This window comes from Saimiri boliviensis, chromosome 1, assembly GCF_048565385.1.
Source record: "Saimiri boliviensis isolate mSaiBol1 chromosome 1, mSaiBol1.pri, whole genome shotgun sequence".
In the NCBI taxonomy this organism is placed as follows: Eukaryota; Metazoa; Chordata; class Mammalia; order Primates; family Cebidae; genus Saimiri; species Saimiri boliviensis.
The window spans coordinates 70,426,495-70,570,673 of record NC_133449.1 but is presented as its reverse complement, the minus strand read 5'-3'; the positions used below and the strand labels follow the sequence as shown (position 1 = coordinate 70,570,673).

Genomic DNA, 144,179 nt, shown 5'->3' with positions numbered 1-144,179 from the left:
TTACAATTAAAAATGGCCAGGAATTTGAAATTTCAATTTCTTAAGGGGTTGCCCATGGTTCATCGTACCTTTGAGCTTGAATCACTATTTGGAAACCCCTCTAAATGGTGAGTGGGAAAGCTGCTGATATCTGCTGTGCACCGTATCCCACCTCTCTTTCATGCGAGGCTGCTGCTTGGTGAGGGATACCTTCTCAGGACATAAGAATTGGTCCTTGTAGGAGAATAAATGCTGGAGTACAAGGCAAATACCTTCCACATTAAAAAAAAAAAATCTGAGTCATAAATCTAAATTTAAAAGCGAGCCAGAAGCAAGGAATTAGGAAGACTACAGTATATATAATATATACACTACAAGACATAGATTAATCCAAGCCCCACCTCCTTCAAAATAAATAGCCTCTCCCACAAAGCCTTCCTAATTAACTATGCTTGTCTCTTTTATACGTCTCAAATACTTATGTGTAAAATCTATATTGCACTGATATGGTCTTATAGTTATGTAGCTTTTTAATTGTTCATAAATCATTTGAGAGGTATAGTGGAATCAGAAGACCTAGGTTCACAGTTATTATATGTGGTTGATTATTTGTACAGGCTTAGGTACATTGTTTGATTTGTCTGCGATTCCGTTTCTTTTATGTCAAAGAGGAATAAGAAGCCCTATGTGCTTCCTGCAGTTGGCAATGTATCACCTAATAACTGCACACTTCTCTGGCTTTATAAAATTCTTGCGTATCTATCTCATTTAATCCCTCAAACAACAGTAGGTAAGATGAGCACTTTACCCATCCATAGTTATGAACATAGATATTAGATGAATTATGTGAAATGTTATTTTTAATATTATAAGTTATTGTTATTTTTTGGCTGCAGATTTTATATCATCAATTTAACAGTAACAACCCTGAAGCTACAGGCCATATCTCTCTTCATTTTTTTTTATATCATTCTCTCCTTATGCTCTTTTCCTTTAGGTAGCTTGATTAATAGATTTAGAAGACAGATTTTTTTCTGGGACAGATAACAAAGTGCTTTGCAAAATAAATGCTCAGTAAGGCTGCATCTATACATTGCCATAGTTACTAATTTTATTTGAGGTCAGGAAGAAAATAAGAATCTATCATTTCATCAAAATTTTTACTTTTAACCAGTTGTACTGGTCTTATGCACATGGTAAAAATGTCCTTGAATAGCACAGCAAGCCTCAAGGCATGGAAATAAAACGTATATGTATTCTATCATGCTGTTACTAAGAAAAAAGCAATGGTACATGATTCTGAAAAGCATGAGTAAAGGCTTCAGGTACAGAGACTGTGAGATGTTCCCTGTTTACCCTACCAGAAGGAAAGATCCATCAGAAAAGGGTCCTTCTCTCTCTCATTCACACTCAATATTTTCAAAACCTGGCACACAGTTGGTGCTCCATAAATACTAGCTAAGTATTAAAGTATCTCATTATATTCACATCACTGAGATCCTCAGTGATATTCACATCACTGAGATCCTCAGTGATATTCACATCACTGAGATCCTCAGTGATATTCACATCACTGAGATCCTCAGTGATATTCATATCACTGAGACTATGAAACTTCGTAGTTAAAAAAGAACTTGCAGTTTTGAAGTGGATTGAGAAGAAAGAAACAGTGTCTGAGATAGGATCCATGAGTAAAAGTTAAGGAAATGAAGTTATTACTCAAAAGGCATAAATTAAAGGGAGACTGCAAACATCAGATAGCATCCTATGTGATGTGTATAATGAAGCAGGTGTTGGCAGGCGACTGAGTCCTCAACTCTGCTGCAGATACATGCAAGGGAAATGTGTTCACCTTGCCATACAAAAGACATATATTAAGTAAAAGTAAATAAATGAACATGTAAACATATACCTACATAAAATAAATCCCCATTGAGAAGTGGTAGAAAGTGAACAGGAAAATTACAGAATTAGCTTACAATGATTGATTTTTTGCCCAATATTGTGTCAGGCACAGACACTCTAAGTACTTGGTTTAGATGGTCACACTATACAAATGTTCTGTAGTAGATTTATCATGATGAAGAAACTGAGGCTCTGAGCAACTAATTTGCCCAAAGTCATATGCCAGTGGTCAGTAGAGTCTGGAGTGACTGTCCATCGCCAGCTTCTGGCTTAAAGTCATTTAAGATGCCTGCCACCTGCAACTTCAACATCAACCAGCTCTGAAGCTTTTCTTCCGTGGACGCTGGAGGATCCTACAACTATTTTGCTTAACAGACTTCATGAAAGCACAAACTGATGGCTGTGATGATGCAAAATGTTTACTAATGCAGCCTACAGAATTATTTATTTGTTTAAATATATACATATATACTATAGCTATAAAATTATTTTACTCCTGATAAGTCTTTTTACCCAGATTTCACAGTAAAATTAGGGCTCCATAAGATAGTCACCGAATCAGCAAGTAGAGATATTTCATTTTCAATACAGTATACTTGGCCCTAAATATTTTAATGTTCCTGTCTTCGTACTGCATATCAATAAAGGGATCTTTCAATTGAAGTATTCTGCATAGCTGTGTAAACTTAATCAATTAGCCACATAGTGGTCATATGTCCACTTCGTTTTGAATTGTAGAATCCACTGTCTAAGGTGAGATTTTGATGTGAGGACACACTGGACCCTGGTGTGAGCTGCACTGTCAGAAACGTCACTGTAAGATCCCAAAGTATTATTATAAATCATCAATATGGCACAATTAAAGGCAGGCCCCACTAAAAATACCACTGCATCATTGACCCCCACCTTCCCATTCTACCTTACATGACCAGAGAACATCTTTCCAAATCCAGTATCTTTTACCAGAGACAGTCTGATTCCTATAGATCGGGATATTTCTATTTTAAGTCTCCTTGACAAAGACCTCTAAGTCCAGAATCTTCTGCAAAGACCTGTGAAGTGCTATTCTGATCATCCCTTCATGTTCCTGAGTTGCTCTGGGATAATGTTGTCAGGGGAAGACCCCCAGGGGAACAGCTGATTGGATTCTGGCAAGATGGACCAAACATCTGCTTCAAACAAAAGACATCTGCATATTTCACATTTATTTTTCATAATTTACAGAAGCAACCTGCCAAAATTCAACAAGGGAGAATACACTAGCACATAATTAGCTTAAAGTTTGCTTGCTTTAGAAGTATGAGTGTGAAGCCCAGGAGCTCAACTGGGAGGACACAAGGAATGGCGGAACTGTGGTTTGATTTCTGTGAATCGCTTTAGACCTCATATGCCAGGGCAGAAGACCTAGCCCTGTTAGGCTTGGAAGAGAGAAGCAAACAGGCCAGAGATGACACTAGGAGGTTCTTTTACCCTCATGTCAAATAAAAAGCCTCTACACCAAAAGAGTGGTCAAAGGTAATAGCATTTATTAAATAAGATTTGATTAATCAGAAAGATTTTGCTTCAACCACTTAGCACTACAGTCCACAGGTTATGAAACAATGCAATGCTACATGGCTTTTAATTAAAAATGTATATATTGAGACTACAAATGGTAAGAAAATTACATGGGAAGAAACTACATGTGAGGTGTTGCATTATTGTTCAAATCATCAGAAAGTCGTTATTGACCAAAAAAAAAAAAAAAGCTAGGAAATACATTGGTTGCCTAGATGCTAGTATGTTTTGAGTATGTGATGAAAACATAAAGAGAACAAGGTAATGGACTATATTATCAGTTTTAATATATCCTGCTAGCATGAATACAACTATTTATTTTCCCCCTATCAACTATATCATCCCAGTTGGACCTCAAACTTTGCAAGGTCGTAATTACATGAAATAACTAAAGCTTGCTTAGTTAGAGAATAAAAAGATGGGGAGAGGGGCAGTTCTTTTTGTTTCTAGCAAAATAATTTCAATTATATGCCCAGTATTTCTTATTAAAAAGTAGCTACGAGATCCTGTGGGATTGTCCCTGATCTTAACTCAAGAGAGCAAGCATATTTATAGTTAAAGCAAAGATTTGCAAAATATTAGGCACTGTTTTGAAATGTTTGAAACATCAGGCCTCTGGTGGGAGGAGTGCTATTTTGATTTTGCTGATTGTCTATGATATTCCAGTCTTAGTCATTGCTTTACAAAAGCAACTGTGTTCCTGATTTACTTGCAGACAGAATGCTGACCCTATAAAAATCTCTGCAATACTACCATGGCAGTTCCAAAGGATTTGAAGTCTTAAATTATGCGTACATTGTAGAAAGAACGTATGCAATCCAGGCACTACGATCCAAACATGCAGTACAGTCAGATCATTTATCTTCTTGATAATTTCCCCTGCAAATTATTTTCTGAAGCACCCCCTAGAAGGAATCTCCAGTGAGGAGTAGCCTGGAACCCAAACGTCCTTTGTGGTTACTGCTCTTGTGGGGAAGTAGCGGGCTCTGGGTAGCTCTGACTCTGGCCATCATGGACGTATTTTTCCATGGGCTCTTGATTTTTAAGAAAAACTCGTCTTTAGTTACATAGAAGTCATGACACTAAATAGAAAAATAGTGAATTGCTGGATCATAACTAGGTATTTTATAAACAATTTCCCAAAATAAGCCTTTGGTCTTGGCGGGTGATGAGCAACACAAAAATACATTGGTATTATTCCAGGAAGGGGTATCACTGAAAAAAAAGAAGAATCAGAAAGAGATACATTCTGTGTATGCCTGATCCATCCTTACACTGGATACATTATTATATCCCCATGAGTGAGAGTGATCTATATTTGTGTTGCAGACCCATCTCAGCTTGTAGAAGGGATCTAAATTTCTACCTAGGGAAAGTATTTTGAATAGCCAGGATCTACTTGTCTTATTTCCAAAAAATTATCAAGATCATGTATGCCTATCCTTCTCCCCTAGGGTGCCATGGCCAACATATTTTTGAATGTGCCTACACGTTTAGCATTTGAGTTTAACAACCCATTCATAGTTCTTTGCATAGGACTTTTTAGCTTCTCCACACAAAGAATAAAATCTCCAGTCGGAGCAGATGTGAGATCCAACCTGGTTGAAGCATTATCTCTAAAGAGTTTCTAGAACACTCTTTTTTTTTTAATTGTAAAAACCATATGAATCATAGATATGTTTCTCAATTTATTTTTCTAATATGTCTGTGATCAAATTTTGTTCTATACCCAATATCAAACAACATATGCACATCTTAGATAAGCCTGTTGGGGTCTGTGAGGGGAAGTCCCTGCCAGAGCCCCTCATTCTGATATTTTTATTTCATTCCTAAGATAACAAGCAAAAGAGACTCCACCACTTCCTAGCCTCTAAATTTTCCTGAATAATTTTACATCTTTGTTAGAAATATAAAATGCAGCCGTAGGAGTCTTTACAAGTCTAAATAAAAGAGCTAATAATAGTATCATTTTATGGCCCACAATTTATCCTACTGAAAAAGGCAGTTACATTCTTAGAGTTGATTATTGCTTCATCTTAAATTTTCTAATTGTTTTAGATTTTTCACTTATTTTAGACATTTTCACTTTGCCCTCTAGAGTAAATTAAGATGAAAGGTAAATTAAGAGAGGAATTCAACATAAAGAGAATAAATAAACAAAACACAGATTGCAAAGCAGAAATGAAAACAAGGTCTCTGAGACCAATCTGTTAAAGGAATGCTACAAATGTGAAGTGTTTACTATTTTAAAACATTAATCATGTACTCACCCTGTTTATTTAGCTATCAATATTTTTCCTGTAACTCTGACTTGAAAATGTGTAAGCTGTTTAGAATTAGGACTCAGACTGAAGGCAAATTATATTTTGATTATTTATATTGCCTAGCTTGTCTTGAAACTTCAGAGTTGCAGTCTTTTCATTTCAATTTACACCTTTTTTAAAAGTCATTATTATTTTGCATAATGTGACATCTCAAGTAACTTTCATTACCACCCACTACCATATGCCCAAGCCACAGCCATTAAAGATAGGGAGCCCAAGGCCTCCATCAATAGGCCTATTCAGAAGATGGCTGCCATCTTGCTTTTACCTAGAATGCATGCCTCAATCCCAAAACATGGCATTGTAGGACTGCCCTGGTTATCAGAATTAGCAGTCCCAAAGGGCTGATAAGTTTCCAAAGTTCCTGGCAGTATTTTCTAGGCAGAGATGAATTATTTTTAATAAAAACTCACAATTTGGATCTGATAATGAAATAACCACCACGTACTATATGCTCATCATGAACAGGAGACCCTCATCTGATCTCACAAAACTAAATGTCCTGTGAAGGAGAGAAACAGTTCACATAAGGCTGATTTACCATTTCTACTTTCTACTTGAGAAAGATGGGAAAGGATTAGAATTTTCTCCTGAAACAGGGATAGGGAAAAATTCCCCCTCATTAAAGCATCTAAACAATGGCATAGATAAGATCCCCCCAAATTATATATTTCTCTTGAAAATTATTATTGCTGCTATAAATTTACTCATAACAATACTCAAATGTTCTAGAAAATGGTAATATCTTTATTTTTTATGGCTGACTTAAAATTCCTCAAGTACTTCCATCCCATTTCTTCTCATTTTAACAGTTTAGCCTCCAGTGAAAGCTGTTTTTTCCGCCTTCCATCATTTTCCCTAATTGATGTGGGGGTATAAGGCCTCATGGCAGGTATCACTTTAGGTTTTGGAGTGCTGTCTGCTGCAGGGTCTCACATGGTGCTTGGGTACTGGCTGAATCTATAGGTTTCACATTCAATGTCCTGGGAACACCCAGCCTCTTGTGTTGGCAAGCTAGGCCATCCTTTGCCTGGCACTCTGCTTTAGCATGTTTTAGGAAGCTCAGAAGATCATTTCCTACCTCTGACCTTTCTCTCCACAGTCCCTGAGAACCAGTGGAGATGTCTTTTATTTCCCCTCTCGGTCAGGCCATGGGGACTTCCTCCTGCTCTATGTCATCATCCTCCCAAGAGTAATATTTGCCTTCTGCCTTTATCTTTGCCTAGCAACTCTAGGGTAGAGTTGCTGTTGGGAGGCGAGAACAAACGAAAGCTTCATGAGTTTCACAGTTTCCAATTTATGTCTCCTTAGAGTTATATGGAAGGCCACTGTGGACACAGTAGTTCCTAGGTGCTCCCAGTTTCATCTGTCTGTGTCCTTTACCACCTTCCATCTTTCCATAGTAACTCCAATCTTGCCCTCTGGGTGTCCAATGTCCTCCCAAGATGCTCACCTCATTTAAATTAAACATTTCTGGAAAACTGGCTCATATACGTCATATTCACCTCTCTTGGGGGAGGTACAAAGGAATAACACTTGAGCCAAAGCAATGAATCACCAAGGGTGTCATTTTGAGCATTACCGGTTGAAGAAGAGTATAGGGGCAGAAAAGGAGTTTTCTGGATTCCACTAGAATAATATCTTGTGGATGAGATGGCCTCCTGGGCTTTCCCTATTTATATGTTCAACCAGATATATATTCATATGCACATGGGTTGCATCCACATGGACACACACAGACACTTTAAACTGAAATATCAAGACATGTCAGTATAAGATTAATAACCATAAGAGGACTTTGAAAACTAATAAATATTCTGTAAATATTTAGTGCTGATATATGTCCACTTAGTTCACACAGACCTCCTTAAATAAAGTAATAATAAAGAATTACAGAAAAAAACAGATAATTACAGAAATAACATAAACTAGCCCAAGTTATCTCAAATAACTCTGTTGCTTCCAGACTCACTAAAGAGCCAGGCTTTAGCAAAGTGTTTTTATCCGGTGAGAGAAATGGCCACAAGCATCTTGCTATGACCAGTCATTAAAAGCAATGTCAATTGTCCTTTTCATAAAATATTTAATTTCATGCAAACCTAAGTATGTTAACAAAAGCTGAGTCTTCTATGTTTTTTTTTTGTTTTACATTCATAGGCTAATGAAGTTACTAAAACAAAAATAATTTTTAGCATTTCTAATACTCAACAATTCTTAAAGAATATGTGGTGTTTACTTTTATTTCACAACTTCCCTGGAATTTCTGACAAGAGACAACTTTCTACAGGATTTGGTGGATGTTTCTCTCCTTGGCTTGGCAGCTCTGTTGATAGCTCGCATGATAACATTTTGAAGTTTTGAGGAAGGAATCTAGATTTGTCTGGGTGTATCTTGATGAGCTTTGCATCTGGATGTGTTCAGACAAACTTCAATGACATTTCATTCAATTTCTTACTTCCTGGAAGGATCAACGATCTTTCACAATTCAATTTGAAACTTCAGGCAAATTTCTGGCCTTCATTGCCAAAATTGTCACGAACACCCATGAGAGACTGCTGACAACCACATTATTCTAAAGTGAAAAAGTCTCCAGCCTCGAGTTTTGGTTGGCCTTACTAATAGATTTTTCTCCTTTAGGAAGGATCATTGTCACATCACTAATCTTGTTTCCCTCCTTTACAGCCCAAAGCATGCCTTTGTGTTATGTCTCCAGCATTCCACAGGGTGACTTGCGCACCTTGACGCATAGGTATGCCACCATGTTTATGGTACATCTGTGCCCATGCTTTCAAGGTCCTCCTCAGGCAGGAGGGGACCTCAGCCTCACATAACTCACATAAAGAAAAATGCAAATGTGAGAACCCACCTCTCACAGTAAAGAGCAGCATCTTCTTCCAAGGAAAGCTGCTTGCCTACCGCTAAAGAAATACTTCATATTTTCTTGAGTTTAACTCAGTTTGTCATTCAACGATCTTTTCCAATTAAAATCTCACATGATAATAATAGCTACTCCAACTGAGAAACCTATGAGTGTTTGATTCCACTGTTTTGTATCTTAAATGATCTCCAAATTTCAATAATTCTCTGATGTTATATTTTATTATTTTAGCAATTTTTGTTTTAAAATAAATTAATCCTAAAATAAATTTGCTTAAATTTTTTAAATTGTATTATTTATTTATTTATTATTTGAGGGCATTCTCCATATTTGAATAAATGTAACCTCAGAGAAGTAAAGGAATTGGTCCAAGGTCATGCAACTAGCAATGGTGCAGAGTAGGATTGCAAACCCAGAATTTCTGAGTCCCTGTCTGGTATGCGGTTTTTTTGTTTAACAACTTGGAGTACCACCTTCTAATTTCACAGCCCACCTTGTAACCCAGCCACAGCAGTGGCAGCCAGTCTTGCACAGACAGAGTCTGCAGTGCCTTCTGCACCCACATGAGACAGCGAGGTCCTCTGACACAGTGACAGGGTCCCGGCATTCACACATGGGAAGCCGCAAGTGTTGGGAGTCCATTCTCTCACCATGAGAAACTGATAAATAAAGTCTTTTTCCTCCTATTCTCTGGGACAATTCTAGAATCTGTCTGACGACTCCTTAGAAAGTGCCAGTGGGACCAAGCTCATTACTCACATCAACAGCCTGCTCAAAAATGTACCCTTGAGTTGTTTCTGTGTTGCAGTCTCATCACTTATTCCCTAGAACAACTTCTAAAAAAGAAAAAAGTCTTTGTCTCAGTTTCTGCTCTCCAAAGGTAACCCAAAAGTAAAGTAAGTATACCATGTCACACTCTAAAAGTAACACCAGAATCTATCAAATGGGGAATGCTTTGCTTTTATTTGAGAAAATTCTTTAATGGGGCTCTTTGGGTTTTCAAAGGCAAGACTTAGACTCTAATCTAGGAGAAAAACCATAAGCTATGGGAAGTATACAGCAATGTAAAATATAACTGTTTTGTACAGGCAGAGATGCTATTCTGATATTAACTAAGTAAAATAATCTCCAGACTTCAACAATCCTCTGATATTACTTATTTTATGGCCATTCTAAGGCCAGGCCCTGGGTAGGAGCTAAGATAGAAAAGAAAGAAGTAAGGAAAGGAGCCCCTGGCATAGGTTGAAGGGATGGGCCCCAGAAAATCGCAGGAAACCTAGGTCTAAGGGGGAAATGGCCATAGGCCTCCTCTGTGAGAGAGCAGGACCAATAGACTTTATGACCAGCGCCTGCTCTGGAGCTCTGTGTGTTGCACAGCTCTTGTGACCTCTGCAAACCTTCAGTAAAGCTGCCTAACCATGGAAACCTAATGTGACTCCTGTGACAACCTAGGGAATAGAAGAAGAGTTTGTATCTGTACTTGGGGAAGAAGGAGGAGCCATAGCCTATGGAAGTGCTACCTGGAAGACCAGTAGCAACAATAGAGACGTTTGGGGATAGTGCAGCCCAGGAGGAGACCTGACTGACAATGAATGGAACATCTAAGCACTTACCAGGAATCCACAAAGCAATCTAGTGGCAGGGTTTCCTATAGTTACATAGGAAATAGATTTGAGCAATTTTTACATACTCAAGCTAAAAACAGGAGAATTTGAGAACATTTTGTCAACACATACAAACATAGAGTTAAAGAAATGGACAGGTAGTCTGTTTTTTGTACATTTCATATACGCCCCTGAATATTCCTAAAATATTTGCTAGGTATCCATTATGTGTCAAATACTATTCTAGGCACTGGGGGAAAAGCAGCTAATGAAACAGAAAAAGTAAAAAAATAAAATCTATGGAGGGGAGACCGAAAAAAAATACTAAAAATATAGAGCCCATTGGACATAAAACAGGAGAGGGCGATAGGAGGGCTGAAGAAGCAGAACAATAGGAAATGTTGACACTTTCTATCTTTCTTGAGAAAGAGCAAGTTTTGTAGACTCAATCTCTGTTTTATACATCTAGAGTGTTACTAGTTATTGAAATAAATTTGGGATAATTACTCAAATCATTTTCTGTTTTCTACGACAGAGATGAGGAATCCAGCAAGAAAGGCAGAGAGAAGTATGGACAAAAAACAGATCCTAAACCTGTTTTGTTTTGTTTTATTTTTGGTAGTAGTTGTTTATTTTTGAAAACATTCAAACCACCCATATTGGTGGTTTGAGATAGACTTATGAGATAGACTGAGAAACAAGAAAATTTGGCCTCTACAATTTGTTTAGTTTTGACTAAATATTTGCCTTGGAAGAAGTATGTGTACAAAATTCATTTTAAAAAATACAACAGTCACCTCATTACTTGGAGTTTTACTTGAGGCTTGAATGAGACTGAAACCACCTGGACTCCACTAGAAGATCAAGGAACAGAAAGGTAGATCCATTCTGTCCTTGACACTTCATTTTAATTTAGTCATTTTGTGTCAAGGCTTTGCCACCTCCCCAAGAGGCTGTAGGTTTTCTATCACCGAACACTGGAAAATATGTTTGTGAGATATACTAGGAAATATTGACAATGTCTCACAAGCTTGCGCGTTTGAGTCACTTTGCTCGTTTGCTCTGTTCTGTTGTGCCATCCCTGTTCAGTGCCCTTGGTTTTTTCTCAGGAGTTGCGTTCCATCTCATCTTCTACCTTTAGCTAGTGTAGAGTTCATTCACTGAAAAAAGATGTTAGTACCCGCTAATGCAGTAATAGATTAAGGTAGCCTTCATGCCTTGCTGCCAAACATTTGGTGAAAGGTTAATGGGGGAGTTTATGATGGGTGGTGATATGGTTTCACTGCATCCCTGCCCAAATCTCATCTTGAATTGTAGTTCCCATAATCCTTGTGTATCATGGGAGGGACTAGGTGGAGATAATTGAATAATGGGGGTAGTTTCCCCCATCCTGCTCCCATAATAGAGAGTTAGTTCTCATAAAATCTGATGGTTTTATAAGGGGTTTCCCCCTTCACTGAGCACTCATTCTCCTGCTGCCCTATGAAGAAGTGCCTTCTGCCATGATTATTAGTTTTCTGAGGCCTCCCCAGCAATGTGGAACGGTGAGTCAATTAAACCTCTTTTCTTTATAAATTACCCAGTCTTGGGAATTCTAGTGTGAGAACCAACTAATACAGGTGACTAATACATCACCTGAGAAGCTACCACTGATTAACCCAATATCATATGCTTCAGATATGATGCAATAGGAAGGGCACAGCATCATTGATAGAGTCTCACTGACTATAAATTTGAATCATAATTTAATCAAGTCTCTAGATCTAACTAGTGGGCAAGAAATACAGGAAATAAAGAAATAAACCATGCTATAAGGTAGCGATTAACTAAATCCATTCCTCAGAACAAAGTAACAGAGTACTCAAAAGTAGAGAAAGGAGGCACTTACAGAATAAAAGAAAATTAAGAGAAATAATAATCAAATGCAATCGTGTCCAAACTGGACATTTTAGTCATTGAAGTGGCCATAAATCTGTATGTCCAAGCAAAACTTCTTATCACAGTTTCTCTCCAGAAGACATGTCATATCTAGTTCTATTTAGAATTCTGCTTCCTCTCCTTCTATGATCGCTTAACTAAAATCCTGACTGTCATTGGGTGATAACTTAATCTTTGTTGTTAAAATATCTCCTGTGACTAATAAATAAGCATGGGTGATAGCTACTTCAATGCTTCGGTCTTGGAGAAAATGCTATAGAACTGGCTTGGTAACACAGTTTCCAAGGAAATTCAGAAATATCTCATAGTATTTTCAAAACGTGGCAACCAAACAAGGGCTTTGAGGATTTTAACACATCATGTCCACACCCATACCGTAACTCATTTCAGCCCCCACGTCCAGAAACCTAGCTTTTGGCTGGCATCCAAAACTTGACTTATCACCAAGCCTCATGCCCAAGAGTGTACATGTTAGAGATTAGTATTAAATAATTAGCCATTGGACCTTAAGTAGTGCCATTTTGTCTTTCTGCATATGGATTTGATCACTCCCTATCCAAACCCAAGAAAATTGAAATAGTAGTGATAACTCATAAAAAATTATACTCTGAGAGTGACTGCATTCAGCCCACAATTTCTGCTAAGTTGCCTGAGACAGATCAGCAAAGAGTCTGATGCATAGCTTAAAATGATTGATTCAAGACTGAATCAGCAACGCTAATTTCTTGCAATGCTAGTTACATATGGTTGCATTAATATTCTCTTCTCAGAAATCCAGCTGAGAATCATTATTTAATGAAAGGCTTACAAATTGCATCCTATTTAACAGCTTTCATTGCAGACTCTTTTGTAGAAATGCAGAAAACATGTAAGTGACCATGTAAATTCCATGTTGCATTTTCAATGTGGTGGAGAATTTTTTTTTGATATGTACATGAAATATATATGTATATATCTGTATAACACATTTATATGTATATGTTTTATATATATATACCTATATACAAAATGATACCTATATATTATATATTAAATAATTACATATAATATGTTATATGATACATAATATTTATATAGAGTGTATCTTATATATACATACATATCAAGAGATTATTCTGACTGGTGATTTTTAAGTTCACAAATTCAAAAGATAGATTAAGAGAGAGAGATTAGAATTTGAGTTTTAATTATCTAACTACCCTAGGTTTGAACATTAGCTATGACATTCATTAAATATATCTCCTTAACCAATTTTAATTTCTAACCTTTAGTTTCCTCATCTTTAAAATAGCTATAACAATATCTACTTCCCAAAGTGTTGCTATAAAGATGACATGAAAACAAATAAAGCAAAGTATCTCACACAGAACAAGAGCTCAATAAACATTAATTCTGTTTCTAACGTAAAAACAACAAAAAGAAGAACTATAGCTTGTTACTGAATAAATTACAGTGTTTATGAATCTGTAGTTATTGAAGAATTCAACCTTAGTAGGGAGATAAACCAAAGACCTGTGTATAGTCTGGAGACAGATTGTAAAGGGAAAAACGTTGATAAAGGCATTCATATTTAAGCAATAAATATGTTAGAGTTTTTCTTTAAGGCCAAGATAAACTGCCTGATTTCAATTTTATATGTAGAGAGAGTCATATAAGATATGGTTTTCATATAAAGCAATATATATTATTTTTGCTATTTTGAAAACTAAATAATGCTAGTTAACGAAATAGCAAGTTTTCAGGTAGAACATTACAATTTAATAACTCAGTGTTTCTTGTGCTTGAAAAATTAACAGGACACATGGGAAGGAACAATATGCACTGGGGCCTGTCAGAAGGTGGAGGGTGGGAGGAGAGAGAGCATGAGGAAGAATAGCTACTGGATGCTGGGCTCAAACCTAAGTTATGGGTTGATCTGTGCAGCAAACCACAACAGCACACGTTTACCTATGCAACAAACCTGCACATCCTGCACATACACCCCTGAACTTAAAAGCTGGAAATTAAATATACATATTTGATTTCATTATTTCAGGAAAGTGTGTGTGTGTGTGTGGTGTGTGTGTGTACGTGTATACATAGAAATATATACATACATATGTATACATATATACATACATACATATATACATATGTATATATATACGTATATATACACGTACACACACATATATATGCACAATATATACATACACACACAGATATATATACACACACACATGAGTGTGCACACTGCACACACACACACACACACACACACACACACACACACATATATATATATAACTTGGCTTTTCCCTCACCAAAAAAAAGAAACAAAAAAATTTGCACAGCAGAATCATGAACTTAAGTATTTGGGGGTAAACATTTTTCAAAATAGCCACTAAAATGGATAGCGGAAGACCAATAAACCCTCTGGAAAGAATATGAGGAGACAAAGGCTCCACATACTACATCAACAAAGCAATCACCAATTTCTCTGTAAGGTTTCTAAAGGGAATCACTGGCAGAGAAATTTCAAATAGTAGAATCCTCATTAGTCCAAAAATTGTGGCTACCTTGACACTTGGCCACTTCATTAATTATTGTGATTCAATTAAAGCAGTTTCTTAAAGGTAAGAGGAGAGTTGACTGATTTTTCAATAAATTAATTAATTTTTGTTTGGCTAAAATATTCTTATTATATTAATTTTTTAAGTCATTTAACAATATTGATAACAGTCACAGTTTTATTTGTTTTATAGAATGCTTCCCCATAGATTATATTCTTTACCACATTGGCCTTTGAGCTACATATTGTAGCCCTAATTTTTTAAAAAATGAGGCTGGGAGACCACACGACTCTTCCAGATTTTCACAGTTCATAAATAGCAACTCCAGAGATGTCCCCACATGAGCATCCCCTCTCTGCAGAATTTTCTGGGTGTTTTGGGCATGCATCCTTCATATGTTAGGTCTTTTAAAATCAGAAGTGAGTCTTAAAAAAAGGAAAAAAATAGTGGTTTACAATATTCTTAATTAGGAGTAACTAAAATATTCCACAGAAAGGCCTGTGCTTATTCTAACTTCCACTCAGTGAAATTGAAATAAGCTAACTCCAGAGGAAGCTTCAAGCAATTGAACAAAGTCATGAGCCTTCCATTTAAATCAAAAGTTCAGTGTCCATCTCCGCTGTTATAAATATGAAGAACATTCACATTTTCCATCTGCTTTATCAATAGCTACCTCAATGTTTCTAAACTATCCATCACAATAGTGCCTAGGTAATTAGACAGACGTGCTCTGGCACTGTACTATTTCAACATCATTTCCACGCAGCACAGTCAGCTCTACCATGAGTCATTATTTCAGTGGGCTTCTCACCACTTAAATGATGAAAGAAAAAAAAATACAATTTCCTCTAAAGTTATTTGTAGATACTTGCACAAATAATTTTTGGCCATGATCATCATAGTGAACACTGGCTGTATGTCAACTAAATCCTTGGAGATAATTTCATCTCAATTGATGGTCCTAGTTAATTTCCCATAGGCAGTTGTGAGAACACTCTTCTTCCAAGTATTTTTTTTTTCTAGTGTTGGAAACGCCTTGCAAGTTCACTTATTCTAATGGTTCTTTTTTTTTTTTTTTTTTTTTTTTTTTGCATTATCTATGGTCTACGTTAGATTAAAAAAAAAATCTTAGGTGGTCTTAAACCATTGTAATCAGGTTTGGAGACTGGCTGTTTGTATAGTCACCAGATAAGGAAAAATGTGTGAAATTCGGGGTTGTTTAATCTAAGGCAGGGGTTGGAAAATTACAAATCTGTACCACCAAATAGCTTTATAAATAACATTATAGTGGGTCATAGCCCTGTTCATTCATTTACATAACACCTACGGTCACTTTCACCCTTTGATGACAGCATCAAGTAGTTGTGACAGAGGCTACATAGCACAAAAAAACTTGAAAAACTTAAAAGATTTTCTAATTGGCCCTTTAAGAAAAGGTTTACAGACCCTTGAGCCAGAGGGAACTTCGGCTGCTGGCAGTAGTTAAATAAATTTTTTTAACGAGTTTGTTCTAGCTGGTTTTCTTTTAGCCAGGAATCCAACATTTCCTCTCATCCCAAGGCTCGTAATTGATGATGACAGTGATGTCCATGAGGCACTGAAAAGCCTTGAAACACCTTCTGAATCAGCAAAGATTAAATCTCATTCACTATGGGTCTCTGTTGTCCAGATTCACAGCCTTAAAATTGAAAGGGGCCTTCAATATCATCTTTCACAAAAAAAAAAAAAAGTGGAAATCCTTTCCACTAAATGCCTTACATGTGGGCTTTGAGTCTCTAATTGCAGACCCAGTGGAAGCAGGTGAACAACTTCTCATAATATCCATACTAGTTTGTGGCAGTTCTGGCTCTTTTACTATTGCTTGGATTGTTTTTCCCCCACACTGAGTTAATATCTCTTTCCTTGCCACTCACTTGCCCTATTATAATATTTTGACTGTTAATAAATTATATACATCAGAATATCTGTACTCTTCTTTCTTTTCTTTTCTTTTTTTTTTTTTTTCTTTTGGAATCAGAATCTCATTCTGTCACCCAGGCTAGAGTGCAGTGGTATGATTTTGGCTCACTACAACCTCCACCTCCCAGGTTCAAGTGACTCTTCTGCCTCAACCTCCCGAGTACCTGGGATTACCGGCACATGCCGCCCGCCTTGCCTAATTTTTGTATTTTTAGTAGAGACCAGATTTCACCATGTTGGTCTCAAACTCCTGGACTCAAGTGATTTACCCTCCTCGGCCTCAAAAAGTGCTGGGAGGAGAGAGCCACTGTGCCCGGCCTCTACTTTTTATTAAACAGAATATTAATTAAACTGAGGATTCTATCCTTCCACTCTGCTTTATCATAGTAGATAATGTTGATCTTAAGTAATAGATGTAAGTTTTGGAATCAGATAGACTTGTGTTCAACTTCCAGTTTCCCCACTAAAAAATGGTGGGGAAAAATTGCTTTAACTTCTCTGAACATTGATTTCTCCATTTCCTGAATAGAGAAAAAAAGCATGAGAATCAGAAAGAAGGTACATAGGATCCTGACATTAAGAAACTATTAGTACTAGTAGAAAGTAGCAGGCGTTTTAAATGTGCCATGTGCAAACATGCAACTGCCAGAGCATCCCAAGCCCCAAACATAAGGCAGAGGCAGCACTTCAAGCATTTTAGGAATTAAAGATTATCCTAAATTTAAGATTTTCTTGAAAAAGACTAACATGACTTTATATGTGTTATAAGCATTCCAGGGCAAGAATTAATCTGTCTTGTTCTCTGTATGCCAAGGCGCAGAACTAGGAGTTTGGTGCTTACTTTTAGCTCACGAAGATTCCCAAAGAGTAAGTGGTGTAAACATTAGACAATCTAAATGTACACAAAAAGGATATTTCAGGAAGCACACTCACCTTTTCAATTCAGATAAAAATAAATTATGCAAATAATGAAAATGGTTAACCCATCAAGGACCAGATTATGAGAGTATCTGTTTCTCTTATCTGGAATTACTGTGTTTTATGAAATCCAGTCGTGTCCGTAGTGTCTGATTTTAATATGGCAATTCTCTCCTATTATTGGTTCTTCTGTTTTAGGCAACATATTGAATCTCTTGGGAGAAACTCATTCTGTATCTGCTCAACTGAAAACATGAGGGTGCACATTCCGAGCTACATATGCTCAGGTCCGAATTTCCAAGGAAACAAGGGACTGCTCATCTATCTGCAAAACTGAACTGACGAATCACTTTCAGCTTGTTACAAACCTTGATTCTGAATCAAATTCCAGTGTGCAGTCTAAAAATTGTCATTGTCTTGTCATTTCTGCGGAGCAAACCCCTGATGCTATGAGGCTGGCAGTTGGACAGGCATTCCCTGAGTTGTGCACTGTGATTTTTTCCTCCGCAGTGTTAGTGAAATGCTGTGATTGAGAGCCAGCTCCACACTGCACCTATGTGAGAAAGGCCTTGGTTTCTATCTGTAAAGTCAAAAGGACTATGTGCATTTGGAATGCCCTGGTCAACCATATGGAAGGAAGCATGATGATCCTCCCAGGTCTCACAGTGGCCACCAGCTCTCAGGCTCACAAACTAAGCAAAGCGAAGAGCAACAGGACAACTTACTTTCCAACTTTCAAAGGCACTCAAATCCTGGCAGGCAATGGTATTTCTGAAGGTCTTGAATATAGGACTTCCTGACCAGTCTTTAGCATTTATTGATCAAAGTATTTCAGATGTGTTATGTTGTTTGGTAATCACAAGTGTTGAGCTAGATACCATAATTATCTTCATTCTCTAGAAACTGAGGCGCAGAGAGGTTAAGTAATTTCCCAAAGGTCACACAGTTTGTAAGTGACAAAACTGTGATTTGAACCCCAAACTCATACTTTTAACACTTTAGTCCATCTTCTAAAAGGCTGGCTATTCTGTTTTTCTCTACGTTTCAAATTAGCCTGCCCATTTACTTGTTTATTCATTCATTCATCCAGCAAACATGTTCCAGGCATCTATGCCACGCTCTGTGAATATAGTATAATAGCAAACAAGAAAGATAAGATTTCTCAGGGAGCTTACATTTTGTAGATAGAGGAGACTAAATAAATAAACAAGCATAAACAATGTAAAGATTGTAATATAATCCATCCCAACAAAGGAAATCAACACTAGTGTAAGAAGATTAAATTATAAAAGACAGTATCATTTTCAAGATACAGAAGGAGATGAGATGAAGCAGAGACAGAGAGGGGCTGTGTATTTGGAATGCACAGGATTGTACTGGACCACAGAGAACATATTGGATTCTATTTTAAATTAGGTGATAAATTCTTAAGGGTTTTAGTCATATTTGAGATAGAACTGTCTTTTGTTCCTATTGTAAAGAAACTACATAGGTAGGCATAAAATACACCTGTATGCCAGAGATAGAAAAATTCATATAATTCCCAGCCCCAATTCCATTTCTCAGGATGATTTTAATTGTACATATAAAACACATCTCAATGTTCTTGAAAGACTGAAATCCTCTTTATTATTTATTGACTTGTGGTTAAGAAAGAAGTAGACTGAAGTAAAAAAAAAAAAAAATCCTAGAGTGTAGGAGTATAATTGCACAAAACGTGGGAGGAAGATTTGTTGAACAGGTAAGCAGCTCAGTGGGCTCAGTATGAGCCTCCAGCTCTCCCATCACACTTGCATCCACCCCAAGGAATCCAATTCCACCTCTATGGAAAATCCCTGGACTCCAAGGGAGAGTCTTATTTTGTTTCACATCTTTGTGTCCACGCCTAGCACGGTATCTTGTTTAGTGCAGGCTTTCCACAATATTTGTGGAGAGAAGGAAGAATGAAAGGAAGAAGAGAGGGAGGAGAAAAAGAAAAAGGGAGGAAAGAAAAAAGGTTAAAAGGAAGGAGCACTTTTGGCTTTGCATCTCCTTGGCTGTTTCGTTATTCTCAGTACTCCCTAACCATCCTCCTGGGATAAGAAAAAAGAAAAACATCTAAAATGACACTTCTGAAAGATTAATATTTTCATTTCAACATTTCTGAAAGTATTTCAATGAAATTGCTTTCAAATGGTTTATTTTATATTAGATCATTGAGAGATAGATTAATGTCATAAACGTAGGTACTAGCAAGCAATATTTTTGTCTCCTATGTGCACATATTGTATATTTCATATCCTCTGATAACTTGAAGTCACTAATTCAAGTCAAATTAGGGAAAGGGCAGTATAATAATTGCCATATTTTCGGCTCCTTCTTGATAACAAATGTGGCTTTTTCTTTTCCCCTCCACCCATATATAAGAGTGTTCTTTTTCTTTGACTAAGATATAATAGCACTGCTCTACATGAACAAAAATATTTTTACTGGCTATGTTATTACTGAGAAACGCATTGGGAAAATGTAAAAATATTTCACCTTTATGTTGAAAAAAATAAACACAGTGGATTAGATAAAATTTGCACAGCTCTTGACATGTGCCACATGTAACATTTGGGAAACGTCAAAGAAGAGGCTTTGACTTTTTCCAAGAATCATAGACTCTGGAACTGGAGGGGGACTGATCCACCACCCCACCTTACTCCAGCAAATTGGGCAAATGAGACCTAAAGAAATCAAAGGACAATCTAAAGTTTACGTAATTAACGAAAGAAGCAAGACCAGAACCCTTGTTATTTCAGACCCAGCCCATTACAAAACACTGCCTCCTTACTGCTTCACTGCAGACTGTGTGAGTCAGCACTGGCAGGAAGGTGTCAGGGCTCTGGATGGAGGACTACTAGACTTCAAGTCCTGACCTAGACACTGACTGCCTCTATGAGCCTGGGCAATATTCTTTAACCTATGTAAGCTTAAGGGTTTTTTTTTTTTTTTTTTTTTTTTTTTTCATAAAAGGAGATTTAATAATACCAACCTTGACTGGGTGTGGTGGCTCATGTCTGTAATGCCAGCACTATGGGAGGCCAAGGTGGGGGTGGATCCCCTGAGTCCAAGAGTTTGAGGACAGCCTGGGCAACATGGTGAAACCCCATTTCTACAAAAATACAAAAATCAACCAGGCATGGTGGCACACACCTGTAGTCCCAGCTACTTGGGAGGCTGAGGTGCGAGGATTGCTTGAGCTCTTATCTATCTATCTATCTATCTATCTATCTATCTATCTATCTGTATGATGGTACCAACCTCAAACATTTGTTCAAATAGCAAATAAGGTACTTAATTTAAAATACTGACACAAAGTAATTGCTAAGTAAATGTCATCCATTACTAATATTATTAGATCATTATTAATTATTATTATTATACAAACAAAGACAATGAAAGTCTTAGTTTTGCTAGGTTATTTTATTTTATTTTTGAGACATGGTCTTGTTCTGTTAACCTGGCTGGAGTGCAGTGGTGAGATTGTGACTCACTGCAGCCTTGACTGCTCAGGTTTAAGCAATCCTCCCACCTCAGTTTTGCAAGCAGTGAGGACTACAGGCATGCACCACCACGCCCACCTAATTTTTAAAAAATTTTTATAGAGATGGGGTCTCTGTTGCCCAGGCTGGTCTCGAACTCCTAAGCTTAAGCAATCCTCCCACCACAGACTTCCAAAATGCTGGGACTACAGATGTGACCCATCAAGCCTAGCCACTAGTAACTTTCAAATACACTTTTTGGTAAAATGGAAATTATAAGTTCTAATATATGGGCATAAATCTCTGTTCAGCAATCTTCTAATTGTCTGATTTTAATAATCTAAATATTAAGTATGCTTTTTGACAATTTTTCAAATTCCAATAGATTAAAAAATATATTACTAAGGTAATAACTGTAGAAAATAAACAGGAAGTGGCCCATGGCCAGGCACGGTGGCTCATGCCTGTAATCTCAACACTTTGGAAGGTCGAGGTGGGCAGATTGCTTGAGCCCAGGAGTTTGACACCAGCCTCAGCAATATAGTAAGACCCCCATCTCTACAAAAAATACAAAAATTAGCCAGGTGTTCTGGTGAGCACCTGTATTTCCAGCCATTCAGGAGGCTGAGATGGGAGGATAACTTGAGCCTAGATGGTGGAGGCTGCAGTGAGCCGTGATAGCCTGGGCATCAGAGTAAGACTCTGACTCAAAAAAAAAAAAAAAAAAATGAAAGAAAGAGAAAAGTGACCCTTGCAATCAGGGACCTTGGAGTCTAGTGGGGAGAAAGACATGAGTATTAATGAGGCTTGTAAAAGACAGAGTGTGGTATAGATGCTAGAGGAGACGTGACAAAGTGGGACTGTGGAAACAGCAGGAGAAAGAATGCAGGCTGAGGAAAGCAGAAAAGTCTTCATGGAAAAGACAGCATTTGCTCTGAACCCTGAAAGGATGTGGAAATTGGAGGAAATGATGTGGGCAGGCCCCAAGCAGCAGGTCCCCTGGGATCCAGGCAGCTCCAAGCTGTGTGTTCCAGGGCTGTGTAAAAGCCCCTGCCCATGCCCCTCAAAAATAGGGCAGATTGGCAAGTGCTGAAGAGCACTGTGAGGCCAAGCCACAGCGTGTGGGAAGTGGGAAGACTGCAGTTAGTGAAAGAGGAGGCTGGAAAGATGGGTTTGAGCTAGAAGAGCGACCGTGTGAGATGTGCAGACTCTGGAGCCAGACGTCAGATATTCCCCCTCCGCATCTTTGGTGTCATGCAGTGTTGGCAAATTATTTAACCTCTCCGTACTTCAACGTCGTCATTTATAATACAGGGATGATAGTAATGCCTCCCTCACAGGATGGCTGTGAGAATCAAATGAGTTACTACCTATAAAGCACTTAGACCGGTACCTGGGATATGGTTGGAGTTCAGTAATCACTGGGTATCACCATCACTTTTCATCATCATCGTCATTAACGTTAGGGATATCCAGATGCCATGCTGGAGATTGAAGCTCTAGAGAAGAAACAGTGATCCAAAGATACATCACAGTCAAATCACTACTTCATGAAGATGACTTTAGTGAACTAATGTCAAAAAGGTACATGGCTTTTAACTACCACCAGAAATAGGGAAAATTTAGGTTACAGAAAAGGAAGATCAATATGCCTGGTAATTAAAGATCTGTGTTACGGGCCAGTAAAAATTGTGTTGGCATTTTTTATTTTCCAATTATATAAGGACTAGATAAATTTATTCTAGTCATAAAAATATCTGCTGAGGAAAACAGAATTTAAAAAATGAAAGTTCACTGCCTCCCAGCTCCCAGGTTTACTCTTGTCTAATTCACAGTTTAGGATTTAGACAAGTGTTTCCAAGCTTGTTTCTATACATTTATAATTTTAAGTACATAAAACTTTTAAGCTGCTCATCTTTAAATTTTTCTTTCATTTAACAAATCATTTAAAGATCTTTACATGTAGTATAATAGATCTATTTCATCCCTTTTAACTGCTGCATAATGTTCCAGATACGGCTATTCCTCACCTCACTTCATTAATCATTTTATTCATGAACATTTAGGTTATTTCCCATTCTTCTTTTTTATAAATCAGAATACAATTCCCATTCTTCTTTTTTATAAATCAGTTCTACATATGTTTTTGCACACATACGTGGTTAGATATCTATCTCTATAGGTCAGAGACTCAGTAACAGAATTCCTGCTTAAAATAATATAACCTTGATTTTTGATAGACTCTGCAAAGTTGGTCTCTGAAAGTTGGTACCAAATTACATAATCATCAAAAATAAGTGAGTGTTCTTTAATAACTCACAAAGAATGAGGTTCAAATTTCAGACTATTTATGGAATTGCTCTACCATCCTAGACTGATAATTTTTAAGCTCTTTGGGGTCATATATCATTTTAAGAGTCTGATAAAAATTATGGATTCTGTCTGAAAACAAAACACACAGGCACAAGTATACTGAACTTTTGCATTTCAGTGGATTTCGTGTCTCTACTAAAAATACAAGAAAAAAAAATTAGCCAGGTATAGTGGCAGGTGCCTGTAATCCCCAGATACTCAGGAGGCTTAGGCAGGAGAATTGCTTGAACTCAGGAGGCAGAGGTTGCAGTGAGCCAAGACTGAGCCATTGCACTCCAGCCTGGGCTACAGAGCAAGACTATGTCTCAAAAAAAAAGAAAGAAAGAAAGAAAAGAAATAAACAAATTATACGAAATATACATACACATATATGGTACTTAGGACAGTGCCTGGTATCTAGCAAGTGCTACGTAAGTATTCATATAATTACTATTATCAAACACTAGTGATAGAGTATCACTAGTTTACTGCTACCACTAGTATGGTAAGGTCATAGAGAAAGAAACAGACATGATATATGGCTCCCATCTTCAAGGAACTTAAAATCTCATTGAGGAGACAATATATTCATATATGTGTGTGTAAGTCATATTTATATGTGTACACACTCAGTAGCACCAATGTTAAGTTATATTTTAAGTAAAAATCGGATCACGTGTGTCAAAATAGTACCAAAGAAAGAGATAATAAACTGAACTCCTCTATAGAAGCATTCTGAATTGAACTACCAAATTGAGCCTTAAAGGATATATAGGAATTATTTAATCAAAAAGGGAGAAAAAATGATTCAAAAAATAAAGCTGGAAGTATAATGGAAATGATAAAGGTTCATTGGAGGACACAAAGTAGGCCTCTGTGGCAGGAAGGTTAATGGACGTTTCTAATAAACATTAAAATGTTAGGTTCGAACAATTGGAGTCAGCTGACCAGAGGTCTTCAATTTGGGATAAAGAGACAAATTCATTCATCACACAAAGGAAATACATTTGAAGATTTTGACGGTAGGCATAGTAGAAGCTCCTAGATCAACAGGAGAAAGCAGGAGAAAAGAGAGGCAGATTGCAGACATTTAAAAAATATGTCAGAAAAGTGGGGTTGGGGCAAGGAGGGCCAGGGACTGGCAACTAGTGTTTGCTTCTTGGGAAGGAATATCCTTTCCAAATTTCTCCTAATACAGTCATTCCTTTCCTCATTCCCTCTGTTGGAGACTATAAAACTCCTTCCTACAATCTGCCCTTCTGTCTATAGGGATCCTTGGAGCTCCTCACTGAACTTGTTCTATTTATTTCTTTATCTCTTCTCTCAAGGACAGATTGTTTAAATGTTTGTTTGTTTTTGCTGTTGTTCTGTTGTTTTGATTATAGAAATAATAAGTACTCAGAGAAAACTTTTTAAGTACTGGAAATGTTAAACGTACAGAATAAAATACCAACTCCTACCACCAAGATCGATTGCATCTTTAGTCTGAAATGTGCACTATGTACAGAATTTCATTTTTTATTATTTAATACATTTCTTCCTGAAATACTAGGATCAGGACTAAGCTTTTTACAACATGCCCAAAGAGCCTAATACAGTACTTTATATCTGACAGAAGTTGAATAGGTGTTCTTCAAATGAATGAAGAACGGGTGGAAAGTTACTCAGAATTTCATATGCCACAACTTACTTCAAAAGTATTGCAATTCCACGCCAAATACCTTATTATGAATCACTCTGGGAAATCTATACCTATTATAAGCATTTTATCACTTCTTCCTTAACATATAAATAAAACCAAAACCCATTTCTATGGATGCATAGAAATACATAAAAGTAGGTGAATGAGGGTGCCCACATTCTTTTATTCATATTTTACTCACACCAACGAATCAAGCCAGTGTCTAAGTGACTTATAGGATACCTGACTATTGACAAACACACCCTCTCTCTGAAGAGTTCTGGATGCTCTGTTGCATTTCACTGTTGATAGCTACTAAAAGTCACTCGTCCAGAGAAGTCTGCCCAAATGAAGAAGCTCATTTATAGCTGTTAGACCCACAGCACTAAACTCAAACCCCAAATCTTGCCTGATTCATTTGAGTCAAAAATGCTGGAGGATTAGGTGTGGAGCTTGCATTCTTGGTCACAAAATCAAGGTTACAAGTTTGGTTCTGTTCATGGGTTTTAGTCACCTCATAAAATTGAGATGGATTTGGAAGCATTTTGCTCTATCAGAGCTTTCCATCAGCAGACCTATCAAACATCAAATAAATTTGTGATGACTCTCAAGAGGGCAGCTAATAAACAAGATAAAATCTTCCTTTTGTGAGCTTCAATGGGTAATACAGTTAAAACATGGAGTAACTTATTAATAAAAGAGAATCATTTCGTTTATTACAAAGGTACACCAGATAGTCACAGCAAACACTAAATATGGCAAAATCAATAAACTGAAGAATGTTATTTAATCACTTTTATTTGCAATGAGCTTCAACACCAGTCATTAAAAAAAAAAAAACCTTCTAAAATAGAATTTAGGGCTAATTATCAACATGTGCTTACATTTAGTGTAATACATTATTATTACATGAAGTCACATATATCACAAGTTACATTATATATATATATATATATATATATATATATATATATATATATATAGTTGTAGAACATACTTGACTTTCTAAATTGGCTTTGTCCCAATGTCTTAATTCAGGCTGCTATAACAGAATACCATGGACTGGGTGACTTAAACAACAAACATTTATTTCTCACAATTCTGGAGGCTGGGAAGTACAAGATCAAGGGGCTAGAATATTTGATGTCTGGCTGCTTCCTGGTTCACAAATACCCAGTTTCTTGCTTTATCCTCATGTGGTAAAAAGAGGGTAAGAGAGCTCTCTGAGATCCCTTTGATAAGAGCCTTAGTCTCATTCATGAGAGCTCCACCCTTTTGACCTAATCATCTCCCAAAGGCCCCATCTCCTAATATCATCACATTGGAGATTAGGATTTCAACATGAATTTTGGGGGAATCCAAACATTCAGTCCACTGCAACCAGTTAAAGGGGTTTTGCTGCTTTTGTATTTTAATTCTACTCTTTTCATCTCTAACTTTACTTATGGCTTTTCTTTATTATTCTACTTTCAACATCTTGAATTTGCAGTGATTGATTCCTTATTCCTCCATGTATAATCCTTTATAACATTGTTCCAGTTGATCGTTAAAGTTCTTTAGTAACCTGACCACAGCTTTATTTCCAAATAGATTTCCATTTTTTTCCCAATCTGCTGCAGTCAATTCTATCATACTCACCTTTCTCACCTCTCTAGACCATTTAGGACATAAGAAGCTTACTCTTAACTAAACTTCCATTTCCCATAAACTCACCATAAGCAGTTAGCTAATTGCTTAACAACTGCTTTCATTTCCTTGTTCTGTTTTTTTTTTTTTTTTTTTTTTTTTTTTTTTTTTTTTTTTTTTTTGCTTTTTAGAGATATAATTTACATACTACACAATTCATACTTTTAAAATGTGCAATGTAACGGTTTTTACAATATTCCCAAATTTGTGCACTCATCATCACTATCTACTTCCAGAACATTTTCATCATTCCAAAAATAAATTTATACCTATTAGCAGTCACTCTCCATTTTTCCTTCCTCATAGCTCCTTAAAACCACTAATTTACTTTATCCTCCAACTTTTTTCTTTTTTCAACATTGCTTTGGCTGTTGTGGGTCTTTTACATTTCCATGTGAACTTCAGGATCTATTTCTTTTAAAAAGCCAACTGGGATTTTGACAAAGATTGAATCAATTTGGTGAGTACTACTATTTTAGTAATATTGTCTTACAATCCATAAACATGGATGTCTTCCTGTTTATTTAGGTCTTCATTAGTTTCTTTTAATAATGTCTTAAAGTTTTAAGTATACAAGTCAAGCACTTCTTTTTCTGAAAAATTTATCATGGGCTTTAGTTTTGAATCTCTATCTCAAGTATGTTTCTATGTATCAAGTATGATGGCTTCTTTCCCTTTTAAATTCATTGTGTAACTGTTAGTTCTTGCATTGGTTTTTAAACTAAAGAATAAATACATTCCATCAAAATTAAAAGCTCTGGCCAAACACGATGGCTCACACCTATAATCCCAGCACCTTGGGAAGCCAAGGAAGGCAGATTATTTGAGGTTAGGAGTTAGACACCAGCCTGGTCAACCTGGGGAAACCCTGTCACTACCAAAAATACAAAAATTAGCCAGGCGTGGTGGCAGGCACCTATAATCCCAGCTACTCAGGAGGCTGAACCCAGGAGGTAGAGGTTGCAGTGAGCCAAAATGGTACCACTGCACTCCAGCCTGACATCACTGCACTCCAGAAAAAAATGTAAAGATTCTTTCTAAAATATAGCTTTCATACCCACAGCACTATATGCTTCCCTACTACATGTCTTTGCTCTGCCTTCTTCCCACTTAGAATGGCTTGTCTCCTCAACTCTTCTGGCAGAGTCTTTAGGATTTTTAAGATCTTGGTTAACTGTTAACCTTGCTCATGAAACATTCTCACCATTTCCTCTTCCTCTCAATATTTTATTTGTTCCTCAGATACAGCTAATTGCAATAGATCTTTAATATAATATTATAGTTGCATATGATAGCTACTTGGTATGTATGTCATCACTACTCCCAGAATATAAGCATATTTCAGATTTCTTTTTAGTCATCCTTCTATTCCCATACATCTTAGCCTATTACTTCCAAATTAGAATTGTTCAACTCACTTCTATTGCATAAATCTGCATAATGCAAAAGAGAAAGTGACTATTAGGATACTCTATCATCATTTAATAAGCAACTTAAGCATTTTAATTTGTTGTTGTGTTCTATAAAGTCCCTGTCCTGTTTCTAATTACTTCCTTTCCTATACCCTGGCAGGAAAACCTCAGAAAGTTTTTCCAACAGATTCAACTAGATCTGTGTAAGAGACCATGTTTTGTGGTACTATATATGGGCCACATAGTTTCTGAAATAACTCACTAGGAAATGATTATTTCTTCCCCCTTTCTTTAAGCTTGATTAATCCAGATTGGAAAAAAGGTTCATGTTGACACTCTTCTGCCTAATTAACTTGATTTAACTGTTTTCAACTCTATAGTGTCGATCTATGATTTATCAGAAAGCGTCTAAGCTAAGTTATAAATGTAATGGTTTCAAATCTGCCTTAAGTACAATCACTGTAATGGCAAACACCAAATTAGGTTCCATTTGGAATACAAACCAAGAACATAAGAAGTAAGAATAAGAATTCTTAGCTGTGTTTTCCACTTAGCAAAACAATACAAATGACCCAGCTAGTACATCCACAGAATTGTAGCTAGGGTCTTTCCCCTTTCTCTGGAAAGAAACATTAATACTCAGAATGCATTTTTACATCAATTTTCATGTTTATATCAAAAATTATTGTGAGATGTGATGTTTTACTGCTTTTTTTTTGTATTTTTTAGGAGACTGTTTCTGTTTAATATTTTTAATGGCATTTACCAGGTTTCTAAATGAAATGTGACAGATGTTTTCACCAATTCACAGCATTTAACGGCCGAGGGTGAGCCACACAAACTGTGATTCTAACAAGAATATGGCACTGGAGAGGATATGTGTGAGAGGACTGGCAGAGCCGACACCAGTGATCCTGGTAGGTCAGTGTTTTATTCGGAGACTAAGCCCATCAGGGAAAAGGCTCACATCTAAGTCATTGTGTGTCTCTGTGCCTAGCACAGCTCTTATTCCTCAGTAAGCACCTCATGCATGTTGAGTAAACAGTACCAAATTCCAGTTTTTATATTTACTGTGCCAACACATATTGAAGGTCTCTTGAGTGAAAAGCTCTATTTGAGTCATGGTGAGTAAATAAAAAAGGAAATGTCCTTGGTCACAAGCAAATTACAATCTCATGGCACAGAAAAGAACAACACAGGAGAATATTTTACAGTACTAGAGAAATACATTGGCTTTCTTAATAACAATTTAAAACTTAATTTTTGAATGATTCATTTGTAGATTTTAAGGCACTGATGTATACAATTCTTTTTCATGTTCCCAAGAAACTATAAAGAAAGTCTAATATTATCGAATCCATGGAACATACTGATTCCAGAGCAGGAATAAGAATTTGCATGCTTTTTTTCTTTCAATGCTTCTACTTCTATTTTTGGATAATGCTTGGGTGATTGCTGCAAGCTCTGCTGGTTTAAAACAGTCAAGACTTACATTTTATTCACATGATCACAAATATTAAGATTTCATTGTTCTCTCATTTTATATGTGTTCAAGTTTAAATAATTATTCTCTTTGATGTAATGTTTAATTAGAGATTTGGGGATGGGGGTCATTATGAGAGGGACTGCAGGAATGCTTTCAGACTACCTTCCAAACAACTGTTTAAAAGCTCTTCATTACCCACCAAACGAAGTCACTTAGCATCTACCTATTATCAAACATTTATTTTAGACCAAGGGATGGATCTGGATTCTTAGTAGAATATATTTGAACATATTTGAACCCTGGATTTCAATCAATAAATCATCAAAACCATTTTGTTTCTCAACTTCTCCTCACTTTCAAATTGCTATTTTGATAATAATGACCTTGGATAATTTTTGGTGTGATCATTCATGTTTCCTCACATTGACTCCAAAGAATAGTATATTGCAGTGGTTATAATCATGAATTCAGGAGCCAGATCAGCTAAGTCTGAATCCTGTGCCAGCACTTATAAACTATGTAACTGGGCAAGTTTCTTAACCTCTGTGGGCCTTCTTTTCTTCATCTGTAAAATAAAGATAACAATAATACCAACTTCACAGAAGTATGGTGAGGATTAAACAAATTACTTTGTCTAAAGTATTTAAAATAACACTTGGCATAGAATAAATCCTTTTAATGTTTTTGTTGTCATTTATAGTAATTATATATTTCTAAAGTACTTGGCAGTCATGTTGTATAAAGACCTCACAAAATTTTGAGATCAATCAGTAACAAGTTCAGCCTCATTACCTGCACCAAGAACCACAGATAGGTTTAAGTTCTCACCAAAAAAAAAGCAGGATCTTTAAGATTCACATAAGGATTGAAACTCTAATGCAAAACTTTTGCTCTTAAACATAACCATGCACAGCATCTTTAATTTGCTACTTCCCCTTCAAATCTGAATATATGTCACATATATATTAAGATTTAATTCTAACTCCCTTAAAATATAATCTTCAAGAAATACAACTGGAGAAGTATGCCAATCACACTTCTACAATTGTCCTTCAAAATTTTTATTACATTAACCTTCTTTTTTTTTTTTTTTTTTGTTCCTGTGAAGACTTCACATGAATATAGATTTGGGAAAATTAATACAGTTCATCTCTATTGGTAGTTCTTATTAATTTCTGTTAGCTAAATTTATGCAGCAATTTTTATTGGAAACTGTCTTTTCCTTAATTTTTCCACTTATGCTAACCGTGTACTGGGAGCAGTAGCAACATTTCTTTATGGAATCCTTTTCTTTTTTCAGGTTTGGGTTGAATCAAACAATGAGAGGAATTAAATAATACCACAGATGATACAGATGGCTTGCAACAGTGTGGCAATCATTTAATTAGTAACTCTACAATTGCAGGAAATCTTTAATTTTTTTTGTGATGACATTATTATTTTAAAGAAAAGTCAAAGAAATGCTTTTTTTAATTAAAATTTTCATGGCAGCACTTTATGCCCTATAAATTTTTATGTGATTTATAATAAAACATGTGGCATACTTTCTTTTCTAGACATGTTACTCAATCTGATGTCAGAACGCTTCAGCATGACTTAATTTTTGAAGTCAAAGCTTATGGGAAATAGCAGCAATTTCCAGTGACCTGATAATACAAAAGAAAACAGCATAAATGTGTGTCTTGGAGGTAAGTGGGTGCTAGTATAGGCCTTGTAAGTTAAAAGCAACATTTTATAATCTCGGCAAGATGTAATGGGTAGTCAAAGTAATGAAGCTAACCCAGGCATAATGATTAATCTCTGTGTGAGTCACGACCCTGGCAGCTGCATTCTAAATGAACTGCAATCTATATAATGCATTCTCGGGAAGACCAGACAACAAGAGGCTGCATTAGTCCACAGTGCAGATGGTAAGACTGCATGTAGAAGCATACTCAGCTCTGGCCTAAAAGAGCAGAGGTCTGGGTTCAGCAATATTCATAAAAGGATAGTGAAGTATCATGGATATTTACTGGCTCCAGTTTATCAAAACAAAGTGTGGCATTAACCCTTACCTGATTCAACTAAGAGCTGGAATATTTAACAAAGTCTCCATGGGAAAGGTAACACAGAGTGGGATCTTATAAGATTGTGGTAGGAGCATGAAGGCCATTCTGGGTAAAAGATACAGCATAAACAACAGTATCACAGTGAGAATTCTAACGTGTATTTGAGGCAAATTGACCACTTCTGCTAGGTGAAAGAATAGAATTGATGTTGAGAGTAGCAAAAGATAAAAATGTCAAGTTTATCCCATAAGTAAAACATTTTAGCAATCCTCTTTCAGAAAGGCTGGCAAGGCCTGCTGTAAATAACCAATGATGGGATGATTGGCATTATCATTTGGAGGAGGCTGGATATTGGTGATGAACCTTATTCTTCTGACAGACAGTTTTCAGAGTACACAAATAGATAATCTGGAGAACGGATCAGGAAACTTACAAGAGGGAATCTTTTTTAGGTAGAAAAATGGTTAAAAAAAAAAGGGCTTCTTAATAATGATTAGAACAATTGGTTTTGCAACAGAGACTCAAAGTTAGTACAGTGCCATGGAATGGGTTCTGCACTGGATGACAGGGGACACGGAAATTAATCCCAGCACTGCCAACACCTGGTTCAGGACCAATTTCCATGGACTGCAGTTATCTATAAAAGGAAGATATTGGGCCAGATGATTCCTGAGGACCCATCTTTGTACAACACTTACACATGACACTTTAAAACATGCCTGTGCTGATGATCAGAACCTCACTGCCGTCAGGAGTCATCATCCTGACAAATGCACTTAAAAAATGCTCTCATTGCCTATCTATGTTTATACACTTTTATTTTCTAAGCACATATATGACTGCAAAATTAATACCCAGTCTGAGTGTTCAAGTCTCATTCAGCAAGGGAAGATGCCTATGATGATGGTAACTAACGACTTAATATGTATTAACCCAATCCTTCCCGTTGTACAGATAAAGAAACTGCAGCCCAGAGAGGTTATATAATTTGCCTGAAGTTGCACAGCTAATATAAGTGACCGAGCTGGGATCAGAAGATAAGCTGTGGGGCCTAGGGCATGCAGTCTTACCCTCTCTACAAGTTCTGCCTCTCTAAACACGGTGGAGCTGTGCCAGGGCTGCTGTGAGAACTCAAGATAATGTCTTGGATAAAACATCCTTTTCAAGGGAACTGATGGTAAGAGGCCTCATTTCCAATGAGTGCTTCTGGCCACTGTGTTACGAGATTCCCTCAAAAAGTTGTTCAAGGCCATATCCTTGATAGAAATTTGCTTGCATATGTGAGGTCTGACTTCCATTTAGAACCATATTGTCTCCAGGCCCACTAGCCTATAGAGAGTTTCCCTTTTGACCTCTCCAGATATTAATGGCCCATGTCAGCAGACACATGTTAGCCTTTTATTTCCAACTCTTTGTCCCCTTCCTCAATATATGCCCCAGTCAAATCTAGCTTGGGGTAGGAGAGAGTGAAAAAGTGTATGCTGCTAGTCTGCCTTCTGAAACCAAACCTGACACATCTGCTTTTTGCACACATTGAAAAGCCAATAACCCTTTGGTTTCCTGAACATTTCACCTTGAAGATCTGGAAAAGAAGAATCAAGAGTGACTCTTCAGGGATCATAATCCTGATCAAAGGCCCCTCCCAAAAATATTAATTCATTCTCTCTAATGCTTGCATGACAGTCTAAGGTCACTCCTAAAACATGTCAGCTGCTCTTCAAGTTGATGGAGGTATGTGTCATTAGAGACTCCTGTTAAAAGCCCCAAGTACTTCTCACTCTGACCAGGGTGTCAGAGGTAAAAAGTCCATGAGGATTTTATCTGCGGATCCAGCCACGCCTTCCACAACTACATAACCTCCAGATGGCAAGTTGTGTACCTTTAAGTCACTCCTAGAAGATCTTCAAATGCTTATTGCAAAGATGACATCGTTTCCTTGAAGCTCATTTTACTAAATTAAAAACATAAAACGTACGTGTCTCTTGAGGTACTTTTTCTCCCTTCAAAAATTATTTCTCTGAATTAAAATGTGTTTATATGATTTCAGACAAGAATTAAGCAATCCCTTCTTTTTCACCTGCCAGTGGATGTCTGAGTGCACAGTCTTTCTGAGAGCAGGAGGTCCCCAGGGTTACTAGTGTAATTCTTTTTACTCTGGGGTGCTCAAGCACAGAATTGCCTACAATCAATTTGCTTTCACATCCTGGCATTAAACTCACTGTATATAAAAGTATCACAAGTATTTTCAATATAATTCTAAGTAGCAGTGATTTAAAAGGCTTTTTATTGTAATGAAAAAAATTACAAGGCATAGTAAAAGCTGTACAGCCTATTTGACTGAACCCAATCAAACACGTGTAAGATTCTCCATAACCTCAAAATGGGTAAAAATGACTTAAAATTAAGAAGGGCAATTGATAGGATTCTTTTTGATATATGACAGATGAAGCAATATACCTAAACAATATTTTGACCTTCTGGTTTCTAAAAATGTAGAATGAATCATAATTTAACTTAGTGCTACAGGAAAGCAGGGACCTTTCAAAGATATGGCTATATCTATAAAACTATAGGTATTGACAACATCGTCACCTAAGCATACAGCTATTTTTCAAGGCAAAACAAAAGACTTCTAATAAAATATGTTATTAGTTGTCAGCAGTACAAATGATGCCTACCATTGCTGTTTGATTAGAGGGCAGGAAGCATGACTGGCATCTACAACCATTGCTATTCAAAACAAGCACCCTTAATATCCAGGTACACACAATACCCTTGAACCTGGATGCATGTATAACAGAAATATAAAAATATTATTACAACTGCCATGCAGTACCTGACACATAGTAGGCCTTCAAAAATATTTTAAATGAATGAAAGAATAAATAATGAATAAAACATATTCATCTGCTCTTCTACACTATTTTAAAAGGGTCATTCTCACTTTTGTTTTAAGAGAAATGAGTAAAGCAAATTAGAAAATTCAATTACAATCCATAACTTGATAGCTATTTGACATTATCAGCCCCCTCCAGACTACAAACCATCTTTTCTGACTTGGTTCTCAACCTTTGGTTCCAAGTCTTCCAAGTGTTTATGCAAAGGCAGGGTTCTCCTCCCACCACCATCAAATGGCATGGTACTGAATTCCACAAGAGTCAAAAGAAGTAACACTGAGTCTGTTATTTTATTAACTTGAGAGGTAGAAGAAATAGAGTTGCCAGATAAAATGCAGGAAGCCCAATTAGACTGAATGACAGATAAACCATAAATAATATTTTAGGATAAGTCTGTCCTAAATATTGCATGAGACATATTTATACTAAAAATTACTTATGGTTTATCTGAAAGACTAAGTTAATTGGATACTAAGTATTTTTGTTTGCTAACTCTGGGAAACTCCAGAAGGAAAGCAAATGTCCTGACTAAATACCAGTTGTTTCCATACATCTGGACTCTGGTAGAATGGGTGAACCTTTGAGTAAGAAGCAATGACACAATTATCCCGATCTATTATTCAGTGATGACCAACTTTTCATACTTCACTAAAGTGATATTTTTAAAGACCCTTTATCTTGTAGCCATGCTATAAGTTGAATAATGCTTCTAAAGGCAATGACGGTATTACAAGTGAATGGTGAAAGATTAGGAAAAGTGAAGAAAGCAAATATAGAAAATGTGTCAGAAGGCAGAATAAACATTTTTGACATTAACAGTCTCCTTTAAAAGGATATTGGTAGCTTACATGTTTCTGCAAACTTGTATTCAGATAGATCAACAATAAAAATAACCACTCAAAAAGTCTTGAATTTTGATAAAATGTCAACTGTGTTACTATGCTGTGAAAGATATTTAGTGTTTATGAGAGATGGCACATTGATTGATTGAATGATTATTAATATGTATTATGTACCAGTAAGAAGCTAAAGGCTATTCAAACATGCAAGCCAGGTCTCCATAGCCTGAGAAGGAAGTGGCCTATCTTAGAGTGGTGGGTTACCCAGGGTGACACATGTTGTTATCCAGCAGTGGGTTGAGATATTGGATATTCGTTCAAATGAGATCTGACAATCCACAGAAGATAGCTAGACAGAAAATTCTTAAAATTCACTAAGTTTATGATCTCAAAACTAAAACTGGACCTTTTCCTTCTATCTCAACAGTCAAAGAGAGGTGTTTTATATAAAGGGAGGTGTTTTATATCTATCGTTACATATAACATATATATTAATATAAAAATATAAGAATAAATATAAAATGTTATTATTACTGTCATGCAGTACCCTCCTATATATATATATTTATATACATAAAAAATATGTATTTATTTATATATATTAAAAATACCTTCCTTTATATATATTATATATAAAGCGATATATATATATACACACACACATACATGTATAGCTCACAAATAGTCTATAAATATAAAAATATTACAACTGTCATGCAGTAACTGCATATAATATATATATATTACATATATTTTATTATATATACTATATATAATATATAACTACATATATAAAGGGAGGTGTTTTATAGGTATTATAACACCTATAAATAGGTATTATATAGGTATATAATATAATATAGGTATATAATATAATAAATATACAATATATATAATATATAACTACATATATAAAGGGAGGTGTTTTATAGGTATTATAATACCTGTATACAATATATATAATATATAGCTACATATATAAAAGGAGGTGTTTTATAGGTATTATAATACCTATAAATTAAGTTTTTATAGGTATTATAATACCTATAAAACACCTCCCTTTACATATGTAGTTATATATTATATATATCGTATGTATAATAAAATATATGTAATATATAGTTATATATTATATGCAGTTACTGCATGACAGTTGTAACAATATTTTTATATTTATAGAATATTTGTGAGAATATTTATATATAATATAAAATATATAGTTATATATTATATAATATACCTATAAAACACCTACCTTTATATATATTATATATGTCATATATACATATACATACACGTACAGCTCACAAATATTCTACATATGTGTATATGTACACACACATATATTTACATACATATATATGTATATGTATTCTTCTTCTCTCCCTTTGACTGTGTTTATAATATATATGTTTAAAAAGATTCTCCCTTTTCCCTTTGAAAAGCTGTGGAAATACCGTCTTCACAGTTTGGAACTCTATTGAAAAAAAAAGGGCCTTATTCTGAGGCTGGGATAGAGCTTTAGTGTTTATATTGTCGGGAAGCACTTTAACCATGTCTACTAAGGCCTGAAGCTTTGAACACAGAGAAACTCACTCTTCTTGCTGGGGCTTTGCTTGATAGCTGGACATCAAGGGGGCCCTTAAAATAGAACTATTATGCTCAGAAGACAGACACATAAATCTATTTGACATATATATTTTTTTCATAAAGTTTTCATAATAACACTGTATGGTTGGTATTATTTTTTTCATTTGACCAATGATAATCTCATAGGATTAAGAGAATTTAAATAGTTACCTAAGATCACAAAAGCAAAACTTGGTGAATCCAAGATTCTAATTCAGTTCTATCTGACTCATGCTGCACTATAATTTTTCTAAATCTGGAACATCTCTTCCACTATTAGATAAAATATCAGAATCTTGAGCAAGTCAAAGAAAAAGCTTTATTCAAAGAGAAGGGAAATAAGATAATTGAATTCTTCTATTTTCAATAATGACATTTTCTTAATTATAAAATGGTGGTTCCAAAGAAAATTTTAAAAATTGCTATCATGAAACTCTTTCCGGTAACTCTTGGGGTTTGACATTTTCCAAAATAAATTATTAGAAACACAAAACCTGAAGTTACATTACCCATTTAACACTAAAATTAAAAGCAGAAAGTTAATCAGGAAAAAATAGACTCTGTTAACTTTACCTTCAAGGATTAGAATTCTCTTAAAAGTTACAGCTAAATAAAAAGAAACCATAAAATAGAAACTAGATCACAGCACAAAATAAACTTCCAATCAGATAGTAACAGGCTGTAAAAGCTGGCTTCTGGAGTCATGTAACTCAGATTAAAATCACAACCCCATCTCTTATTAGTTATGTGATCTTTGACCCTCTGAGCCACAGTCTCCTCGTCTATAAAATAAATACAGTAATAGAACCTACCTAATAGGGTTGTCATGAAGATTAAATGTAATACTCCATGTAACATGATGGGCATACATCCTGGCACATAACAAGAGGTCAATAAATATCAGCTCCTATTTTTATCATCATTACAATCTTTTATTTAAAATGGATATGCTGACATAAAATGAGGAGTTTGCATTTATCTCTGCATTTTTCAAAGCTAAATACTCTTGGACACCCAAAACCTCAAATAGTTTTCTCTAAATAGATATGAAAATGTTCCTGGCAATAGCTGCTTTTAAATAACTCATTTTCTAAGGCTAAAGCACAGAATTCAAAATCCCAGGCTGAGCCTATTTATATTGCTCTGTTGTAAGATGCTGCACACAATAGTAATTTTTTGGCTTAAAGACCCTTTGTCACCCAAGAGCTCCCATAGCCACACAATTAAGTTTAGGCCACTCAGGGTTTAGCATTGTTTTTCTGAAGTGCAGTCTACATGCATTACTCTGTGTGTGTGTGTGTGTGTGTGTGTGTGTGTGTGTGTGTGTGTGTGTTTCTGGAAGAATGATACAATCTACAGACGTAGAGGAAGCATTACAACCCCTAAGACTGTGTACTTCAACATCCACAGAGTTGGGGGAGTTGTACAGCAGCCCCAAAGGCCAAATTCAAAAGTCACCTGGTGCTGCCCAGCACAGGCCATCACCTATCCCCTATCCCTCCCGCATAGAAAGCAAAGCCTCTAGGGATATCACTGAACCACAAAGCTGAAGACCCTGAAAAAAAAAGGCATGCTGCATTTTTTAACCCCTAAAGAAATTTACATGCTATTTTCCCACCCTTTCCCTAAGCTAGGATATTGAGGTTAAAATCTACCTACTGAGTAGGTAATGCATTTGATATTAAGGATCCATCATATACGTAAGTCTTCTGAACATAATGGTTCCTTGGGAGCTATTATAGGTATGCCGTGAATAGATATTAGGAATAATACACAAAGAGTGGCTGAAGGAGATTCCATATTAACTACTGTCAGACTTTTAACATTATTCTAAACTAAGATTTTTTTTTAATTCCTAGGGTTTAATACCTCTATACTTTGTAAACTGAGCGCTTTTCAAAGACAGCTCCAAATTCCTACAGAGCTGTCTTTAGGTGAGCTTTGATCTTTGCAGAGCACCTATCCTGTGTTTCTGTAATTGCTCTGGTTTAACAAGGCTCCCTAGCACGCGAAGCGGGGCAAATCCTTTTATTAAGGCTATAAACCTAACTGACCATAGTGACGGAATGTGCAGCTTGGTGGTAGCCCTTAGCTCCCCAGGAAAGAAAAAAAAAATCGGAAACCAGGGAAAGTCTTCATGTTAAAACAAAATGAAATATTTATTAAACATGTTTCTGGTGTCCCAGGTGGTAAGAGGCTGCCCTGTGGTCCGCTGAAAGGTTTGATCTTTGTTAAGTATTGTGAATGCTGATTTCAATAATGGGGTGAAAGCTGAGGAAGTTATGGCTGAAATTTTGGCTAAAGATGACAGCTCCAGGTTTCAAGTTGCACAAAGCAGTCTGAGGGATTAAACCAACAAAGGCTGCTCAAAAGTATTGAGTTTCCAAAAGTGTAATCTCCCTATCAGTGATTCACACTCCTAGGATGGGGAGGATTCCTCATTTACTTTGACTTTACCGTATTAATCTTACTTTACAAATACATATGGTGATTTATATCATGTTTAATTAACTGATTGAGGGCTCCAGTGGTAAAAATGGCATCGCATTAAGCTCCGTCCGTATGGCAAATTCGAATCACATCCTTAGCCTTGCAAGAACAAAATATCCCGAGAGTCACTGATGACAGGATGTAGGAATTGAAATCAGGTCCCTCCTGTTGTTTGAGAATCTAGGGAGGGTGCCTGCCATATGCCCGTCACTTCCAGGGGGGTGAAATGACAGGATAAAAGAAAGGAAGGCTCTAGTTCTTCCAATATGTTCAAATCTCAGATGAAAATGATTGTGCAGCAGTGCTGTACAGAGGCCAAGATTCACATAAAAGTACATCTCAAACTTTGCAGAGAGCTTAATGAGAGGGTTTTGTGGTGTTTTGATACACAGGGTTTTCTTTTGTTTTGTTTTCTGAAATGGCTGCTCAGGGTTTTTGAGAACTAAGAGGCAAAAAAAAAAAAAATGCTGTCATTTAGAATAAAATATAATAAGCAGGTTTTTTTAAAAATAAAAGAGGGAATTATTATTTAATAAAATATATGTGCACTATGATTCCATAGACATCAAGTTGGGTTTGACTACTGAAAACCACACATTGGAATACTGGTTTTAAAAATTAACATCTTTGGAAATGGAGTTGCCTAATTTTTCCCCTCAAAAATCTGTGGTAATTATTTATGACCTCTAAAGAAATAATATAAATTGATTACTAATAATAATTTTGAAATTTTAAAATGTATTTTAAATTGCATAAGACAATATAATAAAAGTATGAAAAGAGGGTAAAAAATCCACTTCAATATGATGATTAACATTTTTGTGCATCCTCTTATAGTGTGTTATTGTTTGCATGTGTTAAAATTATTATAATCATGCTACACCTTCATCTTGTATCCTTTTTTTATTTAGTATTTTATCCCATATCCTCATAGTGCTGCATACCAATTTTATTGACTGCATAATATTTCATCAAATGAATGTTGTCAGTTTTTCCTAACCAAGCTTCCATTGCTAGATATTAAAATGCCTTCCAATGTATGCTACTATGAATAAAGTAATAAAGAAAATTTATATATATATGGCTTTTTCCACATTTTGATTTCCTTGGAAAGATTTCCTATACCTATTTAGGTTGCCATACTATTTAAGTTTCTTAAAAGACTGTATAGAAGTAAAGAAATTTTTCTTACAAGGAAAAGCAGAAATTAAAACATTCTATAAAGGTGTCATTAAGTAGAAAAAAAAGTCTTACTTGAAATTAACATGCAATCTGAGTAATGACTCAACTCCTATGGTAAGTTTTGGTAACATGAGAAAAATATTTAATTTTTACTGTTTTGTTCTCTAAATGTTGTGTTCTTCTTTAAAATAAGCATATGGTGACAATGAAATAAATTAAGAATTTTCTATTTTGTTTTACTCGTCACTCATTGTTTTGATTTAGAGAAAGTCCTTTCAAGTATAATTAAAGTTTTGAAATTTTTTACAGTTTTCTAGTGGATATTACAAATCAACTTTTAAGCCAGCAAACGGGTCACTTTTAAAAACGATCGTTATTTTGGTTAAATCTGAAGTATGGTCCTCATAATTAATAATCTTAGATGTTTTCATGGCTTCAATTCAGAATATGATGAATTGGCTAAGTTAGGCAATACATTTTAACTAAAACCACTTTGGATTTTGACAAGGAATTCAAACTTTTCAACTGTGCTGTGTTGCTGCATACGCAGCCTGTAAAAAGAATAATCACCTCAATTTTTTCAACTTCCTGGAAACATTCAAAATAGAGTAGTTCAGTATTGCTTCATTTGGAAGTAATAAGTTCCAAAACAGTCTGTTGTAGTATAGTTTAATTACTGGTCTCAATTCTCAACTTCCTAGATTTTCTTCATCACCCTTTGTTTTAAAAAAAATTACAAACTTAAAATTCTTATTGGCAGCCTAGTTTATCAAAAAAAGTTAGCTGCTTTATTTAACTTAGTCTATGATTTTATAAAATGCCATCAAAATCAAGTCAACGGTATATTAGGGCTCAAAGAATTTTGGAAGCCAGAAGTGCATTTCCCTAGATGGTTTCTTCCAGTCGACGTTATCATTAGTCTGAGATCATGTAACAGCTTTTGTTTTCCAAATCTATACCTATCAGAGAAGTGTATTTCTTTGCATGGTTTAAAAACAAAAGATAAACATTCCTTATGGGGCATTGGAAGGATCGGCAATTCATGTGCATTTGATAAAACATAATGTACTGGACTGACAGTAAAAAGGCTCTGCTTGTTTGATTGTTGACTCGTTTTGTCTTTAAATAATGGTCTTCTTTTGGCATTTAATGTATATTTGGTCACAATAAACATAATTTATGAATATTTTAACACATGTGCACTCAGTGGGGTGGATTATCATACTGATATAAATAGAATTAATGAGCAGTCAACCCACCACATGCCATGACATATGACAGGGCAGCCAGTGCACAGAAATAATCCTCATAGTTTCATAATAAAGCTTTTCTCTTAGTTCAACTTTTTCAAACTACTCACAGTCATATTTCCCCTTTCTATTGGAGTATGGCTCAGCAACCTGTGAAAGAAGATTCAGATTTTACTACAAGAATCTGCTTTTTTGACATTCTAAAAAAAACAATTTTATTGCCTTCTCTAAAACAAAATAAATATATTTGAACAAATAACTCTACTTGGCCAAATTTCAAGGAATAGGTTATAGATAGACAAGACATGTGTCTACTAGAAAAAAAAAATTGTTATATTCTTTTCTTTTTTATGACAATAGCATGATTATGCTCAATTGCTGCTACCAGATCTTTACAAGAACAAAAACTTTCTAAACAGGTCTACATTCTAAAACAGATCTGATGGGCATATCACCTGGATAAAATTATTCTGGAAAAAAAATCTTCTTAGCTAGTTATCTGCTCTCCTTGAACACAAAGCAACAATCTGTTAAGCGTGCCTAATAAGATTTTTTTAAAGGAAAGAACTCAGTAGTATAAAGCCATCTCTTCAAACGATAGGTATTGGGGAGAGACACGGGCATGCAAAATCTTCAATTTAGCCATACTTTATTTGACAAAGAATTATTTTTGTGAAAAAAACAAATTGAAATTTAAGATTAACCTTCCTTTTCTTTTATTATTTTCACAGTTTGACTACAGGCAAAGGTGGAAAAAAATAAAATTAGCATGTGCACTGCATTGTCCAGATGATCTGGCAGGAGGAAAGCCTTGGCAGAGATGTTAGACTACGACTTTTCACAAATGCAGATGGCAAGGTTGCAGCCTTTATTCCTCTTATCTTTCATTTTCAAAGGGAATACTCGAAGCTTTTTGCCACCACCCCCACTCCACTCCTACCCTCACATGTAAAAACACTGTCTTCCCGAATCAAAGCTCTGTCCTAAAACAGGCAAGCCCCAGGATGCCTCAGGGAAGGGACTGACTGTGACACCACCACGCTCCTCATCATCTGTGAGAGGAGAGAAGTGCACTGTGCTGTGTGGGCCGGGCTTGATGAACTTCCCCAGAGTGACTCCCTTGGGGAATCCAGCCCTTTCACCGGCAAAGAAAATGGGCACCACCTAGTGCTTTTTCAATGCAAAGGCTGTTTGTGCTGGTGTGGACAAGAGTGGGCATGCTTTTGCTAACCTTTAGAAAGGAAAAAAGAAAGGACTCGGGTGGCTTTAACCCCTATGCCAACGAAAAGAAGAAGCAAGTGACAATCTTAAAACAAAGGAATCCAGTGCTTCCAAATTAAGGATCTACTTGGTTTTTGTTTGTTTGTTTAAATAATTATTGGTCTGTTCATGAGAAATAACTTACCAAGACGCTAATTTCCTCTGTATCACCCTTTGCCTCCTCATTTCCTCTGAGGTTAAATTGTAAGAATTTCTAAGAATTATCACTTGGTCCAATGCAACAAAACAGCAAGTTCTGGCCCACCCTCACCCCCAAAATCTATTCTAACAAGCAGTCTCTCTGGAGTTCTCCTAACACAACAAATAGCTTTTATGAAAAATGATGTGTAGCATAAAATCTTTTGCAGTGCAATAAGATCAAGTTAACCACTCATGCCTCTAGGAAAAAGCCTAGGAAGTTTTATCTGATTGGCAAAATGGACCCAGATATGAGTTCAAGGATTGAGTACACTTTGATGAAATTTCACAGCAATGAAGTCTGATTATCTGAATGATTGCTTAAGCCTTTTAAAACATAACTCGAGGAAGCACTAGATTTTTCATTGGGAAAACAGATGGTCTTGTAGGGAATCGTAGAACTGCCATCTCATGCTGTTTACTTTTTCTGTAACACTTTGCCTAAAATTACTCTCACTGCTATTGCTTTTTAAAAATAATAACAATGATTTCTTCATTGCTAAAAGGTAGATCTTTCTGCAATAAAATTAGAAATCTTAGTGGATGGCAAGGTAAAGGGCAGAAATGAGAAGAATGAGTAACCTGCTATGCCTAACTGGATTAACAAGGACCTGCTACGTATCCAGGAACTAACTGGCCAGCTCTGAACTCATCTGGGACCCGCTTCTTTGTTATGCTGTACGACAGCATCCAGACAAAAAGCAGACTGTGAAGAAACAGATTTAAAATGATGGTAATAACTCCTCTCAGTTAAGAGTTCAGTATCTGTGCCAAGCAACCTCTGCATAAGAGACGGAAGAAAACAAAGCCCAAGATTCTGAACTTTGATCCACTGCCTGTCCCCAAGTTCCACCATTATAAAATGACAATAATGCTGCTTAGATACAGAACTTTGCAACTGTATTGTGAACTAGCCTAAAAAGTTAAGTGCACTCTCATCTCTTGGTCATTTTATTCATGTAATTTAGGATAATAAATAAGTGATTTGTTTAAAGTAATTTTTTAAATTCATACCAAAAAAGAAAAATAATCCTAAAATGGGTTTGTTCTATGAGCATCAAGAAGAAAAAAAGTGTGCAGTGAACTAATCTCTTTTGAGATTTCACTGGAACAAAATATATCCCGTTAGGCTTAAGACTAAATAGGTGTTCTTGTCTTGTCAGATTTGAGACGCACATGAATTGATTAGCTGAAGCCATCAGGTGTGGCTGAGCTTGTCTTTTTCCAAATATGTATCTACAGGATAATGGAAGAAGGTAGCTATTGTAATCACCTTTTAATTAAGTTTTGTATTCAAGTTTTATATTTGTATGTTTAATTATGTAATCACTTTTTATTATGTTTTGTATTCAAGTTGAATTCCACAACTCTTAATATCACCACCATTCTGGTCAGCCTGTTAAGAAAAACAACAACACTTTCTTTTTCTCTCCCCTGCCCACCCAGCCCCCCTTTTCCACTGCCTGCCTTGCCCTGAATGCTATAGTTCACAGTGCAACCCTCTGGTAATGACAGCCCTGAAGTGATAATGTACTTTCCTGCCTTCCTGTTAACGGTAGTATCATCCCACCATGTGTGCCAGCCCCGTGGCAGAAGGATGCGTTCATATTTTCTGAAGGTAAAAGGGACCAGTTCAATTTACAGCCTTGACTACCTCAGCAGTTTCACTAAGTTCTGGTACATAAATGGATGTTTTATTAAAGAAGAAAAGGAAGATGGAAGGGGAGGAGGAAGCAGAGGAAGAAGAAGAAGAGAAGGAAAGGAGGTTGGAGGAGAATTCATCTTTTTCTGCTCAATATTATGTCAGTGAAACAAAATAACGTATTTTGGTTCTTCCCCCTGAGCATTCTACCCAGGTAAATATAGAGCTAAGGTGAGTAATATCAAATAAATGCCCTGGACTTGTAGATGTGGGCTCCCTTTGTAATAAGCAATGGGCAGCATGCGATAACACATTTATCGTCTCCCTCCTCTTAGCTCACCTCTGCTAGAAAATGCTGTGCATGGCGAGTGGCCCCCAGACACCTGGCTGGATGGCATCTGATGGTTTGGAGGGCCCTGCTACTCAGTGTGCCAGGATGGCCCCACCATCCTCACACCTCACATTTTTTTTTTTTTTTGAGACAGAGTTTCGCTCTTGTTACCCAGGCTGGAGTGTGATGGCGCGATCTCAGCTCACTGCAACCTCTGCCTCCTGGGTTCAGGCAATTCTCCTGCCTCAGCCTCCTGAGTAGCTGGGATTACAGGCACGCGCCACCATGCCCAGCTAATTGTTTGTATTTTTAGTAGAGACGGGGTTTCACCATGTTGACCAGGATGGTCTCGATCTCTTGACCTCGTGATCCACCCGCCTCGGCCTCCCAACGTGCTGGGATTACAGGCTTGAGCCACCGCGCCCGGCCTCACACTCACATTTTTGATGGATGATGTGTCACTCTGCTAAGGTAACAAAAGGGAAAACAATCAATATTTCTACCCAAATACCTGTTATTTTAAGAATGGGGCCAGAGTGATTTCTTGGCTTTGAGCAGCTCAGGAGACACTATTTGTCGTTATTTAAATACAATTGATTTTCCTTGCTTCAGAACCCAGATCAACTGAGCTCCTGGTGTGTCAAGCTTGGATGAATTTATAATATATGAAACAGTGCTACCTGTTTGTTTAAGGAAACCTTGTTTGCTAATGTCAGTGTTGCATTACTCTGTGGTTCCAAAATTTCAAGTCACTGGGGAAGGTGGGGGCAGCCTGTGGACAGAGGCAGGAAAGAAGGGACATTGCTTTGAGTGCCTGTTAGGTTGTAGGCACAGTTCCACGCCTTTTCTGTAAAACAGGTCAACGATACTGAAAGCCAAGTCTGTCTGGCTATGGAGCCCCTGTTTCTCCACTATACCAATAATCGAAACTCACAGTGAGAAGTAACTTTTTAATGCAACCCAATACAAGCACACATTGCCAAAACAAGGTTTCACAAAACAATATTTACCTTTATACAGGCAATTTACTCTTATTTTACCAATTCTACTCTATAATAATTCAATTTCTTTAAAATTACGGCTGCAATCCCACTAAATTGGCCTTATAATCTGCCACTGTAACATGGTCCACTGTTTGATACATACTGGACTATGCCATGATATCCTTCACATTTTTAAATGACACTATGTTGAACTTGGTATCCATGTGATGATCAAGAGTGTATTTGAAGGTGTTGCATAGAAAGTCCCATTCATACGATTTAGTTTTTTCATCTAAGAACTAGAAATTATAATATTTATCCCCCAGAATTCTCCAGTTGAATTCACTGGAGGCATTCATTGCTTCTCAAAGAGTCTGTTACTTAAAAACAATTCAAAATAAGATAGTGAGTATTTTAGTAACAAAAGCCACAGAAAAGAATAATAATTATCATTGCTATTGTTAGCAATCGTTGTTGAACTCACAACCTGCTGGCCACTGCTCTGTGAGCTTTCAATATAACTCATTTAATTTTCATTATCACTTCATGAAGTAGGTAAATATTACTTTCACTTTACAGCCGTAATTCCCTTATCTTCTTTTTCACAAATTTCTTATTCTAAAATGCTAATACACATCTCCAACGATGAATGAGATTGTGACTATGACTCAAGAAATATGCATTTTTCTGGTTGGTTTAAATAAAATACAAAAGCCTGTGTTTTCTAATTGCCTTGATAAATCTCACTAGCTTTTTAACAATAACTATGAAATTTAAAAATTTTTGTAGAAAACTTTCAGAATATTTAAAGAAAAGTTAGTATGTATTTGCCTTCAAAAACAACAAAGTTCTAGTCACAATAGTCCATAATATCTGCAAATCTAAATGTAATAACGGAGTTAGAGCTGGTTGATTCAGCAGCTTATCACTGAGTCACTAGGGACTCAGATTCTCTCCATCTTTCCACTCTCTCGTCCCTCAGCAGCTTTGCTCTATGAAGGCTGCACAGTTCCAGGTGTTATATCCAGCATCACAGTGACAAGAACAAAGGTCTCTTTCTCAGGACTAAGCAACTAAGTGCCCCATAAATCCTAATTAGCAAATTTCCTTTGCTAAAAATGAGTTATATGCCAATTCCTAAACTAGTCACTGTTAGGGTGTAGGATCACTATGATTGGATTAGAAAAGCTCTGCCTCCTGGAACTAGGAATGAGGCTGTTTGCCCTGAAGCACATGGGTCTATGGACAGGAAGAGGGGTCTTGCGGGAAATATGTATACTGAGTAAGCAGTGTCTGATAAAAAGAGAAAAAATATTTCTTTTGAAGGAAAGATTTGGTAAAATATAATATAAAGTAGAATTATTTTCCATTATTTGATCAGTTAAATGTTTCATAAAAATTAGCAAACTTAACAAGGAAATATGTCTATAAGCATCCACTGTGCATTTGCTGTTTGCTCTGAAGTTAACAGGAGCCAGTGCTTTCATTACTAGAAAGAAGAAAATTAGGTAGGTTAATAAAAAAAAAATCTGGAAAGTATCAATACTTATAAAAATAAACAAATATCCTGTGTATACACTAAAAGCAGGTTGGCATTTGTCAACAACTACAGAGAAAACATTACGGAATTTACTACTTCCAACTTCCTGGGTGGGTTTGTGATCATTCAACATATTTTCCTAAGTGAAAATGTTGTTATGGTTTTGAAACACAACCATATAAGAATATGTAGACTAACAGTGTTTACTAATTTTTAATAATGCCTATAGTTTCTCATATTTGGTTGCATTTTTCCTGCTAAACTATTTCTAGCCACCTGTTCCCTTCTCAAAAATGTATAAGCTGGGATTTTTCTCTTTTCTTTTAACTAATAATCTTGCCAAAATTTCAGACTCATCATAAAAAGTTTTTATTTCTCACCAACCGAATGATTAAAAAAGGGAGCTTTTAGAATAGCTCTAAGAATTTTCATATAGCCTTCATCCACATTCCCCAAATGTTAACATTTTACTACATGTTGTATCTATCTCTTCGTGTGTACATGCACACACACACAGAATGTCTATGCCTTACATACACATATATATCTCTGTGTATATATGTATGTATATATGCACACATTTTAATAAAGACTGAGTTTTTTAATCATTTGAGAATAAATTACAGTCATGAAACCCCTTTATTTTTAAATACTTGTGTATATCTAAAAAGAAGAAATTCTCCAATGAAACAACATAAGATTATCAACATCAAAAAACTAACATTGATAAAATACTCTTATCTAATTTATAGACTTTTTTCAAGTTTCAATACTTTTTTTTATGATTAAAAAAAAAAAAAAAAAACAAATGTCATGGGTCATGCCCTGAATTCACTTCTCTTTAGTCTTCTTTATTCTGACACAGTCCTTTAGTGTTTTCCTGGCAGAATGCTGTTAATATGTCTTCAGCAAAACATAATTAAGAGAGCAAACATCATGCCAAAGCCAGTGGATGTGTATGGACAGTGGCTTGAATGGAATTTGTCCTGCCTTTGCAGCCCTCCGCTTACAGGGATAATAAGTGTGACCGTTTTCACTATTCTCTTAGAAATCCTGACCTGTACCACCGAATGTGAAGAACCACCTGGAGAACTAGGGGGATTCATCAGTTTGTGATTAATCAACTCATCTCTTGCCAATAAATAGCAACAAGAAAATCCCCAAACACCTGAAATATGTCTAAATATTCTAAACATTTTTTTTTAAATGGAAGACATTATAGAAAAAAAAAACCTTACAGAAACATTTATTTCAATCACTGCATGCTTAGATGCAATCTTTAAAAGAAAGAACTTCAATGTAAATAATTAGAATAGAGATTTTATAATTGGTTAAAGGTTCATTATTTCTGAACCAATGTGCAGAATTTGGCTTATGAGTATAAGAATAAAGACATTTGGATCAATTCTCTTATCTTTTTATTAACATTTAAATTAGCCTACAAAAATCCACATATCTAAAAGTCCAGTAAAGCAAATGTAAAGCATTTACTTTTACATAGGACACATTGATGGTTTTAATTTTTTTCATCTCTCAGATTGCATCTGTATAACAACAAGCAGATACTTTAGCAAGGAATAAATGGCTCCAAAAAGGCATGGGCAAGTGTGTCTTATAACTTTTTTTTTTCTGAAAGGTTCCAGTAAAATATTTTCTAATGTATTTTCAAACCAATGTATCCTATCATATGAAAGAGAAGTTACCTGACAACATGGTTATTTGCAGTTGTGTTATAGCCAAATTTGTAACAAACTCTCCTTTCTCCAGTCTTATGAAAGAGAAGGAAGAGGCCGGGCATGGTGGCTCACGTCTGTAATCTAGCACTTTGGGAGGCCTAGGGAGGCAGATCGCCTGAGCTCAGAAGTTCGCAACCAGCCTGGGCAATACAGTAAAACCCCGTCTCTACTAAACTACAAAAAATTAGCCAGACATACACGGCAAAACCCCGTCTCTAATAAAATATAAAAAATTAGCCAGGCATGGTGGCATGCACCTGTATTCCCAGCTACCTGGGAGGCTGAGGCAGGAGAATTGCTTGAACCCAGGAGGCAGAGGTTGCAGTGAGCCGAGATCGCACCACTGCACTCCGGCCTGGGCGACAGAATTATAACAAGGAAGAGAGTAAGAAATTATAGCCTGGAAGAGAATGTTCCCAAATGCGGTGAGCTAGGGCATCTCAATCTACACTGGGGCTGCAAAATATTTTGCTTCATTCAAGAAACATTTTCTTGAGTTGATTTTTTTATGCACCTATCTTAAAAATAAGGCAGTGTCCCTGGAGTAAGATTAGTAGCAGCAAACCCTTACTTACTCTGTTTTTAGTAGTGAAAATGGATTATAAATCCCTTTTTTCCACTACAGAGTTGTAAATACAACAGCAGTGCAGAAATCATTTGTTCTTTGAGTTCAACTCAAGATTATACTCGAGTCTGATTGCAAAAGCCCATTCTTATGGAAGATGAGAGAAAAGGCTAACAAATCTCTGGGAAGAGTGTCAAAGGCTCAATGTTTACAAGAAGAAATTGAGAGGAAGATTAGAGAATAATTTTCTCCTGGGGAAGGATAATGACTTAGGGTCCTTTTGTGGAGAAAGTTCTTTTATAGGATTAAAGGCAGGATAATTGAAAAAATGAAATGGAGAAACTCTTAAAATGGCAATTTATTCTAAATATCCAGGGAGTTCTTGAAATGTGAATTCTAAGGAAATGGGTAGTACTTAAGAAGAAAAGATAAACTCAAACTCACTATTTCAAGTGATAAAACTGTAAGTGAATCACAAAGGGATGGAGTTGCCAGTGCTTTCAAAGGAACAACAGGAGACCAATAACAAAGTGACTTGGGTCAGCTTTTAAGTATTGGTACCACCAATTCAAGAAAATCCTAATGAGGAGGAAATCAATCTGCTCTGTTATGGCTAAGGAACAATAGTAACTAGAACCTGAATTAATGTTATATTGCTTATTTTATCTAATTTCAAAAAGTTATTATCTTAAATCATACATTTATCAGACTGTTTCATATCAAAGTAATGTTTGAGTTTGGCTCCTCATAGTAAAATTAAGAACTTCTAAATTTAAAATATAGGACACAAGATATGCTATGGACTGAATGTTTGGTTCTCTCTAAAATTCATATGTTAAAATTCTAACCTCTAAATCAATGCTAGGAGGCAGGGCCTTAGGAAGGTAATTAAGTCACAAGGTGCAGCCCTAATGAATGGAATTAGTACTTTTATAAGAAGAGAAAGAAGAGAGATTTTTTTTTCTTTCTCTGCCATGTGAGGATAAAATGAGAAGTCAGCCATCTGTAAACAAGAAGAGGACTCTCACCATGAACTTGACCATGCTGGCACCCTGACCTCAAATTTCCAGCTTCCAGAATTGTGAGAAATAAACATAACAAATGTTTGTTGTTTAATATACTCCATCTATAGTAGTCTGTTATGGCAGCCAAAATTGACTAAGACAAAAAGTATCATTTGAAAGCAATCACTAATGTATAATTCTGAACTTGACATTCACTATTCCTAGGGTTACAGTGGTTTCCAAGTTGCCAAAAAATAAAAATAAAAATCAGATAGCTCATTTGAGAAGACACACAGATAGAAATCATGCACATGAAAAATATACTTAGCATCATTGGTCATTAGAAAAATGTAAATTAAAACCACGTTGAGATACAACTACACAAGTATCAGAATAAAATAAAAACACTTTTAAAAATTAAATGACAATATTAAGTGTTGGAAAGGATGTAGAGCAACTGCAACTCTCAGATATTGCTGATATGAATGGAAAATGGTACAGCCACTTTGGAAATCAGTTTGGCAGATTCTTACAAAGTTAAATATATACTGGGCATGGTGGAGTGTGCCCATAGTCCCAGAACTTGAGAGACTAAGGCCTGGATCCCAGGCATTCAAGGCTGCAGTGAGCTATGATCATGCTGCTGTACTCCAGCCTAAGTAACAAAGTAAGATACTGTCTCAAAAAAACAAAAAATATTCCTCATTTGAGAAATAAACTAGTATATTCATAAAATGGAATAGTGTTCAACAATATAAAAGAATGAACTATTGATACATGCAACCACAGGATGAATTTCAGATGCCTTACATGGAGTGAAAAAAGTTAGACTCAAACAACTGCATATGAAAATACTCCATTTAGATGACATTCGAAAAAATGCAAAACAATAGTTATGACAAGGTCTGTAGTTGCCAGGGATTAAGACTATAGAAAGGGGACAAGTGCAGTGGTTCACACCCCTAATCTCAGCACTTTGGGAGGCTGAGGCCAGGAGTTCAAGACCAGCCTGGGCAACATAGCATGACCCCCTCACCATCTCTACAAAAAGTGAATTTAAAAAATTAGCCAGGTGTGGTGGCATGCACCTGTAATTCCAGCTACTTGGGAAGTGGAGGCAGAAAAATTGCTTGTGTCCAGGAGGTCAAGGCTACACTGAGCTATGACTGCATCACTGCACTCCCACTTAGGTGACTCAGTGAAACCTAGTCTGAAAAAAATATTAAAAAAAAAAAAGAGTGTAGAAAGAGTTTGACTACAAAGGAGTAGCACAAGGATATTTGGGTGTGTAGAGTGTTCTATATCTTCATTGTGATGGTGGTTATATGAGCTTGTACATTTATTAAGACTCACAGAACTATATACCAAAAAGAGTGAGTTTTACTGTATGTAAATTTTAAAACAAATTAGGAAAATGTATTGAAAACACAATCATAGACCACAATACCATTGTATTAGTTTCCTGTGGCTGCTGTGACAAATAACCACAAACTTGGTGATTTTAAACAACATAAATGTACATTTCCATGGTTCTAGAGGCCAGAAGTCCAAGGTGAGTCTTACAGAGCTAAAATCAAGGGTAAACAGGCCCTTCCTTTTGGAGCTTTAGGGAAGAATCCGTTCCCTGCCTCTTCCAACTACTGGTGGCCATTGGCATTTCTTGGCTTGTGGCTGCATCAGTCCAATCTCTGTTTCTATGGTTATATTAATTTCTCCTCTTTTGCCTGTGTGAATTCTACCTTGGCCCCCTGTCTTATAATGACACTTAGGATTGCATTAGGGATCAGGTGAATACTCCAAGATAATCTTCTATCTCAAGATCCTTAATACCTCTGCATAGCCTTTGCCATATAAGGTAATATTCACTGATTCTAGACATTAGAATGTGGCCATTTTGGGGTATGGGGCCATCAGTCAGCCTCCCACAATCATAGTAAATAGCAGAAGTCTACACAGGGGACTTTTCATATACTGATGATGTTCAAATTCTTAAGTGATAAAAACATAAATGTTCAGCATTTGAGAGGCAGAAAACAAGAAGAAATGGGGGTATTTCTACCAAGTGAGTAGTTTGCAGGAGTTGGAAAATATATGGCAAATTCAGGCTATGATGAATCTTGGTTCAATTGTGTTGCTATAAAGGAATAACTGAAGCTGGGTAATTTATGAAGAAAAGAGGTTTATTTGGCTCACAGTTCTGCAGGCTGTACAAGAAGAATGGTGTCAGCACCTGCTTGTGATGAGAGCCTCAAGCTGCTTGCACTCATGGCAGAAGGCAAAGAGGAGCCTGTGTGTACAGAGATTACACAGTGAGAAAGGAGGCGAGAGAGGGAAGGAAGGTGCTAGGCTCTTCTTAACAACCCACTACCACAGAGACTAAGAGTAAGCATTCACTCACCTCCAGAAGGCATTAATCTATTCACGAAGGATCTGCCACCATGATCCAAACACTTCCCATTAAGCCCCACCTCCAATATTGGGGATCAAATTTAAACATGAGATTTGGAGGGGCCCAACATCTAAACTATAGCATAACTATACTCAAGTGACTTGAATATGGGACATGGTGGAATATATCATGAAAGAGGTTTAAAAGACAGGTTACAGCCAAATAATAGAGGACTTCAAATCTTTTGGTAATAATTTTGGCATCATTCTGGAGCTCTTACGGAGAGATTAAATGTTTTTGAGTCAGTGGGAATCAAATCAATGCATTAATTCATCATATAAATACATACAAAGTATAATAGCATTTATTATGTGTCAAGAATGGCTTCAGCACTTTAAATATTTTAAATCATTTTATTCTTGTAGCATCCCTAAGAGTAAGCACTGTATTATCATCATTTTACAAATGAGGAAACTGAAGCACAGAAATGTCAAGCAGCCTTCCCAAGGTCACACAGCAAGTAAGTCACAGAATCAGGATTTGGATCTAGGAAGAGAGCCTTCAGAGTCCTTGTTTTAACTATTTGCTCTACCAAGAAGAAAAAGAAAGAGAGAAAAAGAAAATAAAGAAAACAGATAGGAAGGTTAATGAGAGGAAAAGATAAATAATGAAGAACAAAAAACAAGGAGCAATATTCTGAAGTGTACAGACATGATGGAATAAAGATCGAGTTGTCAAAAGGAGCTGCAAATGCCCAGGAGTGCTAGACTATCTTTATGAGACAGAGAGTAAATCCTGATGCCATCACTCAAACTAGAGCTAGAGGTGCCTCAGGTTCTTATAGATTCCCATCTTTTTGGGCAAAATATCCATCCTTCAATTCATTCCACAGGTCAAAGAACAAATGTCAGGTTACACTCTTGAACAGTCTAGTTCTATTTTCTCCCATAAATGCCTGCATGAAAGATCTTCTTCATATGGACCCTAGAACATTTCCTAGAGTTGTAGACTTCTTTTTAGAACTACAATAAAGCAATGTAATTAATGTATTGTTTGAATTTTTTACTGTTTTATATATAATACCTGAGATTGGAATTGTGTCCCTTTTATATAAAATTGGGTAGTTTTATTTTGTGCCATTTTGAAGATATTGTTCTATGTCACTGTAGTTTCAGATGTTTATTTTTTATTATTTCAGAGTCAAAAACATGAGGAAATAAGATGTATGCTTCTGTATGCCTTTAAAAATGCAAACCTGCAGTATTAATGGGAACTTTCCCCAGGACACTGCATTTCCGTTCCAACTGGCTGCTAATTACTTACTCACAGTGAAAGTGTCACACTGCTTTCCTTTCAGCACTTCGTTGGCCAAGTGTCTCTGGCAATAATCTCTCAACACATAAGCACTGTTCCCTTTCATCACATTATTTAATCAATAAAGTAATGTCCTCGCACTGGCCAGGCCCAGAGCCATCTTGTCACAAGCGCTAAATAAATGCAACCAACACCAGTCCTGCTTCTACAACCACTCCATTAATAAACACGAACAGAGGTGCCTTTAATACAAAATCCATTCTCTCGAACATTTAAAACTGCACACACATGCACATTTGTGAGACTAGAAGAGGAATCATTTACATGATGCTGAGAACAGGCCAAGTAGCACTGGGCCAAGTCCCACTCACAAGTGATGAGATGACATTATTTCCAACTGGGACAAGTGCCCCTTCCATGCTCTCCCAGGGCCACTTGTTCCCAAGGGGTGATGTTTCCTCATCCATGTCCTGATGGTATAAAGCAAGCACATCATGGTGGGAGGGAGGGAACAGTTCCCTCTACTGCTCAGTTTACAAAAGAATGATAGGCTGCCCCATTTTCCCATCTCTTTTTCCTAGGGGCCCTGCACTATGGTAGTATTGGGCTTCCAAATATAAAGCTTGGATCCTAATTCATCCTCTCCTAGTTCTCAATGGAAATAAAACCAAAGAAGAGAAGGGTGGGTCTTAGCCTTAGTCTAACAGATGGTGACACACTCTAGGTATGCAATGTTAAATGGATAAATGACCTATTTGAGTAGCATCAGAGTCACCTTCTTTAGAAGCTAGCATTTACTAAGCACTTATGTGGCAGGTACTCTGCTAACAGGTAGCTTGTTTAATTCTCTTATTTTATAGATTGAAAATGTAAGGCTTGGGAAGGATAAGTCAGTTACCCAGAGTCCCAGCAGGTGAGAACAAAGCTAGAATGTCTTCCTTTACCTCTTTGAAAAGTCTTATTTACAATTTTAGTCCTAGAACTTTCAAGATCCAATTTTTTTTCCATTGTTTTTTATTTTCCTGGGCTGCATGAGGGAATATTTTATTATGACCAACTGGCATTGCTATCAGTGTTTCAAGGTAAGCTGCCTATCCCCAAGTTCTGTTGCACTCAAGTATCAGACACCATGTTTTCATAAATAAAATCATCCCGTCACCATTCCACTTTCTGTGAAAAATCTCACCATACCACAGTATTTCCATGGGTTCCCAAAAGGCTTCCTCTGTCTGATTCCTGCGCTTTCTGAACTCCCCCTCCTTGCCATCTCACCTCTAGGTGTGTTCTTCCTCATTTCTACTCTGTCCCAAGCAAAGGAGAGCTCCTCTTCCTGCATTACCCAAAGCACCATTAAATAAGGGCGCTATGGAAAACTGACTTTTATTGAAGATTATGGAAGGAAATTAAATTATGCTGCAGATCAAAAACTAACTTCAAATGTAATATTTTACATCATAAATACATTCAGCCATTCTGCTACATTAATTCTTACCAACCGTCTTCCTCACTTAGGTCCTGACTGTTATCCATGTCATCTTCATACTAAGACCCTTTTACTCCATCTCTCCTTTACTCTGAATATTATTCAAACCCTAAACAACTCCTTCTTGAGTTTCCAAGAGACAATTATCAAATTCTTGTTACTTGATGATACAGAGCAAATAAAGCACCCTTTCCAATATCTAGGTGAGTTTTGGGGAACTTGCTTTTCATTTTAAAAAACAGCAAAAAAAAAAGTTTTCCTTACAAAAAAAGAAGTCCCCTTTTTATAGAGTGGCCAGTTCAAAATGGAGCCACCCATTATGTTTTTCTCACTGCACAATTTTTAGAGTTCTAGAAGGTGAGCAGAGCCTTGTCCAAGCAGTCAAAGCTCTCAGCAGTGTGGATAACTACCCTTACCCTAAAACAATGCTTTCTTTAAGATAACTAGAGGAAGTACATCCTAGTTAAAATATTCTTTTCCTAAGTAAAATAGAAATAACTCCTTCTGAGCTATTTAATAAGTTAGTGTGACTCAGGGTGAGTGTCACATTCTTGATGTTGTTCAACAAATATTTGCTAAATAAATTGGTGATTACAATCACTTCCCAAAGGAAAGAAGACAAAAGGTAAAAGCAAAGTACAATTACTTTATTTTCACTTTGAGAGCAAAAACTTTAATAATTGCCTTGAGTCTGTTTTAGCAGAAATTAGGCACTTGGTTTTCATTAGCAGAGGCATTCAGAGATCTTTCTCCTAATGAAAATCTAAAACCAGGCCTTTAAATGGCTTAGAGATAGTGATGATTCTTCAGAGAACCCACGAGTTTCACAGCCCTATGGGACATGTTGATCATTCATTTTATAGGTCAAATGCAAGTGCGTTTATTAATGTATGCTCTGATCTAAACCACATTGCGGGATTAACTTCACAGGGCTTGATCAATGATACCCAAATTAATGGATTCATCAGTGCTGCCTAGTGAGACACCCTCGTCATTTATATTGCATTTCTTCCAACTCGTAATTAGGCATGTAATCTGTGCAGTCTCTAAGTGGATTCTTGAAAAGAAACCTACATCAGAAGAAAGTGTGGAGATTTTTATAATCTTGACTTCGGCTCATCATTTGCTCCTATTCTGTTGCATTATTGCTTCTATATCTTGACAGTTACTTTCTTTCCCATGCTAAAGTTTCCCCATTCTTACAAATCCTCAGAAATTGTATTCTATATCATGCCTTTCCTTTGTCCATAAAATTTCTGTTCCTACTACTGCACTGAAATATTCATTTCAAAAGTCTTCAATAATCTTCTAACCACAATATTTAATTCCCTTTCATAGACTCAGTAGCATCTGATATTGCTAACCATGCATTCTTATTTAAAATTTTTTCCCCTGCTGGACTCTAAGACATTACCCTTTCCAGATCCTCTTCCTGTCTCTCTGTTCAGAATTCATCACTCTCTTTGTAAGGCCTCTTTCTACTGGCTTGTTAAACTTTCCTCCAAGTTCTGCTGCCTCAACTCCTTTACTCTTACTCTCCACAATACACTCACTCCAGTGGCTTCTGCAATCACCTCTAGGTAAATAATTTCCAAACCTAAGCCAAAGTAAAGAGGAAAGCAACGGAAAAATAAAATAATTTGGTAGAAATAAATCCCCAAATGCCATTAATAAAAGCAAATATTAAAAATCTACATTCTCTAGTTTAAAAGATCTGTGAAGATAAAAAACAAATTGCTTACAAACTCTAAGATTAAATAAACACAGAAATGTGTTTGTATGTATTTGAAACAGGGATACCCAAACATAAAGACACAGAAGTTTGAAAGTAAAGAAAGAAACAAGGTATCTGCCCTCCCACCACCATCAACAAAAAAAAAGTTTTTCTCTCTATATTAAGAGCAGATAAAATGCAATTTAGGGCAAAAAAGTAAATAAATTTAAAAATTAAGATAAAAAGGACAGTCTCTGAAAAATATATAACTTATCTGACCCATCTCAAGAAATAAATAACTCAAATGGATATATAACCTTTAGAACACAGATATTGAATCCCTAATTAAAATCTACACATCTCACTCTTCAGCAATAAAATGAAACAAAGTTAATTAAGCCTTTCATAAAGGGAGAATAATATACAATATCATGGAATTTTTTTTGAGACGGGGTCTCACTCTGTTGCCAGGCTAGAGTGCAGTGGCGTGATCTTGGCTCACTGCAATCTCCGCCTCCTGAGTTCAAGCAGTTCTCCTTCTTCAGTCTCCTGAGTAGCTGGGATTACAGGTATGTGCCATCACATCCAGATATTTTTTTTTTTATTTCTAGCAGAGACAAGGTTTCACCATGTTGACCAGGATGGTCTCAATCTCCTGACCAGGTGATCCACCTGCCTCAGCCTCTCAAAGTGCTGAAATTACAGGTGTGAGAGCCACCACAGCGACCCATCATGGACTATTAGAACTGGATGAATCTTAGAGAGCATCTGATACAACCCTTCCCTGAAAACAAGGGAACTGAAGTTCAGAGAGATGAAAATAACAACTGCCTCCGCAACAGCTGCTCATGTTATTGGAGTCCTCATTACGAGTCAGATAGTATGTTAAATGCTTTGCATGCATCTCATTCAATATCAATAATACTGTAAAATAAGTGCTAACATTTTTGTTTTGCATGTGAGCAAATCATAACTTATAAAATTTAAATAACTTGCCCAGGGTCACTTGGCTAATAAGAGGCAGTAAGATTCAAACTCAGGTTCATCTGCCTGCAACACCTGTGCTCCTAGCTGCAGCAGCGGCAATCAGAGTACATAAGACAAAGGCACAGTAGATACTGAATTCTCTCTGACCCTTCTGTCCTCTCTCCTGGTCCCCACCCCCACTAAAAATTTCTTTCCTACACTATCTCTTTAGGGACAAGTAATTGTGAAGTATTAGGAATAATAATACTAACATTTTTTTTTTTTTTTTTTTTTTTTTGAGACGGAGTTTCGCTCTTGTTACCCAGGCTGGAGTGCAATGGCGCGATCTCGGCTCACCGCAACCTCCGCTTCCTGGGCCCAGGCAATTCTCCTGCCTCAGCCTCCTAAGTAGCTGGGATTACAGGCACACGCCACCACGCCCAGCTAGTTTTTTGTATTTTTAGTAGAGATGGGGTTTCACCATGTTGACCAGGATGGTCTCGATCTCTTGACCTCGTGATCCACCCGCCTCGGCCTCCCAAAGTGCTGGGATTACAATACTAACATATTTTAAAGAAATTGTTGCATACAAATTCTATATAAAAGAAACTATTTGCTGGCACAAAAAAGAAAATCTCACTATTGCAAGGCAGCACTGAAGACAAAAAAAAAAAAATCTGGTGAAGAATATGCCAGTGCTATCAGATTCTTTCCCACAGAGAATATTAGCTATAGTATAGTGAGATTATTCAGCTCTTAACTAGAGATTTCTACTTCTTTTTTTGTAGCAAGCAGAATAACACCCCCCCACACACACCAAAACCATAAAGATGTCTACATCCTAATTTCCAGAACCTATAAATGTGTTTTGTTACATGGCAAGGGAAAATTAAGGTTGCAGATCAAATTAATCTTGCTAATCAACCAACCTTATAATAAGATTATCCTAAGTTATCTGGGTAAGCCCAGTGGAATCTCAGGGGTCCTTATAACTGGAAGTGAAATAGCAGAGTGAGACAGATTTGGCCTAGTGTTGTTGGCTTCAAAGACAGAAGAATGGAGCCATGAGCCAAGGAATACAGGAAGCCTCTAGATGCTGCAAAACGCATGGAAACAGAGGCTCCCCTACAGCCTCAGGGGGAATGCAGCCCTGCCAACCTCTTGATTTTAGCCCTGTGAGACCCATGTTGGATTTCTATCCACCAAAACTGTAAGATAATAAATTGTGTTGTTTTAAGCCACTAAGTTGATCGTGATGTGTTACAGGAGCAACAGGAATCTAACACACATCCTCATAAAACAACACAAAGTGTCATGACTAGAGGCACTGCTTGGAATGACCCAGCTCTGCCTATAAGGTGTCAGGCACTAACAGCAGGGAAGTAGCAGCTTCATGTTCAGAATTCTGGCTCTTCTAATTACTCAAATGCAAGAATTCCAAAGGTACAGCTAGAACATACTTTGAGCAATGCTAATATACAGTCATGCATTGCCTAAAGAAAGGGATGACTTCTGAGAAATGTGTCATTAGGTAATTCCATTGTGTGAACATCACAGCATGTATTTATACAAACCTTGAAGGTATAGCCTACTACACACCTATGATATGTGGTATAGCCTATTGTTCCTAGGCCACAAACCTGTGTGCAGCACATTACTGTACTGAATATTGCAAGCCATGGTACCACAATAGTAAGTGTGCATCTAAACATGTCTAAACATAGACAAGGTACAGTAAAATACCATATCGAAGATTTAAAATGGTACACCTGTGTAGTGCACTTACCATGAAAGGAGCCTGCAAGACTGGAAGTTGCTCTGGGTGAGTCAGTGAGTGGCGAGTGAATGTAAAGCCCTAGAACATTACTGTACCTAATGGTAGACTTTATAAACACCAGATACTTAGGCTACAATAAGTCTATTTAAATTTTTTGTTCTTTCTTTAATAACAAACAAATCCTTAAATGACTGTAACATTTTTATTTTATAAACCTTTTAAACTTTTTAACTCTTTTGACTGTTTTCTAAAAATATTTAGTTTAAAACACAAACACGGCCGGGCGCGGTGGCTCAAGCCTGTAATCCCAGCACTTTGGGAGGCGGAGGCGGGTGGATCATGAGGTCAAGAGATTGAGACCACCCTGGTCAACATGGTGAAACCCTGTCTCTACTAAAAATACAAAAAATTGGCTAGGCATGGTGGTGCGTGCCTGTAATCCCAGCTACTCAGGAGGCTGAGGCAGGAGAATTGCCTGAACCCAGGAGGCGGAGGTTGTGGTGAGCTGAGATCACGCCATTGCACTCCAGCCTGGGTAACAAGAGCGAAACTCAGTCTCAAAAACAAAAAACAAAATAAAACAAAAACACAAACACATTGTATAGCTTTATAGTATTCTTATTTTTGAAGATATTTTTCTTTCTTTTTTGTTACTTTTTAAACTTTATAATTAAAATCTAAGATACACACACACACACACACACACACACACACACACACTAGCCTAGGCCTCCACAGGGTCAGGATCATCAATATTACTATCTTCCACCTCTACATCTTGTCTCACTGGAAGTTCTGCAGCTGTTATCTCACATGATAACAATGCCTCCTTCTGGAATACCTCCTGAAAAACCTGCCTGTGGCTGTTTTACAGCTAACTTTTTTCATGTATATGAGTAGAAGAAGTATACTCTAAAATAATGATTAAAAGTATAATATTGTAAACACATAAGCCAATAACATAGTATTTTATTATCGTTATCAAGCATTGTATACTGTATATAATTGTATGTGCTAGACTTACACTACTGGCAGTGCACTAGGTTCGTTTACATGAGTATCACAACAAATTTGAGTAATGTGTTATGCTATGGCGTTAGGATGGCTACAACGTCACTTAGGTGATAGGATTTTTCAGCTCCACTATAATCTTATGAGACCATCTTCATATATGCAATCTGCTACTAACCAAAATATTGTTATACAGTGCACTGTAATTTTATATGATAATAAAAGATTATCACATATTTTAAATAATACTCATAAAAATAATGTAAATGAGCAAATGAGATATTTCATATAAAGTACTAAACAGAAAGCACATATCAATAAATGTTAGCTGTGGTTTCTTTTTAAATTACTAGCTACTATTTCTTGAGGAGGTATTGTGCTACATATGTTTTCTATAAACCTTGTAACAACTTTGCAAGGTCAATATATTCATCTTATGGATGAGAAAATGAAAGAGTAGAAAGATGAAGAAAGGTGCCCATGGTTACACAGCTCATAAATCAGTTTTGGAATTAATGTATAATTTCTTAGTAATTCTTAAAGGGATAAAACTGATTTACTGTATAACTTTTAACATGTTTAATTTAAGAAATATCAGTCACCTATGCTCCAGATTTCAGTGAATTAAACTCTAAAGTGGACATATTAGCTGAAGCATCAAAAAGTGATCACAGAAGTGAAAATATAAGAATCTGCCTTCTGATCTCAGCTTTAACTGCCACCCCCAACCTCTGAAACCCACCCTACTTTGTGAGATCTCAGACAAGTTTCTGGATCTCAATTTTCTTGCTTGGAAAAATGAATGAGGGAATTAAAACTCACCATGGTCTCTTGCAGCTCTTAAACCCATGGCCTTATGATAAGTATCTTCCTCAAGGTGCAAATTGTTAGAACTACTAGTAATTTATTTATTAACAAAATGCAGTTTCTTCCTTTCCACTTTATTCTGACACTCTAGCTTTAATTCTCCTGATTCTCATTTCTTATTGACTTCTCTTTTTATCTATGTCATGCCCTACTCTCTCCATTCTTTGATCAGGATACCTATATTTCCTCTTTGAAAGAAAAACATTGAGAAGAAATTAAAAAATAGGTACTCAATACATGTTGATGACATTATGCTAGGAATAAAAACATCTAATGAATATTTTGCAACTTAATAAACTTTTTTGGGAAAGTAAATTTAATAAAAATGATAGAGCCTATATCAGTCCATTTTAACACTGCTGTGAACACATATTCAAGACTAGGTAATTTGTAAAGGAAAGAGGTTTAATTGACCTACAGTTCAGCATGATTGTTTGCTGGGTGGGGGGTGCCTCAGGAAACTTACAATCATGGTGGAAAGAGAAGCAAACATGTCCTTCTTCACATGGCAGCAGGAAAAAAGTGTGAGTGCCCAGTGAAGGAGGAAACTCCTTATAAAACCATCAAATCTCATAAGAACTAACTCACTATCATAAGAACAGAATGGGGAAGCCATCCCATAATTCAATGATCTCCATCTGGTTCCTCCCATGACACATGGGGATTATGGGAACTATAATTCAAGATAAGATTTGGGTGGGAACACAGCCAAACCATATCAATCTGCTCCTGACCCTTCCCAAATCTCATGTCCTAACATTTCAAAACATAATCATGCCTTTCCAACAGTCCCCAAAGTTTTAACTCATTCTAGCATTAAATAAAAAATCTAAACCCAAAGTGTCATTTGAGACAAGGCAAGTCCCTTCCACCTATGAGCCTGTAAAATCAAAAGTAAGTTAGTTACTTCCTAGACACAGCGTGAGTACAGGCATTGGGTAAATACACCCTCCAAATGGGAGAAACAGGCCAAAACAAAGAAGCTAAGGTCCCATGCAAGTCTGAAATACAAAAGGGCAGTTATTAAACCTTAAAGTTCTAAAATGATCTCCTTTGACTCCATGTCTCACATCCAGGTCACATTGATACAAGAGGTGGGCTCCCACAGCCTTGGTCAGCTCCACTTCTATGGCTTTGCAGGATAAAGCCCCCATCCTGGCTGCTTTCAGCCAGCGTTGAGTGTCTGTGACTTTTCCAGGCACACAGTACAAGGTGTCAGTGGATCTACCATTCTGGGGTTTGAAGGATGGTAGCCCTCTTCTCACAGCTCCACTAGACAGTAGCCCAGTAGGAACTCTGTGTGGGAGCTCCCACCCCACATTTCCCTTCTGCACTGACCTAGCAGAGGTTCTCTGTGAGGGCACTGTCCCAGCAGCACACCTCTGCCTGGACATTCAGGCAATTTCCACACATCCTCTGAGTCTAGGCAGAGCTTCCCAAACCTCAATTCTTAACTTCTGTGTACCCACAGACCCAACACCACATGGAAGCTTTGAACTTGCACCCTCTGAAGCCATGGCCCAAGTAGTACCTTGACCCCTTTTAGTCATGGCTGGAACATAATAGGACTCAGAGCACCAAGTCCCTAGGCTGCACACAGTTGGGGTTGGGGGGAGCTGGGCCCAGCCCAGGAAACCATTATTACCTTTTAGGCCTTCAGGCTTGTGATGGGAAATGCTGCCATGAAGGCTCTGACATGCCCTGAAGACATTTTCCCAATTGTCTTGGTGATTAACATTCAGTTCCTTGTTACTTATGCAAATTTCTGCAACAGGTTTGAATTTACAACTAGAAAACAGAGTTTTCTTTTCTATTGCATCGTTGAGCTGCAGATTTTCCAAACTTTTATGCTCTGCTTTCTTTTGAACACTTTGCTGCTTACAAATGTCTTCTGCCAAATACCCCAAACTATCTCTCTCAAGTTCAAAGTTTCACAGATCTCTAGGGCAGGGGCAAAATGCTGCCAATCTCTTTGCATAGCAAGCGTGACCTTTACTCCAGTTCCCAAGAAGATCTGCATCTTCATCTGAAACCACCTTAGCCTGGACTTCATTGTCCATATTACTATCATCATTTTCATCAAAGCCATTCAACAAGTCTCTAGGAATTTCTGAACTTTCCCATATTTTCTTGTCTTCTTTTGAGCCCTCCAAACTTCCAACCTCTGCCTGCTACCCAGTCCCAAATTTACTTCCACAGTTTTGGGTATCTTTACAACAGAACCCCATGACCTGACATCAATTTACTTTATCAGTCCATTCTCATACTGCTATGAAGACATACTCAAGACTAGTAATTTATGAAGGAAAAAGGTTTAGTTGATTCATCCCAGCATGGCTGGGGAGGCCTCAGGAAGCTTAAAATCACCGTGGAAGGGAAAACAACCACATGGCAGCAAACACCTTCTTCACATGGCAGCAGGGAGAAGAAGTGTGAGTGACTAGTGAAGAAGGAAGTCCCTTATAAAACCATCAGATCTCATAAGAACCAACTCACTATCATGAAAACATGATAAACCATCTCCTAATTCAATTATCTCTACCTGGTCACTCCCATAACATGTGGGGATTATGGGAACTACATTTCAAGATGAGATTTGGTTGGGAACACAACTTTGTTCTCTTTTTTTGTATTTCACCAACTGCAGAACATTAAAACACACACACACACACACACACACACACACACACACACACACACAATGATCCAAAGTCCCTCTAATGAAATAAACCATAGCACTTCCCAAGAAGAATGTGTTACATGATGTGAACCACTGACTCTCTGAGTCCTTTCATTGTCCTTTATTAATGTCTATCATCAATATATGGTATAACAGAATGGATTTTGTTCCTCATCGATAAAAATTACCCAAGTTATATAGCCCTAGAGCACAAAATCAAAATGATCAGAGAAAGCAAATGCTTCTTGTTTTACCAAAATCATCCATCATTGCCCAAAAGGGTTCCCAGTACCGTCAGCTGCCAAGTCCATAGAATACATGAGTCTTACAACACAAATAGGGAACATTAATATACAAACATATATATCTGTGAATCAGGAAGTCATGTTTTATACCATAAGCTGCAATTTTAATTAAAGTTGGCATATTTCTGCTGCTATGATTTAAAAGATTAACTAAGTTGGACAAGGTCTCAGATCTTTAACTACACCCAACCTGTTTGTGATTTTTGGCACTCTGCATTTTAGGTGTGTTATGAAGATGACAATGTGCCAGTCATCCAAGCTGTCAAATGCCTGCTAAAATCTGTTCAGAGCCAAACTCATTTGCACTTGGATGAACACCTCTCAAGAAGCGATTGCTTAAATACCTGCAGTTTCAGGTGCCACTCATGGCTAATAAAACACATTTTACAACACACCCAGAATGATTTTTCCCAAAGTGCTGAAATAATTCCATAGAATAAACCAAGATTAAGAGTTACAGGAGTTATTAGTACTATAATTATAATGTATCAAACATTCACAGAATAAAGCATTGGGTTTGGACATGTATACAATTATGTGCTTTAAAACATTTTTTGAAACAACTTAATTAAGGTTATTTTGAAACATAATATTAAAAATATGCCTTCCTTTTGGTGAGAAGGACACTTACACACACTGCTAGTAGGAGTTTAAATTGATACAAATTTCTGACAAATATTTCTTGGATATGCATGAAGGTAGTTTGCTGTTTGTATACTTTGATCCACAAATCCCAGAAGCAGGACTGATCTAGGTAAAAAAAAAAAAAAAAATTAGGGGAGGGGATGAATGTGGTAAAAGAGCCTTTAAGGGAGACAGGCCCTCATCTGCAAACTGCAAAGTGGCAAAAAGTCTAATATCTTTTCCAGAACCATTAATACAAGAAGGTCTCAGGCACTCAGGAGCTCAGCGCTCACAATATGGGCTCTTCCAAGCAATCATGAAGTTGATATGGAATAGTCTGCCATGTTGCTGAGGTATGACTATATCTGAATGGGTGGAGGCTTGGGAAAGTCTCTGCCACTGATTGTGTCAAAGATTATCTTTCATGCAGTAATCTTCATTAGGGATTTGTGAGACTACTTCATTAGGGATTTTGTTCTACTTCACTGTATTTTTAAGGGGGAACATTATATGCTATGATGGTATTTTGAAAATTCATCCATGTTTGTCTTTAGGAACATGAAGGATCTAGACTAGTTTAATATAGCAGTACGCCACTCTCTCTCTATCTCTCTCTCATCATACACACACACACACACACACACACACACACACACAAACACACACACACATTAGCATAGATTATTTTGGATAGAAAATAAAGTACCTTACAGATAAAACTTTATTTTGTGTGTGTGGAGGAGAAGTAATCTGTTTCTAATATATCCACCAGTATAGGCTAAACTGTGCTGACAGAATCAGCAACAAGGAAATATCAGCAGCTTAAAATAACAGTTGATTGCACACTTTTATTAAATCTCAGCGAGCACGGATGTGGGGAAAATGTAATGAAGCACTCCCTGGTTCTTACAACTTTTAAATGAAAGTAACACACAATTTGTCCTTTCATATTGCATAGGCCAAAGAAAGTCACTAGGTCATTCTTCAATTCAAAAGGGTGGGGTGTTTCATTCTTCTACAGGATCTTAATATATGTAAACAATTACATAGAATTCTATGTTTAGTATTATGAAATGTCTATCTCTCTGCTTTAAAAAAAAAATAATTATAGGCCAGTCGCAGTGTTTCACGCCTGTAATCCCAGCACTTTGGGAGGCCAAGGTGGGTGGATTATGAGGTCAGCATGGAGACCAACCTGGCCAACATGGTGATACACTGTTTCTACTAAAAATACAAAAAAATTAGCTGGGCATGGTGGCAGGCGCCTGTAATCCCAGCTATTCAGGAGGCTGAGGCAGGAGAATCGCATGAACCCAGGAGGCAGAGGTTGAAGTAAGCTGAGATGGCACCATTGCACTCCAGCCTGCTGTGGCAGAGCAAGACTCTGACTCAAAATATGTATATATATATATATATACACATATATAGCCTAACATGGCCACATCTCCTAATGGTTGAAAAACGCCTCCAGGTAGACATGCATGACCAAGAATGGATGTAAACTCAAAGTGAAAGGAATGATTGAGCCAGGGGCCAGTGCTGTTGATGAAGTCAGCTATATGAGCCCACAGTTAAGTTAATGGCATTGACTAGTAAGGTAGATGGTAGCATCTGAAGAGAGAAGTCTCAAAAGAGGACAGTTTTCAGCCAGTTGCAGTGACTTACGCCTATAAACCCAGTGTGTTGGGAGGCCCAGGAATTTGAGACCAGCCTCAGAAACAGCAAGACCCCATTTTCCAAGAAAATTTAAAAATAAGCCAGATATGGTGGCGAGCACCTGTAAACTCACTTGGGAGACTGAGGCAGGAGAAGTGTTTGAGCCCAGGAGTTCCAGGTTATAATGATCTGTGATCGTACCACTGCATTCTCCAGCCTGGATGATCGAGTGAGATCCTGTCTCTACAAAAAGAAAAACAAAAGGAAAAACACCGCAATGTTTTTACACTACAGTAGAACAGAGTAGGCACATAGGCATGGTAAGTTAGACATTGTTTCCAGCTTATCCCCATCACACGTTTCAGGGAGTTCTGATTTCACTGCAGTCATACAGCTAAGGGAGACCTAGGAAAGGCTGGAGACCAAGTGGAGAGCTTATTCACTGTGGAGCAGAGGCTTCAGTGGGCAGAGTGGATAGCATCAGGAGAAGGGCAGTGACAGCAGGATGGGCAGGGAGAACACGTAGAGTCCAGGGGTAGAGGACTAAAATGAGCAGATGACCAGAGGCTGGCATTCAGAGCACGGCTGAGCCTGCTCAAAGAGAGAGGTTTAGAGCAATTAGCTGGCACCAAGCGTCCGGGAGGAACCCCAGGACAAAGTGGGCTTTTCAGTCCTACACAGCGTAAGATCCACAGGAGATCTCATAAGCCAGAGGGAGCTGCAAGATGCTGTGCCCAACACAGGCCTAGACTCCTAGACTGGCATAGGTCACAGGATATTTTCTATTCCCTTTTTTATTTCATTTATTTATTTACTTTTTGAGACAGATTCTCTTTCTGTCACCCAGGCTGGATTGCAGTGGTGGATCTCAGCTTACCAAGACCTACGCCTTCTGAGCCCAAGCAGTTTCGGTGCCTCAGCCTTCTGAGTAGCTGGGATTACAGGCATGCACCACCATGCCTGACTGACTTCCTTGTATTTTCAGTAGAGACAGGGTTTCATCATGTTGGCCATGCTGTCCCTCCTGATAGCAAAGTCCATGAAGGCAAGGACCACATTTATCTTTGTTCATCATTATAACTGTTGTTGCACTTTCCCAAAGAGTGTCTCTAAATCTCACAACCCCAAGCAGCAGGTATCATCTAATTCTGCAGATGAAGAAACCGAAACTCAGAGAAGTTAAATAACTTAGCAGCATTTCACAGAGCTAGTGAGTGACAGATTGGGACTCAAATTCATATCTTCTGAAGTTCAATTCTCCTTGCTTTGAATCACATACTCCTCCCTAATAAAAACATAGTCCTATAAAGCTTTGCTCTGGAAACCATAGCACCATGTTTTCTACGCCATAATGAATTATCATATGAAAGCTGTAGAATATAAATGACAGCAGAAATAAGACAAACACAGTGCAGTTGAATCTCCTGTCTGTATAAATATCCACAAGTTTCCATTTAATTCTGTTCTTAACCTCATGACAAGGATTTATAAAAAGACAAAATGTGGCAACTACACTGACTGAAGGCAAAACAGCACATCCTACTCTTCAAGGAATTTCCAATATCTCTGCAAACAATAAGGAGGAGTTAAGAAGTACATTCCAGAATTGCTCAGACTTTAACCGTGAATCAGAATATTAAGAACAGGCACCTGCAAGGTAGAAAAGGTTTTGATTCACATCACCGAACACACCCCTGGGTGCATTTACCAAATACACCTCTGTTCTCCAAAGCAATTATTTTCTCATCAGTCAACATCTTTCTCTTCCTTCACCACTTCCAAATCTTTTCTTTTTCCATTTGCATCCAGATACCATTCCTCTCAAGATGCAACAGTATCACTAATCAAATGCACAGTACAATTTGAGGCAAACTTACTGATCCCAATATAATGACTAAAGAGACTGTTGTCTTGGCTATTTTAACATCCAAGTTAGTCCGTCAGAATGTAAAATCATTGCTTTGTTACTAGCATATTATTTTAGCAAGGAAGATGCTTAGCAAACATAATCACTCCAATTAAGGGACATTTTCACTTTTTTTCATTTTGATACGACATAAATTTTTTACAAGTATATGTTACTTTTAGAACTAACAATCATTTTTAAGTGTCATAACTGAGTTGGCTTTTAAGGATATGTAAATAGCTCTTAAATAATTATTATACAATAGCCTAAAGAATTCAATTAAATGTATGTATAAAATTGAATACTAAAAGATCTGATGGGAAAAGAGACGTAAGAATATTCTGTGCAATCTGGAGCTGAGAATAAGATTATAATGTAACACAAATATCCCTTACCTAACAGTCATTTTATAATAAATACCCAATCAAAATTAAAACTTTATGTAAAAATAAAAAAATTGATAACACCTCTGGCTGAAGAAAAAATAAGATACTTTGGACTTGGGGGAAATTTCCCCTATTTTATATGATCAATAGGAGTTAAGAAATGCATTTCTGAATTATTCAAACTCTGCTTTGGGAATCGTAATCAAGAAGACTACCAAAAGCAGAGGATACCTTTAAATTTTCCAATGGAAAAATATGTGCCATCAATAAGCTGATAAATGCATGCATTATTTAAAATTAAATGAGTATAACTATTGCTATTATAACAAAGAAATGAGAGTATCTGATATGCACATTATGTAGTATAGTAGAAAATAAGCACATATTTTGCTTAGACTGGTTCTGGGAAAAAAAGGTTGTTATTGAGTAGACATATGAGTCTGGGTTTCATATAATTTTTTCTGCATGTTGTCTGACACTCACCTCATCCCTCACTATCTGTGCCAACCCTACCCCATCCCAACCTCCAACCTCCCTAATCCTCAGACTTAATTTTTATCAATCTCATGTCTTTCCCCAGAAGTTGACATTCTCTGCTCCAGGGTGAGGATGTCCACTTCAAACATCACTTACCAATTTTCCTTGGAAACTGAGATTTTAATTGTTTCTTTGTGTATGCAACATCAAAAATAATGCTACAGTCAAAATAACTTGTCAGTTATGTAGTTAAAATGGAAGATTGAACATACCCCTATAATTTTCCCCCTTCCACTAAAAATGGAAATAAAGGGATTTTTGCTTTTAAAGACATAAATCTCAAAGTATGAGTAGAACAGGAGGAGATACAACTTCAACCACATTTGGGGAAAGGGAAAGCAGATGAAGTGATGGTAACTGATTGGAAACTGGAAGAAGATGAATCCTAGTCCAGTAATGTGGGAAGCCTGAATATGTTCACCGACTCCTCCAAAGGCTTAGATATCAGAAAAACCAAGTGCTCCCAGAAATGGGGTGCTAACATAAGGAAAATGGTTAAGAACAGTTTAAGAAACAGGCACCAAATCCCCTCCTCTACTCTGTTAAGTTGGGCAAATTATCCCCCATTACCAGGCAGAACACCAGGAGTTTATTCTGTGGATATTAATCTTAGGTTGATACTCTTAAACATAAGTAGGCTACCAAGATCCCCTAGACAGTAGAGAAAACCTCATAATGTGAATAACTGAGATCAAGAAAACAGAAAAAAACATGCAAAGGAAACAAAGGCTGCTGGGAAAAGAAAACTTGAGAAAAACGTAATAATCCTAGAGAAAGAAGATCATTTATAAGATGCTATAAAAAAGAACACTCAAAGAACACAAGAAGGAATATGGAATTGAAAACATGAAAGCATCAATTTTTTTAACTCAAGAGATTTGTTAGAAAATAATATTTAGAAAAATGTTAGAAAAATCTCCCAGAAAGTAGAAGAAAGAAAAATATAAATTAGGAGAGAAAAAAATAAGGAGGCTTGTATGTTTAAAGTCTTTCTTATTAAATTTATATGCTTTAAAATTTCAAATTGTACTAAAAGGTTTGGAACATAAAATTATCCATTCCCCACCCACTTTTTCTACTCCCTGCTTGGTAATTTCAGAGGCAGTCACTTTGATTCTTTCAGCTGTTTCTTTTGACATTTACCTAACTTTATATGTTTAAATAGTATGTGTATTTGCTATGGTTAGATACATGAATGTTGGGCATTATCTAATTACTTCCTATTATGGTAATTGAGCATTTTACTCTCTTAGACTCCCATTGCCTCTGCTTTCCTTCTTCTATGATTCCAAATCAGTTATAGTCATTTTTAGATTAAATCAATATTCAGTTAAGTCTGTGTAAATATTACTCACAGCTGAGCACTGTACTATGATTACATTTCCTTTCTTATATTTTCACCAAAGTTAATTATTACCATCTTTTTTGAATGAGGTACAAGTTATACAACATAAAATGCACCCATCCTAAGCATACAATTCAGTGAACTTTAGTAAATGTACAGAGTTATGCAACTATCATCACAATCTAGCTTTGAAACATTTCCATCACCCCAGAAAACTCCCTGGTGCATGTTTGCAGTCAATCTTCACTTTTACTCTCAGCCCCAGGCAACCACTCATCTGTTTTCTGTCTCTATAAATTTGGCTTTTCTGGAAACTTCATATAAATGGAATCATGCAATACAAGTCTTTTGCATCTGGCTTCTTTCACTTAGCATAATATTTTTAGATTCATTATGTCATAGCATGTATCTGTAGTCTGTACCTTTTTATTGATGAATTGTATTCTGTTTTATAGATATACAACACTTTGTTAATCCTTTCACCAGTTGATAAATTGTTTCCACTTTTTGGCTACTATAAATACTCCTGCTGTGAACATTTATATACAAGTTTTCTGTGGACTTATGATTTCATTTCCCTTGCGTAGATATCTAGGCATGGAATTTCTGAGTTGTACAATAAGTTTAAGTTTAACTTTTTAAAAACTGCTAACCTTTTTCCAAAGTCGCTGTCTCATTCTACAATCCCAGAAGCAATGTATGAGAGTTCCAGTTACTCCCCATCCTCACCTACACTTGATGTTGTCAGTCTTTTTTTCAAGCCATTTAATGGGCACATTGCAGTATCTCATTTTAATTCACATTTTCCTAATCACTAATTATTTTGAGCACTTTTCACAGGCTTATTAGCCATTAGTATAATTTTTTTGATGAAATGTCTGTTCAAATCTGTTAACCACTGTATTGACTTTTTATTGCTGCCATAGCAAATTAACACAAATTTGGTTGTTTCAACCAATACAAATTTATCATCTCACATTTTCTGTAGGATGGAAGTCCAGGTGAGCTCAGCTGGGTCTTCTGCCTACGGTTTCATAAGACAAATTAAGGTCTCAGTTGGACTTACTAGAGGCTCTGGAAAAGAAACCTCTCTCAAGCTCACTCAGGTTGTTGGCTGAATTCAGTTCCTGTGCTTCTCTAGGACTAACACCTTCATTTCCTAGTTGGCTGTCATCTAGGGACCAATTGTTGCTCCTAAAGGCTACCTGTTTTCCTTCTTTTACTTTCTATGTGGCTGCCTCCAGCAACAGGGCTGGAAGCAGCCACACAGAAAGTAAAATAATAAAAACAGGTAGCCTTTAGGAGCAAAGTGAATTTCTCACAGTTTGAATTTCTCCCTGACTCTATTATACATTTTCTAGGTAAGGAAAAGATCATTTCTATCTTTCTAGCTAGCTCATCTCTTTCTAGCTTATCTATCTGTCTCTAGCTTTTAAAGGTTAGCATTATTAAATTGAGACCACTCAGATAACCTAGGATAGTGTCCCTGTCTTATATTCTATAACTGACCTTAATTATATCAGCAAAAATTCCTTATGCTATCTTGCAGAACATATTCACAGATTCCAAGAATTAGGGCATGGACATTCCAGGCAGGAGGGTGAATTGTGCCTAGAACACCCATTTATTTTCTTTTATTATTTTTATAAGATAGGTTCTTGCTCTGTTGCCTAGGCTGGAGGGTACTGGTATAATCAAAGCTCACGGAAGCCTCCAACTCCTGGGATCAAGTGATCTTCTCACCTCAGACTCCCTCCCAAGTAGCTGGAACTACAGGTGCATGTAACCATACTCAGCTAGTTGTGGTTTTTTTTTTTTTTTTTTTTTTTTTTTTTTGGTTTTTGGTTTTCAATACTTTTTAGAGATGATGGATCTCACTTTGCTGTCCAGGCTAGTCTCAAACTCCTAGGTTTAAGTGATCCTCCTGCCTCAGCCTCCTAAAGTGCTGGGATTACAGCTGTGAGCCATTGCACCCATCCTAAAACACTCATTTTTAAGTGAGTTGTTTGCCTTCTTATTAATGATTTGTAAAGGTGTTTCATATATTCTGGATATAAGTCCATTAACAGATCTATCAGGGGCTCACACACTTTTTCTGTCAATGAACAGATAATAAAATACTTTATGTTTTGCAGGCTACAAAGGATTTCTTTTGCATATCCTTTTTTAAACAACACTTTAAAACTGTAAAAACCATTCTTAGCTTATGAGCCTTACCAAAACAGATAATAGTACAAATCTGGCCTTCAGGCCATAGGTTGCCAATCCCTGAGATGTGTGCTTTGCAAATATTTTCTCCAAGTTGGTGAATTGTCTTTTTCTTATTTTCATACTGTTACTTTTGGAAGAGTATAGTGAACAGTCTTGAAGATGGCTCTCATAACTATGTCTCCTGGTGTTGGTGATTTGGTATAATTCTTCCCCTTGAGTGTGTTGGACCCTTTGTGACTGGCTCCTAACCAATGGAATGCAGCAAAAGTAGTTCCGGGAACATGATTACATAAAAGTGTAGCACATATCTTGCCATTTTCCTCTCTCCTTTTTGACGGTCTCTCTTTTTTCCTCCTTTATTCTTGAATTGGCTATAATAATTTGTGTCTTCCCGGCTTTGAAGAAGTAAGATGCCATGAGCCCCACATTCCCCTGGGTATTGAATGTTGCCAACAATCCTGCAAGTGGGGAAATGGACCTTTCCTAGTTGAGTCTCATGTGGGACCTGAGTCCTGCTGACACCTTCACTGCAGCCTTAAGCAGTGAATCCAATTGAGCTATGCTGTGATTCCTGATTCACAGAAATTATAGAATAATTATGTGTTGTTTTAAGCCACTAATTTGTGGCTCTTTGTTATAAATCCTGGAAAACTAATATAAAGAGCATATATCTTTAATTTTATTAAGTCCATGTTATTGTCTTCTTTCTTTTGGTATCACATCTTAAAAATCTTTGCCTAATCCAAAGTCACAAAGATTTTCTCCTGCATTTTCTTCTAGATATTTTACAGTTTTAGTTCCTACAATTAGATGTATCAACTATTTTGAGTTAATTTATATGTATTGTTTGAGATAAGTGTCTAAGTTCTTTCTTTTTCTTTTTTTTAGTAGATGGATACCTAGTTGTCCGTTGTCCTAGAGTCACTTGTTTCTCTCCTTTCCTTCATTGAACTGCTTCGGTACCTTTGCTGAACATTAATTAACCACGAAGGGAAAGGTTTATTTCTCAACTCTCAATTTTGTCTCATTGGTTCATACATCTATCATTACCCAAATACTCCATAGTATTGATTACTGTGGATTAATAGTAAGTTATATAATTGGGTATTCCAAGTCCTCCAAATGTGTTTTTCTTTTTCAAAGTTGTATTGACTAGCCTTGGTCCTTTTTGTTTTCATATAATTTTAGGAGCAGCTTGTCAATTTCTACCAAAAAAAAAAAAAAAAGTAAAAAGCCTGCTGGGATTTTGAGAGAAAAGGTGTTGAATCTACAAAGAATTATTATCTTAATAATATTGAGCCTCTCAGTCTTAGAACATAATACATCTCCATTTATTTCAATCTTACTATCTCTCAGCAGCAGTGTTTTGTAATTTTATGTGAATAAGACTTGAACTTTTGTTACATTATTTCTCAGTATTTTATTTATTATTATTATTGCTATTATTATTTTTGAGACAGAGCCTTGCTCTTTTACCTAGGCTGGAGTGCAGTGGCACCATCTCAGCCTTTACCGCACAGGTTCAGGAGATTCTACTGCTTCAGCCTCCTGAGTAGTTGGGACTACAGACACTTGCCACCACACGCAGCTAATTTTTGTATTTTTAGTAGAGATAAGGTTTTACCATGTTGGCCAGTTTGGTCTCAAATTTCTGACACCTGATCCACCTGCCTTGGCCTCCCAAAGTGCTGAGATTACAGGCATGAGCTACTGGGTCCAGCTGAGTATTTTATTCTTTTTGATACTGCTAAAAATGGAATTTCATTTTCCAATTGTTCTTTGCTAAAATAAGGGAAAAATTTTATTTTTCCATATTTATCTTATTCCTGTGACCTTGTTGAACTTCCTTATTAGTTCTAGATTTTTGGTTTGTATCCTAGATTTCCTAGGAGTGTCTATGTTCAAGATCATGATGTCTTCAAAAAAAAAAAAAAAGTTTTACTTCCTCCTTTTCAATCTGTATGCCTTTAATTTCTTTGTCTTATCTGATTGCAGTGGTCAGGGTCTCTAGTACAATATTAAGTAAAATGGATAAGAATAGATGTCTTTAACTTATTCTTGATTCTAGGGAACAAAGCACTATTTTTGGCAATTTATGATGTTAGCTATAGGCTTTTGTAAATGCCTTTTAGCACTCTGAGAAAGTTCTCTGCTATTCCCAATTTATTAAGAGTTTTTATTTATGGATGCAGAATATTTTTTTCGGTTGGTTTTTCTGTGTTTCCTGAGATCACCATACATTTTATATTCTTTGCATTATTAATATGGTATGTTACATTGATTTGTCTACATATTTGTAGACATTAAGACAACCTTGCATTTCTAGGATAAATCCTACTTGGTCATGGTACATCTTTTTATGTTGCTGGATTTTGTTTGCTAATTTTTCAAAAAATTTTGCATTTGTTTTCAAGGAAGATTTGATCTGTAGTTTTCTTGACATATCTTCATGAGCCTTTCCTATCAGGATAATACTGGTCTCATGGCATGTGAAGTGCCAACTATCTGCTATTTTCTGGTAGAATTTGTGAAGGGTGGCTATTATTTCTTATTTAAATATCTGCTAGAATGTTTGTTAGAATACACTTGTGTAAAATATCTGGGCCTGGGTTTTTTTAAGCGAATTTTTAATTACTAGTTTAATTTCTTTTTTGTTGGTCTATTTCAATTTATTTCTTTTTGAATGAGTTTCAGTAGTTTGTGCTAGGAAAATGTCTGCTTCATCTAAAATGTCTAATTTGCTGACATAAAATTGCTTATAATATTTTCTTACAATTATTTTAATTTTTGAAGGTTGGTAGTGATGTCTTCTCTTTTATTCTTGAATTTGCTATAATAATTTGTGTCTTCTCTCTTTTTTTCTCAGTAAGACTAGATTGAGGATCAATAGAGTATGTGTAGCTTAGTGGTCAGCCCAACACTGGCCAGATGTTACGCTCCAACATCTTGAGCCAGCAAGGCTTACGCCCCATTGATAGATCTGTTTGTGCAATGGGAGCACATTCACACATCAGGCTTTTCCTTCCTGTAGTGTCCTTACAGGTCCCAGTCTGCCAGTGATGTGTCATGAAAACCTCAGCTAGCTCTTCTATGGCTTTCTCAGTTCTGCTCCTCACCCCACCAAGGATAACAACCTCAGACTTGTATTGCAGGGTTATGACTTTCATTATTCTTTCCCTATTTGGATGTGAGGGTTTTTTGCTCTGCACACCAAATCAAGTCAGCCTCTACAGTAGCAAAGCTGCTATTAATAGTTTTATGACCAGCCCCACCAGATGCAATATCACACCAAATGACTAAAGGATTTGATGGCAACCACCCCAGGCAAGAATGGCACAGACTTCCACTGCTCTTAACGGAAGTTGAGTGATTTATTTTAGTTAATAAATTCTTTCCAATTTGTTGTTTGCATTTGTTAATTTCCAGAGCCCTGAAATATGTGTGGTTTTCTGTTTATTTTTAAATTTGTCCAGTTTCGTACTTCTTTTAATCAGAGAATGTTTGCCAGCCTCTTCACTTTGCCATAATTGGATATCCCTGAACAGGCTACCTGGCATCTCTGATTCCTGCCTATTATATTTATTTCATTTTTACTTATATTTATTGTTAGTTATTCACACACTTGCCAGTTGTCAGAATAATATTTCACCAGATATAAGTTCTCTGTTTTTGTGTTTTATTTTTGAAGTTCTTTTCTGAGAACTTTCATTCTGCTTTTATCTGGAGTAGAAACAAATTGCACCACTAATGTCTTGGACTGTCGCCTCCTAATTGTCCTAGGAATTCTTTTTGCTCATCTCCTAATTTAGATTATACATCTCATGAAGTTCAGGATTTTCTGCTTTTTTGGTTAATTCCATTATTTTGGTGGAACCTGGTCTCCAGTAGCACTTTTTCTTTTCTTTCTCATGTTAAAGACAGTACAATGCAGAGAGAATGGTGCTAGCAATCCTCAACATGCCTGCTTCTTGTCACACTGTTCTGATCTATACTTCTCTCAACTGTAGTTTGGCCTATAGAATTTTTTTGGTTTGTTTTGTTTTGCTAAGTGGAGAGTGCAATTTGAGACAAATTGGCTAATTGCTAAGAAAAAACAGGCAAATTGCTAAGAGTAAAGAAAGAGAAGAAAAAGACACAGTAAGTTTTTCTTTGCCAATGGTTTTTAAGTTAGTTTCATTTTGGGGAGTAGGACAGATTGCTGATTCCTGCCTCAAGGTGGTTTCAAAACCAACGTAAAGACATTCAAGGAAACGCATCACATTTTTATTATAGAAACATGAGGATTATAAAGTTGACTTTACAACTGTACATCCTAATAATACATCAGCACAAATCTGTGTGAAAAAAAAAAAGGTTCACTGTACAAAGACTAGATAATTTTAGCAAAGTTGTCTAAAAGCATCTTCCAAATACAACCCTTGTCTAAAGGCATCTTCCAAATTTCCCTATCTCAAATCCAAACGAAAAGAAGACCCTCACAGCCATGGGGACCATGGTAAAGCCAGGTACCCTGGAAATGATGAAACTGATTTACATGTATTTGGTTGTTTTGCAAATGTCAGAAGCTTCTTCTTGTGTATTGGAGAAGAGGGGCAAAAATACTGATTGTGTCTTGGAGATGAGGGGAAAGAGTAAGACAACACCTCTAACAAATAATTTTATCCAGTCTAGAATTGTTGGCCTTTTTATATTTTTAAGTAGGATATAGATGACAACTATTCCCTTTATCTTCAGAATGAAATTTGATCCTAATATTCCTCTATGCTGCCAAGTTCCTGGTTTTTATCCAGTATATTCACTCTGATGACATCCAAGAAAAATTCCTAGTTTATGAACACCTTTTGAAAATTCTAAAGGCTGCCAGAACACTTGAAATGGTAAAACATTTATTTGTTGAGTAAAAATTAAATTTAACAAGACATCTTGGTACCTAAGGTGCAGATAGAGTACCTGAAATGATGAACTACTTGTTTAATTTTGCTTCTAGGCTGAAAATGAAAGCTGTACACACAGTACTGAGCCTCGTTATGTTCTCTACTGGACTACACTGATATCAAGGGGTTGCCTGAATCCTATATGAATGCTGTCTTCTGCAATTAAAGTCATTTTATCAAAACTGGGAACAAATTTATTACCTTTTCAAGAGGTTTTGCCAAGAATGAAAGACAGAATATTAAATTCTTAACTGCACAGAAGTACATTAGATTTCAGAAAAGTCATAAGGTGCTTTTTGGAAAGATAGATTTTGTTGTTGATGATGATGAAATATTCATTTGCTTCTATTTACATTTCAAAGCCAAAACAAAACAAAACAAAAAAAACACTCTCAGAATCATTTTAAAGAAAGTTATTTTTGGCCTTGCTCACTTGGAAGATAGTTGAATCTATATAAATGAAATAAATGCTTTCTTTTAAGATGAAAGTCACTACGTTGTTGCTACCAAGCGTTAGCCAACCTGAAAACTCAACAGGGCCCATAACCACCAAATAGTTACAAAGTATTATGCCAAACCAGGCAACAAGATGAGCAATGAAGGGGCCAAGGCCTTCCCGGCCTCCATGTCTGAGTCAACTTTTCCCCTCTTATTCAACTTTATGATAGTGTGTACTTCTCCTTATAACACTTAATTGTAATTTGGAAAAACATATTTAATAGCCTTTTTTTAAAAAAACAGCTTTATTGAGATATAGTTGATATAAATATATTTAATGCATACAATTTGATGAGTTTGGATATATCCATACACCCATGAAATCATCACCACAAGAAAGACAAGAGATGTAGCTATCACCCACAGAAATTTATTTGTGTCTCTTTGTTCTTGTTTTTTCTTTTTTGGTTTGGTTTGGTTTTTGTGGTAAAAATATTTAAGATGAGATTTACCCTTTTCACAAATTTTAAAGTACACAATACAGCATTGTTAATTACAGGCATTATGCTGTATAGCAGATCTCTAGAACTAATTTATCTTGAATAATTTAAGCTTTATAGCAATTGAACAACTCCCCATTTCTCCCTTCTCCTGGAAATCATTGTTTTGTTCTCTGCTCCAGTAAATCTGACTGATTTAGGCACCTCATATACATAGAATCTTGCAGTATTTGTTCTACTATGACTGATTTACATATAGTTGGTTGTTTTGCAAATGTCAGAAGTTTCTTCTTCTTTTTTTTTTTTTTTTTGAGATGAAGTTTCACTCTTGTCGCCCAGGCTGGAGTGCAATGGCATGATCTCGGCTCACTGCAACTTCTGCTTCCCAGGTTCAAGCAATTTATCCTGCTTCAGTCTCCCAAATAGCTGGCATTACAGGGGTCCATAACCACATCCTCCTTAATTTTTGTATTTTTAGTAGAGATGGGGTTTTACCGTGTTGGCCAGGCTTGTCTCAAACTCGTGACCTCAGGTGATCCACCCACCTCGGCCTCCCAAAGTGCTGGGATTATGGCCAGTTTCTTCTCTGTTAAGGCTGAATAACACCTGGCCAGGTTCTTCTTTGTTAAGTCTGAATAATACTTCACTGAATATATAAACCATATTTCTTTCTCCATTAATTTGTTGATGAGCATTTAGGTTCTTTCTATGTCTTTGTTATTGTAAGTAATACTGCAATGAACATGAGAGTACAGATATTTCTTCAAGATCATAATTTTAATTATTTGGGGTATACACTTAGAAGTGTAATTGCTTGATGATATGATAGTTTTATATTTAATTTTTCAAGGAGCCTCCATACTGTTTTCCACAGTGGTTGAAACCAATTTACCTTCCTACCAACAGTGTACAAAGGTTCTTTTCTTCACACCTGAATCAACATGTTACCTTGTTTTGTCTTGTTTTTATTTTTATAAAAGCCATCCTAACTGATGTGAGATGATATCTCACTGTAGTTTGATTTGTATTTCCCTAACAATTAGAGATGTTGAGTATTTTTTTTATATGCCCATTGGTCATTTGTGTGTCTTGATTGAATTAATGTATATTCAAGTCCTTTGGCAATTTTTAAAATGGGATACTTGTTTTTCTCTTATTGAGTTGTAGGAGTTCCTTATATACATTGGATAGTAAACCGTTTTCAGACATGCAGTTTGTAAATATTTTCTCCCATTCCATAGATTTACTTGTCATTCTGTTTATTGTTTCCTTTCCTGTGTAGAAACTTTTTACTTTGTTTTAGTTACACTTGTCTGTTTTTATTTTCTTTGCCTTTGCTTTTGGTGTCATATCCAAGAAATCATTGCCAACGCCAGTGAATTTGAATGTATTTATTTGCCAACCATGCTATCTCATGGCCTACAGTAGTATCTCACTTACAAAATCCAATCAGAAATCCTTGCTGAATGAATAATTAAAGCTTTATAGACTTTCACATTTTAACTAAAAAATAACCCTGAACAAAAGAAACTGAAATAACTAAAAGCAGGACTGTATCTTCCAAATCCCTGAAACAAATACAACTGAAAAAACATATAGTTCATCTAGTAAAAGGCAGATTAATAAAGAACAAGAAAAATAAACTTAGAAATATAAAATCTCAAAAGTAGATTTAAAAGATTACTTGTGATAATTAATACATATGGGTTAAAATTTCTTATTGCCCCATGCAGAGGCACACCCCTATAATCCCAGTTACTTGTGAGGCTGAGCTGGGAGGATCTCTGTTCTAGACCAGCTTGGGCAACACAGCAAGACCCCATTGCCAAAAAAAAAAAAAAAAATTCTCTATTAAGAAAAACAAAATGTTTAGATTTAGCTTTATAAAAATCCAACTAACTGTTGCTTACATAAAAAGTTTTGAAAATAAATTAAGCAAAAACCTTAAGAAAATGAGATCATCAACAATATTTTCAACCAACGGTTTTTAAAGATTTTAAAAGTAGAAGAGTGATATTGCTATGGACAAGAAAACATTCATGGAGGAATAAAAGTATATATGAGTTAAAGAAGTTGAATTGAGAAGATTAAAGGAGAGATCAGAATTATAAAATTTTGTCAGGTTACAATAATATCAAAAGTTCACACTGAAAGAAGAAATGGACAGGAATGAGACTGTATCGGGATTCTTCATAAAACACTATAAGCCCATGAAACATCAAATGGAAAGTATTTAATTGATAGCAAATTAATTTAGAAAGTTAAATTATGTAACATATTTTAACTATGACAAACATATATAGTCTTTCTTTACAATGTCCTTGAAAAATATAATTTCATCATTTTCTAGAAGCAAAACCTCAGTAAACTTTAAAAAATGAAAATTGTACTGGTTTTCTTCATAACATAAAATGCAAAATAACTAAAAGTTAATAGTAAAAAAATCAGACAAACATTCATAACCCCTTACTAACTAAAATAATTTCTTCTAAATATCTGTTGACTAAACAGGAAATCAAATGCAAAATAAGAGACTAACAGAGAATAATGAAAAGGAAAATCACATATACAAAAAGGTAAGGAACCATGTTTGAAAATAAATTGATAGACTCAAAAGCTTGAATCAATTTTTTAAAGTAATGAAACTAGATTGCTATAATTTGAATACGGTTTGTCCCAGCCAAATCTCATGTTGAAATTTGATCCCTAGTGTTGCAATGTTGGGAGGTGGGGCCTCATGTCTGGATCGTGGAAGTATATCCCTCATAAATAGATTAATAACCTCTCATGGGTGAATGAGTTCTCTCTCAAGAATGGATAAGTTCCTTTGAGAGTGGGTTACTAAGAAAGAATCTGGCTTTCTCAGTTTATCTCTCATTTCCTCTCTCACCGGAACTGTATGCCAAATACATCTCTTTTCTTTCTTGCTTGCTTTTTCTTTCTTTTTCTTTCTCTTTCTTTCTTTCTCTTTCTTTCTCTCTCTCTCTCTTTCTTTTCTTTCTTTTCTTTTCCTTCCTTCCTTCCTTTCTTTCTTTTTCTTTCTTTCTTTCTTTCATTCTTTCTTTCTTTCGAGACAGGAGTCTTGCTCTGTTGTCCAGGCTGGAGTGCTGTGGCATATCACAGCTCACTGCAACCTCTGTCTCCTGGGTTCACATAATTCTTGTGTCTTAGCCTTCCAAGTAGCCGCTGGGATTACAGGTGTGCACTGCCATGGCTGACTAATTTTTGTATTTTTAGTACATATGGGGTTCTGCCATGATGGCCAGGCTGTCTTGAATTTCTGGCCTAAAGTTATCCTCCCTGCTTGGCCTCCCAAAGTGCTGGCATTATAGGCATGAGCCACCATGCCTGGCCCACCTCTTTTTTTTATAAATTACCCAGTAACAGATATTCTGTTATAGAAACAGAAAATGGACTAAGCTATAGCTAATTATTTTAAATACTGGGAAGAAACAACTATAGTGGTATTTAAGGTAGGCAGGAGGTAGAAAGTAGTGATCCTATATTTACAGAACAATTAATTAGAAAATAGAAAGAGAAAACTGATAGATAAAGTCATGGTCTAGTTCTCTGATAAAAATATAATGCAATTACAATTCTTTTTTTTTTTTTTTTTTTTTTTTTTTGAGACGGAGTTTCGCTCTTGTTACCCAGGCTGGAGTGCAATGGCACGATCTCGGCTCACCGCAACCTCCGCCTCCTGGGTTCAGGCAATTCTCCTGCCTCAGCCTCCTGAGTAGCTGGGATTACAGTCACGCGCCACCATGCCCAGCTAATTTTTTGTATTTTTAGTAGAGACGGGGTTTCACCATGTTGACCAGGATGGCCTCGATCTCTTGACCTTGTGATCCACCCGCCTCGGCCTCCCAAAGTGCTGGGATTACAGGCGTGAGCCACCGCGCCCGGCCTTACAATTCTTTAATAATTTTAACAGAAAGAGATTGTGACAACTATGGAGGTGATTTTTATGTGTGTATTTTGCGTTCAATTCTATGCTAATAAATTTGACAATCTCAATGACAAGGAAGACATTGAAAATCTAGTTCAGCTATAAATAAAATGTTAAATTATCATAAAATAAATTCCTCAAATGACTACAGAATCAGATAATAGGTACCTGGATTTATTTTATGGATACATTATTTAAATCATCTGAGAAATCAATAATTTCCACACAACATAAACTATTCTACAACATAACAAAAGATGGAAGGCCTCCTAGTATAACAAATAAATTAAAAATCAATTTATGGAATAGGAGTCTTAGAATATCCTAGATCAGCAGCCTTAGATGAGCTCTCTCAAACTCATCCAAAAAAGGATAACAATTAAGGCATAGATTTAATAAAATTGCTGTGAAACTTAAATGGGATAATGCATGTAAACCTCAGCTTAGTAGATTCCCAGGGACACATTGCACATTTAATAGCTATTTTTTGGTAAAACTAGAATAACTTCGACAAAAAACTTGTTAAATATAACTCTGAAGTCAACTACATATCAATTTAATTAATGCAAAACAATGTAAAAATCTAAACAAAATATATGCAATAAAATTTAATGCACCATAAGAAAATAATCAGACATAAATAAAAATGATAATCTAGTATTAGGACATATGCCAATGCAATGAGTCCAGCTACATCACTACACCAAATAAGAAAAGCATATAATCACATTTTTAAAAGCTATTCTTAATATTCTTTTTCTTTTTCTTTTCTTTTTTTTTTTTTTTTTTTTTTTTTGAGATGGAGTTTTTTCCACTCTTGTTGCTCAGGCTGGAGTACAATGGCTCAATGTCAGCTCACTGCAACCTCCACCTCCCAGGCTCAAGCAATTCTTTGGTCTCAGCCTCCAGAGTAGCTGGGATTACAGGCATGCACCACACCTGGCTAATCTTGTATTTTTTAGAAGAGACAGGGCTTCAACATGTTGGTTAGCCTTTACATGAGAGAAATGGTTGTTAAATATTTTCCAGAATACTACTCATTGCAACCTACAGATCTAGACTTGCCTGATGTCAGAACGGCCCCTAAAGGTAGTATGTAATCATGACGGGTGCTCAGCTTGGCCACTGTGATATTGTAAGTCCATGGAAATGCCACATCAATAATTATTAAAGCCAGAGAGGTGAAGCTTGAAGATTGAAAAATAAGAGTGAATGGTGACTTAAATTGGAGGCACACACTTGAAAAGGGACAGAGAGTAAGTCAGGATGGGAAACTAGACAGCCAGAGAAAGAATGAGAGGCTGGTCTCAAACTGCTGACCTCAGGTGATCCACCCACCTTGGTCTCCCAAAGTGCTAACATTACAGGCATGAGCCACCATGCCCAGCCTTGATATCCTTTTATTAGTGAGAAAGAAAAGTAAAATATCTCCTTACTATTGTCAAAGATAAAACAGAGCTGGATAGTAGTTAAAACAGTAAAAACAGATCTTATTCAGGTCTATTACAATGCAGTAAATGAGACTTCAGTATAGAACTGGGCTTAATTCCAAATATAGCATGAGCAAGTGGGAATCTATAGCCAAGGAGCAGAGTGTGGGTCAGCGCATGGAAAACCATTAAGAGAATACATCAGGGGTAAGAGGGGATTCTGGCTGAACAAATCTAACAGAATTCTTGTCAAGGCAGGCCAAGATGTTCAGATACCACCTGGGGGATGCTGGAGGATAAGGAACTCCATTAGATATTGAAGGTGATCAGATACTGATGGTGGGGGATTTTAGTTAAAATGACTTGGCAGGATTCTTGCTAAAACTGTACAATGCAGAGATGAACATGAAAATCCAAAAATTGGGGCCTAGTTGAAAAAGAGTTCACAGGGGCCTAGGCAGAGTGGTTTAGTGAGAATCTTTGTCTGTATGAAAAGCCAGCATCTTAATGATGAGACACTAGAAACACTGCCACTGAAATTACAAAGAACACATAAAAATCTGCCATATCAATTTTTGTTTAGGGTAGAAATGTATCTAGTTTAAGAAAATGAAAAGAAAAAAAAAATCTACATTTTCAAGTCATTATTAAAGGTAAAAGTGGCTACGTGTCACAGTTCTAGCCGAAATCCCTGGAAGGAGGCTGACAAAGGGCAAGGGGAGGGGAGTTTAGAGGGAGGCTGTTCCTCTTCTTCTTGAAAGAAACATGGAATTGCACGAGCCATCCAGAGATCATGAGGTCTAAAGCCACACTTTCAGGATTATGGTGCAGAAAAAATCAAGGTTCCCAAAGCATCACACGACTACCATACCAGGCCTGAGTGGCCTACCTCTAGACAGTCAGTTTTTGTATCCGTTTGTATTACTCCATTTTTACACTGCTAATAAAGACATATCTGAGACTGGGTAATTTATAAAGAAAAAGAGGTTTAATGGACTCACAGTTCCACATGGCCGGGGAGGCCTCACAATCATGGTGGAAGGCAAAAAAGAAGAAAAGTCATGTTTTATAGGGCAGCAGTCAAGAGAGCACGTGCAGGGGAACTCCCCTTTATAAAACCATCAGAGCTTGTGAGACTTATTCACAATCACGAAAACAGCAAGGGAAAGACACACCCCCATGATTCAATTCCCTCCCACTGGGTCTCTCCTATGACTCACAGCCAAACTGTATCACCATTGATATTCATCAATCCTTTATTTCCTGAAACCAGTAATTCTGAAGGAAGTCCTCAGAGCAGCACATTGGTGTCATCCGGGAACTTGTTAGAAATCCAGATTCTCTGGCCCCATTCCAGACCTACTGAACCAAAAACTCTGCAGAAGCAGTCCAGCAAACTGGGTTTTAACAAGTCCTCCAGGAGATTCTGATGCTTATTTAAAAGTCTGAGAGCCTCTGGTTTAAGCCACTGTTTTTCAAGTGTCTCTCTCACTAAAAACATATTTTACTGATGAGCATGCTAAGAAAATTTGGTAGATTTCAGAAAAAAATTAAGCCAGATCTTCCCTTCACACAAAAAATTGAACTTCAGATGGATTCACAATTACATTTATGTGTGTGTGTGTATGTGTATATATATATACATAAAATACACACACCTTTACACATGTGTCCAGAACAATAAATCATCTGGCAGCCTCACATAAGATGGGCCTCCTTTAATGAGAGAATTCAGGAACCATCTCCATCCTTCATCTGATTCTTTGGCTTAGTTTCCCGTTCTGGCTTATTCTCTGTCCCTTTTCTAAGGACAGAGTGTGTGCCTCCAATTTAAGTCACCATTCACTCTTATTTTTCAATCTTCAGGCTTCACTTCTCCGGCTTTAATCACTATTGATGTGGCATCTCCATGGACTTACACAGTAGCCAAGCTCAGAACCTCACATGATTACATATTACCTTTAGGGGCAGTTCTGACATCAGACAAGGCTAGATCCGTAAGTTGCAATGAGTAGTATTCTGGAAAATATTTAACAACCATCTCTATCATTTAAAACAAGTAATATAGCCATAGATAGATGGACACACACAAACAATTATTATAAATTGTGAATAATATGAAGGATGCTTAGCATATTTGCAAATAATAAAATATACAATATTTGTTACCATGAATTCTATACAGCTAATTGAATCTCACGAAATGTTTTTGTTTTTACTAAACTCTTGCATTCAGAGCCAACCTATGGCTGCAACTGATGAGCCACGGTACAGTTCTGACATGAATGCTGATTAATATATTTCTTTACGTTAACAAGAAAGTGAAACAATGAAGACAAATATAGGAACTTCAATAGTTTCTCAATGATTTAAGTAACTTCTTTGCTTTATCAGAGAATTGTTTCTGAATACTTGAAGAATATTTCCTCATTTTTTGATCCATTCACCGTGTTGGTTACAGTCAGGGCATACATTTAAGTTTGATGTGCATTTCCTATATAACTGTCTCAGGTCTAGGCAATCAACAAACAATAAATCAAGTGATTTGTAGTGCTCACCAGTTTCCATGGTGTGACTGTGCCCATCATGGCTAATTTCAAGCTACCAAGGTGACATCACTGAATACAGAACTGAGAAAAGGTATATAATGACAATAGCAGACCACTGTAGAATATGTCTCCCATACAGACACAAGCTCAAAACATAGATACATTAAAATGTAGTAAAATAATTATGAAGTGGTATGTTTTGAATGTTTATTAACTTTGTTTTTAAGATATTTTATTTAGTTTAGATTTATATATAAATAAATTTTTAATAATGGCTTTCAAAATTTTTGACTTTTTTATGAGCAAACCAATGGCCCTACCTTCCCTATATTCCCCCCAGAAAGGTAGATTTCAACATAATTCATATACTGATAGATCCGGAGATATGTCCGTTTCAAATCTCATGTTAAAATGTGATCCCCAATGTTGGAGGTGGGGCCTGTTGCGAGGTTTTGGATGATGGGGCAGATCCCTCATGGATGGCTTAGCACCATCCCCTTGGTGAGTTCTCACTCAGTTAGTTCACAATAGACCTAGTTGTTTATAGAGTCTGAGACCTGCCCCTTTTCTCTCTTGCTCCCTCTCTCATCATGCCTGCTCCCCCTTGGCCTTCTGCCATGAGTAAAAGCTCCCTATGGCTCTACCAGAAGCTAAACAGATGCCAGCACCATGCTTCCTATACAGCCTACAGAACCGTGAGCCAATAAAACTTCTTTTCTTTATAAATTACCAAGCCTCAGGCAAAAATAAACAAACACATATACTGATAAAGAGAAGTCTATAATATGTACATTCATGAGTAACCTGAATGTCTTCCATCTTGCTAATATGCTCTTCCAGAAAAAGATCAATATTGCAGAGCATCAGAGAAATGTGCTGAAAATCTAGGTCATTTTGGTTGTATAAGGCCTCCTTATTTAAGCCATAGTCCCATACTAAAGGCTAGGGCCCTGGCCCTCATGGTTCAGCCTAAATATGTGTAAGATACCAGTGTTCATTCAATCCTATCATGGGCTCTTTCATGATCATGGAATATCAAGCTGGGTTGTCTTATTACAATGGATGCTTGGACCAAGTAGTCAAAATGTCTCTTCTCCACCTTGACTGTGCTGTAACATTATTCTTAGATCTAGAACTAGGTTCTGGTCAAGTAGGGACAATAGTTAAGAATAACAATGATCATTTACCAAATGTTTACTCTGTGCCAGGCACCATGCCAAATGCTATACATACATCATTTCTTTGATTCTTAAAACAACCCTGGGTGGTGAGAATTATTATTCCCATTTATAAAAAGAAAATAGAGAAACACAAAGTAATTAGCAAATATGCCCAAGATCGCACAAACAGCAAATGTTAAAGTAGGATTTGAACTGGCTGTGTACCCCCACAGCCAGTGCTTTGCTATACCACCTTCTTCTTAGGTCTGAAGACTCAGGGTCTTTGAGAGCCCATTAAGAAAATCTTGAATGCTGGTTCATTTGTTCTTCAACATTTCTCATTGATCCATTAGCCAAATTCTGGTATCCACTTGTTTTCCAGCTAAAACTGTCAATAGCATCACCTTTTACTGTCACAAGTGTCCTAGTTCAGGTGTTAAATTATGTTGCCTCATGTGTAGAAGAATCTGTTCTATGTGTAACCAGAAACTGAGGCAAGCTGTGCCTCTGTCATACCTGTCATGATTCTAGCGGGTCCATCATAGCCACAGGACAAAACCACCATACACCCTGCTTATCTCCACAGAGCTTGCTTGCAGGCATTCAAGTGTATGCGTAAAGAAGAAAACTGGAATTTTCGAAACACAATTTCAGTCATTAGAATTTGGGGTCATGCACTTTGACCTCTACAATTACCTTCACTGATTTCTACTACCTAAACATCATCTTGTATGAATAACTTCTCCAGACCCAACTTCTCATGAAGACCTAATTTTGACAGTACGGGAATGTATTTCAGAGCAACTATCCCCATGCCATACTTACAAATTACAAGTTTTCACTTCCAGGAAACCCAGTAGCAAAGGGGCCAGCTCCCAACATGATCAACATTCTCTGATGCTTCTGGGACATGAAGTCAACTATTAAATGCAAACAGTTTACAGAAGACTTTGCAAGCCAATACATGCTGTTTTGAGATTTTTAAAAGTAATTCAAAGAAGGGGGGAAAGAGATGGTTTCCAAGGTTTTCCTTGGAAAACCTTTAAGGAAAACATAGAAAAAAAATGTTGTAGATTAGCTATTAACTATTCTTAAAGCATATGTAAATTAAAGGCCCACTTCATGTGAACATATCAAGCAAAATCAAAGCTCAAAATGATGTGAACAAAAATAATCTACCTTTAAATCTTGAATATGATAGTCTCCCTGTAAATAAACAATGTCCTAAGAAAAATTATTTATCATATTAGTAGCAAAGTCTTCACAACTTTAAACTATATTCTTTGTAGAATTAATTAAATTCAAAACTTCAAACATGGGTCAGTTCTTTTGATACCAGAGAAGGAAACAATCTATAGAACATAATATATGATAACTTTCTTTTATCTTTCCTAGCAGCTAAACCATTTTTTCTACTCTTAAGTTTATTACAGGTTTTCTTACAACGGTTAAAAAAAAATCCACAAAATATTAGCCTAAACAGAAAACTTACTTCCCATTCCAATATTGCCTAGGGCAGGCAACAGGTCAGCTTGTGAGTATGTGTGCTTGTGTACAATATATGTGCTATGTTGTTCTTTTTCTGAGATTGTTCATTCATCTCTTGCTAATAATTATCTTAATTATTTAAGCATTAATACAATCTGGGAACTAATTCTGATGGATATGTGCTTTAAACAGAAGGGATGGCTCATAATGATATTAGACTGCAGTCTTACAAGCACATAGAGATTAAAGAATACTACTATGGTCAAGTCACAAAGTAGGTATTGCCATAGAAAATTTTAAATTAACTACTGTGCCATAGTATCATTAATTCTTTTGCTATTGATATACTCATACTGAGTCAGTCTTTCTTTCTTTTCTTTCTCTCTCTCTTTCTCTCTCTCTCTCTTTCTCTTTCTTTCTTCCTTCTTTTTTGAGTCAGGGTCTTGCTCTGTTGCCCACAATATAGGCTAGAGTATAATGGCATGATTACAGTTCACTGCAACCTCAAACTCCTGGGCTTAAGGGATCCTCCTGCCTTAGCCCCCTTAGCAGATAGGACTACAGGCATGCACTACAACACCCAGCTATTATTTTTCTACTTTTTTTGGTAGAGACTGCATCTCATTACGTTGCCAAGGCTGGTCTCCAACTTCTGGTCTCAAGCAATCTTCCTTCCTCAATATTCCAAAGTGCTTGGATTACAGGCATGAGCCACCACACCTGGTAAACACTTCTTTACAAATAAGATTTTAATGAAAAATCAAGAATTGGTTATATTCTAAACCTTTGCCAAGAGCGCAGTTTACTTTTATGTCTTGGCATTCATAAGAAAATAAAAACTATATATGAAGTTATTTATAATCTTCCACTCTTACTAACAGCTTCGTTCTAAAGCATGTAAATATTTATTTTCATTAATATCAGGATAACTTTTTATAAGTTTTCCTAAACCTGACCTCAAAATGTTTTGGAACATAAGGCAGAAATGAATAGGGCAGAAATGAATAGGACAGGGCATTAACAAACAATGGAATAACGAGCATTGATTGCAAACCTCTGTAACGGAGACTTGCATAATCTTCTAAATAAGATTTGCATACCTCCAGTAATTTTTAAGAAATGTAAGATTATATAATCAATTGCTAAATTATATACAGCAGACTGAAGACAAGATAAAAGTTCAAAGAAAAGAGGCACTATACATTACAGGACACAATTATTAGAGACGGTCTCTGTAGATAGTCACCTGTGGAACTTTCTTGTGTTTGGGAATGGCCCAGGATCTTGTTACCATGCAGATTCTGCTTCAGCAGGTCTGAGACAGGCCCAAGTTCTGCATTTCTAATGAGCTCCCAGGTGATATCAGGGTTGCTCTTCCATACACTGCTATACTTTGAATAGCAGCAACTATTCAAAGACAGGGAGGATTTGGAAATATGAAGAGCAGCAAGTAAAGGAACCTTCTTCTTGATGATTTTGAAACTATAACAGGCTTATAAAAATAGTTCAACAGCAGAATAAATGTTCCTATGTTTTTCATACATTTTTTGCCAATGGAATAACTCCCAGGCCCAGTTTTCCCTAACACTGTCATCTACATTATTAATACTAGACCAAAGCCAAAGAATCCCTTACATTCATGTGAAATGCACAAACCATTTCTTCCAGTAGTCTGAAAGATAGAAGAAGTCTTGTTGAAATGAAAATTTTCTTAGGCTGGGAACCGAATTGAAATAAATAGTGTTAGTTTTGTTATACGGGTTTTGCAGTTTAATTTCTTCCCTATCTATTCTTTTATATTCGAATGGGTCTACAATATTATTTTAAACTTTAATGTGTTTTAAATGCTGTAATTTGATTTCTAAACAATCAAAAGCCATTTTCAGCTTGGGCCAGAATATTCTGCGTAAATAATCTTTCACCAAAAAGCTATTTGCCTGTAGAACATTTCTGGCATTCCTAGGCCTTCACTTGGCTAGGGTAACCTAAATACTATTAAGAATCATAAAACTTTTGAGATTATATTTTTCCTGCAAGATAAAGAAATTTGTAATAGTCTCAGACACAGTTTAGGAGTGTTTTATGTTAAAATTATGGTGACAGAGTGAATGATCTGGATCCTGCTGCTTGAAGAAGAGTCAAGGACAAGCTTTAAAATCAGGCCATCTTTCTGGTATTCATAAAAGCAAAAACACATAGATTAGGACTAAATTCCATTATGGCCAGTGGAAGAAAGTTATTAACCCTGAATAAGACATTTTGGGACTGCTGAGTTTTTTTTTTTTTTAATATTCTTAAGGTTTCACTTAAAGCAGTAGAGGAAAATGTCTTTTCAAATTACCTCTATGACACCCACAGCCATTATTCCTGAGCAGATGTAGGACAGATGGAAGTTTGTATCTGAAATGATCAGTGGGGTTGGATTCAATTAGTGCTACTAAGTGGTGCTTGCAGAAAGCAGTGTGCAAAAGTATGCCCCACATCACAATTGGGTAACCTGCTTCCCTTCATCCTCCTACTGACATTCACAGACTGAACTCCCAAGGGTGACTTACTTAGAAAGGGACCCTTTCTATAGTCAGCTGCTTTTCCCAGCAACCTCCAATTTCTCAGCCCTCATAAACTGCCCCAGACTTTCTTTTTCTTTAATGGTTACTGCTTGGCTTCATTTTTAAGCCTATAACCTACAGTATAGACCTCTCTAGGTCCAGGTCTGAGCTCAACCACTGAATAGAGAGGTTTAAAATTGATGAAAGCCTGGAAAAAATAGGTAAGATGAGGAAAATGTCAAAGAAACTGAAGTTACTTAAGATGGAGAAAGGAGACTGAGCTGTAACAGAATCAGTGGTGTGCTGTAGCCAGTTGATGCTAGATTGTAAGAGCTAATTATTAAATTCCGAGTAATTTTGCGAGCTTCTTGTCTAACAGAACAATGAAACAAAAGCAAATTATATCAGCTTACCTATTACAAACAAAAGTAACACAAAGGGGCACAAGGAAACTTTTGGGGGTGATGAATAGGTTTCATTATCTTGATTGTAGTGAAGACTCCAGGGAGTGTATTTAGTACTGCAGAGTGAGTGCCAAAAAACACTGCAAGTTTATTTATCCCATTATAGAGCTTTTAGTATAATTTCTCATAAGTTTATCCTTAGTAATTAAATCTTTATGTCTCATACTATCTATTCTTAAATCTATTATTTTCACACTTCACATATAATATTTTATGCATTTTTTTTTTTGTTTTAAAAGCAATACATCTTCATTGTAGATAATTTGGGAGAAAAAAAGAAAACAATCATTAGTTAAATCCCACAATCCAGAGATAATGCATAGTTAATATTTGGAATATTTCATCTGAGCTGTATGTGGGTATATGTATATACTCCTGTGTATATGAATAGCTACAACATAGATAACTTGCATTTCTTCCATACCATGGTATAAGTACTTTACTTTGTTATACAAATTTTTACTTTTTTATGTTAGTTGTTAATATGGTAAAAATAAGAATGTTTCGTTTTTAAAGCTAGCCAGTTTTTTCAGCCTCATATATGCATAAAAATACATTTTTTTATTTGGTTTTTTGGAAGACCTAAAAGACAGCGACTTAAACTAGAGGTTCTCAGACATTAAAATAGTGTCAAAATCACCTGGAGGGCTTACAAAAACTCAGATTTCTAAACCCACACTGAGTTTCTTACCCACTACGTCTGGAACAGGGCCCAAGAATATGGATTTCTAACAAGTTCCCAGGTGATGCAGATGCTACCAGTTTGAGAATTATTGGTTTAAATAAGTAAGGGATTGATGAATATCGAAGGATAAAGGATAGACGGCATACAGCCAGGCCACCCAGGCCAGGTACTGTGGTTGCATGATACATTAGGAATGTCAGCTCCTTGAATTCTTCTGCTCTACCATCCTTAAAGTCTGGCTTTAGTCCTCAGAATCCCATCATGACCTCTGCGGTTCCTTGTTTCCATCAGAAAGAAAGGTTTTTTTTTAGAATTTCCACCTAGGGACTTCTGCTTGCGGGTTTTAGGTTAAAACTTTGTAATGTGGACTCCTTTACCTGTAAGAAAGGCTTAGAAATGTAGTTGGTTCATGGTCAATTGACTGCTTTTAAAGCCAGTTATATTTCACCCTGAGGAAAATTAGATATGACAGTCATCCTTATCTAATTCATAATTTTAATGAGGGGTTTTATATTTCATAGATCAATTTTTTTTTCTGGGAAATAGGATGCAAATAACGTTTAATAAAGAAAAACATGAGCTGGAAGGGGATTTGTAAAACGTGTTAGAAATTTGGAATCTCTATTTTGGAGAATAGAAGCATGAGCTGCTCAGTGACATTGTCATGTGCCACTGAAAGCTCAGCTGATGACTGTAGGTTCACAGTGGTGCAGTAAAGAATCTTTCCAACATAACAGCTCAGGAGCTGAGAAAATAAATAGCATGATTGATCCGAAGCTGAAACCTAGTAAGAAAAGTGTATTGGTAGGTTCAGAGGGTAAGAAAATTGAAGAAACTGATAAAGCAAGGCTTGTAATGTCATCAGGAGTATGGGGCTACAGAGGAAAAAAAAATACATTCCATATTTCCCTAACTCTTAGGTCTTTATAAAATAATTGAACCAAAAAACTTAAGAAAAAGTGATTTCAGATGACAGCTAGTGTCCAGTATAATTTGTCTCAGGTCCAAAGGAGTCACTAACATATTTTAACTTCCAGCTTCATCTTTAAATAGGATTTTGTTTCATTCTATTTTGAACTTTTCAAAATAATATTCCTTTAACTGAGAAACGATTAGACTACAATCCTTGACCCAATCCTGGTGTTTTTCTCTATATTTTAGTTCAGGTTTCTTTTTAGTTGTAAGAAATAGAGACCAACTGGCATTAGCTGGCCCCCACCTAACAAAGGAAGTTTACTGTAAGGGCTCACATTGAAAGAAAAAAGGAATGGTATCACAGTAAAATCTGCTCTTATGGACATTGAAGCTGAATGGTGGTTGGGTTTCAAGGTATCCAGAATCAACAGAAGTAGATACCAGTGGTCCCCAGTCTGCATAATTTTGCTGCTTCCTTCAGTTCCACTTTGAGCAAGCTTCTTCATAGTTTCTGCCTGCCATGGTTTTGCACAGGGCCCTCTAGCAAATTCTTAGTTAAATCTCCAAGACAGAATATGATTGTTTCAATTCAGTCAGAGGTGTCAGTCAGAGGTGGAGAGCCAGGATATGGACTGGTTCCTAAAATCAGCTGCCCATGTCTAGTACAGTCATTTTTACTTGATTGGGCCCGTCTGGCCAGACATGGTCACCTAGGTAGCAGAGGCTCCTGATGAGGCAATTAGGCATGCTAGGTGGTTCTAGCTAATACAATTGCTGGTAGGTCAGGACTAAAGAAAAATGGGCCCAGCACTTACTCAGGTACATTTTGGTATGAACACATAGTAACAAAACTATTAAAAACAAACAAACGAACAAAAAACTTCTAATCATTTTATTGCTTGTTCAGATTCTGCCAAATGCACTCTCATAGATTTAAAGCTGGAGCTCTGTATATAAAATATAAACATAATTCACATAATTATGGTTTTGTTGTTTTTGCTTTTTTTTTTTTCTTGAAAGGAAGGCTACTCATAGCCATTGACACAGCAGCATTGACCCATCACTGTAATGTAAGTAAGGAGGCAATGACTGGCAGAGAAGCTCCTCTGTCACTCAGACCTTCGGTGTCACAAATTTTCCCTTAATAATTATTGTCAAGTTTTAACTAATCCCTATAAGTGAAACAAGCAAGAGTTTTACTTTGGTTTATTAAAGTTTTTAGTTGCATTAAACCTTACTTATATATATAAAGTATTCAAATGCCTAGAAATGCTGAGTTATGAATCATATTGCATTTAAAAATCTATAAGACTTTTGCTTCATATTAAGAACATTTTATTAAGGAGCTCATTGTGCTATACTTTTTCAGGAGTTACATTCAGTAAGTATATCTAATTTCAAGTACATTTAGAAATGTAACAGATTATGTGAAATAAGTAATTTTCAAGTTAAAATTTACTGTAATTTCCTACCACATAATGATTACAGGGTACAGCAATCCTAGGTACGTTAAGATAACAAGTTTGTTCTTCAGGCTCAAGTTGTCCATTTCAACAATGGTTACTTGAGCACTAAATAATCTGAAGTTACGGTAAAGTATTCACTGTGATTTTACTTGCAGCATTATTATGCTTTAAGAAAATAAGACATGGTTATTTCTCCTATAAACATCACTGAATTCTTTAAAATTATTTTCTTAATGTGAGTTGGATATTTATTTGGGTAAATCAAGTTCTTTTTAAAAATTTTTTAAAGTACTTCTAGGATTTTTGGTCACTTCACAGGTAGGAGAGATTGGTGAAAGAAATAATAATATATCTACTAATTTATACAAATGAAGGCTTAAGTAATTAATTTGAATTTTAGAAGATACAACATCATTTGTAATCAAAAACAGTCTTATTGGGTTATAAATAAATAAAACTAAACAATGGTTTAAATACATGTAGGTTAAAAACAATCATAGAAATAAAAAGTATTGGTAGAAGGTCAAACACTGAGGAAAAATAATGGAATTATCTATTCACAGTGATTTATATGGTTTATTTAACTGCCAGACCTGAATCTCAAATTTAGTTCTAGGATTTCTGTCAGCCAAACTGAAGAGTAAAAACAGAATAGTTTACAAGATAGAAGAAATATATCAGTTCCTCAGTGGAAACTAAGATCTTTGCCTTACATTAAAATTTTTAAACATTTGAATTGATAAATACAACGTATGTAGACAGTGAAAAAAATGTATATAGCTCAGTAAATTATCACAAAACAAATACTTTTGTAATTAACAACTAGAATATAAAAATAAACAAAGCCAATAAATACATGAAATTCTCTCCTCCCTCTGTCCACTTCTAATCACTGTCCCTTCACCCTCTGAAAGTAACCATTATCCTGACTTTTATGGTAATCATTCCTAGATTTTTCTTTACCATTTTAACACTAAAGCTTACATCCCTATATAATATAGTAGAATTTTGCCTCACGGACTTTATGTGGGATTTATTTAATATTATGGAGGAGGGTTAGGAGGTCTAGCTTTTTTTGCTCATCTTTGTGAGATTTATCCATGTGATACAGAGTTGTAGTTTTTCATTTTCATTACTACTTTGTGGTGTGAATATAGTCCAATATATTTATCATTCTACTGTTGAAAGGCATTTCATCTGCTTACAGTATAAAGTAATTTTGAATTGAATTTTACTGCTAAAAGCATTTTTTCTTTCTTTCCTTTTCTCTTCCTTCCTTCCTTTTTTTTTTTTTTTTTTTTTTATTGTTACCCAGGCTGGAATGCAGTGGCACAATCATGGCTCACCTCAACTCAACTCCTGGGCTCAAGTGATCCTCCCTCTCATCCTCATCAAGAGATCCTCCATCTCATCCTCCCTACTAGCTAGGACTATAGCCATGCACCAAAACTCCCAGCTAATTTTTTGTATTTTTTGTAGAGATGGGGTTTCGCCATGTTGCCCAGGCTGGTCTCAAACTCCTGGGCTCAAGCAACTCACCTGCCTCAGTTTCTCAAAGTGCTGGGATTATAGGAATAAGTCACCGCATCCCACCAAAACATTTTTATAAAATGTATCTTGATGAACAAGTCCATTCATTTCCACAGAGAATACTCCTTAGAGCTAGATCAAAAACTGTTTTCCAAAGTGGTTGTACCAAATTATACTCTCACCAGCAGTACATGAAAGCTTCCATTGGTTTACTTCCTTGATACCCACATTGTCAGTCTTTTTAATTTTAGCCATTCCAATATGGTTTTCATTTGCATTTTCCTGATTAAAAATGATTCTGATTTTTCTATAAGTTTGTTGATAATATTTTCTCTTGCAAAGATCCTGCTCAAGTGTCCCATCCACTTTTGGTTTTGATGGTCAGTCATTTCCTTAATTTGTATCAGTTCTTCATATAACCTATATATGGGCCCTTAAATATGTCTTCCAAATATTTTCTCCCAATTTGTGCCTTTCCTTTCATTCTCTTTAATGTTGTCTTTGAATGGACAGAAGTTCTCAAGTTATCAATTTTATATAGTCAAATTTATGCCTGGTTTTATTTTAAATGCATTCTGTTATGAACACAATTTATACCTTCTAAAATATTATTTTATATTTTTCAGTTAAATTTATAATGAATATGTACCTGATTTGGGGGTAAAGTTTGAGGTAAAGGTCATGTTTCTTTCTTTTTCTAAGTGAATATCAAACAGACCAAGCACCATTTAATTTCAAAAGTCCCTTTTCCATTGCTCAGGAGGGTCATCTTTGTCTCAAATCGTGTTCATTTATGTGGAAGTCCGTTCCTGTGCTACCCTGTTTCTTTCATCTTTATCTATCCCATCTCCATTATAACACTGTCTTAATTACCATAACTTTACATAAGTCTTGATACCTGGTTGATATCTACTCTCATTATTCTTCAAGAGATCTTCAAGAGTTTATTGATATTTTTGGTCCCTTGCATTTTCATGTAAATTTAACAAAAACTTGCCCCCCCCCCACACACACACACTATAAAATGATTCTTGGGACTTTGGATGTATTAATGTTGAATCTATAGATCAATTTGGAAATAGCTGACACTGTAACAATATTGAGTCCCACAACCCATGAATATAGTATAACCATTTGTTTAGGTCTTCCTGTTATTTCAAAAATGTTTTATAGTTTTCTTTGTAGGAAGGACAATCTTTAACTTATTTCTAGTTATTTGTTATCTCATATACTATTATAAATGGTATCGCTTTAAAACTTCGATTTTATATTTGTTGCTAATCTATGGAAACACATTGATCTTTGAATATTGACTTTGTATCCCACAACTCTTAAATTATTATTTTAGTTATTTTTTCTACTTTGTTTTGGAATTTTTTTTTTTTTTTTTTTTTTTTTTTTTTTTTTTTTTTTTTGCAATCTGTTGGTGGATCTGCCATTCTGGGATCTGGAGGATATCTTTTGGATTTTTCTATGAACATATAGCAACTATGAAAAATTAGCTGTATCTCCTCTTCTTGACAAATTCGAAGACCCTTAATATGAATCTAAGGTGCAATTTTCGATGTAAATTCAATAAAAAGCTGTTAGTGTATTCAATCTCCTTTCCATCTCACAAGCTCCCACTCAGTTTATTACCCCTATAATCCCTTCTAGTCCGGAGGAATTTTTTTTTTATTATTATTTTTTTTGAGACGGAGTTTCGCTCTTGTTACCCAGGCTGGAGTGCCATGGCGCGATCTCAGCTCACCGCAACCTCCGCCTCCTGGGTTCAGGCAATTCTCCTGCCTCAGCCTCCTGAGTAGCTGGGATTACAGGCACGCGCCACTGTACCCAGCTAATTTTTTGTATTTTTAGTAGAGACGGGGTTTAACGATGCTGACCAGGATGGTCTCGATCTGTTGACCTCGTGATCCACCCGCCTCGGCCTCCCAAAGTGCTGGGATTGCAGGTGTGAGCCCCCGCAGTCCGGAGGAATTTGAGCCTAGACCCTCCTCCAGAGCAGGTTCCTGTCCCGGCTACGGAAGCGCGCGCGCCCGTGCGCCCTTGGCACCTTAACAGCTCCGCCCCTCTCCCAGACGCAGCCAATCAGCGGCCGCCTCTTGCGCGCGCCCCACCGGCCAAAATGGCGGCTACCGCTAACGTGGAGTCTCGTTTGTAGTGCGGTTGCCCTGCTCATCCCTTTGCAAAATGTGAAAGCGGCGGCTGGTGGAGGCGGGTCATAGGCAATGAGTCGGCGGAGGAAACTTGATGACAGCCCCAGCCCGAAGAACACGCCGCACAAAACAGCGGCGACCGAGGAATGCGGCTCGGTGGTCGAGCCAGGGAGGAGGTGGCTGAGGCCGGCCCACGATTCGTGGCCCCGCGGGGCTAAAGAGGGGCCTCCCGGGCCAGTGCGGCAGCGAGAGCAGCCTCCAGCAGCCGCCTTGTGCAGTAAAAGTAACCCCGAGGGTGAGACGTCGGCAGCGCGGCCTGCCTTGGCTTTGGCGCTGCATCCCCACAGTCCCGCTTGGAACAGGGAAATGAGGGGTGGGGGTGGAGTCTGGAGTGTGTATTCTTTCTCTGGGATTCACCCCTCGAGAGTTCAGAAATAACCCTTTACCACTCCCCGCTGGGCTTTTGTCCTCGAGCTTGAGCACTACCCCGTTAGGTTTGACCATCCACTTGCCACCTCCACAGTAATAGGTCATGTGGTTTACCTGTTTGCGGGAAGGCGGCGGCTTTCTAGGCTGCTCCTCCAGGCAGCAGCGGTGGCAGAGCCAGGAGAAAGAGCTGATAGGTCCGCTGTCCTCAGTTTATGCCCGGAGAAGTTATTTCTCTTTAAAGCTTCCCCCCGACCCCCGACTTGTTTTAGAGAAGAGGCCATACGAAAAGTTAAAGTTTGTCTCAAAGCCTGGGTGGTATCTCACCTCATTATGAATAAACCGGAAGTTGCTATGTGTAACATCCCTCCAAGTAAGATACTAAGGACCCCTTTTATCTCGACTAGTTTTTGGTGTTCCTTTCTAAAAGATTTCTAGTCAATATTATTTGGAATTGGAACTCATACGAAAGCCTTTATTCTGGAGCATGTTCTTGAAATAGCGCTTGTTACCTTACATGTCTTTAATAGTACTCCCATAAAGCAATTCGGGAAAGAACAAAAATCTTTATAAAAATTTGAAAGTGATCCTAGACAAAAATTCCCAAGCATTTGATTACTAATGCTTTTTAAAGAATCACAATTAATGTAGATTGGATAGAGTTGATGAAAGGGGATATTTAGATTTTTGTTAAGATACTTTTGATTTTTGAAGTGTACCTATAAATATAGGTGGTTCCCCAAAGCCTCCAAGTCTCAATGAGAATAAATAGAATGACGTAGGTTATACAGTATTGTATTATGCATTCATAGACCTTCTAGATTATCTAAAAGTGCTTGCTATTTACAATGTCAAGATTGGCAAGTGCTGCATGGATTTTTATATGAAACGATCATTTCATTTATGGTTCAGGTACTTATCTCTGGGGAAAAAATTATATTGGACTATTAAAGGCTAAGCTATAATTGACTTTAGGGTATTATGAAGTAAGGTAATACTTTAAAATGCAACAATTGTAATTTTAATCATATTTTATATAGAAAGGTATGAAACACCAAAGAGAATGCTGAAAATGGACTTACTGTCGTCTTCCTTCAGTTCTCCTAATGATCCAGATGGACAGAATGATATCTTTTGGGATCAGAATTCTCCATTGACAAAGCAGTTAGGTAATTCATTATGAACATTTTTAATGTGGGTAAATATTTGGTAAATGATTCAGATTTAACTAGAATTCTAGTCAGATAATAGCATCGGGCACTTCTGAGAATCTTAAATGATTTTATCTGTGTAAGTATGTGATATAAACACATAATCCTCTAAGCTGCACTAATTAAAATTATTTTCTAAGAAGTGACAGGTACTTTTTAAAATTGAGGGTTTTTTGTTTATAATTTATAGAAATGTCTTTATTTCCTTAGGTAAAGTAAGAAAAAAACGGATTTACACCACAGATAGTGATGAGATTTCACATATTGTTAATCGTATTGCTCCTCAGGTAAATATCAGTAGTTTTATAGTTTGTTTCAAAACAGTGAAGAATGTGCTACTAAGTTCTTGTACAGTTTCTTTAAATGAAAAGTATTGTCTTGTATAATTCTTTCTTCCAAAAATAAGGCAGCAAAAATTACTGTTTTGCCTCTTCTGCTTTTGAAATGCATATTTTGAAAAAAGGAACATAATATAAAACTAGTAATAGATATTTTCCTAAGTATATATGTTATTTTAATTTTTTAGAGTAATTTTTTACTAGGGCATTTGTGTGTTTTTATCTAATGTGCTTAACAACATATGGCATCATTTTTCAAGTTACTAAAATAATAGAATAAGGCAATCAAAAAAATTTAAACTTTTATTGTTGTTTTGTGATTGGTATTTACTGTCTGTAGTATAACGTTTCCCCATTGAAACTGTTCTTCTTAATACTCATTGACTTACAAGATCATCAAGAAACACAAAAGTGGAGATCACTGAATTCAGTTTTAGTCCTCATTCAGCCTCCTGTGCTGTGTGACCCAGTGCGAGTTATTTAAACTCTTATCACCTCAGTTCATTCAGTTATGAACTAGAATTATTATTTGTCTTGCTCTTGCTCTCTTTATTAGATCATTATGAGGATTAAACTACATAAAAATTCTTTGTAAACTATGGAGTGCTATAATTGTAAGGCTATGTTAAGGTTATTACTGTAATAGAACCATCTCCAAAGTTTTTTTTCTTGGCCAGGCATGGTGACTCACACCTGTAATCTCAGCATTTTGGGAGGAAGGTGGAGGCAGGAAGATTACTTGAGGCCAGGAGTTTAAGACCCCGTCTCTTAAAAAAAATTTTTTCATTTCTTTTTTTCATTTCAGTTCTTGTCCTGTTTGAGTGAAACAGAAATATGTTCAAGTCAATCATTTGACACAAAGCAATCCAATAACTCTAATATTATATGACAATTACTGAGAAGCAAAGGCTTAATACATAAAACTGTTCTGAACTTCTCTATTTTTTGTTCTCTTTTTCTTATTTAATAACATTTAATTCCAAGAACATTTTTGCTTTAGTGTCTTCTGTAAAGGAAGTATGCTGTTTTCCCTTAACATGTCCTTGAATAGTTACTATATGTTGACTATAAACAATTACATGGCACTGGTCCAAAACGTAGTTTGAAGGATGACTGTCATCCAGGTGGAAGAGACAGCAAATGAAGTTTTTCTTAGCAGCTATAAAATATCCAAAATTACACCTAGCACAGTCAAAACAACTCTGTTGCTACTAGATCTACATTCCATATTTAACATGTCATAGAAATTTACTTACCATTCATTGTTAAATAGCATTTATGCCATAATAGTACTTACTCTCGAAGTTAAACAATAGATCTTCATTAATTGTGGTTTTCACATCAAAGAAGCATAATAAAATGTGTTTGGGCTGGCCAGCCTAAATAGTGATAAAAAGATAGTTGCGAATAAATTATTGGACCCTTTACCTAAGTGGGCTGGAAACAGTAGTTCATATAAAGAAATGGCAACAGTATGCAAGTAGTAACTTGTGTAAAAGAAAAAAATACAGTTAAATTAGTAGCTTTAAAATGTTACCCTCTTAAACTGAGTACTTTTAAAGCATATAAATTGTCAGTAGTTTCATGTCTGTTTGAAAGCTTGTCATGTTCTCAGAATGACAAATATTTATATTGTTTATTTTTAGGTGAGTCATTCTCAAATCATTATTTAATTTTCTTTTAACATTTTCAGAGATAGCAATTTTTTTAAGACGCACTTTTAATTGGACAGTCAATTCACTTTTTGCAGGGATACTTTTTATACAATGTTATTTGAAGATAGTATATATCTTCATTTATACAGCTTTGCACAGTATATACTTCTTACAATGAAGTGAAGTAATGCATTTAGATACCTTATATAGCATCTGGATTATGGTTGGAAATCAATAAATTATGTAATTATTAATGAAGAAATATGTAATATATAACACATATAAATAGTTTACAAACATACATAGGACCCATGTATATATAAAGTTGGGTACGTAAAGTCATAATTTAGTTCTCTGAAAATTGAATGAATTTAAAATTACTTTGGTAGGTGGCAGAGTTCATAATTAAGACTATTATTTTCTTTAAATTCAAGGTTATTATTGAAACAAAAGGGAAAATATATATTGAGTCTGAAAGTGAAATTACTGATTTTCTTGAGTATTTGCAAAGCTAAAGGCAACTAGGTTCAAATCGACATTAAGAAAACTGCTTTTTGAATCACTGAGGATTTGAAGTACCAAGATGTAGGATGTCTTCACCTAAACCTTCTAGTAAATAAATGTAAACTGACACTCTTATGCCCAGTATTGTGCTAGATGCTGAGCTATCCTAGGAAGAGTCCTTGCTTTGAGTAGCCTATAATCTGGTAATAAGATTATTTTTTACCTTGTGTGATATTTATGTTCATTCTAGGTGCTATAAAATAGAGTGAAAATGGTTAATTTATTTGATTTGTTGGTTTGGTTTGCAATTAATGCCTGAAGCTCATTCTCTTCATTTTTTTGCATGATCAAGTGACTGAAAGATACAGTAAAAATATCCAGATCTAAAATGCCTTTTTTCTATATATTATCCTGGTTAAACTTTTCTGCTTTCTCTATTTTTTATTCTTATTCCTGCCTCATTCTTAGCATCAGTTCTAACCTTGCTCTTATCTCTTAATTCAGTCCTGACCTTAATTCTGAGTATTCCTAATTTAGGTCAACATGGATGGTCCAACTTTAGATAAAGACTGTAATAAGGTAAAGAAAATTTGGAGAATCAGATGATACAGAAATAATTCCATATGTATCTCTTTATTGTCAATTCTGATGATTTCTGCAACATGGTTTTTGACACTAATGTTTTTATAAGTATTTTATGACAATTAGAATGTCCATTTTCTTTTGATAAAAGCATATACTTCTATTATTAAATGTACATTTGATAAATTCTTAAAACAGTATTTTTTGAAAATAAACAATTTCTAATTCTGAACACTTTCATTTTCTGAAACATAAGTGGATCAATTCTTGGAGCTTATTATTGCTGTTTCCCAGCTTCTCACTGAATGAGTTTGTTTGGTAACTATTACTTCACCAGAATATAGGAAATTAATTCAAAAGTTAGTTTTTTCTTTTTTCAGCCCTCTCTCCCTCTCTCCCTGTCTTCCTCTCTCCCTCTCTTCCTCTCTCCCTCTCTCCTTCTCTCCCTCTCTCCCTCTCTCTCTCTCACTGTCTTCCTCTCTCCCTCTCTTCCTCTCTCCCTCTCTTCCTCTCTCCCTCTCTTCCTCTCTCCCTCTCTCCCTCTCTCCTTCTCTCCCTGTCTCCCTCTCTCCCTGTCTTCCTCTCTCCCTGTCTTCCTCTCTCCCTCTCTTCCTCTCTCCCTCTCTCCCTCTCTTCCTCTACCACTCTCCCTCTCCTCTCCTCTTTTTTTTGGAAGGGTGGGTGCTGCATTGGTACTTTATACCGTTTTTCCCCCTGTCTGCCAAAGGATGAAAAACCAACAACAAATTCTATGCTGGATGTGTGGATTGGTGAAACTGCTATTCCTTGTACTCCCAGTGTAGCAAAAGGAAAATCCAGAGCAAAAATCAGCTGCACAAAGTAAGTTAAGACTTTTCAGCTTTTCTGAGAGTCAGTAATGCAAATATTTTTGATAATACTCCAGTTTAGTTTTGTGAATATATCAACATTTTTGTTAATAAAATTTCCATAGTTTTGATCTATGAAATTTTGCAGTTAAAATAATCATAAGCATTAAAATCTTCGAGGTTTAACATCAAAATATGTTAAATAAAATTGGATATAATGTCTCAACATTTTTAATTATAATTTTTTAATCTTGTTTAATAGGTTAAAAACAAAAAATCAAGAAGAAGAACTTATGAAACTGGCTAAACAATTTGATAAAAATATGGAAGAGCTCGATGTGCTAGAAGAACAAAACAAGAGGAATTATGATTTTACCCAGATGATTTCAGAAACAGAGATTTTAAGTAATTATAAAGATAATATACGGATGCAGTCATTACATAATATAGTTCCCGAAATAGATAATGCTACAAAAAAGAAGCCAATCAAAGGAAACAACAAGATATCTGTGGCAAGTGATCAAAATAGCAGTCAGAAGCCATTTGACCAAACTGCTGAAGCAGCGTTGAATGCCATTTTTGATGCTTCTACTCAGAAATGTAGTGGACAGTTAAGCCAAGAACTGCCAGAGGCTTTTTGGACCACCAGTAATACTACCTTTGGAAAGACAAATGCTTTGAAAGAGGAGAAAATTAATACTAATGAAACTCTGGTCATTGAAAAACTACCAAATAAAACCCCACGATCACTTTCTTCTCAAGTAGATACACCCATAATGACAAAATCATGTGTGACTTCCTGTACTGAGGAGCCAGAAACTTCTAATAAGTACATTGATGCATTTACTACCAGTGATTTTGAGGATGAATGGGAAAACTTAATAGGTAATGAACCTTTTGTTATACAAAATGTCAACATGCCTGAACTCTTCCCTTCTAAAACAGCCCAGGTTACTGATCAAAAGGGAATTTGTACCTTTAATAGTAAAAATGATAAAAATACGTCAAGAGTAAATACAAGTCTAGATGCCAGGTTAGAAGATTCAAAGGTATTACAAGATCTTTCTTCAAAGACATATGATAGAGAATTAATAGATGCAGAATATAGATTTTCACCAAATTCAGATAAATCAAATAAATTATCATCCACTGAAAATAAAATGAAATTTGAAAACTCTGCCAATAAAATTGTTATTCAAGACAAAATTCAAGATTGTACAGTTACATCTAATCTGACAAAAATAAAGGAAGATATTCATACTAAATTTACTCGTACTGTACATGCTTCTGAAAAGAAGTCTGCTTTGAATACAGGATATTCTAATGAACAGAAAAGTAAGTGCATTTTAAATCAGTCTGTTAAATCATATGTTAATACTGATCTTTTTGGCTCTGCAAATCTAGGCAATAAAACCAGTGTTAGTAACCCAAATCACACCAGTGCATCGAAATTAGGCTCTTTCTTTGATGATTGGAATGATCCCTCATTTGCCCATGAAATTATTAAAGCATGTCATCAATTAGATAATACCTGGGAAGCAGATGATGTAGATGATGATTTGTTGTACCAAGCATGTGATGATATTGAAAGACTAACTCAGCAACAAGACATCAGAAAGGACAGTAACACATCAGAAAGTATATGTAAGATCAATAACAATTCTGAACGTGGAGCCAAAAACATGTTTACTGTATCTAAACAAGGAAGTAATTGGGTACAGTCAAGGCATTTGAATCCAGGCAACATTTCAGTGCAGACATCTTTGACAAATAGCTTACAAATAGATAAGCCAGTGAAGATGGAGAAAGGGGAAATGCATGGAAATCCTCCAAGTTTTTTAAGTGCCACGAATTCGACTACATATTCTGAAATCTCAAACTGTCAGATAAATAATCTGCATGTCTCTTGTACTAACACTTGTGTTCCAGTACAAGTGAGTAGTTCCAAATTGGTTCTTTCAGGAAGTTCAAGTTTGAATGTAACTTCAGCTCATAGGAGTACAGAAATTTCTACTTACAAGAAGAAATTGAATACTGAGCAACTATGCCATAGCACTGTAACAGATGAAGCTCAGAGCAGCCTTAACAAAACAGTTGGATTTCCAAAATTTACATTTACAAAGACGAAAAATTCTCAGATTCTTTCTCAGTTCAATCAAGATTATGTAACTGGAAGTATGTCTGATTCCAAAATTACACAGGGTGTGGAGAAAAAGAAAAGTGTCAACCCAATACTGGAGGGAGCTGTTCAACAGCAATCTTCGGTGAAGCTTTCTGAATATTCAAAACAATCTTCAAAAGGTATGTATGAAATATGAAATAGTTTTCCTTGAAAAGTATTATCTTTAAAAGTAGTAAAATAATTATTTGTTGTTTTTGAGTGTGTAATGTATAAGATAAAACTATGACAACTAGAATTCTTAAAATAATACTTATAATTATACTGTATTATAAGAAGAGTAGTTGGTTTAATTTTCAAAATATTACATTGAGTTCTTACCCAGCATTGAATACAACGACTGGCATATGGTAGGTACCCAGTAAATATTTTTCAAATGATTTATTCTTTCTTGGAAAATCATACTTATATATATTACAGTGTTCATTTTAGGATTGCATTTCCTAAATATCTCATTGTTTTAAAACTTGAGTAATCTTATTTAAAACTTGAGTAATGATGGAGCAGTGATGTGAATAATATTTAGAAATTTAGAGCATTCTAATTAAACATCTTTACTTGTGAGGTATTTGATATAAACCTGCTAGTGGTGATGGTTAAAATTATGATTTACTTAACTTGGTACCACCTATCATTTCTGATTCTTCCAATTCCTCTTTTCCCCAAGTCTCCATTCTATCAATAAGTTTCATTGTTTCTTATCCCAAAACTATCCATTTTTCTTTCTACACCAAGTTAATATTTCTTGACCAGACTACTGCAGTTCTTTTATCTGTCCCCTTTCAATTCTCATCTCCAAATGGTGGAAATGTCTTTTAAAATTAGATGGAATAGTCTTTTAAAATTAGATGGGCAAAAATAGTGGAATAGTCTTTTAAAATTAAATGGGCAAGAAGGCATTTCTGTATTTAAAACAACCTTAAATGGCTGCCAGTCATATTTCAAATAAAATCCAAACTTATACTGTGACCAACAAAGCTGTGGATTATCTCTTTTTAACCTGCCTCCTCTTTCTTTCCTTACCAAGTTTCAGCTACACCAGCTATCTTTTAGTTTCTCAAACAGTTTAGTTTCTTGTTCAGGAACTTAGACTGCTCTTTTCTTTGATTAAAACTACTTCTTTTCAACATGTGACCCCTCCGCCACTCTTTTGTTGGTGCTTTCTTGCAGCTCAATATAAGTACTACTTTCTCACAAGGGCCTTCTTTGAAGAGTCTGTAAATAGATCTTCTCCTTGTTTATTTTTTATTTCTTAATTATTTCTTATTTAGTGATTCTTCTCTGTCTTGTTGACATAACCACTACAACTTTCCTATTTAAGTGACTTTTTTTAAAAACTTACAACAGTAAGATGCTAGTTGCTTAAAAAGAAAAGTAAAACAGTATAGAATAATTTGAAGTAAAAAGTTAAGTCTCCTATTTCTCCTTTCTCATAACCATTCCTTAGGGGAAACCATTATTAAGTGTTTGTTATACATTATGTAGCATTTTCCATGCATATAAAAAGATATATGTGTGTCTATACACATATATATGTGTATATACCTATAGATTTATTTAAATATTAATAAATCTGTATACCCACTATTTGGCAATTGCTTTTGCCTTTACTTAATATATTATAGCTGTCTTTTCCTATTAGTACACATAAATTTATTTTAGTCCTATTAATGACTATGTGATATGTATGGATGTACCATAATTTAACTGTTTCTCTGTGGTGGAAGTTTGGGTTGATGGCAGTTTTTTGCAATCACAAACAATACTCCAGTAAATATCCTTCTACATAAATTTCTACATTCTTGTATAATTATATCTGTTAATTCCTAAAAAATTACTACAAGAGAAAGTTATAAAATTTGATGGATACCACCAAATTTCTGTACAAAGCAGTTATACCAGTTTATCTTATCACCACTGACAATAAATAATTCCCTACACCCAGGGTGTCAAATCTTTTGGCTTCCCCGGGCCTCACTGGAAGAATTATGTTGGACCACACATAAAATAACACTGACACTAACAATATCTGATGAGCTAAAAAAAAAAAAAAAACTCAAGTTTTAAGAAAGTTTATGAATTCGTGTTGGGCCGCATGCAAAGCTGTCCTGGGGTGCACGTGGCCTTCGGGCTGTGGGTTGGACAAACTTGCTCTAAACTATAATCCAAACTAGATATTTTGGAATGTTAGAAATTGTTCTCAATCTATGATAATTTTAAGTATTTACATTTGTATTAAAGTGAGTATACTGTAGCCAATTCAAGCAGGTTCTCAGCATGAGTTTATTAACAGATAACAGTTGACCCTTGAACAATGGGGGTGCTGATCTGATTTGCAATCGAAAGTCTGTATAACTTTTGATCCCCCAAAAACTTAACTGCTGTTGACCAGAAACCTTTCTGATAACATAAACAATTAATTAACACATATTTTTTATGTTCTTATATGAATTATGTACTGTATTCTTACAATAAGCTGGAGAAAATATTATTAAGAAAATCGTAAGGAAGAGAAAATGTATTCACTATTCATTAAGTGAAAGTAGATCCTTATAAAGGTCTTCATCCTCATAATCTTCATGTTTAGTAGGCTGAGAAGGAAGAAGAGAGTAGGAGTTGGCCATCTCATCTTGCTATCTCAGGGGTGGCAGATGCAGAAAACAATCTACAAATAAGTAGACTTGCCAGTTTAAGCCCATGTTGTCCAAGGGTCAACTGTAGTTATAATTCGATAAGACTAAACCTTCTGGAGTATTTGACTTTTCCCAAAAGTCCTATCTACCAATCTATCTGCATTTTTTATGGGTAATCTGCCTTTTAGCTTACCTTATCAATATTTTATTTAAGATTATTGATAGTACCGAATCTCTTAATATTAACCTTGTTGACGTTTTCTATTGTTTCTACTTCCTTTTACTTAGGTATTTAGCAAGCTGCTCTCCAGGGAAATATTTCTGAAACAAACCTCACTTAACTCCCTCAGTGATTTCAGGCAGGAGTTGGCAAACTATGATCTGTCCAAATCTAGCCTGCAGCTTGTTTATGTACAGCCAGCACACTAAAAATGGATTTTACATTTTAAATGGTTGAAAAAAAATCAAAAGGAGAATATTTCATGACATTGAAATATACATTGAAAATTATATGAAACGCAGATTTCATTGTCCATAAACAGGTTTTATTTGAACACAGCTCATCAGTTATTTATACATTATCCATGACTATTTTTGGTACAGTGGTACAGGTGAACACTTGCAACAAGATACTCAGAGGTTACCATGCATGCTTTGCGACCCTTTACAGAAAAAAAAAATACATAACTGACTTTGCATGTAAGATCAAGATTAAGAAAAGCAGCTTTTGCTTAGTACTTTACAATAGTTAAGGATTTGCTGTGTCTTTTTATTATAGATTGAGTTAAAGGAAAGACTTGATGGGAAAAATGGGTAACTCCTTAAATCAGATTTTCATGGTGTGACCTGATTATCATTTGAAATTATTTTCTGTAATATTACCAAGCAAATTGTAAGATGAATTTAGTTATATTTTCTGTTGTTGTATATTATTAACCTGTTTTCTTTCCACACAGTCAAATTCAATGTAAAGTCTTTGTAGGTGTGGTCTGAGTTTGTTGTGTTTCTTAACTTTGAGACTAAAGCATTAGATAATTAGCCAAACTAATTTCCCTACAGAAAGTATCTTCTGGTGTCTTTCTGTAGGGAAAAATAGCTATAGTTTGTTAGGTAAATAGCTTAGGAAATAAAGTCATCAAAGTCATCTGGGGAACTTATTTAAAATATGTATTTCTTAGCCTGAGTACCCCTTTCCATTTCTGATTATACCAAGAAAGGAAAGAGAGACAGATGATGTCTTTTGGAAAACGCCTTTGTTAGTTAACAAGAAAAATGTCTCATAAATTTTGAATCTTTTTCTAATGTCAGTATAAACAATATTTCTCTTCTGTCAATATTACAGATTATTTCTTAAAAAGCATATTTTACAACATAAACAGCTATACTCTTAAAAGTTTACTTAAACATGTATTAGGGTGATGGTCTTAAACTTGTATCATTTAAATGAGAAAGTGATTTCTGATACATCTTCAACTTACTAAGTTAATTGAGATTATTTTAAAGTTTCTCCAAAATATATCTGCCAAATAAGAATATAATTTCCAGCAGTCAATCACAGGTCACAGGTGACCAGTTTGATATGAGATTTTATTTTATCACTCTAAAATATATTTCCTCTGTGGATGAAATGAAACTTTTATAGCTCTGTAAGGAAAAAATAGATTTGAATATTAATATAACTTATGTAAATATACACGATTTGAGATATAGCTAAAATAATTTCTTATATTTTGACTACTTTCCTATTAAAGTTTATGTAACATTTTAAATCCTAATGTATCCTTTATAAAGATATATTTATTCATAGGTCATATAAATGAGATGTCATTGTTCACAAGAATTGTTTGGTGGATAGTCAAATAGTTTTCTATCAAATTGAATTTTATCACACTGTGAAAAGAATGTGTCAAATAGAGACAGATCGATCGGTGCTTGATTTTCTTTTTAACTGGAGCATTATATCTGTATTAGATACTTGGAATTTTGTATTTAGTAGTTTACTTTGATTTATTAGTCAAACCAGTATGGCAAATCTGGGTGATGAAAGAGCAAAAATTCAAGCACACATTGAATGACTTTATAGGCAATAAAAGTAAAACTTATCTTTTGTTGAATTTTCAGAGGAAGAGGAGAAAAATAGAAAGTGTTCTCCTGAAGAAATTCAGAGAAAAAGACAAGAAGCGCTGGTTCGAAGAATGGCTAAAGCACAAGCCTCATCTGGAAATGCAGCTCCCACTTCATTTCTTTAATGAAATATTCGTTGGAAAACTTCACAAAGACTACTGATAACTATCTGTGATAGGAATTTTTTTCTTGATTTCTCTGTGAGAAACATAATGCTGACTTTTATAAAGGCCAGACTCCTATTTTATTTAATAAATCAGTGTTTGCAATGATAAATGAAACATTTCCTTGACATGTATTTGAAAGTCATTACATGTAAGTTTTGGAAATTCAGGAAAGTTAGCAATTATGTACAGAAATTACACAGAGGAAAATAGTTATATTTTTTTAATGCTATTATTGCAGAGGATTCTCAAAAATAGGTAATCTATGTTATTTCCTATTGTAATGTCTTTTCCTAATATAAAACTTGAACTTACTAAGTTAGTAGAGATTTTTTTTTAGTTTTACTTTCATTAACTGTTGCTTAAGGTTTTTATACAAATCCAGATTCATATTTCTAGGAACATGGTTGATAAGAAATAAAGGACTTTATTTGTAAGGAAATTATTTTCAGTTCTTAGAAGTAGATTGCAATTTTAATAATTCTAAAATGTGGCACATTTTGGAAACTTTCCACCATGTTTAGGAAAACTCTGATTTAAGAAGTCAGTTTAGAAGAAAAGAAGTAGTGGATTGTCTACATAACTAATGTGGCATCATTAACATTTAGAACTGGCAGAAACTTCAGATGTCATCTGGTCCAGCTTCTTTATTGTATCAGTAAGAGAAAGTAATACTGTTTTCAAAGTCATAGACAAGTTAATGCTGTGCTAGTGTTAGAATAATTTCTTTGGACACCTAAACAGTTAAACCGTTTGCTTCAAAGTATTAGTACATAAAATTACTGAGGGAATATTAATTATAGCATAAAGCAAAGTATGTCATTAAAAGCACAATAAAGACTGTTTGATAATGTTCGTTGTTCCTTATTTTGCTTTAAAGAATTAGTCTTCCCAGGATATAAAAATGAGAATATTTATTCAATTTTTCTGTAACTGTGTAATTTTCCCCTTAATTAATTTGCTTTACTATTTTTTTTTCTCTATTACTGTTTTTTTTTTTTTTCTTTTCTTGCCATTTTGCCTATTTGGAATTTGCTGAACCAATAATAGAAATCCAACTAGAGGGCATAAGGCAAGGAAGATGCTTTATTTCTCTTAAATGGTTTTTAGGACATCCAGGGAAAGTTAGAGATACGAAACAGCTGTCATGGTGTGGCATTTACCGCTACTGAGGTGTCTCAAAGCTATGACAGATGACCCTGATTCCAGGAACATTTGGGTTGCTTACTGCAGACACAATCAGTGCTATGCACATCATACCATGGGAAACACTGCCTTATGGTAGTTACTGCCCTTTAGGTATACAGATGTTCCTCGACTTACCATGGAGTTACTTCCCAGTAAACCCATCATGAGTTCAAAATACCTTAAGTTAAAAATGCATTTAACACACTTAGTCTGCCTAACAGCATAACTTAGCCTAGCCTACCTTAAACATGCTCAAATCAGTCACTTACATTAGCCAATAGTTGGGCAAATCATCTGGCAACATGACACACTGTAACGTATCAGTTGAGGTGATACCCAGCGTTGTGTGAATGTTGTACCACATATCTCTAGCCTGGGAAAGAATCAACGTTTGAAGTATGGTTTCTATTGAACACATACCACTTTTGTACCACCTTAAAGTTGAAATATTGTAAGTCAACCGTTTTATGTCAGGGACTGTCTGTACATTATATTGTAAATGGTATTTTCATATATACAGTGGAGTATTAGAGTTTAGCTAACCTATAGCATTTTTCTAAGAATATATATAATAACCTAGATAAATGCAAGTACTTTCTATGTAAGAAAATAAAGAACCGAGAATCTTAAAATTGGCTTCACTGTGTTCTGACTATGCTTTGAGTATCTCTGTCCTTGCTTAAGCTCCTCCCTGCTTACTGCTTGCTTTTTTTCGAGTACTTTTAGCCTATTCTGTTCATTCATTTAGACTCAGCCTAATAAGTCTGTTTCTTTGAATCTCAGCCCTCACCATCTTCATTGGAATTGATTGCTTCTCTCTGATCATAACGGTACTGATTACTTGTGTCTTTGGTGGAGCAATTCTATATCGCCTTATGTGTTGTTTAGTTGTATATAGCATCTTTTATAATTGGTCATTTTGTGTCTCTGATAATTCTGCCAAATTCTTACAAAGCCCATAGTGTTGTTTACATAATAGTTTTCTCTAAGTGACTCCCTTTTTTTTTTTTTTTTTTTTTTAAAAAAGGATACTTTTATAGCACATCTGGGTGGTGGCAGGTGTAGTGGCCCAGTACATCTGAACTGATTGGTTTTTAGGGTCACTGCTGCTGTTCATCCCATGCTCCTTTCGTATCCTGATTCTTCCTTTAGCCTTACTGGAAACACAAGGGGGTGAGTGGCCCATAAATGAGCACGCAGAGGGCTGTCTACAAGTTTGCCTGGCTTTGCTCTTTCCAAGCCTGTAGAGAATCTGTTCCTACAGGGGAAAGAACAACTGGTAGGCCTTGGCAATTTCCCCCTAACATTCTGCTGCTGTTTCTGCATCTCAGACTGTTGCTAATAATGCCATTATTTCAGAAAAATAGCCTGTTGCAAAGTAGAGCTTTTCTCTCATTAATCTTTTCCTGTTGTAGACAGATGACCCTGATCCCAGGAACATTTGGGTGGCTTACTGCAGACACAATCAGTGGTATGCAGATCATACCATGGGAAACACTGCCTTATATAATAACCACCAGCTTCTAAGTTACCAAGAATGTAGACACCTTACTCATTTCTGTCCACCTGATACTGACAGCCAGCGGTTACTCATTAAATGTTGAATGAATTTAGACAGAATGTGGCAGCAAAAATCCTGCCCTCCCTGACTTGAAACAATTTGACTCTTGATTCTGTCAGCTTTAGGGTTGGGAATGTTTCTAGGAACAATTTAAATAAAGCCTGGCACTAGCATAAGTGATTATTTAGAATCTGACCATGGGTTTCAGTTCTTGCCAGGTGTGATCATAATCACTTGTGGGATCCTAAAGCAAAAACTAAACTGAACTCCTGCTTTCTCTTAGACCTCATAAATGAGTAGATGTAGTGTTTTATTTCAGATGTGTCTTTTGAAAGCCCATTGGCTAATAGGCACTATTGAAATTAAATGTAATTGCTAGACTTAAATAACATTGCTAAATGGCTTCAACTATATTTTTACTTCTCAAAACAACAATATAAAGTAACACTTTTACACCCATTTTACAAATAGAAAAAGGAATCAGATTGACTTTCTCAAAATCTCACATTTAGAAGTTGGAGCTAGAGTTTAAACCCAAACAGTCTTAATACCAAATATTGTGACCTTAACCACTGAGTATGCTCTCTGGAAACAGTTCATAAGAACTAGTTATCTATGGAAAAATTAACAGGAAAGAATTAAAGCATTTTGGGCATTTGTGCCAAAAATATCATTACTATTCCGTAGGTCTCTTATAGCTCAAGAGAATACTTTTTCTGATCCCAATTTTTATTATAGATGATTGCTATACGTTGTGTGGGTAGGTGGGTAGGTTTTGATTGTATTAGCCCACATAGAGGTTGCCTTTTCTTCATTCAATTATTAAACAAAAGAATAGAGAGTACATAAAATGCATAGCTACTTTAAAACGCCTTCATTTCACTTCATTGTTTTAGTACCTTCTGGATGTTCTGGTTTTAAATCTGTTGGGGAAAAACTAATTTCCTAGTCCAAGATGTAATGGCGTACCTCAAGCTGCTAATAAAACTTCAAGCAGTTAAGGTTTGTGGTTAGAGGCACACTATGTAGAGTACTGGTATTCAGAAGTTTTAAGTCCTAGGGCCTTTTCATACTCTGCAGTTGAGGACTCCAAAAAAGCTTTTGCTTAAGTGGGTTTTATCTGTTGATATTTACCATATTAGAAGTGATATATTTATTAATATATTTTAAAAGCTATTACATGTTAACAAATGCGCCTGTTATGAAAAACGTATTTTTTAAAACAAAAATCTGAGGGAAAAAAATAGCATTACTTTTTGGCAACTCTTTGGTATTCGACTTTATGGAAGATAACTGCATTCTCACATGTATTTTGCTATTTAATTTGTTAAAATTGTTATAGTTCAAGTATACAGAAAAGTTCAGTCTCATACAGATATGTAGTTGGGAAAGGATGAAGTATTGTGATAGTCTCTTTCAGGTAATTTTGGATATTCTTCTTTGATATTACACTAACACTCAAAAAGTAATTTCTTGCAGATTAGTTGTATTAGTTACAAGATGGAATAACAAGGACCACATGTACCCTTCTTGCTGAAATAACCAAATTTTAAAAAGACTACATGAAAAAGTGGATTTCAAGATATAGGACAGCAATGCAATTAGGAAAGTGGAAACATGGATCTACACAAAGGAATGATGAATGTTGGAAATGATTAACACATGGGTAAATACACAAGTTTCAAAAAGTTATTAAGTCTCTTAAAAAGATAATTGGCTGGTTAAACAATAATAATGTTTGGGAGTTTATAACATGTCAAAGTTAAGTACATGGCAATAGCATCAAGGCCAGGAGGAAAATAATGAAAGAATAGATATTCCTTATTCTGTACTCTTAACAAGCATGACATTTGGTTACCTAACACTATTCCCCCAGCAACACTATTCAACTTTCTGTTAACACAAGTATACTATCTGTAAATAATTGCATGAAGTACAGACTTTAGGGATTCCTCAGTTCACAAATCACTACCTAAATAACAGATATGAATTGTAAGTGACCAATCATGTCACTTCTATTCAAGGTCTGCCAGTGATTGGGCACTGCACACCTGTAATTCATTATATACACAGCAAAGGTTGTAATTGTGTGCCTCCTCCTGATAAACCCATGTGCTGTTTTACAAAGATGGATCTTTGAAAGGTGGAAGTAACCAATAAAGATGAAAGTGTAGCAAAAAACGAAAAGCAATAGCATCAGAAGTGAAATTCAAATCAGCATAAATGGAGGTATGGGAAAAATAGCTGTTGATGGGAATGTTGGCACCCCTCAAGAGTCTATGCAATCAGAGTTGTTTAGTGAAGGTAAACAATATGAATGGAGAAAATGGATATGACTTAAACATTGAAGATGTCCCAGAGGAAATTACATTGGCAAAGAAACTTAACATTGAACTTTGGACTATTTCAAGACATTAAGAGTACAAATTTTAAAATATTGGAAGCTGAACCAAACTTGGAATATAACTCATCATACCATGGAAAAGAGGCTCACCTTATATTGTAAGCTATATGAGAGGAAGAAAAACGCATTGTTCAAACTACGTGATAAATTTTTTTACAAAAAACTAAAACCTACTCAATATTCCTAATGTTTTATATTGAAAATATTGGCTTGTCTATTTTTAATTTCTCCATACATTTGCAACTTAAACAGAGCTTTTCATTTTTGACAAACATTTGTAAAGGTCATGGAACAATTGTAAATTTTCCCATTGGTTATTAAGACTGTTTTGAATGGTTCCAGCTTGCAGTCATTTTTATGGTCCTGCATTCATGTGCAAGGCATCAACAGCCTGTATACGGGGGTCAACATCTTATACTATCCACAAAGTGATATCACTTGAAGATAAGACTGATAAGGATAGTGGCCTTCTTCTCACAGCTCCATGAGGCAGTGCCCCAGTGGAGACTCTGTGTGGGGGCTCCAACCCCATGTTTCCCCTCCACATTGCCCTAGTAGTATTTCCATAAAGGCTACTGAGATATAATTACACATTTATTAGAATGATTAACATTAAAAAGACATGTCTATTTGTATTGCTAAAAAGATGTACCAGAGGCTGGGTAATTTATAAGGAAAAGTGATTTTTTAGCTTGTGGGTCTGCAGGCTGTATAAAAGGCATAATGCCAGCATCTGTATCTAATGAGGGTCTCAAACAGCCTCTTTTCATGGCAGGTAAGGAAAGGAAGCCAGTATGTAGAAATCACAGGGCAGCCTGAATGTGGTGGCTCAAGCCTGTAATCCCAATGCTTTGGGAAGCTGAGGTGGGAGGATCATTTGAGGCCGGGAATTCAAGACCAGTCTAGGCAATATAGTGAGACCCTATTTCCACGCACACAAAAATAATAATTAGCCATGAGCAGCAGTGTGCGCCTGTAGTCACAGCTACTTGGGAAGCTGAAGTGAGAGGATGACTAGAGCCTAGGAGTTTGAGGCTACCATGAGTTGTGATCAAACCACTGCACTCCAGCCAGGGTGACAGAGGGAGACTGTCTCTGAAAGCACAGAAATTACGGTGCAAGTGAAAGCAGGGAGGTGCCAAGCTCTTTTTAACACCTAGCTTTGGCTAGCAGGAACTAATAGAGTGAGAACGCCCTCACCCCCAATAGGGGTGATCTACTCGCATGACCCAAACACCTCCTACTGGGTCTCACCTCCAACAGTGGGAATCAAATTTCAATATGAATTTTGAGGAAGCCCAAATATTCAAATTATAGCACTGGCTAGATAATGCTATTATGTTTCCATTTTGAATTTTACCCTCTGGTTTTAGAAAATAAACTTCTCTGTCTTATTCAGTGATTTGAAAACTAAACTCAATCCTGTCTGACATGAAAATTGTGACCTTTGCTTTCTCTTTATGTGTGTTTGCCTGAAAAACTTTTGTCCATCTTCTATTTTTCCCTCTGAACCTCTTTATTTCAGGTGTGTCCTATTTTATGCTACAGAATTACGTATCACTATCTCTTAATGACTGAGTTAATTTATTTATACTTATGATGAATGACAGAAGTAGTTAGTCTTAGTTGTCATGTTATTTTATGTTTTACTCTTTGCTTTTATGCCTGTTAAAAATCTTTCATATAGGCTCCCCTTTATACGTATGTTTATTTCTTCTAATAATTAGAAAGTTTTAATTTTTGTTCTAATGAATATCTTTATGACAAGAACATCCTATCATTCACTAATGTTCTATTTCCCCATTTGTTTAAACATACCTAAGTTGTTATCATAAGCAATGATAAAGATATTTCTTTTTTCCTTCTCCATTCTCTCCAGTATCATTTGACTTGCGTTGATTATCTTAATGTTTCATGCTATTAACCACTGTCTCTGTAATTATATCTTTACTAATGATTTGTTAGCTTTCAGTGATGTGCTTTGATCTGCAGCTATTAAAGATGAGGAAATAGGAAAGCTTACACTACTTCTCATCTTCTTTCCCCTGCCTTTTCCATTTTTGTTAGTTACATATTTCTACACTGCAAGAGCTTATGACATTTATATTTCTCTATAACTCTATTCCTACATCTTTTTTGAACTCATAGTATGCAATGTTAAGAGAGCAAATTCTGTCATCAATCATCTTTTCTACAAATGTTCCTATTCTTGTGATTACTCAAGAAGGACCCATTGGGACAATATTTTCTGAGTTCTTATGGTTTTAGTGTATCACTTTATTTTTAAAATCATAGTTTGACTGGGTATAAAATTCTTAGGTTCCCCACCTTCCATCCGCTTTCTTTTCCTGAGGATGTTGTAGGATTCCTGTACAAACTCTAGCTTTGAATTTCTCTGTGGAAAAGTCTGAGCACACTGTGATATCTCAACCCATCCCTTGATGTTTTGTGTGTTCATTTCATTTTCATTAAAATTCTGTAAGTTTTCTAGGATGTGCCTTGTTGTTTGTTATTTTGAATACATATTTCTTTGACAAAGCTTGCTTTTTCACTGTATGAATCCAAATCTTCTATTTCAGTAAAATATTCTTAAACTATATTGTAAATTATTTGTTTTAAAAAAGTTTTTAGGGAGCACTCTATTCAAATCTTGGGTCAGTTTGTCTCTAGTTTCGTATTACTTTTTAATTTCCATTTCATTTCCATACTTTGCTTATTTCTTTTATGTGTTTTATTGTGTTTTCTGCATTGTTTTCCTCCATTGTGCTTCTTCCTATTTTGCCTTTATTTTTGTGATGGTTTTGTTATTTTTCTCTTTTACTTTATAGTTGAACTTATATTTTATCTCTTCCTGTTGCCCTATGATCTCTTCTTTGAGTTTTTAAATATCTTTTTCATCCTTTATTCATAGAATACATTGATTGATTGAACTTTTAAATTTTCTGGTAATTTGGTCCCAATTTTTCTGCTACAATAGAACTTTTTTTTTTTAATATTCTTCATTTTCAAGATATTTCTTTTGCTTGTTTCCTCCTTTTCCTTGTAATATATTTCTGTGGCTCTGATGATGTTTCCTTTTTTCATTATTCATGATTAAGGTGGATGAATTTTTCCAAGATCAGTTTCTCTTCAGGAGTTTTGTGTAAGAGAGTTCAGGGCTATACTCCATGTTAGCAGAATTATCCTGGGGACTGACCCAGAATTTTGTACATGAATTTGTCTAATCTTTAATTTTCTCAAGACAATGAGAATAGGCACAATGGCAGTTTTTCACAGTGCCAATTTTCTGCTCTCACTACTTGCTGATGCAAATATATCTAATCTGCATAATTCCTGGTTTATTGCCATCTTTTTTAGTCTCAGAAGTAAACCAGGCCCAGGGGAGTTCCTGCCTCCAGTACATGAATCCTTTTCCCATTGTTTTCAACAAGGCATTTGGATTTTGCACCTCAGAGAATTCCGTCTTTTAAGAGGTGTATATTGTTGACTCCTTCTTAGATTTGAAGCTATAATGCTTTTTCTCCTGTTCCTTTCTCTCCTGCATACTTCTCTGCTGATCATCACTGTTACAGGAATCCTACTCCTACTTTTTAGTATATGGTTTTAGTACTATTGTCAAAAAGGGAGTTTATTATATTTGTTTCTCTGGTGATTTCCTGAAAAAAAAATGAGAAAATACTGACTTTACAATATCACTTGTATTTTTTTATGTCAACTCATTTGAAACATTATATTAACACTGTAGAAGTTATCTCCATTAGCTTGTTCCAATTGAGATTGTTAATTTTAGAAAATACAGTTTTCAAACACAATTCTGTTTGAATTTCTATTTGTTTTTGCCTGTTTAAGAAACTCTCAGTTATATCTCTGACCTCTCACTACTGTTTTTTAGTTTTCTTAAATCACAATTATTTTTTTCTTTTCCTAACCAGTCAAATATTTAGGCTAAAATATATAATAAATGAATTTAGGTAACATGGTAACTACATTTAACTGTAAAAAATTATACGTCAACTATTGGGGGAAAATTTCTCTGCAGGGTGCGTATTTAAAATCTGTGCTTTCATATATTACACATTAATACTCCTAGAATTCTGTTGCCTGACAGATTTTCATTCATCAGTTGAACAGACAACAGAGTTACTAGTTTTCTGGACCTGCTTGCAGGCTAATAGTTTATTTTGACAACATTGCCATCTTATGCAGGAATGTTTTGACAAGTGTGTAAACAACTTGCTGCATTTTGTTCTATTTTATAAAATCCAACAGGAAACAGAATTAAAGTGCTAAATTAGTGACTTTAGAGGTAATATATAAAGTCCCTATTTAAAAATTAATCTTTCAACAACCTGAGACTGAAAGAATCTGGCCTAAATGAGAGAAAACTGAGATACAGTTTGACATGAGGCTAAAAGTAAGGTAAGAAGGCAAAATGTATGACGTCAAGTCCTGTTCATTTTTGTCTGTGGTGCAGAAATTTGGCTTTTAAGCATTTTAGCATGAGGGAGATTTTCTGGATTCCTTTAAAAATATAGGAGGAAATTTTCTGGGTGAGTTCTGTTTTGGTGTACTAATAAGCACTATTATAAATAATTCTGCATTATTTCATCTACTAATCAGAAACACCAATGATAAGCAGAATTTTTATTTCATGTTTGAGAGTTACAATTTTACCTTGTCTTGATTTGCTTTCAACAGTCCTGTACTCTTTGTTAGTCTGATCTATTTATGCTGGACAGGAAAAGGATTCCAGAAATACCCAGGGTGCCAAGATGCTGAGAAAAGCTTTGTTCTATCTTAAAATCTTTCATTGCCCATTGGTGCAAATTTTATAAGACACTGACTAGATACTTTACAAAAAATGAAAAGGATGTGCATCGCATTTGAGAATCATTGACCTAAAACTTAGCCTCTGACTTGAATTAGTTAACAGTTTCAAAGGATCTTCTTCTAGCCCAGAAACATCTTATTATTAAGAGGTAAATGAGCTCATGACTTATTTCTTCAAATTAGAGGATGGGAATTAGAGTGGTGAAAGAACTAAGGCTAATACCATTAAATAAGCAATTGAAAACAGCTGATTTTTCTAACCAGGCAGTAAAGAATCTCTTTTTCTTGTGATGTCTTAAGCCACAGAAGCCATGTCTTTGCAAAACTCTTTTGTATCAGAAGGGCTCCATTTACTCCATCCTTTTCAGGATTGTGGATCGTGGTTGGGGAGGGTGGACCTTAGCTTTTAGATGCAGAATTGATGGGGAGTTTAAAAACCTCATGGAAAATGTTAAAAAAATAAAATAAAAAATAAAAGAAGAAGAGATTTAAGAACTTCAACTGAAATTGATACTTTCTCTCCTGACAGATCCTAAATGGCTGGGTTGAAAGCAATCTTCAAACTATAAATTTTAATTTTGTCTATGGAAAATAATTTTTGAACTGCAGTTATAGCCATTTTGGTTGATTTTGTTGTTTGGGCAATTGTTTATTAGTTATATTTGCTGATTTAATTTTTCTATTAAATGACATGGTAATTGCGCATTTTAGCAAAGTATGCATATTTCTATTTCTGACATAAAAAAACTATATATGTGAATTAACCTGGTTTCACAAATGGGCTTAGGCAAACTTAATATCTCAATTATTTTAATTGAGAGAACTGTATAGAAAGTTTTAAGTATTTTGTTTAGTGAGATTTTAGAATAATGAACAAAAAGACATAATTGAAAACAGGTCTCTTTTAATCTTATGATTGAAGCAGGAAGTAGTTATTCTAAGCCATTGACTGACCATTGGAATCATGTTGGAGGCATTTAAGCAAATACCAATATCCATTTGAAAATTTCACCTGGGCAATAGTATTTTTTAAAAGCTCCCCAGGTAATTTTAATGACCATCCAGGGTTCACAACCACTGAACAAGGCTACCCTTAAGTCGACTTATTTATTAATTTTTAAGCCCAATATGGCTAAAAATGAGATAGGAATTATGAAATAACTGTATTCCATAATTGAAGTCTTAGTTACCATACATAAGAGGAGCTTATATTGTACTAGAAAAGATTAAAGTGAAACATATTTAAAAATTTCAGAAAGTGGCATCATTAAAACCTAACTGTGGCAGAGAATTTGTTCTGAAGATGTTCTGAGAAGAAAGAAATCATGGAGTAGTAATAATTAAAGAACTCTTCTACAAGAAACCAGGCCTCAGTTTGGGCTTCTAAGTGTGGTAGCCAGCCCCCAAGATGACTTCCAGGAAGCCCCACCTCCTGGTATTTCACTTTCTTGTGTGGCTTTTCTCTTATTCTCTCTCTCACTCAAAATTATTTTCTCTCCCTATTCCTTCCTTCCCTTTCTCTCTTCCTCTCTTTCTCATTAGTAAGTCTGGAGGAAGTCAGATGTGAGGACACTCGGGCAGCTTATGGAGAGGCCCTGCAGTGAGGAAGGGAGGCCTTGGCCAACATCCAGTAACCATGTGAGTGAGCTTATAAGTGGATTCCTTAACGCCAGTCAAGGCTAGAAAGGAATATAGCATCAGCTCATGAGAGACCTTGAGCCATAAAAATTTAGGCCAAGAACAGAAAACAAGGCATTGGGAAGAACATCGTGAGCAAAGGAATGAAGTGGGACTGAAATGCTATGTTGTCGTATACTGGCTGGAAACACAGGTATGTCGGCTAAGAAGCGTGGTGTGGAGGACTGGGGGGAACATAGAACATCGAGGCTACTGAAAAATGTACTAAGCACTTAATGTAAGAGGGAATAAGGAGCCATTGGGCATTTGTTTCATTTTCCCTCTCAAAAGTTTGGAAACTTATTTTTTGAAAACACCATCATTCAAATACAGAAGGGAGAAATGTTGTTAATAAATAAGCAAGAGAAAAATGAGATCATTGATTTGTGTGGAAAGGGATGAGCACTACTCTTGTGAAAAAATGTTTAAGCGGACTGACCTCCTTGGAGCAAAGGCTTGGAATAGAAAAGGAGAGATTTGATATATGAGGTGAAATTTATCAATCACTAGTAAACACTGAAATCAAAAACAAATTTATACACCATAGATCAATAATAGCCAGCCTCCCATCTAAAAATATCTAAATATGTATTAGAGAGCAAAGTCCCTTTTTCAAAATTAAGACTTGATTTCCAATGTTGACTCAATGTGATTTCAAAGTTATTTATTAAATCTTATCAGATGAACAAAAATTAATTGGGTGTCTTAAACATTTTTCACACAGTCACTTATTTTCTACAAAGCATATAAATACTAAATTGAAAATCCATGGGCAGCAGTTTTTAATTTTTTCATTATGTAATAGGAGCAGGAAAGAATTTTATGAATGAAAATTCACCAGGTTTAAGTACAAGCTCATAGCTGTCTTTTTGCTGTTGAAATGTCTTCCTAAGGAATTTTGCCTTAGGCAAGTCTCTGCTTTTAGAATAAATCAGATCAATCTCAATTTTATCAATGTTTTGCTTTTGGCCCATTGTTTATTTTGCAAGTAAAACTCAAAATCAAGAGTTGGGTCTAGGGTGAACATTAAGGAAACTGAGCCCACAGTACAGTATCTGCATGAACCACCTTTGGGGAATAATTTACTTTTTCTTTTCCACATTTATTCAGAAAACAAGATAGAGCATCTTCTTAAGTCAAAACAATTGTTCCCATTTTAAAGCAATCAAGTTAGTATATAAATTTCAGAAAACCAGAAAAAATAAATTATTGTTTTAACTGCTTATTGTAACACCTATGAGCAGAACATATCACTGTTACATTTTTCTTTCTTTACTTCTGGATTTTTTCTTCCTCTAGTTTTTAACATTTAAACTTTAGATAATTTGAGCTTCCATCTCACTGTGGAGGAAAATGCATCGTGCAACCTAGTATCTTTAAGGATTCCCGTGGGATTTATTTCTTATAATTATATCTAGTTTGAATTTTGACTTCTGCTGATTTTTTTTTTTTTTAATCTCATTTGTCTCTGACCTCCCTTCTCTTTGTTTTGTTGGGCCAACATAGAACAGAACCTTCTGTTTTAAATTCTTCAAAACGTAATCCAAACAAGACAGTTGTCAAAGGTAACTGTGTTAACAAGACTTTTTCTGCTGATTTGGTGAGTAGTTACACTGCGTGTTAGTACTACAGATAAGATTAATATTAGACGTTGCTGTTCTTAAGAGTTCTTTGGCTATTTGAACTATAGAGAATTTTTCGTTTTGTGACTTTTTGCTTGTTGACGGTCTTCCCTCTTCTTTCATCTCTAAACATCTCAGCCCCTCTCTTACGCCGATCCCTGGAAACTGAAAGTTCTTCCCAAATTCTTACGCAGAGCAATTCGGTGCTGTGCTTATTTACCCTTATCTCATAACTGGCCACATCTTACGGCCTTTCCTTCTCCAACTGCCGTGACTGTTCAGAGGTTTTTGGATTTGTTTTGTTTTTGCTAATCAAAACAGAGTTCTCTCCTAAGAGGAACTGACTCGCAGTATTTAACTGACTCCTTCCACCCTCATCCCAGCCCTCTCTAGGAGCGTGGATCAGTTCAGAACATAGTCCCAAATCTTTAAACAGGATGAGTCAGGCAATGGTACTAGTACTTGTGTGGTATTCTCTCCTGTATTTTTAATCCTTCCAATAATGTGGTAATTACCTGTCATTTCTGTTGATGGAAGAATTAGATGACTGAGATCCCAACACGATTTATCTGTCAGCAGCATTGATTCATCATCACTGTAGGCCAAGGTTTTCCCTGATTTGAAAAATTGAGAATTAATTAGTCAGTGGCTTTCACTCCTCCTCATCCTCTGTTTTTCAATTCTCTCTATATTCTAGCTTTGTATCCCTGCTACCTGTTTTATTCTCTAAAAGGGACATCTTGGTATAAGGGATGGGAGTCAAGAGAATTGGAGATATTGTAAAAAAATTTATTCTTTCCGTTAGGCATTAATCTAACTTCTATTTTGTTTAGAGTTCGTCTTAACTGTGAGTATTCGATTAGGACTTTTTTCCTCACTTTATCCTATAAACCCTCCAGCCAAGCATCCCTCTGTGACTTCTGCTGGCCTTTCCAGCACTGCACCTGGTTAGATTATGTTTTATTCTCTTTATATACAAAGGATAGGACTTATACTTAGAGAGTTAGATACAGGGACTATGGTCCCTTAGCAATGCATGCTCAATTACAAATATTAAATTGAGCACAGAAGAGTGAACTCTATCTACAAACAGTAACAGTTCAGTGTTCAGAATCTAAATGTTGATTTGTCTCACAGGGACTGCACAAATAATGCAGACAAAACTTTCCTTTAAATGTCTTAAATAGGATTTGGATTTGGCTTTCCTCCTCTTATGGCTAATAAATGTCATCGTCCTCATCACCGTCTTTGTCATCGCTCATCACTCCTGCTTGCCTGCCTCCCTAAAGTGCACTCTTTCTCTTCTCCCTCCCTTGCCTGGAGCTAAGTGGGCAAGAAATGCAGCAGTCAACTCTGAGAGAGCTCAAGGGCAAAAAGGGTGTCAGGACCGGCCAGGTGAAAATAATTGAAGTCACACAAGCAGGTGATATCAGGAGTGAGTGTGGAGAAAGTAGAGTCATGGGTCAAAGATGCAAGGTTTGCTGAGTAGGGAGGAGGAGAAGCTCTAGAAGTATCAGAAAAGATGCAATATAATTAAGTGGGAGTAATGTTGTATTTAATAATACACTCTGGCCCAGGTGAGGTGGCTCACGCCTGTAATCCGAGCTCTTTGGGAGGCCGAGGTATGGGAATCACTTGAGGTCAGGAGTTCGAGACCAGCCTGGCCAACATGGTGAAACCTCACCTCTACTAAAAATAAAAAAATCAGCTGGGTGTGGTGGTGGGCACCTATAATCCCAGCTACTTGGGAGGCTGAGGCAGGAGAATCGCTTGAACCTGGGAGGCAGAGGTGGCAGTGAGCCGAGATTGTGCCACCGCACTCCAACCTGGGCAACAGAGCAAGAGTCCATCACAAAAAAATTAAAAATAATAAAAATAATACACTTCCATTCATGTCAACAGTGTTCTCCTAACTCTAATTAGTAATGGGTGAAAAGAAACTGCACCCAAGTACTGATTTCTAAAACTATTCATTTTAATGTAGATTAAATTTACATGTGTTTAAACATCTTATTTATATTAATTAGACATATATGTATAAAATCCAGCATAATCCTCAAACTTTATTTTCACTTCTAATTCCGATTCATCTGCACAACTTTTTTTTTTTTTTTAAGCACAAATAGAACAATAACTTGTCAATACTTCTCTTGTTCTTCTACGTGTTGGATGAAGATACAGACTGCAGCAAAATGGGCACCATTTGAATCAACTTAAGGACAAAAACGAAGATAGGATTATGGATTTTGGCAATTCAAATACAGAATAATAGGTTTCTGAAGTGTGATTATTCATTGTCTTTCCAAGCAGGCTATGGGTTGAGTAGTTGCATTTAAACTCCGGTTCCATCACTTGCAAACAAGTCCTTGGAACTTGGGGAAGTTAACCTTGCTCAACATTACTGTCCTCATCCTTAAGACAGAGATATTAACAGGACCTACCTTATATAGGGATGCATAGGGATGTTGTGAAGAATGACATAATACATGTGAAGCACATGCATGGCACACATTAAACTCTGGATAAATATGAACCATTACTGTAACACATACAGATGATTAAATAAGGGCTGGCTACATGTTCTCACATGCTCAAGCAAAAGATCTGGGGGCATCTTTAACCCTACCTTTCCTCTCATCATCACAGCAAATCTATGACAAAGTCCTGTATTTCTTAAATAAATCCTAAATCCATACTCTTCTCTCCACCTTCACTGGAGCCACTGGAACCTGGGCAACCATCATCCCCTACTGGCCGATGGCATCAGCCTCTCACAGGTCCCAACTTCCAGTCTACTTCCTCCCTAGTCCACTCTCCAAACTGCAGCTAAAGCTGACTTATAAAGCTACAAATCCTATCAAGTGGGGGCACTTGTAAACTGTGGTCTATTTCTCTTTGTTTTTAGAATAAATCCAAACTCAGACCCATGACCTATAAGGTCTGGCTTAATTTGACTCCTGTCTCTCATACTTGCTTCATCTTATTCCACTTTCCTCCTTGCTTGCTTATGTTCAGCCACAATGACCACATTTTAGTTCCTTATCAACATCAACGCTTTCTTCAGGCACTCACTCTTCTCTCAGCCTGCACTGTTCTGTCTCCCATTCTCTTTTTAAAAAATTTACTGATTTACTTATTAAAATCATTTATTTTTAATTTTAAATTTAAATTTTATTTTTAATTTTAAATATATTTTAAAATATAGTTTTATTTATTTATTTATGTATTTATTCATGGGGTACCTGAGATGTTTTGTCTCCCATCCTCTTAATGGCTGGCTCGTTACTATCCTACAGACCTCAGTTTAATCTTTGCCTTCTAGAGAAGGCTCTGTCTCTCCTGCCCAAGGGGGTCTCCTTTAGTAATTGATAATCTCATCCCCTGGCTTATTTCCTCCATGGCTTTCATTACAACCTATAATTATTATCTGTATTTTTTGTTGTCTACATCTATGAACAATGACATCAAACACGATTATATGTGGTGTGCTTTCAACAGAGAGTCATCTGTTTTTATAGATGTTTTCTACTACATGATGGGGAAACAAATTTTAGTGGATGATTTTTATATTCTCTCCAGGACATCAAGGAGCTTGAGGTGTATTGGAAGCCCTGTAGAAGTGGAAGTGGCAACAACACCATACAAAATGCGATCATGGAGCCAAGCACAAACTGCTAACTTTGTCTGGTGTTGGGGGATCCAGGAAGGAAGGATTCTCAGTGAAGTGTCATCTCAGGTAGGCTTCACTGGAGAATGAGAAGGAATTATTCAAGAAGTAGGGAGGAAAGGACATGCTCAAGCACTTCCCTGCCCCTAAAAATATCAAAGACACATTGATTCGGCGGAGCATGCTGCACACAGAAATCATGAGGGGTCTAGGGAATAAGGTGTGTCTGTTGAGAACGGGATAGGTGAGAACAGCACACTTGAGTGTGATGGCTCAGAGGCTGGATTCTGAAGTCAGACCACCTGATTGGAATTCCGGTTTTGTCACTTATTAGCTATATGATTGCAAAATGTACATGGCTCTGCAAGGCTCAATTTCCTTTTCTGTGAATTGGAATTTCTAATGCCATCTCCCTTAAAGAAATCCTGTAAGAATGAATAAAATAAATATTTTGCAGAGTATCTGACAGCGAGTGCTGAATAAATATTTAAAACCACAAGACTACCAGAAATCATATCACTCAAACATGTAACACTTTAACATGCTAGTGTTCCAGGCTTTAGAATGGGGAATATAAAAATACATATTTTTGTGACCTAACAGTGGGAAAGGGTTTCTTAAATAAAATTGCAGAAGTGCAAAAAATGAGACAAAATGGATGCATTGAATTATATCAGTATTAAAGATTTCTGTTCAATTAAGGTTATCATAAGTAGACATATGGCAAAAGAGAAGATATTTGTAATTTCTAAATCCGAGAAGGGATTTCTTATCTATAAAATAAAAGGAAGTCCTGCAAATTAACAACAACAACAACAAAAAACAAAAACAGCAAGTCTGATAGAAAAATGGACAAGGGATATAAACAAACAAACAAAAAATAATAGGCAACAAAACCCAAAAGGCTAATGAGCATAATAATTGCTTCACTTAATTTTTATCAGGGAAAAACAAATAAATAAATATTGAGATATCCATTGATACTCATTAGACTGACAAATTAGAAGCTGGAAAATCCCCAGTGTTGGCAAGAATAGGGGATATAGAAAGTATATGTTGGGTTAGCCATCCTGGAGAGCAATCTGTCAGTAAATTGGAAGTATTCATAGTAATTTCACTCCTCAGTATATAACCCAAATATATTCCCCAAAAGTGTCTTAGGAGATGTATCTGTAAGGATAGGTTCAGTTGTGGTGGGAGACAAAGAATCCCAAATCTCAGTAGTTTGAAGCAAGTTAATTTCTTGCTCATGCCATGTTCCGTTACACATTGGCAGAGGCCTCTCTGCTCATCCAGTCTCTTTAGAGCTATGCTGGCAAAGCAGGCCTTTTTGAATATGACTCATCCCTGTACCGGGGGGAAAGCATGTACTTGGGGGGGTTCTCCATGGGCAACTAAATGCTCTAGCCAAGAAATGACATATGTTACTCTTTATACATTCATTGGCCCAAACTAGGCACATGGTCTACCTGACAATAGATGGTCATAAATTACAAGGCTACCATTTGCTGCAATAGAGTGCTACTCTCTCTGACCAGCACAAGGGACATATACGAGAATATCTACTAGAAGTATTAGGAGGTGGGATTAGATGCATTCACATTAATACATTTGAATTTTAAAATCATGGTGTTGAATTAAATAAAGGAAGATGAGACAAAATTTTTAATAAAGTAGATATTTTTACATAAATACTATTTTATGTAAAATAGTATTTATAAACTATTTACATAATACAGCATTTATGTAAAAATACCTACACATTTTATACAATATACATTTTCATGGTTCTACCCTCTGGGCCCAAGTTTCTACCGTAAGGGTCATACTTTCTTTTTCTTGAAGGGTAATACACATCTGCAGCTGAGCAGTTTTATCAGTCAGTTTCTTGCTTGTAGAATTTGAGGAGTAAAACAGTCTTCCTCCATCATCCTTTATTCCTTTTGATTGAAGCTGGCAGTATTTATATAACTGGTAATGTTGGTATAATGTTCTCAAAAACCTTGTGAGTCTCCTGTATATATCGTTAAGATTCACACTATTAGACAAGAGGGTCTCCCACAGATCTTTCCTGGGTCACCCCATCTCTACTCTTCACTTTTGCAGAAATGGTTGAAGGGAACCATGAGTCACACATGTTATCTCTTCAGCAAAATGTTGTACAGCCACGACCTGGGTCTTCTCTCCAGAGCACACCTCCTTTATAGTGAATATACTAATTTTTCTGTCTTTTGCAATCTGATCGGTCAACAATTTCCAGTATCATCAAGCCCTGGTCCCCCTTTATTTAACAGTTTTCCTGTCAGTTTATCTCTTCTCACATTTAACTACAAGCAGCAAGAAGCAGCCTGGCTTTACCATTTTTCCTGGAAATATCCTCAGCTAAATATCAAAGGACGGTGTTCTTAAGTTCTTTCCATACAAAACTGTAGAACACCATTCAGCTAGACTTTCAGCCACTACACAGTAAGGATCTCCTTTCCCTGAGTTTCCAAATCATATTTATCATTTCCTTCTAAGCCTGCACCAGCACCAGCTTTAACATTCATCTTTCTATTAACATCCTGTTTATGACAATGTATGTATTTTCTAGGACAATAGGCTTTTTCTATCATGCTTCTCACTTCCTAATTAGAACTCACCAGCAGTATCTTTAGCAGCCATTTTTCTATCAACAGCCTGTTTACAATAATCTAGACTATCCATCATTCCCCTCAAAATTCTTCCAGATTCTGCCTGTTACACAATTCCAAAGCTTCCACATTGTTATGCATTGCAGCAGCATCCCATTTTCATTACCAAAATCTATATTTGTTCCCTGTGCTTTTCACAAATTACCAGAAACTTGGTGGCTTAAAGGAACAGAAATTTATCTCACAGTCTAGAGGCAGTTCCAGTGGGTTGAAATCAAGGTGTGAGTAGGGCTGCATTTCTCTGGAGTGTCCAGGCAAAGGTCTGTTCCCGGCCTATTCTAGCTTCTGGAGGCTGCAGGCATTCTTTGGTTTTTAGCTGAATCATTTTGATCTCTGCCTCCATGTTCACATTGCCTGGATTTTCTTTGGAGGGCCATTATTTGGTCTATCACAAATGTTTATATGTATGCTCATATGCTCTTTTATAATGTTAACATAGGAAATTATACTACTCAATTTCTTAGTATTGAACCACAGTTAAATATTTAAAAATCTACATAATAATCACTTTATCCTTTTGAAGTCTTTATAGTATTTCATTTTATGGCACTTTCACACTTTATTTATAAAACTTTACCAATAAACATTAAAGTTATTTTCAACCTTTCTGCATTATTTTATTATTATAAAATTATTACATACGTACACATAGTCTTTGTGGATTTGTCCAACTCCTTCGTTGGAATATATTCCCAGGAGTAGAATTGCTCAGCAAAATGTACACATTAAAAATTTTTTATTTACCTTACCAAATAGCCCTCTAGAAATGTTCCAGCTTAAAATCTCACTTCTTGTCTCTCATCTAAGAGAGTTTGCCATTCCCTCCACACCATGCCCAGTTCAGAGTACTAACAATTTACTTTCATAAGAGGCAGAGCATGTTACTCCAATGTTTTATTTTGTATGGCTAAACAGCTCTTTTATCAGTAGTACATTTATTCCTGCAATTATCAACCTTTACTTTTTTTTGCAAAACTTCTACAGATGAAGATAGTAGACTTTTATATTAAGATAATAACCTTTTGGTTTAGGTTTAAGCTATATTTTAGTTTAGCTTTTTTTTTTTCACTTTTACACTCACATTAACTCTGTTAATATTACCTTTAGTTATACAAAAGTTTAAAAATTTTAGGAACTAGATTATGTAATGCTGTTTTAAGAAAATCCTCTTTTGCGCCAGGAATATTGGCCATTCATGTTAAATGTGACCTTACTCTCAATCACAGGATGGAGAGGTTTTAAGAGCATTTGGGTTTCACTAAGTTATTTTCTGGCTCAATTCTGAGGTGTCCCAAGAGTTTTCTTTAATACCACCCAAATCTGCCTTTTGAACGCCAAAGCTTGGCAAACCATCTCAGCTGGCCAAGATAAAAATATTCTGAAGTGCCATCTTGATTAAACGCTTAAGTCAAATGAATGTTTACGTTAGCTATTGTTTATGTTTATCCTGGGTTTTTATAAAGTTGGAGCACTTTTCTTTCCCCTTCTGTTTTCCTCCACTGAAAGCTGAAATCACTGTGCTCTAGATGCAAATAACTAAAATGAGAGAGGAAGCGGACACCTGAGGGACGTCACACAGGTCTAGTCTCAAAGTTATTTGGGAGTTGATGAGGAGGAGAATCACAACATGGTGTGTCACAGCTGATACTGACATCAGTTTTTGTACTATTTTAATCCCAAGAATAAACCAAGAAAGAAAAACTTGCCTGATATTAAATCTTTGTTGGATATAAAGACAACTTAGAGCCTGAATCAGATACCAGTTCTAGACAAAGAGAGGGTACTTCTTTTCTTCTCTCCTTAAGTATTCTTTCTGGGTCAGCGAAAGTCCAGATGAAGTAAAATGTTAAAAGATATGCCTTCATAATAGTTTATATTTTTATCTGAATTCTTAATCAGGTCCATATTTAGATTGTTTGCATTAATCTTAATAACATATCAGAACTGTTTCTTTCCAACATTAACTAATATCAAGGGATGGATGAGAGTTATCAGTTAAATTTTGCTCATGTCTGCCTCTCTCAAGGACTTGTATGCTTTGCTTTAGAGCTGTTGTAATTGCAGATCCCTTTAGGGTGTCTACCCTTGCAACACCTGCCATCCTAGCTTGCCTCAATGAGGTCATCACAGGCACACCTAGTTTTTTGAGCTTTTCCTCTATAATTAATTTTCTTGAGTCACTGAATACCTTTATCTACCTTCTGTCATAAACTTCTCATTTTCTGTAATATCCTTATTTGCAGTAAGTCAACCAGAATTGAACATGGCTTTTCCTTTCAATGGTGCTGAAATAATTTCTTCTGACTCATGCTCTGCGCACTGAGCAGTGACAGGACAGTCTGTGATTGTTTGTTTAAGCACTTGTATGTTAGATTATTTAACTGCTTGTTTAATTTTATCTCACTGATCGTTCTGCTCTCTGTGAAGCCTTGTTATCATTTGAGGCTATTCACCAAATACCTCTCTCTTAATCTAAATGGTTTGAGTAAAATGTTTACCTTGTTTCCTCGATTTTAAGATGCACTATCCCCAGCCCCAACACACATATTTTTACATTTCTGCAACAAGAATATGTTCTAGAGTCATCATGCACACTTAATGTAGTGTTTCCCTTCAAAAAGAGTGTTTTAGAATGGCTTAGAAGCCTAGAGCTACAGTTAAGTCAAAGATACATAAAACACCTGTCATGTGTTTCAGCCACTAATGAATAATCTTAACTCCTTTTTTGACTTCATTCCTCAGGTATTAAGGTTCTTTGGGGAAAAAAGTACATTTGCATTTCATGGGTTTGGGCCTGAGCTTTTGTAGTATAGTACTGTTGACTCTCTTTGCTGTTTCCTCCTGTTGGGTCATTACGTTATTAAAAAAGTAAACTATTCCTGGAGACCCTCTCTGCTTTTGAATACATCTCCTGTCTCCTTTCCACTTAAATACACACACACTCTTTTTTATGCCTGGCCATTTGGCTTTATTCTTAACTTCTTTGCTCTTGAGTCTATGGAGGAGTCTTACATGTTGCACATTGCATCAAAGCTATGTGGAAGTCAAGGGTGGATTATATATAAACACTGTTTTCTTTGTCTTGGCATTTCCTCATACATTTTCATAGTGTTAACTGCTGAATCCATTAGCTCCAAAAAGAGAGTGGGTAGAATGCCAGGTTTGAATGTTAAAGTTCTGTGTTAAACTTTCAAAAATCTAAAAGCATCTTTATTAGCTAGAATCCTTTAAAAATTATCTAATCAAAATGTTTACTGGATGCAAATATTTTCATTAGCACTATAAGTTTGAGAGACAGGTAGATGAAAATAGCTATATGCTTGTATCTGTAAAAGTACGTGAGTATTTTTGCTTAAAATCTAAATAATTACTAGTATATTTATTTCTATAGACATATACATAAATTGATATGTAATTGTGGATTACAAAAAATTGGCCTGTGTGATTGCATACATGTATAGAAACATGTAAATTTAGCCTTACCATTATAATCATACATAGTTCATTTAATTAGGTGCAATAGAAACTAGGTTAAAATTTGAGCTCTGTTATTGTCTTACCATGTCATTCAAATGTTCTGACCCTCAGTTTTATATTTGCAAAATAAGTATGAAATAATAATGCTGCCATACGTACCATAGAGGCCTATGCAGAGAATCAAGCATTCAAAAAACTTTTTAAACTACAAAATACTTTATAAATATTAATAATGTTTAATGAGATATGTATAAATACCTCACCCTCTCATGAAAAAAATTCATCTTCTTAAAATAGTTACTTTTCAATAATTTAGTATTTCTTTTTATTTACCTCTGATATGTAACCCAAAAAATTGAAACTCACTTTCTTAAAAATAAATTGGTTTAAAATGTATTAAACATATATTACTCTAAAATGTATAAATATATAATATATACATAAATTTATTGTATATATTTATTGTATTGTATATAGTCGTACATAGTTTCAGGGACCACAAATATATAGTATAAATTTATAACAGATGTCAATTTATTTTCAGTGGTCTTATCTTCAGTAGTTTATTTCAGAAAACCCATAAGAAAAGGAAAAACCTACTTTTAAAAGTCGTAATTATTTTCTAGTTGCTTCAGTTTAGCATATCAAAAATGTGATTTGTTAAAATAATGGCATAAATCATTTGTAAATTTAAGAAATGAAATAAGAGAAATCCTATGCAGATATCTATGGCCAAAGTTACATTTGTAAAATCAAATAATTGCAAAGACCTACACAGCCTTGCAAAATTAATCTAAAGTTAAATATGGACTGTGAGGCACTGCTGCACTGAAGTTTCTGGATATCAAGGCCACCCTAGAAATGTCCCAGGAGAAGGCCCTGGGTATGACTGACTCAGACATTTAGAATCACCCCTTTTAACATTGTGCTTGCTGAGACTTGCAGGTATATTCTCTGTATTATAGCTTTTAAATATGGAGAAGCTTTCTCATAGCAGACATGCCTATGAGTATCGTCAGTGACTTCACCTCAAAATCAATCAGGCAGAGTCAACTTGGATGCTTTATTTTAAAGGCTCCAGTCTCAGGTGAAAAGCACATTTTTTTTTTTTTTTTTTTTTTTTTTTTTTTTTTTTTTTGCTGGGTAGTCTTTGTCAACTGCTCTCAGGTAGAATGAGCAGACAACCGGGAAGAGCAACGTCCAGTGAAATACAACTAGGTTTACAGCCCCTGAAAAGCATTAGAAAGTAAATTGCTGGATCTTTTCTCACAGTCACACATGCATCTGTGCCTACCTCTTCTCAAACTTACCACTTCCCAGTCAAGCAGCAGAGTGCAATTTTCCTGTACTTGCATCTGGAGCAGGCTTGATATTTGGTTCTTTCTGGTGGTGTGCAGGAAATGCTACCCCCAAAATATGGCACCATGGCATACTAAGTATTTTAAGCTTAAGGAAATTGAAAAAAACTGCAGAAGCAGGAAGTTTTCTCTGACCTGCTCCTGTCCCCTCTCTTTTGAAGCAGGTCATAGAAATGGAAATTCCCCTCACTCCTCCTTCCATAAAGCAGGCTATAAAACCTAGGAAGGTCATTCTCTGACCCTTTCTCCCCTGCAGACCCTCCTGTGAGAGGTGTCCTGCCCTGTACCTGAAGAAAAGAAATGTCACACAGAGAGGTCAAGAAGAGTCTGAACGAAAAAGGCTTTGCTAAGGTCTCACCACATCTCACCCAGTTTATTGCCATTAGATCACATCCATTTGTCTTCAATCATATTTCTACGTGACTGCCGCAGTTTTCCCTGGGTCTTTGGGTCTTCCTCTCTGGAGGCTCCCGTGTAACATAAAACTTATATTAAACAAAGGTGTATGGTTTTCTTTTGTTTATTTGTCTTTTGTTATAGGGTGTCAGCCATGAACCTTGCAATGGATAAGAAAAGAAATGTTTTCTCTCCTACAGTTCAAAACCAATAGAATGCAAGAACTGAAACAGTATGACAGGTCGTAAAAGGTGACATGGCTTTGGTCTTGTTCACCAGGACACTAGCCTTTTGAGCTCTGAGCTGCCATTTAAGAAGTCCACGTATCCTGAGGTCACCAACCTGTGAGAAAGCCTCAGCCACAAGGAGAAGCCACACTCTCATGAACCCACCAACAGCCCAGCTGTAGTCCCAGCTGACAACCAATATCACTGTCAGACATAACTAAAAATGCTTCTAGGTGATTCCAGCCATTAGCCTTTGCATCTTCCCAGCTCAGGCTGCAGATATCATGGAGCAGAGAGGCAAGCCAACCCTACTCTGCCCTATCTGAGTTCCTGACTCAAAGAAATTATGAGCATAATCGAATGATTATTTCATATTGCTAAGTTTTGGGATAGTTTGTTTCATTGCAATAGTAATTGAAACACTTCCTAACTGAAAAAAAACAAACCATCTTTTTCTCACTATCCTCTCACAATACACTTCTGACACCAGATATGTGTGGATTTCTCCCCACCAGCAAGCAATTGATCAGTTCTGCCCTGGACACCAGCTGGGTGTCCTCCAATTCAATTCTGACACCATCTACTTGGAGATAGCATCAGATCCCATGGATTGAGGGTTCATTCCCTAAGACTTCCCCCTGCCCCCACACATTTTGCATGCCAATTATAAGCCCCAGGATATTTTACTTATGTTTGTGACCAACTGGCTATAAAACAGGGTTCTTTGGGTTTGATTAATTTGCTAGCATGGCTCACAGAACTCAGGGAAACACATTTACTGATTCATTATAAAGGTTATTACAAAAAATACAGATGGAGAGATGTACAAGGTGAGGTAAGGGAAAGCGATCTGGAGCTTCTATGCCCTCTCCTGGCCCAACACCCTCCAGGAAACTCCAGGTGAGCTATCTGGAAGCTCACCCAAACTCAGTCTTTTTAGGTTTTACATAAGCATGATTGATTATGTCATTGGTCATTGGTAATCAACTTAACCTTTAATCTCTCTTCTCTTCCCAGGGTTGTGGATGTGGGCTGAAAGTTCTAACCCTCTAATCTGCCTTGGTCTTTCCAATGACAGCCCTCATCCTGAAGCTGCCTCCGGCTGCCAGCAATCAGTAATCATTAGCATACAAAAAAACATCAGCTAGAGATTCTATGGACCTTAGGGTTGTATGCTAGGAAATGGGAGGAAGACCAAATATATATTTAACAATATAATCACATTTTCGTTTCACTCTAGTGTGGCCTGCTGACTTGCTTTGGTCAACGGAATGAAGAAAAAGTAGCAGTGTGCCAGTTCTGAACGTAGGGCTCAGGAAGACTTGCCTGTTTCTGTTTATGTGTCATGCTCTAGACGTCACAATGAGAAGATGCATAGACTAGCCTACTAAAGAATGAGGGATGTGAACCATGCTTAAATCATCCCAGTCATCCCAGCTGAGGACAGCCTAGGTGAACCAACAACCAGCCAAAATTCAGACATGGATCAGAGCCAGCTAGCTAGTAACTTCAGACAGTGAAAAAATAAAGGTGTATTGTCCAATGCTGTAGATTTTTAATTAATTATTTATTTATTTAAAATACAGGTTCTTGCCCTATTGCCAGGCTGGAGTGCGGTGGCACAATCATAGCTCACCTCAGCCTTTACCTCCTGGGCTCAAGCAACCTTCCGGTCTTGGCCTCCCAAAGTGCTGGGATTACAGGCGTGAGCCACTGGGCCCAGCCTTGTGGATGTTTTTAAAGCAACATTACTGTGGCAGATGATAATCAATACAACATTTAAAAAATCCAAAGAAAACATTAATAAGACACCCTCCCTTGGTCTTCAGCTACTGCCTCGTATGTCTGCTTTTCTTCACAACAAAACTTCTCAGGTTGATTACCTACTGACAGTTTCTACTCCCTCACCTCCCATTCTCTCTTCAGCCCTAATCACTCTGACTCCTGTTCCCACCACTACTCTGGAACTGTTCTCATCAAGGTCAGCGATGACTCTCATGGTGGCAAATCTGATTATCATGTTGCTTTGTCATCTCATTGGGCTCTGTATAAGCACTCAACATATTTGATAACTCTCTGTTCTATTTTTTTCCTTTTGGCTTCTGAAATACCTCTAGGTTTTCCTCCTCTTATTGGCTATTCTTTAAAAAAAAAATCATTTTTTCATCAAAAATGAACATTTTCTCATTCATTTTTTTTCAAATACTTATTAGGCACCTATTGTGTATCAAGCATTTTTCTGGATATTCTGGTCACAGCAGAAAAACAAACAAACAAAAAATCCTTGCCCTCATGTGGCTTACATTCTAGTGATGGGAGACAGAAATACACAAATAAACAAGTAAGTGTATATCACATGGTGATACATTCTATAGAGAAAAATCAAGCAGAGACAGCGGAGTAGATAGTGATGGGGTTACTATTCTAAATAAGGTGATCAGTAAAGTCCTCATTGAAGGAGTGACATTTGCATGGACCCCAGAAGAACAAGAGGAGTGAGCCATATGGCTTCTGAGGGTGGAGTAACCCACACAGAAGGAAGAGCAATCGTAAAGGCCCTGAGGCAGCAGTGAGAGTAGCAGGGCCCTCTGCCTCTTTTGAATATTTTATTATACTCATTTTCAAATCAATTGCTTGGCTTTCCAAATGGAAAGCTTCATTAAGAGTAAAAACAAGAACAATGAAGCAATTCCTCACAAACAAATGTCTCAATTTAACATAGTTTAGGGTATGAGGAAAGAAAGGCCTTTCATACCTCATCTTGGATCATTTGGTCCAGTGTTCTGGAGCAAATTCTGATCTCTACATAAATGCTTACTGCTTATCTTTAAAAAAATCTTTTTAAATGGTGACTCAGCAGGGTGCTTTCCTGTCCCTCTTCTCCTGCTGCACTCATGCCTTGGGAGAGCTCACCCAGTTCCCTAGTTTAAAATACCACACACACACACACACAAAAAAAAAAAAAAAAAAAAAAAAATCAGCTCGGCATGATAGTGTGTGCCTGTAATCCCAGCTACTCAGGAGGCTGAGGCAGGAGAATTGCCTGAACCCAGGAGGCAGAGGTTGTGGTGAGCCGAGATCGCACCATTGCACTCCAGCCTGGGTAACAAGAGCGAAACTCCGTCTCAAAAAAAAAAAAAAAAAAAAAAAAATACCATCTAGAAGCTGACAATGCTCCAGTTGACTAGTTGAGATCTTACTGCTGAGCTTACTCAGATGCCAACAGCCACCTGCACCCTTGACACCTCCACTCGGGCACCTCAAAATTACCTACATCCAAAGAGACCTACCTCTTTATTACATCAATACTCCACAAACTCAACCCCATCAATACCCTAGTATTTTCCATCTTTGGAACCGGCCATCTACTCAGTTGCTCAAGCCAGAACTCCAGTATATTATCTTTGATTTCTCTCTTTTCACTATATCCCAAGTTCGAATTATTAATCGTTTAGACTTTGCCCCCAAATCCAGGCACCTTTTTCTATCTCCACTTCACCCATCCTCTGCCAAGGCACTAGCACTGAGTACCCTATCCATGATACTCATGGAAAGAAGCTACTACAAATGTAAGATAAGAAAAATGGGCCAGGAGTGGTGGCTCATGCGTGTAACCCCAGCACTTTGGGAGGCCAAGGTGGGTGGATCACGAGGTGAGGAGATTGAGACCATCCTGGCCAACATGGTGAAACCCTGTCTCTACTAAAAATACAAAAGTTAGCTGGGCCTGGTGGTAGGCACCTGTAGTCCCAGCTACTGGAGAGGCTGAGGCAGAATAGCTTGAATCAGGGAAGCAGAGGATGTGGTGAGCCGAGGTCGTGCCAGTACACTCCAGCCTGGTGACAGAGTGAGACTCTGTCTCAAAAAGAAAAAGAAAAAAGAAAAAAAGAAAGAAGAAAAATGAATCTAGACTATATCATCACACACAACCCTATTTAACAGAATTTAAGATAAAGTAAACCTCTTAAAAAGCCCAATGTACATATATAAACATAATACCAAGTTTGACTTTTTCAAATCGTTTTATGTTTTGCTTACAAACAGTATTTTGTCTATGGTTGTGGATAGATCCCTGTGTACAGTGAGTTTTAAAATTAAAATGAGCAAAATTTAGGGTGAGAAAATATTCAGAGGAGTGGAAACATCTTAGTGCTTTTTGTAAAGTCACTCTCATTACTCTGATTTTATGATTTTTATGTGTTCTAAGATGAGGTTGACAACTCTGGCCCTTTCTTACTCTAGGCTAGTTTATTAAATTATTAAATTCCTGGCTTTTACAATGTGAATAGAGTCTTCTGTGAACATGAATAACTATTATTTTAATAGTAACTTATTGTGCTAAAAATTGACATTTAAATTTATAAATAAGATCAGAGCTGCTGACCTCTTCCAGTGAAGAAAAGAACAAAAAGAGTTAGCAACTCATTCTGAGAGTCCACCTGAATCAATTAGGATGTTAAATCCATGCATAAAATAATGTTTAATAAAAATCCTTTAAAGGGAAAATTGTCTCATTTTAAATTGAATGAATACAAAAGATGACATGAGTTTCCCGGATTACCACTATGAGGCTCCAAAGATACCAGACTCAGGCATTGCTAATAGTTCAACAGTAATTGGAATATTAATAGGACATGTCATTCTGATTATATAGAATATGCATCAGAGTATTTTACCAAACCCTTCTGGATTGATTGGAGAGTGGCAGAGAATAATCTGATTGTTGCTTTTCTCAGTTTAAAAGCCCCGTTTCAGTATGCTTCTCACAGACTCTATTTGAGGACATATTCAAAATAAAATCAATGCACTTATAACCTAATTAGCTGGTCTATATTGATTCATGTCCCAGATATCCAGTTTGCATAGCATTACTGTTTTCACTAACTACCTGTAATTATATCCTAGTTGGCATACTGGGTTAATGCACTAGTTTTTTCCCCTGAGGGAACTGAACTAGCAGCTGCTATAAGTCATCACTAAAGTTCTATGTTTCTCAGTTTTCTCCTAGTCAATACATGTTAATAAGATGTCAAACTCATTTATCACTTAATCTCAGTCAAGTCCTGGGCTCCATACATAACATTAGATCAGAAATGGTTCTTTTACAGTGGGTGTACTGTTCAAAAGTAAAGGGAATCTTGGCATTTAAACAGTTGGCTCTCTCTGCTCCACGGTTTATATAAAAGAGAGGTCAGGATGTCACCAGAATGATGATGTAAGAGCATAACCTGCCAAGGTTTGGATCTAGTCACCTGTTCTCATCGTGCCCAGTTTGAGAAGTGGAAGGTGATCTTTCAACTTTGCCTGCCACAGATTTACCCAGAAGTTGTCATATAAAAAGAAAAAATAAATGAGGCCATATGTTATTTCAATATTCGCCTGACTTAAAAAAGCAATGGAGTCCATGCTGTATGCCCAGGAGTGGTCACTATTCTCTAATTACATCAAGTGAATTTGTGAACTTTGCTCTCATAACATGGAAATATTTCCGAAACAGTGGAGAAATGGCAAAGCTCAACTCTTGAGCACCGAAGCAAACAGAAGCTTAAAAGATGGAAGTGGCCTTCAGACTTGAAGCTCTGGCTCTCCGGGTTTGTATAGGATGTTACTGATTTACTTATTTCATAGAGGTGGAGAGAGAGGACGGGGGAGATAGGTTTAATTAATCTTAAATATCTCTGCAATTTAAGAATTGTAGGCCTGGAACAGTTCCTGTACTAA

At 36.1% G+C, this 144,179-nt stretch overlaps 1 protein-coding gene and 1 long non-coding RNA gene across 3 annotated transcripts; one reads left to right on the top strand and one right to left on the bottom strand.

Annotated features, from left to right (window-relative positions):
• Positions 1-66,365: 66,365 nt before the first annotated feature.
• Positions 66,366-101,471, bottom strand: LOC141584539 (uncharacterized). Its single transcript, XR_012517606.1, has 3 exons — positions 101,259-101,471; positions 68,251-68,360; positions 66,366-66,587 (listed from the first exon to the last, which is right to left on the bottom strand). It is a non-coding gene; the product is annotated as an uncharacterized LOC141584539 (long non-coding RNA).
• On the top strand, positions 100,664-114,211 carry ETAA1 (ETAA1 activator of ATR kinase). 2 transcript variants are annotated; one of them, XM_003922678.3, is made up of 6 exons: positions 100,664-101,010; positions 102,182-102,310; positions 102,563-102,639; positions 106,159-106,271; positions 106,521-108,559; positions 113,192-114,211. In XM_003922678.3, exons 1-6 carry the CDS (start codon positions 100,788-100,790, stop codon positions 113,317-113,319), a joined length of 2,709 nt encoding a protein of 902 aa, XP_003922727.2. In that variant the 5' UTR covers positions 100,664-100,787; the 3' UTR covers positions 113,320-114,211. The 2 variants fall into 2 exon arrangements, with proteins under 2 accessions (XP_003922727.2, XP_010331827.2); XM_010333525.2 differs by having other exon boundaries at positions 100,936-101,010; positions 102,186-102,310.
• The last annotated feature ends 29,968 nt before the right edge of the window (positions 114,212-144,179 follow it).

What these genes read in the sequence shown, in the direction of transcription:
- ETAA1 (XM_003922678.3), top strand. Translation starts at nt 100,788, where the DNA reads ATGAGTCGGCGGAGGAAACTTGATGACAGCCCCAGCCCGAAGAACACG. An exon ending in CAGTAAAAGTAACCCCGAGG is followed by an intron (nt 101,011 to 102,181) that starts GTGAGACGTCGG and finishes TATTTTATATAG; the next exon opens with AAAGGTATGAAACACCAAAG. An exon ending in TCCATTGACAAAGCAGTTAG is followed by an intron (nt 102,311 to 102,562) that starts GTAATTCATTAT and finishes TTATTTCCTTAG; the next exon opens with GTAAAGTAAGAAAAAAACGG.